Here is a 144,179-nt window from a genome sequence, read left to right as displayed (position 1 = left end):
GCCAAAGTACCGGACTGGGCTTCCAATGCCACGACATGCCGAGGGCCTCTCTACATAGCGGCCATTTATGGACACCTGGACTGCTTCAAACTGCTGCTGTTACATGGTGCCAATCCAGACTACAACTGCAAGGATGAGAAAATACTGGCAAGGCTCAAGCAGTCAAACACAGTGCTAGACACCTGTCTCAAATATGGGTGCCAATCTGAATACATTCAGCTCCTTATAGACTTTGGAGCCAATGTCTACATCCCAATGGTGAGTATGGACAAAACAAAAGAGCAGAATGAGGCTTTCATGCTGCTGCTTAGAGAGAGAGGTGAGCTCAGTCACACAAGATATTTTACAGTATATGCAGCTATCCTTTTATTTAATATATTACAAATTTTCTTTCTATTTGCAGTTTTCCCTAAAACACTGATGTCCCAGATTCGGCTTGCCATACGGAAGTACCTTTCTACTGCACACAAACTGGACTTGATTGATCAGCTGGATATTCCACAAATGTTGAAAAATTATTTGAAACATGCCACATGACCTATGCTCTATGCCCTCTCCTCTGTGCCAGCTTAAGTATTATAAATGTTAGGTATGTCATGTACTATGGTATATTGTATCTTTATGTTTATATTTCTCCCCCCAGTTCACTGATAATCAAAGTTAAGAGTGTAATCTGCAGATTGTAAAGTCTTTAGGATATAATAGGAACCCTACACAATGACATTCAGTGGATGTCCAGAGAGGACTTTTAGGGGATGTTCTGGGCATGTTTTTTTTTTTTGTTTGTTTGCTGGAATGTTCATACCAAGGGCCCTCCTAAATCATCTTGGGACCCAGTGTTTCTCAAAATGCTAAATTTAGGCTAAAAAACACCAACCAAGTTGGATAATGGATAGATGCAAACATAGATCTCTGTCTCAGAGATCTGAAACAAAATTACTTAGCTTCCACATTTGTAACACAGAAAACAGATAAACAGAAACAGAAAATGGGTCTATTAAACAGAAATATGGATTCAAAGCAATACTGTTTAGATTAGATTAGATTAGATTCAACTTTGTCACTGTGCAGAGTACAATAACAACTGTTTACAGTGTATTTACAGCATCGCAAGCATTAGGCATACAAATGCATTTAAATCAGGGCCACATCAGCATATTCAATTTAAAACCAATAATTAAGCTCAGAAACGACATTAGAAACTGCATTACATCTATATTCCTTCCAGTTATCCCATCTAAAACCATTTCCTTTGTGTCTACAGTATTTCCTGACTATTCCATGGGTGCAAGTATAAAATTTTCAAAAACCTGAAAAGTTTGACAAAGTCAGACGTGCATGGTGCAGCCATGCAGGGGGGGTTACAAAGGGGGGTGAGCCCCCCCTTAGGACTTGAAAAAAATTTTAAATTACAAGTTAAAATGGTTGTCTCTCATGCAATCTCATGCAAACATTTATAATATTAATAGTTATATGATTTGCATATTCACATGAAATGTTTAATACATTTCATCAATTCATCTGAAATAACAATATTTCAAGTACAAGGCTTGATATTTCAAAACATCTAGCAACTACTAATTTAAATGTTGAAACAACCATTTTTAATATGCTTTTGCTGTGATACCTTTTTTACAATATATACACAGCTTGAGTTAAAATAAGGGGCCACATGTCTTGATATCCTCAGAAACTCCTGGATTTTAGCAAATAAGATTCAGCTTTTTCCATATACAAAAATATCTATATTTTATAATCCATGGCCACATGTCTTGATATCCTCAGAAACTCCTGGATTTTAGCAAATAAGATTCAGCTTTTTCCATATACAAAAATATCTATATTTTATAATCCATTACTGACTACAAATGAGTTTTCAACCTAACGACCACATTAGAAAAGATGATAAAAAAGCTAACAAACTTATTTCAAGACCTACCATACTTTTATTTAATAATTGAAAGGTAATCAAATGTAAAAAAAAAAAAATAACATGTTTATAAAAGCAGATACTTGTGATGAATAATTTCAATTCTAGAAGAAAGCACATTGCATTTGCACATCACACAGTATCAGATGACAATTTAAATCACCAATAAATGTTTTGAATTCACTTATTACTACATAGCACAAAAATCAGAAAAGTGCAGGGCCAATATCATTAATTTCAAAATTCTTTCCTTAGGAGCAATACTTGCAGAGAACACCTGGGTCAAAATTATCCATGACTTTGCGTTTTGACCATGTGAAAGTTACTGTTACTTTGTTTTGATACGTTTCCACTGACGGGAATTGCCAGCAGAGCTCTCACTCTTTCTCTTGTGTTTTTTATTGTTGCCTTTCTCTAAAATTCTCATGGCGACTCATGAGAATAGCTGTGTTGATTTGGTCGAACAACGTGCTACGTGCGTGAAACATGATATCGCACATGTATAACACCGTGAAACAACGGGCTAGTCAGGACCGCTCGTCGGTGAGCGGTGTATAAATTGAATGAGGTTTGTGGCGAAGACGAGATGAAAAGATTTGTCTCGTGCAGAGACTGTACCGCAGTAACCCGGTAATACGATGAGAGTGAGACAGTGAGAAGGCCACCCCCCCCACCGAAAATCTCAACGGATTTACACGATTTGGAAAAATGACATTTTCAGAACCGGAAAAAAAAACCCCGGAGCTTCCGGCACATGCCAGAAAACTTGCACCCATGCTATTCACTTCCACTGCTTCTTTTTGTCTGAGTTCTTACAAGAAATAAAACATTGACCCCATGACTCTGGCTTGATGTGGGCTGTCCACAATGAGCTAATGTCACACCAGTGTGCGAAATGGGCCCTTACTGGTCTGATGTGGGATAAACTGAATGGAGAGCATTGCTCCTAGAAGACCATATTTGGCTGTCCAATTGGCTGACCATGCTTAAAGGAGATACACAGAACCATGGCCTCACTTTTTTTTTTTTTTTTATAAATGCCTTGAGACCTCAAGAATGGCATAGGAATAGTTTTAAGCGTTAACAGTAAATCTAATGTAAGGCCCTTTTAAAATAGCAATGATTTGGCCTTTACTGTGTTAATAATTTATGTAAATTAATTACACTATGTTTATGGAAAATTACTGCAATTACTACAACGCATTGGTTTCTTTTATTTTGACAAGATGCATGTTTCCCGCTGAAATGTCTAAAAAACAACAACAACAACAACAACCCTTGATGATGTAACCAATCCTGTGTGAGTTTAGAAGTAATGATGTGTATCGGGCCAATTAGAATTTAGGGATGATTAATCTCGAATCTGCTGCTACCTACGACACAGAGGTGGAGGAGAGAATATGTTTTGGGTACGAAATTCACGGATGTAGAGTTAAGTTCGTAAAAAGAGGCTTATTTAACATTTTTGGAGACGGAGTACAGCTAATAGGTTACTGGCCCAAATGTTATGCATCTGTAGTGATAGGCTCCAGAGTGTTTGCTTTCACCTGTTGAGTTTGAAAGTGGGCTGCTGGGCTAATCATTTTCGCAGTTTTTTTTCCCCTGTATTTGCAGATATATCGAGTGCTCTAGCATATGTTGTAACGGCAAGAAAAATGTCGAGTTTGAACTTTCTTCATTGCAACAAGACCGCAGACTAAGTGAATACGAACTCTGCTAAAACTAGCGAAGCCACGTTTGGAAGAACAACTCGCTCATCCAAGGCTTATCATGTGGACTGCCTGCTGCTACAGGGAGCTAGCCTCCATTCCATCATCTTGCTCACCACGCATCCTGGACTGCCGAGTTCGTGAGTGGTTTGTTTGAAGCTCAACTGCCGATTCATCCACCAAGCATGGTAACAGCGTGAGTGTACTTTTTTTTTTATTTATTCTTGTTTCGGTCGGATTTAATCTCTCATAGGAACTTGCATTGTGGATTACTTTTTCCCCCCTCCCTTCATGTGCACCAACGTTTAATGGGCCCCTACTTTTTTTTTTTTTGCGCGCAAGCTTGCTATTGTAATTTCATAGAGACTTATTGAACTGACTGAATATTATTGTTTTGAATGAATGAATGAATGATTCTTTAATGACCACACTGCAAGCAGGTGGAATTTTTTTTCAGTACGGCATGGTACAGGTTCCAACATATAACATAAAGACTAGGGACACAAACTAAAACATATATAAGACACACACATTTTATATATATATATATATATATATATATATATATATATATATATATATACACACAGACAATTCCAACATCAAACAATTTTCAGTCCATGATCAATGTTTATCTGCAAGAGTTCAGAAGTTGTATAGCAGTAGGGATAAAACTATTTTTGAAGCGTGTTGTTTTGGTGGCAATTGACCTGTAGCGCCTTCCAGAGGGCAGAAGCTGAAATGCATAGTGTGCAGGGTGAGTGGGGTCTGAGACGATTTTGTGGGCTCTGCATACTGTTCTTTTGTAATGTAGTGCATTTTGCATTCATCACTTATGCTGCGTTCATGTGCTATGGGAAGATATTTTCCAGTTGGGAAGTGGTATTTACCAGTGTGTTGTTCACATGCTTTTGTTGTTGACAAATTAAAGATGGTGGACCAGATTCAGAATCAGGCCTGTTATTTGGCTAAAACAATTATAGATTGCCTTGTTCATCAGCTGCAGCAGGAATATGAGTTGTCAAAAGGTAAATAATGCTGAATATTTCCTGATCATGACAAGTAGAGATTTTCTTAACACATTGAATGCCACGCAGTTTTTGGAAATTTGGCTGTAGCCACAATGAGTGTAGCCAGTATCTAGATCATTGTTGGCGTTCTTTGGACAGCCACAGAATATTTTGTATTAGGCTGTAATATACATATTATATAATTAAACATAACATGACTCGTTTAAAAGGTGAGAGTCAGCTTTCCGTAGGTGAAAACCACTTCTTTCTTGGTTCATAAGCTAGTCTTGTACCGCTCGCCGCCATGTTGAAAAGGTTAAAGTTCATCTCATCTCGGCAACTCGTGTATCAAAATTTTCTACGAGTTGCCCAGTGGAAAATACCACAAGAGGGGGCGTTCATGTGTGCTTTCCATGTCGGCGTTTGGTATTTACCATAATTCCCGTAGCACATGAACGCACCATTAACCTTTTGTGAAGAGTATTTCTTTTATTTTCCATTAGTGGGATAATAGCGCCACTCAGCGTAGTGGTTGAATAGGGGTACTGTCAGGATTTGGGATACGTTTTAGTTCAGGGATGGGCAACTTCCATGATAGAGGGCCAATTTTTTTCACCACTATCATCAAATAACTGGATATGAAATATGATTCAATATGATTCTCAATAAGAACACATTTTATATGTATTTATATCTGTATGTTTATTGCACCAACATACAACTATTTTCTGCATAGAAATGCATTTTAACATGTCCTTGATAAGCAACAAAGACAAAACGTTTGCTTAAAAAAAGTGCAAAAAGGAATTTTAACACCATGTCCTTGATAAAAAAAAAAAAAAAAGACAAAGTTTGCTTTTAAAAAAAAAAAGTGCAAATAGCTCACATTCAATAATGGCAGAAAACTAGACTACAGAGGCCCAACATGAATTGCGCCTAATGAGAGAGCTGTGGTTTGGCCTGCTGGCTCACAATGGATTGGATATCAATGTCAATCTTTGTGGTCCCAATGTGCATCAAATGAAAGAGTTTTTCATCGGTGAGTCTGTTTCTCTCCTTGGATTTTATGTGTTTCATGGTGGAAAAACTGCTCTCACAAATGTAAGTGCTCCCAAACATGCTGGCCATTGAGAGCGTAAAATCTCTGAGACGTGGAAAACGTGCCTCGGGAAGAAGTCTCCAAAATGAAATTCCCCTCTCGTTGCGCTTTGCTTGAAAAAACGGGTCTGCCTGCAGCTCACAGAGTTCGAGCTGCAGCTCCGATGGTTGCGCGCTGACCGTAGCAGAGAGGGGGTCTGTGAAATAGCGCAATTCGTGGTTGCATCTCGTGAAAATCTTGGAAACGATCGTTGAATTGTTCCTGCAATTTTTCGATGTCTGCTTTGTATTTCTGGATTTGTTTTTCGCACCCGGGGTTGTCTTTGCGCATCTCGGCACACGCGGGAAAATGTGCCAGATTTGCACGAGGGGAAGAAAAGCCTTCTATGAACAGGCCGAGTTTGCGCTGAAATGCGGTCATGTGAGAATAGAGATCACACACAGTTTGGTCTCTCCCCTGCAAGAGTGTGTTGAGGTGATTGAGATGCGCAGTGATGTCTGTCAGAAAGGCCATGTCACAAACTGTGCGTCTTTGAGTTTTCCGCAGTAGGCACTTGTATCGCCACTAACACTGTTCTCCAAGAACACTGGCATTTCCGAGCGCAGTGCAAAAAACCGCTCCAGACACTTTCCTCGACTCATCCATCTGATATCCATATGCAGTTGTAAATCCCCATACTCGGCATCCACTTCATCCAGAAAGGTGATGAACCTCCGGTGACATAGAGATCTGTTCTCTCCTCGGATGAGATTAGCGACTTTTGTCACCAAATCCATGACGTGGCCAAAGTTCAATGTCTTTGCGCAGAGGGCTTCCTGGAAAGATAAATAGTTGCGGTTAAAAAATGTATTGTGTATATACGTCTTTCTATATTTGTGTAACCACAGCACACCAGGCCCTACAGTACATCTCACAATTAATGACGCTACTCATCTGATGGATGATGCAGTGCAGTATAGGGCAGTTTACCCCACTCTGCTGGAGTAGCCCTGTGAAACCCCTGTGTCTTCCCTGCATTGCAGGTGCGCCATCCGTAACAACAGTCGACAGCTTTTCAAAGCCACCATATTCACTCTCAGCACTGGTAACAGCGTTGAATATATCGCTGCCTTTAGTGGTGTCGTGTAGAGATGCCAATTTCAATAACTCCTCGTGCACATCAAATGAATTGTCAATAGTTCTTGCAAAAACCAGTAGTTGGCTAACATCCGTCACATCTGTACTCTCATCCAAAGCTAATGAGAAGTACTTGCAGTCCTGTGTGACTTGTTTGTTTTATCTCGACATGATCGTGGATGTCAAAAATCCAGCGTGTTACTGTGCGTCGGGACAAAGACACAGATTCAAAGTTTTTAGCCATGTTGTCACCAAAAGCTTTGGCCATTTTTACAGTGCACGACTTGACCATTTCCCCATCCGACAGTGGCTTCTTTTCCTTAGCAAGTTCGAGTGCGACATCATAAGACGCTTTGATGGCTGACTCTTGACAGGTCATGGCTTTTGTGAAAAATTGTTGCTGTTGATATACTTTTGATTTGAGGTCGGCTACGACAGCGGCTCTGGCAGCTCCAGTGTACTTCGCATATTTAACCTTATGCAAGGTGTTGTAATCTTTTAGGGCTGATAATGTCTCCAAGCAAACTAGACATATTGGTTTTCCTTTGAGTTCAGTGAAGAGGTACTCTTCCCATTTTGGCTGAAAAGTGCGACCCCCCCCCCCCCCCCCCCCCCCCCGTTGGTCAGGTTTTCTCTTTTTGCCACTGTTCGTGGCCATGGCTCTTGACTTTCTTCTTCGCTGATGGGGAAGGCGGCCCGGGCCCCGCTATTGTTTGCATATGACGCGCCCTCTATCGGTCAACAGTATGATTACAAGTTGTTGTTTTTTTTTTTTTTAAACTGTTAATCTATTTGCGGGCCGTAATGAGTGAGGACGAGGGCCGCGTGCGGGCCCTGGGCCGCCAGTTGCCCATCCCTGTTTTAGTTTATTATAGACCAGGGGTTTTCAAAGTGTGGGAGAGTCAGCCCCTCCCCAGAGAGCAAATAAACAGCGCCCCCCCTCCCCCCCCTTACAATTGTTGTTGTTGCTATACTTGATGTTCCATTTGTATTTAAAAAAAAAATGGTTGTACACTTTTTTTTTTCTTTTACACATTTTAAACATCTGTGCTTTTTGAAAAATCTTTTTTTTACACATTTAAAATGAGCTTTATTAAAACCATCTTTTTTTTACACATTTTAAACATGTGCTTCTTAAAACATTTTTTTACACATTTTAAACATCTGTGCTTTTTTTTTTTTTTAAAACCTCTCTACACATTTTAAACATCTGTGCTTTTTTTAATAAACATCTTGTTTTACACATTTTAAACATCTCATAGCATCGTTAGTAGGGGTGTGCAAAAATATCGATACGGTGATATATCGCGATACTTTGTCTTCCGATTCAATATCGATACTCAATTTGAATATCGATATTTTTTCAAATAATAAAATGTTTCAGTCGGGTTGTAAATCCAGTACGATTTCTGCACCTCCGCTCCGCGAGGTGTCGCTGTGCCGCTACCTCACTGCAAGGCACTCTTCGTCTTCTCTTTTTTTCCCCGGCGGTTGCAGTGAGGAAAAAAAACAGGCAAGCATGGCTGTTAACATAAACCTAGAGACGCCGCCGAACTTTAAGGCAGATGTTTGGAGGCACTTTGGATTCCAAAGGAAAGGAGAAAAAAAAGTGAGCCAGACAAAGAGAATGCACTTTGCAAAACCTGTTTCGCTCCAATTAAATTAAGATGCTCCAATTAAGATGCCCACTGCACTTTTCAATGTGTTTCAGACAGAGTGTTGTTCCTGCAAAATAAGCACAATTTAAATGTTCTCAGGTATATGTTCTCAAGTTTACAAAGAACAAATTGATATTAGTGTTAGCACTGAAATGTATGTGCAGTCTGCAGTGCAAGTTGTAAGTTTTCATAAAACAATTTGATTCTGCTTGATGTGCTGATGTGCAGCACTGATGTGTCCATGCTTACAGAAAAGTTGATAATACTAGCACAGAAATGGGAATTTTCTGTATGTTGTAGTGAAGCAACTCTTGGTTTTGCCAGCAGTAGAATAGAGACAAATATATGTCTGGCAAGAGTGTGTAGTTATGTATGTGAAATGTAATTTTACAGTGGTCAATAAATTCTGATTTTCTTCAGTGACACAGATATTGTGATGTGGTTGAAATTTCTTGCAATATATCGATTATTGCAGAATCGCTGTACTGTGATATTATCGTGGGCAAAATATTGCCATAGTATCGTGAGGTATCTGGTGATATCCAGCCCTAATCGTTAGCTAGCACCTCTTGGCAGACAACACACTGTGGCAGTGGAGCATCTTCAGATCCAGTCCATGAAAATCCAAACTTTAAATAATCGTGGTCATACTTCCTTCTTTTTTTGCTTGGCCCAGACTCTCTCCTCACTCACTGACTACGTTTACATGCACGTCCAAATCGAGCTGCTGTTGGTAATCGAGCAAAGGGTCCCAGCAGGGGTGCCAGAGAAATCCAATCCTACATGCACAAGTGAAATCGGGCTATTGTGCAAGGTGCATTGTGCACCCGAGCCACACGTGGCGCTACACGCCCCATCTTGTTGGTACACTTCCGGTTGTAGTCATGAAGAAGAGCTATAGTGTTGCCAGATACTGCTGACGTTTTCCAGCCCAAAACATGTTCAAATCCGCTAAAATGCACTTAAAACCCCCAATCTGGCAACACTAGGTTCCGTGTTCAAGCTGTTAGGCTTGCTCTAACAGACTATGGCTACAAACTGTCCGGCGCACACCACTGTTTTGTAAGACAACTTATTTTGCACAATAATATTTTTCTAAAGTCCATTTTTTACTTACAAAAAAATATATTTTTTTGCTTACAATTTAACTTATGTCTTAATAAACACACAAAGTTCAGTTGTTTTGTTTTTGTTGACATTCTTCAGATGTTGGATGGATATATATATATATATATATATATATATATATATATATATATATATATATATATATATAAAATACACACACACACACACACACACACACACACAAATACAATGACTTGTTTATGTACACAATTCACAGCTATGCAACAGCTGTACAGATGTATTTGGTGATACAGTAAGTGAGCTAAATTTTAACAGTGCAAACAATGCCACAAAAAGAAAAGATTCATGCCGTTGTCATGATTCGTTGTCATGCCGACCGAGGCTGTTGTGTTTCCCGCTTGTGGTCTCGTCACTCGTCACTTCCGGAAGTAGCTCGACAACTAGCTCGATAGGGTATACATGCGCAAAATAGCTCGGCAGAAATCGCATAAACTAGGTCGTGTAGCTCGATTCCGAGAAATCAAGTTCGGTTCAATTTCAGCCGAATTAAGGTGTATACATGGCATTTTGAACTTCGATTTCAGTCGAGCAACGGCAGAAATTCAATTCTCTCTATGTGCATGTAAACGTAGGGAGTGTAGCTTTGGGTACTAAAAATCGATCCATTTTGTCTCTGGCAAAGGCTAGCTGAAGTTCGCTAAATGTCCGCAATAGTAACTTATTCTGGTTTATTTTTCCTCATGTTGTGCATCCCCCCCGAAGAACTCTGGCTCCCCCTAGGGGAGGTGGGCCCCACACTTTGAAAAGCCCTGTTAGACCCTTTTTCAGCGTCACGTGATCAAACAGTTGCGCACGCACCCTGGCAACGGAAGTAGTAAGCTTCCCAATTGATTCTGGGACAGACTAGCCTACTTATCAATTGTTTAAACGTGGATATATACTGTTCTCAGCATCAACATGTCTGGTTGTTGTGTATACGGTTTAGGGGTGTAAATCACTGCCATCATGACGATTCGATTCAGTATCGATTTCTTAAGGCAATGATTCGATTATTTTCGATACTTAAGAATGCCCCACGATTCGATCTGATTCGATTAATTGGTTTGTGTTTTTTTCTTTTTTTACTTTACAGGCTAGGCTATATTTCAAATTTTAAATAAATCAACAGAAGCTGTAATATCAAATATTTTATTTGAGAAAGAATAGCAAATAACAAAAGTAACAAAGTAGTGCTCCACCTAGGCCTACTGTACACCTCATTCACCAAAAAATGCACCTGTCTTAGCTATAGATACTGAAGGGCCTTTCTTAAGCCTTAAATGAAAAAAGTATTTCACAAAATCAGTACAATGACCGCAAAAGTGCACTACCAGAGAAATGTAACAAAAACATAGGTCTATACTTGCACTTACACTGTAAAATAAAAATACTCCACAAAATCAGTGCAATAACAACAAAAGTGCATCAGCAGCAAAAAAGCAACAAAAAATAAAACGTAGGCCTATCCTTCATTCACTATAAAATAAAAAATACTCCAGTCAGTGCAATGAGCCAGAATGTGCACTAGCAGCAAAAAAGTAGGCCTATACTTCATTCAATAATAGTAATGCATCTGTTCTAGATACTGAAGGGATGTAACGAAGAGAACAGCTAGTAAACAAAAGTACAGCTCTGTTACATTTCCATACCTGCTTCAATGGTGCTTCTTGACAGATTTTTCTTTAAAAAAATCAGTTGGTCCACATGCTCAGAAGACAAAACACTACGCTCTGAACGCACGATGTCCCCTGCTGTGCTAAATACACGTTCGGAGGGTACGCTTGTACCAGGTATGCACAAGTAGGTCTTGGCCAGGTCGGCCAGGAGAGGAAACTCAGCCTGGTGAGCTTTCCACCAATCTAACACCTTACCACCCAGGCTCAGAGATGCAACATCTCTGTACTTTCTAATTTCATCATCAGCTAGCTCTTTGGCTGTTTTCTTCCTGACACTTGGGTCCTCAGTGCAGAAGGAGTCGCCAAACAGGTCCTCGAATACTTTTGATTTCTTGGCACTTGGGGGTGTTTCTAAATTAAACAAAAAATAAGACAAAATAAAGAGTAGAGTAAGTAAAAAATATAGTATAGTTAGTATAGCAGTGTAGTCATATAGTATAGTTTAGTATAATACAGTTAAAAAAAAAAAAGAGTACAGCATATTAAAGCATGTGATATCATTAGGTTAGAGTATAATCTGTATGATATATTTGAAGTACTGTATGTCTAGAATGTATGAACAGATACCTTCAATAGTCTCTGTGCCTTGCACATCACACATCTGGGCATGGGTTGGTGTTTCCTCAGGCTGGGCCTCTGATTCATTCTGTAACACACACACAACAAAATAAGCACCCAACAGTTCCAACAGTTCATTACTGTAAAAGCACTACAACATTATTACTACTACTACTACAAAAAGTAAAACATTAACAAACGCTATACTGTATTAAAAAGTAGATGATGAGAAACAACCTACCCTCCGTTCCTTCAGCTGTGCAGCTTCTTCGGCAATCCCGTTAAAGGTTTCATGTCTTCTGTTATCACACAGGAAAGGGAGCTTCTTAAACCTGGGATCCAACGCAGCTGCTCGGAGTAAGAATGGTTCCTCATCCATGTAGCGTTCTCTCAGATCCTCAGCCATAACTCGTTTCATTTCTTTTATCAACGGGATGTCATCTGGAGAGCATTCGAAATGCGCCAGCAATTTGGTTCAGAGTGGTGCGATTGAGGACACCGTGGGCTGCTTTTCTTCGCACATGACCGTTGTGGCAGCCTTCAGCGGGGCTAGCAGGGCTACCATTTGTTCCGCAGCCAAGAGGTCACTTTCAGATAGTGTGGATGTCACCTGCGCCTTTCCTTAGTTTCTTGTCGAGTAGGGTTGCCGTCACAGCTGCTTGTTGTTCTAGAAATCTCTCCAACATTTCGAAAGAGCTGTTCCACCGAGTTTTCACGTCAGCTTTCAGCTTGTGGCATGGGAGGTCCAGCAGTGTTTGTTTTTCTTTGAGAAGTGCGGTGGCAACTGCGCTGCGGTGGAAAAACCCCACGATTCTTCTCACATGCCCCAAAAGCCTGTCTGTGGCAGGGATCTTAAGGCCATCTTGCGTGGAAAGGTTGAGTGTGTGTGCGCGAAACACATTATGTGAGGTGTCATCCCTGCCTCTTCCCCGGCCCTCTTCATATTGGACGCGTTGTCCGTGACGAGAGCTGGTGCTTTAGTCGTGAGGCCTCACTCTTCGCACGCAGCCCTGAGGACTTGTCCAATGTTTACCCCTGAATGGGTCTCCTCCAGTACACACGTCTGTAACACGTTGTTGTGCATCTGCCATTCGTTGTCAATGAAATGGCACGTTACCGTGATGTACGACTCAGTTGTGCACGACGTCCAGCCGTCGGATGTAAGCGCTACCCTCTGTGCCTCCTTCAATTCGTTAATGACGTCCTCACGAACTTTGGCGTACACATTAGCAATGTATGACTGGCTGAAGTACTGCCTCGAGGGAACATTGTACCTCGGCTCCAATATTTCCAGCAGGTATCTAAAGCCCTCGTTCTCCACGATGGAATACGGTCTTGCGTCTTTACATATGAAGAATGCAATTGCCTTCGATATGTTTTTGGCCCTTTTAGAACTGCTTGATAACCTTTGCGGGAAAAGTGTGGTCAGTCGAACAGAGGGCTGTGCTTTTTCTGAACAGTCGCCTTCAACGACACCATGCCGTCTTCTCAAGTGCGCCGACAAATTAGACGCGTTTCCACAGTATCTAAGTTCACATCGACAGTCTTTACATATAGCCACATCCCTTACCAATTGTCCCTTCTCTTTGCGGAAACCGAAATACTTCCATACGAACGACTTAAAACTTTGAGGAGTGTGTAAGTCAGTTTTTTTTTTTTTTTTTTCCTCCGCCATAACAAAATGTCTGCCCCGACTGTTTGTGAGTGTGTGTGTGTGCCCGCTGAAAGAAGGTAGGGAAGCGAAGTAGGAGGTGGAGACAAAGTAAGGTTAGCGCCACCCGCAGCGCGGGAGTCAGAATTACGCCTTAGAGCAGATGACTAAAAATAGACAGGAGATAAAATACATACAAGGATCGATTCTCTTGCGGACGTGTCGATGCATTGGATCGTCAACTGTAGGATCGATGCATCGATATGTATCGATTATTTACACCACACTCTCAAAAGAGATGTGTTAAAAACAACACATGTTTAACACATCAGCGTGTTTATATAAGGACAACACAGTTTGTGTTAATAAATGTGTTGAACTCTATAACACAGTAACTGAACTATTTAACACACTAGTGTGTTAAAACAACACAGTTTTATTTATTTATTTAGGTTTTATTTATTTATATATTCATTTTATTTTGCTGTTGTTCTATTTAGCAGTGAATGGATGCAATAAAACATCACAATACCAGATGACACATTTCTTATTTTTTTATTAGAAATATTTAGCCTAATTCACAGTCCATGAGATTACATATTCCAAATATTTTCATTCATTAAAATGACTTTCAGGGAACTTCAAAATCATTACTAATTGTAAATATTTACAACAAATGCCATTACAGAATTTTATAACGTGGGTTTACATACATGTTATTAAAATGGATCAAATGCATTGGTCTACAGTCTCTTATGTCTTTTATGTTAATTAGCTGAAAGTCTCTTGTCCTTTGCAGCTGAAATGCATGCAAATGGGAGCCAAAAAAATCTTGTACCAACATTCTTACAAAAAACATAGCATTTTGTTTGTCACACTCTGGGAATATGTAAAAGACCTCCCCAAAAACAAGTTCTCCTCTCTCATTCACATTTACCGGCAACACACAACCAATGTGATATTCTTGGCCAAACATGAAAAGTGAATGGGAAACATTAATTTGACTGCATAAAGTAACATCACGGCCAATACTTTTTAGATTTTCCAGTAAGGTATAGTGTTCTTCAAGAGAGCCTAGAATCACTGAAGTGCTGTCAGGCACTGTAAATTGATCAGTCAAAGGACTACCCAGCTTCCAGTTGAACATTTCTTGCATTTGGTGTTTAAATGATAAAGTCTTGGAGATGTTCACAAAATTGCCCACTGCATGTGCCTGTCTTTTTTTTTCAATGGTGCATGTTTCCCCTCGAAACGCATACACCATAGTTTCGATAAGGGGCCAAAATATATCATCATCCGCCAATAATGGATCATAAAATGATGCTTAGGAATTAACGGCTTGTCTGGATAAAGCACTTTAAATAAACGGTGATCAATGACCAGCTGTTTCAAAAATATCGCTAGACCTTTAGATACGACTGGAGCAAAGATAATGTCACAAATCTCTCTTAACAAAAGAAACAACTTCCAGTGTTCATTGCCTTCATCTATGAAGTCTCCTATGAGGAATGGTAAGAAGAGAAGCAAGCACCACATTTGACTTGCAGTTTGTCGGATCTCTCCTGTTCTTAAATTCACAATGGTACTCTGCTTGTTTTTCCCATTAGTTACACCGTAGTCAAAACCAGCTATTCTATCATTTAATTGCTCCAGTGTGAAAAAATTCTCTGAGATAAAATGTCTTAACATCAGCTTTAGCTCAAGCCGGGCTACTCCCTCTAAGACGTCATGCATAATATCTGCACCAATACTCTCTGTTACATGAAAGTGATTAAGAGAGTTTAAACGAGTTCTCTTTTATGTCTGTCAAAGTGGGATTGCCTAGTTTAACATGTTCATTATAATTTTCTTGATTGCGAAGCTCTACATCAGGGGTGTCAAACCTGATCCATAAAGGGCCTTGTGGCTGCAGGTTTTCATTCCAGCCATGCAGCAGCACACCTGACTTGGCTCATTCAATCAACTGAACTGTCTTCACACAGTCAAATACTTGCAGCCACACCCACCCTTGATTAAAGGGTGGGTGTGTCAGTTGATTGAATAAGCCAAATCAGGGTGCTGCTGCATGGCTGGAATGAAAACCTGCAGCCACACGGCCCTTTATGGATCAGGTTTGACACCCCTGCTCTACATGGTCATCATCAAAGATATGCTGGGCATTCAGTTTATCAACCAGACATATATGACACAACTTATTGGCAGCAAAACTCTCAAAATAACCACAAAGAGAATGCAAAGCCAGGTTATCAGCAGTAAAGAGGCACAGTGTTCCATAAACCAACGTGCTTACGCCATCTATCTGGACTTCTAGCCCCTTTTTCAAGAACTCTGAGGTCATCTAACAAGGGCTTGAATATGGCGTTTAGTCCATAAACTTCCTTATCGATTGAATTGAAAAGCAGACACAAATGTATATTTTTAAGAGAAGAGTTAAATCTTGGAGGCAAGTTTCTGAGACAAAAGTAAACTGCTCCCAGTTTATGCACCTTGGTTTTTGAACCCAAAGGATTTGTCGTCTCTATCATCAAAATAAAGCTGAATTTGTAATGCTTTGGGATATTTGCTGTATAATGGGTGATCTCTGAATCTAATTCCATCACAGTGATCATACATTTTGCCATCAGTGCTGATATTTGAGTGTGAGCAAAATGTTTGCAATTGTGTGTTTTCAAACAAAAACCTCAGGGTATCAAAAACAGGTACGTACTGATATGTATCTGCAGTGACGGTTTGACATAAAGTTCCCCGTTTTCTTCCAGTATCACTTCGGTAACCAAGGAATACTTCTTTTGGTTTCACAAGAGACAGATTTTCTGAAAAATATTTAATCATTTTGTAATTTGTATCAATTCCTTCAAACATGTTACTACCACTTTCAAATTCCTCCATCAGACTTTGGACAGAAATGTCATTAGAAGGTATGTTATGACTCCTAAGCAAAGAGAGAGTTTTCTCTCGTAACCTATCCAATACCCTGGTGAGAAGCTCTTTTGTGCATGTGACATTTTTTTGCACATCAGTGAAAGTAGAATTTTAATATATTTTTGCTGCAAATTCTGCTGCACATTGCTGATAGTTGTAAGTGCTGCCTTTTGAAAGGTCCATGTCAGTCTCAAAAGTGTCATCATTGGCATTAGAGCACAATGGAGGTGAAAAGTCCAGTGATGTGTCCATGAAATTGGGACTTGTGTCTTGAGCATTAGGTACACCTTGAGGATGGTGTCTATTAAGGTGCCTAGTGTACGAGTTTAAGTTGTGGTATGTTCGCTGGCAAAAGTTCTGACTGCAAACAATCGTGTAATCCTGTCCATCAGAGAGCGCATGTACATTTCGAAGATGCCGGATGAGTTTGTTGACATCTTTCAGACAGGATTTGCACTTAGGACAAGTGTACATATTTTTACTCATTACTGTATGGCTTGGAGCTTTGAAATTAGCTCCGTAACTTTAGCTCTCTTCCCACTAGAGAGGAGCACTTCGTAAACACTCTCAAAGAAGTGAGAAACAGATTTGAGTTGGGCAGGATACACAACATTGCAAACCCAAAACATTTTGAAAAGCTTGTCGATGGCAAAGGTCAAACCATTATCCTCTAGCGGGATGGCAACTTTGTCGTTCTCAGCGACAGTGATGTATTGAACAGTGGCGTGGGGTTGACCAATGCACACAAGCTGGGGCTGACGACATTCCACCAGTCGCTCAGGATTGCTCAGAAGGCTGGAAATGCTGGTTCCAATCTGGGGGAGTGGGAGGGAGAAATGACTCCCCCCCCCCCCCCCCCCCCCAAGGCCCTAACAACCATTAACCTGTACTAAAAAATTTCATTAACTCTTTACACAGCAAAACACCTACATCACACCATACATCAGTTAATTTTCTTATCAAAAGCACACCAAACACTAGCATCCGTTTTCTGTATAGTTACCCATTCCCCACACAATCAATTGCACAATATTCAATACAGTGTTTCCCACATAATTTATAGACTATGGTGCATCATACTGTAATGTTTTTTCCCCCAGTTATAATGCCCCCACATAGCCAACATGAACTCCCTTGGATGAGCTTGTGATGAAAATATGTCTAGCTCATATACAGAAATACCAATTTTATTATTGGTTTCAAGTTAAATGTAAGTCCTCTTTCTTGTCATTGTGATGCACCGCACGCACAACCAGTGCTCATTGTGATACACACATATAGCAATCATTGTGATTATACAGTACACCCAACAAAATTCACCTTCTGCATTAAACCCATCACAGGGGGCAGCCTGTAATGGCTGTACTATCACACATTTTGGCCACAACCTTACATATACCTTTAACAAGCTAAATGTGGTCTGCCATAGTCTGGTGAATGTATTGGAAGCACTGCAATACATCCTCCAGCAAAATGGCTACAAGACCCATCATAAATTTAAACAAAGTAAGCAAACCTACCGGCTTTATGACCAAGAAGTAGCCCAAAGCTGACTTGACACTGCATTTGGCGTTGCTTTTTCCTTTCCCTGATGCAGTTGGAGGCAGCAACTGGATGAGCTTTTGTAGGGCTTTATAGCAAGACATTGGAATGGTAACATAATTTAGTTAGATCTTAAAGGTGCTGTATGTAGATAGTAGGATTGTGGCCAGAGTAGGTATTGCAGCTGTGCTGCCTATACCCAAATTAGTTTATCATGAGCATTTACTAAGGAATAAACTAATATTTACAAGTTTGCTTTAATATTTACATGAGTGTTTATTTACTCTTAATTTAAATAAAAAAATATTTTCATTATATTCCTTTTTCTATCAGATGATTATTGTGGTTGATGTGCAGAACAGGAGTGAATGTGAGACTTTTGCATAAATTACTTTAGATAGGTGGAATATTCTAAAAGGGTAGAAGGTTTCAGTCTACCTTGGAGGTGTCCAAAAGGCCTCGGACCCCTTAGACACAAACCAGTTATCTTCTAACACACAAGCATGACGGAAAATCATCTTACCATCATTCTCAGGAATTGGTGGCAGGCCTGCTGGTTCACTCGCTGTGGTTAATTTTAGAATTTTGGGGATGATGGTTGCTTCCCATTTCCGAATGAAAACATCAGCTTTCCCCGGAAACATGCGGCCAAATTCTGTGTCCAACTATAGAAATATTGATTAGGATCATAATTACCAGACTATCAGGCTATTAATTTTCAACATTATTAAAATAGTCTTACTCGCCAAGTACGGCATGTCCACAAAGCGAGGATACTCTGCAAATATTTCCTCCACTGTTGGAGAACTAGCAGTAATCCATAGCCTTCGGTTAGCATGTGTTTTTTCCATGCCTTCTTTGATGGTGCTGATGTTTTCTTGACACGGTCTCATTTTTTAAATCATGGTCTTCCATTCACTTATCACCTCCTCCCCTTCTGCAGGCATATCCACTATAATGGATCCTGCTGGGTCATTAGTAGTGGACCTTCGCTTGCGCCGAAAACGGCGTTGATCATCATGGAGATTCCGTCTTGTTTTCCTAAGTCTGATCTCAATGAATCCACTGTGTGATATTGGGTCGTAGAAATGCTCCTGGATCACAGAAAAAGCAAGTCATTAGTTAATTTTGAAATAGAAGTGTTTAAGTTCAAAAGACTCCCGCACACTGGCCATTTTGCTGTTTTCTTTTTAATGCACGACATTTCGGTCTTAGACCATCAGGTTTTTTTTTTTTTTTTACCTGATAATGGTCTAAGACCGACACGTTTAAAATTAAAAACGCATTAAAAAGAAAACAGCAAAATGGCCTGTCTTTTGAACTGTAGTAACCCATGTGGTATCTCCTACGTACCTGCCAGTTGAGGTGTGTGGAAAAAAAAAAACGCTGTTTAACAAAATTGACCTGCAGTGTCCTCCAGTGTACATTAATTTTCACAATTTTTAATCCTTACATTACAGTCAGGTGTCTATATACGAGATCATGCAAAATATTTGAGTGAAAAAAGCACAACTTACAAATCCTTCATTCTCATCTTCCATCCTGACTTTCAGTGATGGGAAAAGTGTAACCATACACCTGGCCAATCTGGATTTGTCATCAGTTGCTGGATAACTGTTAATTACAAAAACAACAACAAAAAAACCATTATCATGAGTATTCATTATAATGAATCAAAGCATTAAGACCACAAAGCAGTAACCACAATGACCATTTGACCCAATGACCCTGATCCTTTTACCCCATTAACCCCTTAAGACTCTGTAGTTAAGTGTTTTCAGCGACTATTACAGCGTCCCGCTGGCGGTACGGGGAATGTTAAGGGGCTACAAGCAGCTTTCAAATGGACTCTACTGGTATGTTTTCAAGCAAACAAAATGGCAACTGGATAATAGCACACTCTTCAACTAGCACGCTGACAGTTTAGGTAAAAAAAAAGACAAATTAACTTACCTTTCTCTCAATCAAATCACTGACACCAATTTTAACAAGGAGCTTTCTTGAAGTCTCTGAGAGCATTCCAGAAGCTTCATAGTCTGCCGGAACTCTTGCACCTTTCTTCTCAAGTAATGCTTTAAGCCTTTCGACATCAATGGGATCCTGCGGCAGATTCTGCAGAGGAAACCAACAAGAGATCAAAATACAAAACTAAAATGCTTTGCATCTCATACCTGATCATACTGAAATGCTGCTGAACGCACACATTAATGAAGATGCATTGTTAGTCTGGCACATACCTGTTCCCTACTTGGACCAGCTACATTCTGTTGTACAACCTTCAAAAGTAAACATTGGTTCTTACAAGACAGAACGTTGGTTACAAAGACATATTCAAAGCTCACTAAAAATTCATTGTAGTGGTTTTAAAGTGTGTATCTCAGGTTAATTTTTATTCAAAATAGTGTCATTTCCTAGCGGGAGGTAAATGTTTTAACAATTATCCATGATTTTTACATGTGGCTGGCCATCAAAAAACGAAATATAATGTGAAAAAGTATGTACTTTCAATAGTATTTTATGAAGAATTTCATCTTATCGACTATTTGTACCAGTTCAAGGTTAAAAATGGCGCGCCATAATTTAGAAGATGTACCTTTATTGATCGTCTCTGCGCCACGGATTGTGCTGGGCATACCGGTATTATTGTGGTTGGGTTGGTTGCATTGGGAGTAGCCTATGCTATTCTGTATTCGGTGGCTAGTTTGTTCATAGTTTATTAAAATGTTGTGATAAGTGGGGTTCATACACGGGAGCCAACAGCACACCATGTTAAAAGATGCATGCATTACATTACATTACACTAAGCTGACGCTTTTATCCAAAGCGACTTGGTTATTACAGGGTATTGGTTACAGTCCCTGGAGCAATGCGTGGTTAGGTGCCTTGCTCAAGGGCACCAGCCTTGGATTCCTAATGGTCAAGGTGGGATTCGAACCTGCAACCTTCCCCCCCAACTCCCTAACCATTAGGCCACGACTGCATGCATTATTAGGATGCAGTGCTGCAGCACAGCAACCTATGGGCTCCCCTAGCACTGCAACTATTATTGTTCTACGTATTTCTTCTTCCACTTCTTATTCCTACGCAGATTTCGAATAACTCAATAACCGTACGTCGCACACAGACAAACAATACATCAAAACGTGCGGCTCGATCGGACTCGCTATGCTATTACTTTTCTCTACAGAATACGATTTTTTTCGCGACATAGTCGCGAAAAAATCGTCCAAAAAAAACCCCATTCATTTCTATGGAATTAATTGAAAAAAAAGCACTTTTTCAAACATCCACTGCTCTGGCATGCTTTCACCTAGAGACGTGATTCTAACTCAAAAACGTAGGAAAACTTCTCCTCTGTGGATCTGGCATTCAACTTTTCTGCTAGGTTCTACACTTTCGGATCAGTCCCGGCTCAAACGCCATGTGGGTTCCGGAAGAAAATCTGGCTTTTGAATGGGTGTCTATTGCGTTACACACCAGTGAGGGTCGTTAAGCTTAGAGTGTAGACAGCTTGAAAAAAAGCTCAAACTTTCTCGCTTAAACTGTGTTTTCAGCCACAAATTTCACTCTCTACAGACATGATTTTCTCAAAAGTAGTAGGAAAACTTGTCCTGATTCACACAATGTGTCTACCTAAACGATAGGATTTACAGTTTTTGAATGAGAAGCCTCAAAGTGAGGAGAGCACAGGTGAGCGGCCTCACTGACTCCCATTATAAACGGGACAGAAAAGTCTCATTTTTAAATCATTCTAGTGTCGTCATTTTTAACACGACAGACAAAAAAATACATTTTATTCAGGAGACCCTTCTAGCGCTCACTGTGAAAGAATTTTGTGAATAGCTGCTTCCGTTGTCGAGTTATTTGTCATTGTTCGAGGCCTGGTCATTCATATAAAACAGCACAGAACTCCATACCTTGTGTGTCTTAGCTCATTGACACCCATTATAAAAGTGACAGAAAAGTCTCTCATTTTTAACACTACAGACAAAATTACATCAGTCTATTCAGGAGACCCTTCTAGCGCTCACTGTGAAAGAATTTTGTGAATTTCTTTTTTTTGTGGAAAAAAAAAAAAAACAGCCTCGGTCGGCATGACACTTCACCTTAGCCGCCCACTTTATTAGGAACACTTCTGTTCGTACATACAAACTACATTATTTGTCATTGTTCGAGGCCTGGTCCTTCATAAAAAACAGCACAAAACTCCATACCTTGTGTGTCTTAGCTCATTGACACACATTATAAAAGTGACACAAAAGTCTCTCATTTTTAACACTACAGACAAAAAATTACATCCGTCTATTCAGGAGACCCTTCTAGCACTTACTGTGAAAGAGATTTGTGAATTTCTTTTTTTTTTTGTGAAAAAAAAAAAACAGCCTCGGTCGGCATGACACTTCACTTTAGCCGCCCACTTTATTAGGAACACTTCTGTTCGTACATACAAACTACAAACACTCTTCTTAGAGTTTATTTTATTTTTAAAAGGGACAGTGCACAAATTAAACATTATCCTTGTGGTAAGGACAGATGTCTGTCCCAGGTTATAGCAGTACATGCTAATTTCCGCCTGTAGTCACTTTGTTTATACTCTTGAATAGCTCTTCATGACGGCTGCTGTCTCAAGCACACACATTAATCATTGCATTGAAACATCATTGCAGGTCACACATTCACGGCCAGCAAACATGCGTGACCGAATTGCTTCGCGCACTGCATCCTCTCACAATTTCCCCCGGGGAATTGTCCGGTCTAGTTAATCATGTCGTGCATGCGTTATTAATCATGTCAAAAGAAATGGCCAACCTGTTTAACCTGCAATATACACTAAGTATTATTATTATTATTTTTTTTGTTGTTGTTGATAATCCCTCATATGTTAATATATGCCCAATCTACATAAGTTAATGTATTATCAAAATCTAAAATGCTATCATGCCATTTAAAGCATGTACATACCATAAGTTGATTTGCTGTAGCAGCCACAGATGCATCCGACTGTTCAGCCTAAAAAATTGAGAGCACACTTTTGGAGGTGAATTTCAACAGAAGTTCTACTACATTATCATACAGTATATCCAAGTGTTGTATAGATATTAAATTCAATTCATACAGTGCTCTTTACAATAGTATTGTCTATATTAAGTATTGTCTCATGGCTCTTTACAGCAAGTACATTAGTTCATGCAGAGGCCTATTATATCAACACACCAATATACATAAGCACATGGAAATTGACATTACTAATCTAATTCTTTATATAGGCTGAGCTGAATAAATCATACATACCAACACTGATGAGCCACATGATTTGAAAAAAACTTGAAACTTGTCCATGTGTTCAATAATGTCACTGCTGTCTGTGTCAATGAATTCACTGAAGTCGGAATTGAATTTCATAATTCTATGAAGCTCTGAATTGTTGAGAAGTGTTCCTGTATTAGACCTGCAAACATCTACTAACTCTTCTACTGATCTGAGCTTAAATATTTTTCTGCAGATTTCCTTGTCCTCAAGGAATATGGCGACCAGCACTTTTGGGGGCTCCATTTAAAGCTGCAACAGAGAAAATAAATAATTAAGATTCACATCACACAGGGTTCATACACTTCTTCTTTTTTTTTTTTTTTTCCCCATGACTTTTCCAAAACCTTTTACAAAATATCCATGACCAAAATAAATCATTTTTTTTCTCATTCGGGCCCCCTCACCATCTCCCCAGCCTCATCACATACTGTACAATGCACTGACACTGCATGGATACCCAGACACACCTGCCTGATCCACACCTCAGCACTGCTCATCGCATGTATAGCACAGCCCCCAACACTAGTTGACATAGCAGCCATCCTCATGCGCAATCGCATCATACACATACCCATTTCACCTCACTGTTGCCCTCCTTCACACACAGACAACTACAGCACCTCATCCCCCTTCACATCACATATGCAAATATACAGTGCTCAGCGATTAATGAGTACACCCCTTTTGAAAAGTAACATTTTGGACAATATTTCAATAAGCACACAAGTCATTTCCAACATGTGCATAGAATAAGTTTAATACAATATCTGTTGAGCTTACAACCGAAAATTAATAATAAAACTTAATTGACATAATTGACACATTTTTCCATTTTTGTGCTTAAAACTCCATAGAGATAATCCGTAGTCCCAGTACATGTTCCCATGCATGTTTCTTTTGGTGAAATTCAGCTTCCCAATGTTGACGGCATTCATGCAACCCCAAACCAAATCAGTCCCACTACTATACTTGACTGTAAGCATGGGACACTTTTCTTTGCACTTCTCACTTGGTTACCACCACACGTTTGACGTCATCTAAGGCAAATTTGTTGATCATGGTCTCATCAGAGACAAATGGACTAAGGATATGGATGTCCTGTCCTGTGGTCTGATGACACTAAGATAAATACATTTATTTATGTGTGGTGGTAACCAAGTAAGTACTACAAAGATGTGTCCCATACAGTCAACCATGGTAGTGGGATGGACATGGTTTTGGGCTGCATGAATGCCGTCAACGTTGGAAAGCTGAATTTCACCAAGAAACATGCATGGAAACATGTGACTACTGAAGCAGATCATGATCCTCTCCTCTCTATGGAGTTTTAACATAGGGGTGTACTCACTTTTGCTTGCAGAAAAATGGAAAAATATGTCAATTAAGTTTTATTATTAACCTTACTTTTCGGTTGTAAGCTCAACAGATATTGTATTAAACTTATTCTATACACATTTTGGAAATAACTTCAAAAGGGGTGTACTCATTAACGCGGAGCACTGTACATACCCACAGTCCATGTTTCCCCAAATATCCAATCCATCTGTCCCAAACCCAGAGCCCATCAGCAACCCACCCCAATGACTTTGCAATTTGCGCATTACAAGCATTATGGCAAGTGGTGCTCCAACCAATCGGCCGCCGATCATGATAATAATAGCTTGATCGCAACCCCAATAAAGCGCCGATCAAAAAGATGATCGCGAGATATTAATTTCCTCACGCTTTTGTTTTGCATTACATCTGACGCTGCCCATGGTAGAGGTGCTGACTCTGAGCATAGTTGAAAATTAGCGGTAAAAGTATGCATCTTTACTTACTTTTGTGCATCCTCTCTCATCTCAGCATCAATATGGTCTGGTTTTACCGAGATAGGCTACACCACGTTTACCCAAGAAAGCAACAACCTCAAGTCAACAGCACAACGATATCGGGGAATGTTATTGCCTGACTAGCAGCATAGCATTATGCTTTTCCCTTTTCATGTGAGGGTCAAAGCCCATTGTTCCTACTTGATGTCTTTCCGACACAGTCTACATTGAGCTTCATATTCAGATGTTGCTTTTGATAATCATCCGTTGTATTTCGGCTCCCCAAGCCACTCATCACTGAACTTGCATTTGCAGTACCCATCTTGGTTCATGTCGTGTGCCTGTTCTTAACCACTTCTTCGTCTGTTTCTACTACATAGCTAAAAGGAAACACTGCCCCCTGTTGTGTGATACCTGCGCGCTATTAGACACTTTTCAGCATCTTGATAACAAAGGAGGTATGCTGGTTAACTAAATAACGTTAGCGCCAGACGTAGGGCTGGGCGATTTTACGATTACGATGTTATTCACGATATAAAATCTCTACGATTAGAAATTAGACACGTACGATATGCCTACGATAAGCCTATGCCTTCAATAAAATTACTTTATCCGAAGTTTTGACAGACACGCGAATAGCCAATCATAACTAAACAGTACCGCACGTAACCAATCAGTTGGAAGAGAGCCACGTCAAGTTAGGTTGCGTACACACACGTGTAGCAGCAACGCACAGCATGGCTGTGGTGAAGTTTGCAGGAGCGCGGCATTTCTCCAACAAAGCGTGAAACAAAGTGAATATAAAAATGAGCGAGAAGCCGACTGACCGGAGTCCTGAACAGGAAAGTCAGAGCACTGCCCTGGAGGACACAGGGCAGCTTTAAAACCTGAGACAGTGGATAGACTTGTCTTCCTCACTCGTAACCTGTAAACAGTCAAACCTTAAAAACCTTAAACACACTGACGTACAGGATTGCACTTTTTTTCTCCTTGCAGCATAAGGTTTACACCTCAATATGTCTTTTATGTTTATTTGAAAGCTGCTAGAATTTGCACAAATGATTAACAATGGTATATAGTTTTTATTTTTCAGTTTCAGTTTATTCATTTGAACAAAAAGAACAAAAGAATGTGCATCCAGTTTGTTTTGGTTCTGTGAAACTTGAAGGCTTGTTAAGCTATTTTTGTTAATTAGGAAGGAACTACTAATTTGTAATGTTCATATTTTGAGCAGAAAATTAAAGAAAATACAAAAATGGTGATTTGATTTACCGTATATCGTTATCGAAAATTTTGAAAAAATATATCGTGATATAATTTTCTCATATCGCCCAGCCCTAGCCAGACGTATCTTTTTCATAAACCGTATCTCATAAAATCCAGACACATCTTTTTCATTAACCGTAGGCTACCTGGATGAAATTTAATTCCTCCCATTTGAAATTTAATACCACACTTGCACAAACAGCGAAATATAATGCTTGATAACACCTTGAAAACCACATATTGTAAGACTTTTTAAGGATCCGCGAGAGTCTGTCCAGAGCCTGCCAATTCCCACAGACACATTTCCCGCTCAGCAATTACAAATTGCTAGCTAGCAAAAAGGCTATGGCTAGCTGCTGTCCACCCCTTACCCTTTAACCAAATATGACGCATTTAGCGAATTAACAAATGTAAAAAAAAAAAACGCAATTGAACCATAGTAACAACTTACCAAAACTAATTCAACCTATTGTGATACTCTGGTAACCAAGATATAATAAGCTAACATTAGTAAGCTAATGTTACAAGCTAATGTAAGTGAACGTTATCGTGTAGCTCATCTTATTTGAGGGAGTAAAAAATATGAGTCCATGAAAACTACATGTAACATTACTAATGGCAAATAATTATACATGAAATATCTGAAGACGTTAACTTACCTCATCCAAATATATCCGCTGTCTGAAAACGCAGTCGTTTATTGAAAAGCCAGTTGAAAAATATGCTCTGCTGAACTTGAATTCTGAAAGACCGTTACGTTACCTTATGAATGTCTCTGGTAGAATGTTCTAGGCAACGTCCATCAAAAAGGGATGTGATTGGACAGTAATTTAACACATAATGTGTAGACCAAAATACTCAAGAATTTGACACAAATTCATCATAAAATGGCACAAACTGTGTTGGAAATGTGATAACACAAAAAATGTGTTACTGTTTAACACATTATTTTTAACCGAGTAATACGGTTGTACGAATTGCTATTCCACCGGCGGACTAAAGTTTTATAGGATTCCTAAAGGATCACACCCATTTCAGAGCAACAGACGGCAGCTGTGGCTGCAGGCGATTAAACTTGTGGACTGATCAATACATAATGTTATGACTGGGGATTGAAAGTAACACTCAAACAAACCTCGGCTCTGGTTATGAGGAAGGTAAACATCTAACTTGCTAGACATGTGAGTAAAATCCTAAGATGAATGTTTGTAACTGAATGGTATTGGCTTCTGAAATTTTGAACCCTGTTGTCACTGTGTTCATGAACATGTTAGTTTCAAACCCTGGTTATGAGAAAGTTGCAAGGCATACGATTTTTGATATGTAAAGGAGAGTAATAGCCAACTGAAAGGACAACATAGAAGCATAATTCATCTTTGCATAACTAGCAGCTACATACTGCATTTCCCAAAACCAAAAACTACTATGTTTTGCAAACCTGTTATCAACTTGGCCAGGCAATGGGACATTGCATTGCAACCAACAAAGTTGCAAGCTTAAGTTTAACTTGGTTAGCAACTATGGTTTTGGGAAATGTACCTCTGAACAGTTAGCTGCTATCTAAGACTACTACAACAACAAATAGCTGCTAATAGGCTAGTGCTACTTACCCTGCCGTACAGGTGCAATTCCTGGTCAGGACATAGTTTTCTTGATGGTTGATGATGACCCATGCTTGGTACATAGTGGTTGTGTGTCCTTGTCTCTGACTTAGTAGAACGTCTGACTTTAAAACACAGAATTCTGTGTCTGTTTGATGCTACTGGACTTCCTGAACATGACCACAGACGACATACTCGTAAGCATCTAGCGATTTGTAGGCTCGTAATTTGTCCATGGTGTACACCCTTGGTTTTTCAAGTGTGTGTGTGTGTGTGTTTTTAACCCCGCCGACAGTAGTCGGAGGGGTTATTATTTTCACCTGCGTCAGTCTGTGTGTGTGTGTGTGTGTATCTGTCTGTCTGTGTATCTGTCTGTGTGTCTGCAAGATATCTCAAGAACCAATGGATCGATTTGGACCAAATTTTGTACATGTGTTGCCAATCACCCAGGAAGGAAACCATTAAATTTTGGAGGTCAAAGGTCAAGGTCATGGCAGAACTTCGAAATTTTCGCCCAATGTATTTTAATAGGGAAAAGGCGGGGTTTGCACTCGTTAGTGTCCCTGTCTAGTTTATATATATATATATATATATATATATATATATATATATATATATATATATATATATATATTAGCTTGACAGGCTGTTTAACTCTGCCATACTTGCGTTGCGTGCGCAACCGTTTTGTGTAAAAACAGAGGGTCTATAGGGAGGGGAAAGTAATCTCATCGCTCCTTACTGGATGAGGTCCAACCTCTATGGCAAAATGAATGGGAATATCTTTTCAAAAAATTACATTTCGGGTTACACTTCAAAGTTAAGACGATGGCTTCCATATGTTGTGCATGTCGGGCAGCTCTATCGATCCTGGTGATCATAACTTATTTGAATTTTTTTTTTTAATAAGCTGATCAAAGACTACAGGGACCCGCCGTCGCGTATGTGACGTCACCGCAAGTCTAGCGCCTATCCAAATCTGTAGCAGGTAGCGGCTGGCGAGTAGCCTACATCAACATGCCGATTTTGTATAGCGTGGTTGGCGGAGCATTTCTGTACCAATAAGAAATGCATCCCTCATGGGGATAACCATTACAGATCAGGGCATGTAGTCAACTGCTGCTATTCACAGGGAGAGCTGTCAGTACTGGTAAGGGCTAGTATGAAGAACAAAACTTATCACGCCTACTGCTGACGTAATATGAGCGACTCTGACTAAACAGTTTGGTTGTAGTCCGTTTCTGACAGGTTAGGCGCAATTTCGATCTTTTAAAAGACAGCGAAATTTCACCTGATATTTTCAGTTAGTAGATAATCCCAACATTTTTGTGGGTGTACAAGTTCCGTGTCATAACTTCGTGGGATTTTTTATTTTTTATTTTTTAAATCGGGTCTATGGGATTTTCAATAGTATGGCTCTTGGCTTAGGAATGCTACCGCTAAGATCGCAGTGTTTCACTTTCCCTCCCTATACGGTTGTGTACGAAGGTGAGGGAAGTGAATTGAGGCTGCTTATTTTTATTTCACATTTAGTCAACTAATATATTCTTTACATTTATTTGCATGCATTTTACACACACTTTATTCTCACACATTCTTACACTAGGGTAAAATAAATGTCATTTGTTTTTAATTTATCTGAAGTGTGGCATTGCTTTATTGTAAATGCAGTATGATGTACAATACACAAGAAATAGATGTAAATCTTACTGAAATATATTGTTTTTAGTAGAACGTGACTGAATTCCAGTGATTATTCCGTGTAAGCGACAGGACTTTCTTATACAGTATACAATCAGTTAACAGCTTTATAATGAGACTTATTTTTTTTTTACAGTGAAATAATGTTTAAATTATATTTTTCAGTGAGACTTAATGCAGTATGATGTACAATACACAAGAAATAGATGTAAATCTTACTGAAATGCATTGTTTTAATGTGACTGAATTCCAATGATTATACTGGTTAAAAACGTAAAATTTACATTTTTCTTTGTAAAGGTTATTACAGTTTTGATGTATGTTTTACGGAATTGTTCTGGCAACCAAAGTTGCCAGCATTATTCCGTAAAAACGACGGACTTTTTTTTTTTACAGTGTACATTTTGCAAGTAAAAAGACTTTAAGTTCACTTTATACACAACTCAAAGTAAGAATGACTAACAATAGTAAAAGCAACTTTGTTTCAAGTAAGCTTTACTAGAGGTTATGAAGGAAACCTTACATAGGTTCAAAAATGCATCAAGTCAGATCAAAGATCAGTCAGACATAAAGCCTCAGTTTTCATGAATGTGTTGACTAACAGCTACAGGGAATAACAGCAACAAAACACATCACATCTGTAGAAATGTCAACATTCATTTGAATAGAAATGTATAAAAACATTACATGAACTATTAGACTCGGACTAGCCTGGTAATAAAAACCAGCCCCTCTTTCTACACTTCTCTTCGAACAGAGGGTCTGGACATTCAATAGTGAGATTCAATGACTTGCTGGAGGTGTTGAGTTTTTAAAAAAAGAAAAATTGGATTAGCCCTTGACTGATTCTGTAGAAATGTCATTCATTTGAATAGAATGTATAAAAAAAATACATGAACTGTTAAAGACTAGGACTAACCTGGTAATAAACCCAGCCCCTCTTTCTACACTTCTCTTCGAACAGAGGGTCTGAACATTCAATAGTGAGATTCAATAACTTGCTGGAGGTGTTGAGTTAAAAAAATATTGGATTAGCCCTTGACTGACTTTCTACATCTTAAATTCCATACAAGTTGAACTATAGGGGAAGGAGGTTAGAGGAGAGGAATAAAAACAGGTTTAGCCCTTAACTGATTTTCTACATTCTAAATTCCATACAAGTTGAACTATACATGTAACGCTTACATTGTTAAATGTCACGCCACTCGTAGTCTGATAGGTCTTGGATCAGAGTGAGTACGTGAGGGTTGACCTGCATGTGGGCTGTACTGGTCGTCTCCACTTTGGTTCCCTTTTCGGGGTTAATGGAGAAAAAACTTCTAGGGGTAGAAGGTTAGAGGAGAGGAATAAAAACAGATTTAATAGAATAATATAATCATAAAATCATTCACATCATAAAAGAAAACAAGATGTATGTTTCTCTCAGACCAAAGTCAGAGGGAGTTCAGTCATTCAGTAAAGCAAAACTGTAGGGCATTTACTTAAAAAAACAACAAAAAAAACATACCTCTGAAGAAACTCCAGGGTGGATGCGAGCTGTGATGGGTAATGAATATTAAAACAGTAATAACTGCCAAACATCACGCACAGCGATTGGATGAAAGATGTCATCTGGTCATTCACGATGACCCGATCAAGGCTGAGCATCATCCGTCGTGAGGAAAAACAGGACTGTCCTACAAGAAAACAAAAAATAAAAACACAATATTGTTACCATTAAATATGAAATATGGGGTAAGGGATACATTGTGTGTGTGTGTGTGTGTGTGAGAGAGAGAGAGAGAGAGAGAGAGGGTGTGAAGTAAATGAGAGAGAAAGGGAGAAGATAGAATGCGAGAGAGAGTGAGGAATAAGAGGGGGAGGATAGGAGTGAGGGATACACTAAGCACAATAGAGGGGAGGAAAGGAGGGAGAGAGAAAATGTGTGGTGGAGGGGTATATATGAGAGAGAGCAAGGGAAAGGGGGGAGAAAGTGTACAAGTGTGTCTGACAGAAGGGGTAAAGAGAAGGGGAGAGGACAGAATGAGAGGAGAGTGAGGGATGGTGAGAGAGAGCAGGAAAGGAAGGAGCAAGATGGTGCATGACGAGGGGAGTAGGAGAGGAACCGAAGCGCAGAGAGGAAGAGAAAGAGCATGTGTTTGGGGAGGACAGGTAGAAAGGCAGAGGATCGAGAGAAAGGAGGGAAGAAAGTGAGACAGTTGTGGAGAGTTAGAAGTTCACTTACCACATGCGACTATTGTGGGAGTTAAGGCAACGTTGGAAAAGTCCACTTCTTCGGCCAGACAGGTCTCGTCGACATGGCAAAACATGGCTTCCTCCTTTTCACCAAAGTAAGCGAGAAGAAGCAACACCATCTCTACGACGTCTGCAGAAGATTGTGTTCTCTCTCCCCTAGTGACTTCAAGCTTGGCTGTGGCTTGGCACAGATTCCTGTTTTTGCTGGCAGCTACCGTCTTTATATAGTTTAGGAGCCTTTTCCCTTTTTTGTCAACATTCCTCAAAAAGAATTCTTTGAAGCGTATTCCTGTTGGTTCTTGAAAGTGGACAGCCATTCCCACTTCCATAAACCAAAAAGGCCGGTCTTTCCTAAGGTCTTGTATTGCTCGTCCTTCATTTACCTCTTTTCGTTGAGTGAAATAAGTCCCTTTTCATCATTGAGCTCTCCTCTTCCAGGTTGTCATTTTGTTGCAGAAATAGATTTTTCAATTTTTCTTTTGTTGGCTCTCTGTCGTTTCCCCAAGCGGCAAGAACTTCACTTCCCATTTTATACACCCATACGTATCTTGAATTGCAGCTCTTTTGGTTGATGCGATCTCTATCAGAGAACCTTCTTTGAGTTATTTTTGGTGTTGTGGACCTTCTTGAATTCTCCACACGATTCTGGATTTGTTTGGCTAGGGAGTGGTAGCCAGTGCCAATGACGTCTTGTAAGGATTTGGGGTATCTTGACACTATTTTTTGGGCTACATCTACAGAATTTCTTTTACTGATCAAAGACGAATTTCTCAGCATTTCTTTGACCACAATCCTCACCAATTCTCTACGTAAAGCAGGTCTCGGTCTGTGGCCTCTCTCCAGAGACTGCATCAACAACTCAGGAAAGGAGCTCCATGGGACTTCAAATTTGTCGGACCAGTCTGATCCTGCCGCATGATTGATAGTGTTGGAGATAGAGAGGGTCCAGGTGAAGGGCAATCCTGGTCTTTAAAAACAAAACGCATACAACAACAGTTAAAGGGCATTATGAGTGATCTCCATTTTCAGTTTTGAATGGGTAAAAAAAAAACAAATAATCAGATCAGCACTTCATACTGCAACTCGCATTTAAGTTTCCAAAAAGCCACCACCTTTTGGGCTTGAATTGGCCTCAAGACCGAGGAGATCATCATCTTGAATAAATTGAAAGTCATCGGTAGATTCGATGCCCAGAGTTTGAAGTCGCTCTTCAAGCATGCTTTTTGATCTTTCCGGAAGGTCCGGAAAGACCTCATTAATGGCCCCTCACAGAAATGTCTCTGCCTCTAGACTGTGGGGAAAATATTCATTCAATACAACACGTACATATTCAACACATATATAATGAAATATATACAGTAGAAGAGATTTACAATGATATGTATATTGCAGTATGCAGTGCTGATCTGATTTTTTTTTTTTTTTAAACCCATATGTCTAAACTGAAAATGGAGGTCACTCATGTCCTTTAACTGTTGTAGTTGTATGTGTTTTTGTTTTTAAGGACCAGGATTGCCCTTCACCTGGGCCCTCTCTATCTCCTCAATCTATCTCCAACACTGTCAATCTGTGTGGCTTATAGAGTTAGCAAGTGAAAATCAATGTTATTTTTGCAGCCTTAACGCAAATAAGGTGTGAGCAACAGAACGGCATCCTGACGGCTTGGTAGAAACCCCTGGGTCAATCGATTTTTGAAGAAAATAGAGAATTTGTGTAGTCAAAATCACAATGTTGCTTCCAAAATGCTAAAGCAGGAAATCTAGTGAACTACAGTGGCACAACTAGCAAGCTAGACTCCAGACAGGCAAGATGATAATTGTGCGTTCTTGCAACAATCACAGAATGACCTTTGGTTAACCTACTACTGTTCATTGAAGAGTTTGATCACTGTAGTATATAGACTGGTGTGAACAAGCTGTAAAAGACAATGAATAATGAGATTACATAAAATCGAGGAGAGTAGGTAAGCATGTCATTCCATAACCATGGATACCCATCTCGAATCCGGTTTGTCAGTCGCGCTGCTGTAGTTAGCTAGATTTCCTGTTTTAGGTTTTTGGTAGCAACATTGTGATTTAGACTACACAAGCGTCTCCATTTTCTTAAATTCGATTGACAGGTTTTTTAACTCCTCCGACAGAATGCTGAGGTTGTCTATAAGGTCACACCTTATTTGTGCTGAGGCTGCAAAAAAATAACATTGATTTTCCCATAGTGATTCTCATCTTACCAACCAGGGGCCATTAAATGCTAACAAAAATATAACCTACAGTATGCTTGTTCCTGGCCCACTTGCCAAATCTATAGTAAGAGGTTGGGTGTGGGTTTTTTTTTTTTTTTTTTTTTTAAATCTCTTCGAATTCTGATCCAAGGCATGTGAATTTTGAATTTCATGGTTCTCCACATGTGGCCAAATCAGCATGCCTAACTTTTGAGCAGTGGGGTACAATATGTAATAAAGGTTTGGGCCTACTCTAAAACATTTCTGGCAGTAGCCCTAGACTACATAATAGAAACATGATCACACTGACAAAACACTGTGCTTCAGAGGAATAACTCTGTGCCCTTTAACAATGTATGAAGCCAAAGGATAAAAATCTAGGTCATTAATGTGAATGCACTTCATTCCTGTACTTGGTGCCATTACCGAGTACAGATGGTATTCAGAAAGATGGTCAGAATTGTGTGTGTCCAAAACAAAATACACAGCTTCATTTTCTCGAATTAAAATGACAAGCTTTCCAAACTCCAAGCACTCGTCATTTTTTGAGACCAGGAAATTGCCCTTCTTATATGTTGTTCCTTTGTACTGAACGTCTGTGGAAACACTGGTATCATTTCCTGAGAAGTCAAAGTCACAAACCACGTTTTTGATGGCTTCACTGTAGAGGTTGGGGGGGGGGGAAGCACAGCTATTTTTAACTTGCAGAAATTAAAATGCTGATCCCGCTGAAAGCTATGCCTGTAACACCTGGTGCCTTTCAGACAATGTTAAGCAGATGTCTTTAAAATTTTTCAAATGCCTGGCACATCTTTTAAAGTAACTGTGCTTGCTCTCAAAACGCATCGTCCATAGTCTGATCAGGGGACCGAATTTCAAAATCAGTGACGGATAATGTCTTCAGTAATGATGCTTAGGCTTTAGAGGAGTGCCTGGAAGCACTCTTCCTTGACTCCAGATATTCTTGGATCATGATATCCAAGTAAGCCACCTGGGACAATGAAATCTTTTGTGCGCAAACATCAACAATGTCTTTCAGCTGCAAAGCTAACTGCCACACATCATCTTCAGCATTTGACACTTTTTTTACTCTGTCCACACTAGGGATTTTGTACCGATACGATACTACTTTTCGTACCGCAACACCTGTCCACACTAGCAACTATACCGGTACTGTAGCGGTATAACTGTATCGGTATGAAACCCACAAATGTATGGGTTTCGTACTGGTACTGTAGCGCTTCGCTGTAGTGTGGACAGATGAAGCGGTTCTGTATCGATACAAATATAATGTGCATGCGCAATGAACCATTCCTACTTCTTCTGGTTATTCATACAATACAATACGCACGTGTTTTCTAGCTGTAAATAAAACGTCAAAATGGCTCAAAACGACCGTGGAGCTACATGGAGCAAAGACGAAGTTATGTGTTTGTTGGAGCTTTGGGGAGATGAGCGATGCTGGGAACAGTTGAGGGGTACACGTCGAAATATTGACGTGTACAGACAACTGTCGAGTGATCATCTTTCTCAACTGCCTTGCGCATTTTATACGATTCGACTGAATAAATGACCACCAGAAATAGACTGTACGTTGACAACAAGGCGCACACAAGTTGTTTCATCCACCATATTCTCGGAAGGAAGTTACTCGGTAACCACGGAACCATTTCGCGCACGAGCATTTCAACTACCGTGAAAGAAAACCGCAAACATTTCTCGCTAGTGTGGACAGATGCACTAAACTGTACCAGTATACTTTGTATTGATAGTTATACCACTATCGTACTGGTATATACTGTATGTGAACACAGCTTTTGTCTCCAATTAACACTGGTAACAACCTCAAATTCCAGTTTTGGACAGCTTAACCTGACAGTTTTTTGCAGCCGGGTTTGACACAGCATGGCTTAGTAAGCGCATCGGATCCCTTGTATTTGAATTGCTTAACACGGCGGTTAAGAAGTAAAATATGTAAACCATTTTTTTTCCTCTTTATGAAGTAATTCAAAAAGAGGGACACATCAAAGGATAAGACGCCTTCAAAAATGTCATGGCCTAAACCAGGTTGGCATACATGAAATGATGGCAAACCATTGAAATCAGAATTCAGCTTTATTCCTCTAACAACTGGCCTGTCTTCAGTGAGATCAGCAACAGCAGAATTGTAATTAACTGGGTTACGTTGCTGCCCGCAAACAACATTTGGATTAATCAGGAATTCCTTTTTTGTGACCTCACAGTACCTGCAGAAGTAGTTTGAATGACTGAAGTCTTCATTAAAGCCACCAATGCTGTGAGAGCCTAAATTATCCCCTGCGATGCAGAATAAAGTCCCTTTTACAGTTTCCGCACCAACGGTAATTCCATTTAATTCCAAGTCTTTCAAATCCGACAACAATTCTGAGAAGACACTAGCACATCCAAAACGTTTGAGTCATTTTCTCTGCACAGTAACACAAGGGACATGTGGTCGGTATTAGACCGTACATGAACAGGTAAATTTGCCAATGAAAGATAAACAGCAAGAACTTTTATGCTTTTTCTTAGCTGAGTCTAGTGGATTTACTACTTCAAAGGCATCCTGGTATAAAATCAGATTCAGACATTCTGGATTTTCAATTAAGAATGGTTTCGTCTTAAAAACGTGCCTATCACTTATGTCACTAAAGACACAATGGTCTGTTTCACAGGACTGAGTCAACACAGAGTTGTTCTATAATTCTGATTCAAGTAAATTGGTCAATGTTTGCTTCACCGGAACGTAATAAGCAAACCTTTGTAACATATCTTCATCATTTCCTAAACCCGAATATGTTCAATGAACCCAAAACATTTGGGGTAACCCATTACCCCAAAAAAACTGATTTCATAATCATTGAATAAACATAAGTTAAGGTTGCGTGTACAATCATTTTAAGGTACACTGCATTATTTGATTCAGTACAATAAACTATTTTCTCATATCTATACTTATTAGTTAGATTGAAATTGATTGTTTACATAATTAATACACTTTTTTTTTTTTTTTTTTTTTTTACTTTACACTAAACCTTTTAATTTGGCTAATGCTAAATGTGCACTTTATTTTACTGCTAAACATGGTTTGGGTGGTATGTGAATCTTTACTCTTCATTAGTATTACACATCCAGATATGTTTATATGTACTTGCACACTTAAATTGCATTTTCTTGGGGAAGTTGTGGGTTCAACACTAAATGGTGAAAGCCTGCCAAACTATAACATGCATACTTGAACATTTCCAAACTCACAGCAAATCTATTGCTGTAAGAGCTATGAATAAAAAACAAAACAGAACGATTGATCTTTGAAGGTTTATTATAGTAATGCAGTCATCTCAAAACTGACCAACAAGAAAGGCATTCTAAGTTAGGGATATAAAATATAAAAACAAAAAACATTTGTTAAAACTTTGTCCACAAGGGAATTTTATGTTTTACTAACCACATACAAAAATACACTTACCACCATATTTTCGGACCGTTTGTTATGGGATAGACTGGTTAAGATTGGGATTTACACACATGCTACTGAATTAAGAATTTCCCACTACTGTGGTAGCAGCCTCCCCCCCCCCCCCCCCCCCCCCCCCCCCCCACCTCTACAATGACTGTAGAGGTGGGGGGTGCTACCACAGCAGTGGCAAATATGCTACTGTTTAGAGTGTGTGCAAATTTCAATCTTAACCATTCTATTACATATCAAACTATCTGAAAACATGGTGGGAAGTGTAAAATACCAACCTTGTCCCTTTTGTGAAAGTGACCTTACATGGCCAACTGATTAGTCAAAGTGAGCACTTTTCCATTCAACTCCTTCCTACCCAAACCCAAGAGAACCTGCTGAATGAAATGAAAGGTGTTTACCATGCATTTTGGGTAGTTAAGGTGCAGTGCGTATGTCAAGCCAAAGAGTAGGCACATGGACTGGGGCAAGTTGTTCAGATTGTCCATCACAAAATTTTCCTCCAGAACCACACCCAGGGAGGATGGATTGAGGGGATGCTGTGGAACACCATGATGATGGATTCCAATTGGCACATGTTTGTAGGCGTCCTCATCATCCACAGCCTAGAAATCAAAATGAAAAATGGGTTGTTTTAAAAGGTCAGAAAATTTGCATGGAGATCACATCACCTTAGTATTTTTTAAACATTTACATGGTTGTGTGAAAGTGAGGGCACATTTGCCATAACTACACATTACATCAAGAAGCGTGAAGCACAGCCCACAATACACACACAATGCACCTGGCCTCCAGCCTCATGCTTCAAGGCTCAATATCAAGGACATAAATACATGAAAAGGCGAGGGGACAAGGACTGAGGAAGGAAAGGAGAAGCTATACATTGTAGAAGAGGGCCTGCACATGGTGCTTGATTCCACCACCCTCCCTTGATTCCTTCTTTGTTTCCTCTGCAGAAGGAGGGGCAATACAGACGCAAGAGGCCAGAGGGCACAACTGGAGAAGTGATATTGACTTGCGCACACAGTCTTTCAGGTTGCAAACAATGGATAATGTAGCCTCCCTCTTCTGATAGATTGCATAGATTGGTTCCTTTACTCCCCTCTCAAACTACCCATCTTCCTTGTCAAAAATGTGCACTTCAGCGCCTTCAGGACAATAATCTCATCTCATTATCTCTAGCCGCTTTATCCTTCTACAGGGTCGCAGGCAAGCCGGAGCCTATCCCAGCTGACTACGGGCGAAAGGCGGGGTACACCCTGGACAAGTCGCCAGGTCATCACAGGGCTGACACATAGACACAGAGAACCATTCACACTCACATCTGCGGTCAATTTAGAGTCACCAGTCAACCTAACCTGCATGTCTTTGGACTGTGGGGGAAACCGGAGCACCCGGAGGAAACCCACGCGGACATGGGGAGAACATGCAAACTCCACACAGAAAGGCCATCGCCGGCCCCGGGGCTCGAACCCAGGACCTTCTTGCTGTGAGGCGATAGCGCTAACCACTAGACCACCGTGCCGCCCAGGGACAATAATGAAATGCACATTTTGTACAAGGAAGACAGGTGGTTTGAGAAGCAAGTGATGGTCATCTGTGCCCATCTGGAACATTCAACTTTGAACAGGGGAGGAGAGCTACGTCATTCCCTAGGACGCTATGGCTGACTCATCCTCATAGCTAATAGATTACATGCAGAGGATACTGTATACTTCGTGACTACAAAGCACAAAGTTAAGTGATGCAAAGGCAACCAATCACAAACAAAAATGTATTTCCATTAAGTTGAATAAACTGTCTTCGTAATTACCGTATTTTCCGGACTATACGTCGCTCCGGAGTTTAAGTCGCATCAGCCAAAAAATGCATTATGAAGACGAAAAAAACACATATACGTCGCACCGGACTATAAGTCGCACTTTTTTGAAGGGTTATTCTATCCATAGAATCTGTGATTGTATCTGATAAGCGGCGCGTGGTTACTGCGCGACTGCATTGTTTATTTAATAAACGAACAGCTGAGCAGTGATAACGCGCCCTTTGCCCTGTAAGTAGCCTAGTCTGATTATTTTAAATATCTACTACTATCTTTAATACTATCACTATCGTTATTACTAATAGCCTATATTATTATTATTATAACTAATATTAGTAGCCTATTACTGATGCATTAATCAGTTTGCTTTTAGAATATTTTTACCGGTAGGGCTTATTATCGCCCCATGACTCTTTCATCTTTGTTATTAAAGCTGTAGTCATCATCGAGGAGAGTCATTCTTCATTTTTGTCGAATTTTATTTCATTAAATCAGAGGTCAAGTAGGCTATAGGTATATCATCTCCAAAGACAACCGTCTAGTGAAAAAAAAAAAAAAAAACAACCGCTTTTAAATACCCTACTTAAATCCTTAAAAAGAGTAATTTAACTCATGTCTTGTGTGATCTGATCTCCAATGGTGAAATAAACCGGTTGTGATATGAGTAGTCTGTTATTTTAGAAGATAAATTTAATATATAGCCTAATAAAAATATTTTATAACACATCACGACATATTACTGTCTGTAACTGTTCGTCACTAAAGCGTTTAAGATCATAATGTCTGATATTATTTTTTTTTTACACACACAATAAGCGCGTGTGCGTAAAGTTATAGTAAACCACCCCCCACCTTTTTTTTTTTTTTTTGAGTCGCCGGACCCACCCACCTCCTGCGTTCCGGGACCTCCCACTTCACAAATTAAGCACTGCCTAAAATCATTACATAACTTATTTAAATAACTATAGGCCTATCATTAATAATAAAACACAGGTCAATCAAGTTTATCAAGCTGGCGATTTCACTCCAAATCAGCAAATCCATTGAATTCCTCATCCTCGGTGTCGCTTCTGAACAACTCTGCCAACTCCAGCGGCAGACAAAGCGCCGTTTCCTCTTCTTCTGCGTGGCTGTCGTCAGACTCGGCATCAGCTCCAGTTATTCCGCGGTGAAAAAAAAAAAAACATATATACGTCACACCGGAGTATAAGTCGCATGGCTAGCCGAACCATGAAAAAAAGTGCGACTTAGTCCGAAAAATACGGTATATGACTTGTTTGAGTGCACTACTTCCCACAATGCATATAGACAAAGGTAACCAAGTGGTATGACTTACAAAACAGTCCTTGAAAAAGTCTGATGGGTTGTTGTCGAGTAGCACCGGAAGCCCTCTCAGGACAAGGCATCTGATATCGACAATGTCCGATGTCTGGATTGCAGTGAAAACAAAGACTACATTGTACTACTACACAAGGTGAAGATTCTCATTCATTGTGTTTCCCAAGAACTTCCCAAGTAGTATGCCCACTTAATCCCAAGTAGTACTTAAAGGAGAATTCCTGCCAATTTCAACACTCAATTTGACATGGCGTATCCCTTTAAGCCCAAGTTGTAAGCTTGAGTTCACATTTGGAGCGTTAAAGGAGAATTCCTGTCAATTTCAACATGCCGTTGTGTTGCTCACTTTACCCATGACTTGTCAGTACCTGATGATGCAGCATATTTTTGTGTAGCTTTCTGAGATCCTGGCCATAGTAATGGGGGTATAGTACAACACACACACACACACACACACACACACACACACACACACACACACACATCTTAACATACTCCAAATATCATCCCAAAAGTTATGCAACATCAGCACGCACCTTACAACACACCAATAACTTTAGGGATATTTGGAGTGTATAAGAAGTTTTGTAAATTTAAACCAAGCCATGCCCACATTAGAATGGCCAGGATCTCGGAAAGGGCTGAAAAAAAGGCCCATTGTCGGGTACTCACTAGTGAAGGGCAGCGTGAGTAATACAACTGCATGTTGACCTTGGCAGGAATTCTCCTTTAAGAAGTTTTTTTTTTTTTTTTTTTTTTTCTCTCTCAGAGAGATAAAACTTCCCTAACACCAGACCAGAACTTAAGTGGTCTCGTGGATGAGATAGGAAATGTTTTAATGGAACAGTTCACCGTGTTTCCATAATAAAGTAGTCAGTCAGTCAGGCGTGCAGCGCCAATGTGTCAGCATTTAGCTTGGCTTATCATTGCATTTAGAACCATTGAATGCCTGAAGTTAGAAGTGACCGTGCCGTTCCACGTGTGAACACACTTGCGTGACTAGTTAAATGATCCAAGTGTAGTTACACAAAATGAAATGTGACAATTTTCTATCTAGATAAAGAAAAGGGCACTATAATGAAAGGCATAGTAACACCTTAGGAGCACTTCAACTTCGACGCATTGATATCTTCACTCCTAATTTTTATCATCTCCCCCTCTCACTGCAGTAAATAGAATAGAAGCGAAGACATCAATGCGTCAAAGTGCGCCAAAGGTGTTACTATGCCTTTCATTATAGTGCCCATTTCTTCATCTAGATAGGAAATAGTCACGTTTCATTTTGTCACTACACTTGGATTGTTTCACAACTCACGCAAGCGTGTTGAAATAGGGAACACATGGAACAGCGGTCACTTCTAACTTCGGACATTAAATGGTTTTAAATGCAATGATGAGCCAAGCTAAATGCTGACACATTGGCGCCACGCGGCATTGAGGCCACGCACGAAAACGAGAGGGGTCGGGATGAACTCATCTAAGGTCAGAGAAGAACATACTTTATTATGGAAAAACGGTGGACTGTTCCTTTAAAGCTCCTAAATAAGTCCAGTTTCTTACAACCTAACTCCTTCAGATATGACCTTGCTGAAAGAGAATCTTCAGATATCTCAAAGTTCTCTATCAAGACAATTGTACATGGAAATTGATTTGATAATTCAATTCACAAACCTGTGCTTGGCGCAAAAGCGCATCCAGCAGCTGTCCCTTCAGACCCCTCTTGGACTTCATGAGATCCACAAGTGCAGGGCTATGGCGATCAAGGGAGTCGTAGAATTCTTGCTTCAGGTTTTTCTACACGACCCTGTTAAATTCCTGGTATACCTGGAGCACACCAATAAATCAAGATTTAATATCAGTACACTCTCTCACTATGAGAATCATTCACACGTGTGTGTGTGTGTGTGTGTGTGTGTGTGTGTATACACACACACCACTGTTTCCCCCAGCACTTTATAGCTAAGGCGGCCACCTTGACAAGGTCCCTGAAAATTGGAAGATTTTGTATTGCATATGTTATTACTGCATAACAAAGCCTTTCCAATAATGATAGTCACGTTTCTGATGACGGCTAACCCCCAACCCACCTTGACAAACCAATGTTCTGCGGGAAACACTGCACACTTGCCTGATTTTCCACAAACAGTGCTGGCCAACGCTGGAGCATCTGGATCACAGGTGGCTTATCCCTCACAACCTCCTTCCTTCGCAGAGACAATGTTACGTCCATCTTCTGACGGATGAGTGTTCCATCTGGGTTCTTTTTCTTCATCTCGTCCACTAATTGCTTTTGGGCATCTTCAAGGCTTGTGGTATTGTGTCCATCTGGAATATTTGGTGGGTAATTGACTTCCCCTTTCTTTGGTTTTTTTTTTTTTTATGTTCTTGTGTGGAGGCTCGCCATTCGGAGTGTTTCGACCTTGACATCTTCATGTCCCAGAGCTCTCATTTTTGACCTGTAATTGCCCATTTTGTCTTTAAGGCTGTTCTTCCACCCACAGTAACCAGATGGTGATGTCGGTTCTTGAAGGCAAGGATGAGCCGCTATTAATGCCTTGGCTACTGCGTTGTCATGAGTAGTTGGGTGTGCTTTGAATGAGTAAATTGTTTCTGCCAGCCTGTGAAGGATGTCATGCTTCAACTCTTTTGAGACCTTAAGGTATGTTCCCGCCTTGAGAAGTCAAATTCCCCTGACTGAGTCTGTACTCGACATCTACGGAGAATTTTGGAATGAAGAACTCCTCGGGCCATGGCTTTCTTGCTTCTGTCGACGAAGTGGAGAGTAGCTCGGTATCCGCTGTAGACACACTGTCATTCAGATTTTCAAATAAGCTTGATGGAAGGGCGACCAACTCGAGCACTGGAATGATCTTTACTGTTGGCTTCTCAGGCAGTTCTGATATATCTGTGAGGTTGCAGAGTTCATTATCAAACTCCGGGTCACGAAACTGTAAGGTGAAGTCATATTCAAGTCCTAGTGAGTTTTTTTTTTTTATATACATAATCAAATCCGCAACTGAGCTAGGCCTTGAGGTTAGCTTCAATCTTGGGATATCAGTTTCAGTTAGGATAACTCTTATGGTGGTTGATGATGCCATCTGCGGAAAAGGGGGAAAAAAGGCATTCAACAGTGAATAAAATGCCTTAGTGTTACCATTAGTTTACCCTGTACATTGTAAGGTGAAAGAGGGAAAGGGTCATTCAGATCTGTAAGCTGAAGTAGACAAAATGTTGGACTGTCTGGACTGCAAAGTTCATATGACCGAAGCTGTTCAGAGTACCAAGCCGTCATGACCTTGCAAATGAACAGAACTTCAGTGTTCACAGTAATTATCTGAGTGATCTGCTTAAATTCAGGGAGGCCTGAACATGAGCCAGCTGAAAGCACACTGTCTACGTTGTAATCTATTCCATCAATACAGATGGAGGATGCAGTAAGAACAGCTGAAGTATTGGGGACTTTTTTGCGAAGTGCATTCTGAATGCTCTCTGGTAAAGAGGTAACCAACAAAGATGTTACTTTGGCCATCTCAAATTCTGGTTTGTAAAACGAACTGCAGTCTAGTTGGTAGCTGACAGCTTTTTGGTGTCTAAAAATGTTTCTATGACTCTTGCTATAAGACACCAAAAAGCTGTCAGCTACCAACTAGACTGCAGTTCGTTTTACAAACCAGAATTTGAGATGGCCAAAGTAACATCTTGTCTAATGTCTAATTAGTGGTGTTTGGATCGCAGTCTAAAACCTGGGAAGGTAGACTGTAGAAGTTCCCTGTGCTTTGCCACCTTGCTTTCAAGAATGTATACAGACACACTGGTATGCCTTGGTGCCAGAGCTAATGCAACAATGTCCTTAAGAAGCATTAGTACTTACCAAGCATCATTTCCCTCAGGAATGCAATGGCCAATAAGGAGAAGGAGTCTAATTAGGCACCAGTTTTCATGGCCATTTCCTCCTATCGTTCCTTTCTTATCAAAGCCTTTCGCAATTGGCTGTGGCCGATCAGTTTTGTCTGTACATGCGTAAGGAAATGTCTTGATGGCCTCATTTATCATCTCTAAATTAATGCATTTCTTTGCCACCAGGTCTGCAAGACAGACAATTCTATGGGAACTATGCCTTCCAAAATGTCATGTAAAGGGTCAGGGGGATAACCATGGAAAAACTCCAGATTTGCAGTGAGAGGGCATAATCCCTTCACACCTGTATTTTTTTCCTGAAGTTGGGTCTTGCAATGTGTCCTGTACCTGCATGTGTGTATGTCTGTCTCTCAGCTGGAATGCACCAGAACGTACCTCTTGGTGTTGTGCATCACTCCTTGATGCCATGCAGAAGCTGCAGAACTTGTCCACGGAGAAACTCTCGTAAAAACCTGCAAGAGTGTGTGCACCAAGATTGTCAGCGGACACAAATAAAACAGTTCCTTTGACACTTTTACCCAAGTGCTCAATGTAGACACCATTCTGTTCAAGAGAGACCAAATCAGAAATGAGTGGGTACAGTGCTTTCTCATAGCCACATTCTTTGATAGTTGTTGTCAGGGATGAGAGTTTTCCGCTTTTTGGCGGAATTCCGCTTTTTTTTTTTTTTTTCAGTCAAAATGGACCTTTTTTATATTGCAAATCTGTTGAGAGAATTTTAGGGGGGTAGGGTAGGGTCTGGTACTATTTCTGGGCGGCCGGACTGACTTGCCGTCAGCTGACTCGTATATCAGGACTCGCGTAATGTTTACAATTCACAGAAATGTAGGCATCCATTTTGAATATCGTTGTGCTGTTTTGTCATTGCCACGGGGCAAGGGAGACCTCTAGTGGTCATATTTTTCCATAGCAACGCAGTTTTCTATTCCTTTGTGCCTTTGGTGTTGCCGTACTCGGATGTATTCAGTTATTTACGTTACTCAGAAGCTGAACGGCCAATGGTTTTGTGATCTGTGTTTATGGCCAGAAAGCATTTGCCTGTAAGTAATTTGTTAATCTGCCTCTCAATAATAATAATAATAATAATAATAATAAGAAATTATCTGACATGAATCTTCCTACATAAGTGAGTATCTTTTTACAGTTAATGTATCAAATGGTAACCGTTAGCTTCTAAATGACGTTTCCCATAGATGTTAGCCTTAAACTAACTGCTCATCTTTCATTTGTCCTGTACGTACCGTAGCCCACTCTTTCTTGTGTGATTATAATCCAAACATAGCTTAATCCAGATACACTTTGCATGTCTTGTATGTCAGTTTTACAGATAAAGCTTCAGTAAATTCTTCATAAATCCACCAGCAGACTCTGAAAGTTGTTAGCTATCTGCGTAGCTCGTTGCCACGCAACCAGGGAAGCACACGCACGAGCGGGGGCAAAATAATCGTACTTTCTCGTAAGATGTTAGTTTGCCGTTAGTTTGTATTTGGTGTATAACCAATGTCTCATGTGTTGTGATTGGCCCCTGTATCGGCATTTGCTGAATGACAACCAATCTGTATTCACCCTCTTAAACCACCTTCCCGCGCTACATGATTGGTTCTTTGCACGTGTGGAGTACTGCAGCAATACTCGTGTATGCAGTTTTGTATCAATCAAAATGCCGAATGTTATCGAGACTCGCGACAAAGCTAAAGTGCGTGAGAGAGATGCGGATCTGAAAAACAAGTTTCGATGGAAGCATGCAGAGTAAAAGAGAGGCCAAGGAGGAGTTAGACAGGGAGCAAAAGAAAGCAAGGCTGGAGCATGTGAAAAATCAAGAGGAGTTGGCTAAAAAGAGGGAGAGGACCAACAAGCTTTTAGCTCTTGCTAATAAGCTCAAAATAAAGAAGAAATAAATTTTCTGCATCATGAAACTGTAAATAGATGTATATATTGTAAATAGACAAACACTTTATAGAACCAAAGGAAAAATGTATTCATAAATCATATAAACAGTTTGGGACTTGTACATGTAGATTCTTACCTCATACAGCTTCTATCAAATTTGCACATTTTATATAAATACTAGTGATAACCCATTATTTAATATAGCAGTGAATGTGTTACCTTAGTTTGGATTTAGAGCAGCAAATTTGAAGTATCATGTTGGTGCTCATCTGGAATGTATATGCAAAATTTATCACAGAAGGCCTATGTCAATGTTTCCTTTACATAGGTGTAGTTGATCTTTATCAAATGAAAGTTTAAGTAATGTATGTACTTGAAAGAGAGTTCTACTTTTGTATAAGTGTCAATTTTGTAAGCAAACAGGGTATGGTATTTCAACATTTTGTAAAATTTTGATGATAAATGGTTTTTAGGGTAAAAAAAAATCTCTAAAATGCATGAGCTCCCCGGGGGCTAGACCCCCGGCTAATTTTTCAGATTTTTTCATCACAAGCCACTCTCATCCCTGTGTTGTGTTGCATGAGAGAGCAAGCTGAATTGAGTGAAGTGTAGATCTGTACTTTGCTGGTATATTGGCAATGGTCCAATATACTGCACACATCTTGTTTGCCTTTTGATGTTTCCCGTGGATTTGCCACTTCAAAATCATCAATATACAGGTTGAGCACAAGTGTTAACTCATCACTGCATAGAAGGTCATTTTCTCTAAACCACTTGCCATCTCTGCATGTGTTGTACTCATTTGGGACAACAACTGGAATCGAACTAGCCTTCTTGAAAACGTCTTGCTTGTTCAGCATTTTTTTGAAGCATTTGCAAAAGAGGGACATGTGCCACAGTTTTCCTGCCTTTCTCCACCACATACTCTATTGGCATTACCAGTCATACATGTCAACCTATACGGAATGTCTGTATTTTATACGGATTTGATTCAATAAACGTAGTATATGGGCGTATAAATAGTTATACGGATTCTTTAAAAAAACTTCAATATTTATTTAGAGCTATAATCAATTCCCACGATGATAAACATCTACAAACATAACATTTACAAACGTACTGTACACCACAGACAGACAGTAAAGAGTCTTATGAAATTGCGCGTTATCTTGTGGTAGCGAGACTTCGTTCCACTTTTGATCATGCGCACACCGCATTGCGAGAATCCCGCCAACCGTGAAGTCATATAAACATAGACGCCGCCTTCTGCGTAGAATCATACGTCATCCTCGCCGCCATATTGGATGTGGCAAAGTGGAGATTCTTCAACCGTCTCTGGTATAGCGTCTAGACAGTAGCCGAGAATAAAGATGCCTCATTCATGTGCTGCGTTTAACTGTACCAACAGGTTTACCGTCCAAACGAGATCACATGGGATTACCTTTCACAGGTGAGACTGGAAAAATACTTTTCGTTGTATTTGGTCATTATAACGTAATTTTACGAACAGATTTTTCTGACTTTGTGGCTAATATGAAGTCTCGTGCATAATAGCCACTCGGTGAAACCTGTCTCCAAACAACGAAGTATTTCCTTCATAACTATGCTGATAACACTTTGTGTTTTTGTCAAACATTGGAGCTTTGTATTCATTCTGAAGGTTTATTGTTATTAATATTGAATAAAAAGTAACTGGGATATATCATTGTTAATTATCATCATTCAAATTTTAGGTAAATTATTTTAATTTGCATCTTATACGGATTTTATAAGGGAAATACGGATTTTGGAGGTTGCTTATACAGGTTTGATTGACCAAAGGTTGACATGTATGACCAGTGGAAATTCACGCAACACACATGATGCCCTCCTTTTAATTGTAGCTAGACATCCATCCTTGCCACAGCATGCCGTGATAATGTTGCTGCCTGTCAAAGTCTCTACCGCCTCTCTAACAACTGACTCGTCAACGTTTGTATGGTGCTTCTGTAAAACCATTTTTACTTTATTGTACAGAGGTGCCTGGGACAACTGAACTAACTCACAAAGTTGCTGAATGACCTCTTGCACAGATTTTTCTGGAACATGCAGCAGTGTTTGCATCTTTAGAAACAGGGCTGCCAAATTATGCTCCAAATCTTCCCATAAGTGCTGAGACTCAGCTTCAGGTGTTTCAATTTCATCATCCAGATTATCTGTATCCACAGCGTTTATCTCCAGAGGAGTATCAGTCACTACATTGACCTTGTTTCGGTACTAACTACTATTTCCGATTTAAACATTTGTCCAAGTCATCTCTCTGTGCTCCTTACTTCTATGTGCATTAAATGTTGTAGACACTGCTCTCAAAAGTGCAGCCTTTAAACGGACACTGAACTTTCTGGTTGTCTTGAAGATGTCTACTACGAAGGTGGGTAAAATATGTTGCATCATTGCAAGGTTCAAGGAACTCTCATAACAGACAGCGCAACTTTACTGCACGTGGTGCAGGTTGCAGAGAGTGGGTTTCTAAATGGAACCGAGACAAGTGAGTCTTGAGAGTACCCAAAGACCGGAACGTGCACAAACACTCCTGATGAGGGCAAGGAAAGGGTTCACTTCTACAGTAACTTCCATGCTTTATCCTATAATGTTTTAAAATCTGCCCCCTTTTGTCACAATTGAACTCAGTACTTCCAAATATTTCCTGTCCTCTGTCCATAAGTTGGACGTCATTTAAACCCATGCACATGCTCACATTCCTAGCAGCTTAGCTGAAAAGTTCGCCTTGACTTGCTGAATGGCCTAAAACCTATGCACCGCTTAAGTTTACAATACAACCACACTGTAAACCCGAATAAGTTAGCAGTACTCAAAAAAATTGACGTAATAAGTTACAGCAATTTTTTTAAGTTGATGAACTTAAAAGTTACAATTTCCAGAACTTACCTGTACTCAAAACCTTTGGTAACAGCTTAATTAAAATTGCGCATGTAACTAATATATTTAGAGTAACAATTACTCATGATTTCCGGATTTGTAATTGAATCTTTTGATTAAAGTTTAATTGAAATTGTTCACATACCTCAAGTCAAATATTTGCAGTAATTGCTAGTCATAATTTTCTGTCTTGTACTTGAACCTTTTGATTAAAGTTTAATTAAAATTGCTCACATAACTGAAGTCAAATATTTGCTGTGTTAGTCATAAATTCCAAGTATTGTAATTGAATTTTAATAACAGTTAAATCAAAAGTGCTCATATATAACAACTCAAACATTTGCAGTAAGCATTACTCATCGTTTCCTGTCTTGTACTTGAATCTTTTAATAAAGTTTATTCAAAAGTGCCAGTTTAGCTCAAATAAAATAAAATATTTGCATTATTAGAATCACTGATTTTTCTGGTAAGGAAAATACATTTTCGTTCATCACGTTTATAAAATTGCAACAACTTATACAACTAACATGTGTAACTATAAATACAGCTTAGAAAGCAAGTACACCACAAAATGTTGTGCTGACCAAACAATTGTTTATTGTCAACAATGCAATGTAAACATTAAGAAACATTTAAACATTCATTAACAATGTAAACATTCATAAACTATGTAAAAATGACCAGGACATACAAATGCAATGTAGGTTCAGCGCAGTGGGGAGCAAAAAAAAAAAAAAGGGCAGAGAGAAAGAGAGAGCCAGCGAGCGAGCGTAAAAAAGTGACTATCAGAGTAAATCTCTGCTTGCATATTCGCGCACACGCACGCACGCACGCGCACGTCCTACCACTGTGTGCGAGAGAGTAGGGCCACTGAAAGCTTTGATGGGGACCCAGACAAAGTATTCTGAAAGGCCGCCCTCACCCAATACATCCAACGTAAAGAACACCTAAATGTGGACCCTCTCTGAACCCTTTGTCCCCCCAACTGTCAGCTTTCCTCTGTGAGTGTGTTCGTCCAGGACTGAGTTGAGCCACAAGTGCTGAAAGATGGCATTGGTGGTCACTAAAGGGAGAAGAGCATTCCGTGGCAGAAAGAGGAGTATTTGAATGTACGGCAGAGGAGTGAGTGTGTGTGTGTGTGTGTGTTAGTGAGAGGATGTGGAGACAGCCATCCTCCTTCATCTACACACACTGACACTGCCCCTTGCTGTTCCTATAAACTTGCGCTGTTATGATTTCTTGATTTGTTTTGACCAACATGTTGCAATGTCAGATTTCTTTTCCGATTTATACAGAGGAAGGAAAGAGTTGCCCTCATTCATTCATTTAGTTGTTCATCGCTCCCCTATTCCTATAAACTTGCGCGGTTATGATTTCTTGCTTTGTTTTGACCAACATGTTGATATTTATACAGACGAAGGAGAGTTGCCGTCATTCAAACATTTTTACACACACACTTGTTTTTATCACATTGTGGGACCACCTGACTGGAACCTACTTTCTGGGTGCCACCCTTTCTAGACATCGTACACCTCTGAAAAAAATCAGGCATGACCAGATGCACTTCAGGAGCATGAATATCACTTCAAATTAACAATATTCATAACTTGTGGTCAGACCTGACAGAGTCATTCCATATGGGGATTTCTCAGGTCTTACTATTCTTCTGGGGATCATAAACACACATCTCAGGTTTTGCTATTCTTCTGAGGAACATTTTAACACACTGCTCAGGTATACCATTCTTCTGGGGAACAGATGATCTGACATTACTAGGATGGGACCCCTATCAGGTGCGATGATCAACGGACAGACACCTGGCTCAGAGACTGACCGCAGCCCTAGTCTAGACTGATGTGTGGAAGGTGATATGGCCTATGTTCATAAACGTAGAGTTGGGTGATAGTTTGGATCATGTATGGTGCAGGCATTATAGGCAAGGTTTGTACGGCATGTATATTTTATACTCTATTTAGTACCTTCTTGTCACTAGGCAACTGTATCACCCAAAATCCCCCACTAGGGATTAATAACAATGAGGTTTCTACACATGAAGTAGATTAGAGGTTGTACACCGCACTCAGTCGAAGTTCCAGATGAACACAGAAATTGTAACGATGCTCCCCAAAGTTCACAAAAGCCTCATTAAACCTAAAGTTAAACCTATAGATGCCAGTAATGAATCACTACTGGAACCATTGTCAAATTTCATGTATTATTATAGTAAACCATATATCCAAAAGCTTCCTGTATATGTGAGAGATTCCACTTATATTATAAATAAAAATCTGAACTGCAGGAACTCCCCTCTGATTTGTCTCTAGTCACTTTTGATGTAGAAAGCTTGTCTACAAACATTTCACATTTCCTTGAGAGAGAGGTATGGAGATGGCCTGGAGCCCAGCCCCTTGCACGTCATTTCATTCTGTACAGAGGGTCTGGCGACACCAATGTAGAAGCTGTGGTTCTAGGATGGCATCCTTCCTAGCCAATCAGCGAACAGCGGGAGTGTTCGAGTGAGGATGACGTCGGTTTTGTGTGGTACACTTCAATTCATTGCATACGCCACGACCAGGCTAGCAATTGGGTAAAGGCAGATCCAATCGTTTTAAACTTCAGCAGAGTTCCCACCTCCATGGAGAAAACGATTTTCAATACAGCGTCGCCAGACCCTCTGTACAGAATGAAATGACGTGCAAGGGGCTGGGCTCCAGGCTAGAATGGAGAAGGATTGGATTGAGTTTACACGGCACAGCACACAGTGTACACAACGAAATTTGCTCTGCATTTTTACCCATCACGCACATGAGCAGGGGGCAGCCATGACAACAGTGGCCGGGGAGCAGTGACCGAGGATGGTACCATGCTCAGGGTACCTCAGTAGCACTACTGGCAGTTACTGGATTCAAACCTGTGATGATGCGGTCACAAGTCCGATACCTTAACCACAAGGCCACTACTGCCCTTTGTGTTTTATATTAATTGTGCTTTCTATTGTGTTTTGCATACTTGAGGTCTACATTGTTAATTTAACTTCACCCCACTGTAAGCCATATGAATTGACGTCTGTACCTAAAAAAACTACAAATATGTCTATGGAACTGCAACTTCCAATTGTTCTTGTGTAATCCCAGATTAATGTCTGCCATTGTCTGATTGCACTGATTGAACTCTAGGCTGATTACACTGATAGAACTCCAGGTATAAGATGAACTGCTTTGTATGTGTTGTGCAATGCCCTGATGAAGGTCTCTTGACCGAAAGTTTGTAAAGAATTAAACACAAACTTTTTTTGCTTGGATTGATGTGTACGAAGATCTTCTCTTTACACATGAAGTAGAAAAATATCACCTGAACATACTTTAAACAAAGCTCTTTATTAAGTGCCAATGGCCTATGTACCATCTGACCAAATGAGCTCACATGTGGCAAACCATCGCATATGGCACAAACTATGGCACACTACGGCCCATTTTAGCTTACCTGTCCTGGCCATTAAACGTTGCCAGGATTCTGAGGTGAACAATGAACAAAAAAGAAATGATAAACCTTACACTTTCCTCTTCAGTGCGGTAATTCTATTTTTGATGTAAAATTTGATGGCCTTCCAGTCTCTATTTTTAAGTGCTTCTGGCTCAGATTTAAGACACTTATCACAGTCATCCTTTCCTGGAACGTTACAGGTGCGAAGGAAGTTGATCAAGTGCATTTCGACAGCATTTATCTCCTCTTTTTCCCAGAGCCTCCTCTTCTGTGGCTTGCGAGCTAAATAAGAAATAAATAGAACAAATTAGTTTAGCAAAGCATATAATATACAACACAGTTCACAAAAACACACAGTCTCAAATGCCTCTTGGCTAATCACAATATGCGGTCGGGACCATCATACGCATGTTCACTATTTGAAATTCCATAGTAATGCGAGTTTTAGGAACAGTATTTCTTAGTAGAGTTCACTTAACTCAATATATAATAAACTGAATAACTTAACTGTTGTGTTTTGAGAATATACTAAGGGCTGTGCTACAGTACCATGGGCAAGAGAGCATTAAAGTACTCCCTCTTGTGTTTTACTGCTACTGCACGCTACTGCCCTATACTGTACACTACTGTACTCAATTACTTAGTCACCCTATGCCAATCCCCAATGCCCATGTGCACACACAGACACAGTATTCGTCATTATATAGTGTAGGACAGTAGGATATCTTTACCGGTCTTTGATTTTGTCTTTTGGAGAGGGATGTCGTCTCCATCTGAATTACTTTCCCTTTCATTTACTTGTGGCGACCCACTCCATTTCCGCTGCTGCGGTTCACTCATGTCAGGAACTACTGAATGTCAAAGTGAACATTATTCTTCATTACAGGGCTGTCAATCAATTAAAACAATCTGATTGTGATGATTATGATTAACATTTAAACTCTGTTGTGATTAATCACACATTAAAAGTTCCAGAATTCTCCTTTTCCTTTCATCCTTGTGCACATATACGTAGGCCTACGTACTTTTCACTCTATATAGCAGCCATCTGTTTAAACTGGCTTGAAAAGTTCTGAGAGTGTTGAGGATGTATCAAGATCTTAACACACTTCCCAGGTATTGTTATTCTTCTGAGGAACACCTTAACACACTTCCCAGGTACACTGTTCTTCTGGGGAACACCTTAACACACTTCTCAGGTACACTGTTCCTCCTTTGATCTACATTTCAAAGTGGGGACTGTTAAGACAAACTAAAACACTTGGCTGATCACTGGTGGAAAGGAGGACGATGGACAGAATGTGAATTATCCTGGAAAACTCATCTATGATGAGCTGTGGCAGATGGGAGCACCTCTTCAAGTGCAAAACAGAGCGGCTCAGGTCCCCCTTAGTGCCAACAGCCATAAGACTGTCCAGCAGTACCTAAACACACCATCCTTTCCATTCTCAGACTGGGAACCTCCCCCTTTCTGTCACCCGTCACTGTATGTATATTGGATTCACTATTCAGTACTTTTATGTCACTCTGCAAATGTAATGTCTTTGGTACATATACAACATCCTTACCGGTCTTTGACTTTGTCTTTTGGACAGGGATATCATCTTCATCTGAGTGAATTTCCCCTTCATCTACTTGCAGTAACCCACTCCATTTCTGCTTTTCTGCCTGACCTGCGACAGGAACTATTCAATGACGAGATGAACATTACAAGTACTTGTTACTTCAAAATTCATGTAGATTCCCAGCCACTATGACAATCACCGACTGAAATCTGTCTACAATATATATAGCTATAGTAGCCATCCGTATAATCTGATATGAGAGCTGTGAAAGCTTTGAGGATGTATCAAGATGTTTGTTTTAAAGCCATTTGATAACACAGTACATTACATTAAATTATTTCATTATACTTAGCTGACGCTCTTATCCAGAGCAACTTACAGATATATAGAAGGACTTTGCTGAAACCCTGTAAATAAGTCCCTGCACTCGGCGGCCATATTGGCTACGCCTTCGGGCATCTATTTCGGGTTAATAAGACCAGGCCCTATCTAAATGAATGGCGAGACACGAGTATATTCACTCTCCGATGGCTGAGGGACATAAAAATACATGGTTGAAATCACAACGAAAACTTGATTATAATGGCTATAAATGTTAGCTGCTTTGTATCAAAATAAAGCTTTAAAAGCCCCTTTTTCTCACTGGTTATTTTGACGATGCGCACGTGCAGTGCTTCACTACACGGCAAGTTTAGTACAGTGAAGCGCAATACTGCAACATGATTGGAACGTCACTCGTATAGTTCAGCAGATGATTGCCAACGGAACAGGCGGGATATTTGCAGACACTCGCCATCTTGCCGTTACGAAGAGTCCACATGCATTTCCATGGACGATTTATCAAGTGCTCTGTCTCCTCCTATGTAAGAAAGTCTCTGGTTTCAGATGCAGTCCCTAGAGCAGTGTGGAGTTAGATGCCTTGCTCAAGGGCATTTCAACCATGTGTAAGGCGGGATTTTAACCTGCAATCGTCCAATCCCACACCAACTCCCTAACCACTAGGCCACAGCTGCCCCCAGGAGACAACATTTATTAACTTGGGCCTGATTTTGTAAGTGTATATAAATATAAATATTCTTGTATTCTTTGTAAATTGTTAAGGAAATGTTAGAAGAAGCAGCAAAGGCTAGCCAGTGGTGCGGGATGAGAAGGATGTGGTTGGGATGGTGAAAGCCAGAGGGGAAAGTGATAGGTAGGCAGGGCTCGAAATTAACTTTTTTTCTTTGTGTCCCCCAGTGGTCCCGAATTCTGTGTTGTATTGTCCCGAATGGAAGCAATAGTGTCCCCATTTTTTTCCTCTCTGAAATAACCAGTGGTTAATATTATCATATGAAGTTACTATTATATTTGTAACTATGCGATTTTGAACCCTTTATATCATTTTTACAATAAGTCACAAGACACAAGCGACACGTCCTATACATCATCTACTTCAAAATTACAGTTATTGCATTTTCAGTTTATTAAACTTTGGCGATCTCACTGTATGAATAGATACCCGTTTATTTAAAGGGGCCAACTAGCTCATTCAGAAAATGTTTCAACTCCCTACATCTGCAGTACACTTTAGTTGAAAATAAGACCCCTTTTATGTTCATTTCATCTACTTATACCTTGAATATCTGTTGGCACTTATAAGGCCAACTTATAATTTTCACCATTACCGTTATCCATAGCCCTGTGATGTCCTGGCGACTTGTCCAGGGTGTACCCCGCCTTTCGCCCGTAGTCAGCTGGGATAGGCTCCAGCTTGCCTGCGACCCTGTAGAACAGGATAAAGCGGCTACAGATAATGAGATGAGACCGTTACCCATTTTTATGAACTTTCCGTTATCCATTTTATGTACTTTCCGTTATCCATTACCATTACCCATTTTTATGAAAATTCCGTTATCCATTTTATGAACTTTCCGTTATCCATTACCGTTATCCATTTTATGAACTTTCCGTTATCCATTTTTATGAACTTTCCGTTAAACATTTTATGAACTTTCGCTGCCGAAACGTGGGTGCAAATGTTAGCAACATCAACATAGTGCCAGCAGGTCCGAGCCTAGTTGTGCTGCTGACTGACTAAACTTTCTGAACTAGAAAGACACCAAGAAAACTCACTTATTCTGTTGAACGGTATCTTCCGTCAATATCATCCACATCATTCCTGTTGTATTTATAACGTGTCTAACAGTGTTCATTAAGTTCATTCAGTTGCTAGCGTTGCCTGCAGACCAGGCGATGACACTTTGGATCCTGAAGGTCCCGGAGACGTTATGTCTGGGCTTTCAGTTTCTTCCCCGCGGTCGGTCCGCTTCAACCACTTCAGCATTTTTGTTCTGGCAAGAGTCGGCGCAGCGTGTGCGGTAGCAATTCCATTCCGAGTCCATATAATGCGGACTCCGGCCGAAGATTAGAACAGAACGCGCTGCTCTGTAGCCTACGGATGCAGGTGCATCGAAAGTGTAGCTACTATATATTTTTCGCTGTTAACGTTTTAAAATTAAAATTGACAAATTAGGTGAATGTCTACGTATGTGTTACGGCTTTGTAAATAATATTAATGTAGAACTTTTTTTCTAGATCTATTTTTTTCCATTGTCCCGGGATTGTCCCACATATGATAATTTTGTGTCCCGATGACATTTTTTATGGTCCCCGGGACATCGGGACACCGTTAGTTTCGAGCGCTGTAGGTAGGTGCTGCTGAGTGGATCAAAATGCGGCCCCAGCAGCCCCAGTCACTGTAATGGTAGCCAGTTGGTTCAGGTTAACCCTTGCTGAGCACCTGTCTGTACGGCTCCAGCTGGCCATCCCCTCAGCTACTCTGTCCTGTACAGCTCACATGTGGTTGCGTGAATAGCTGTAGTCAGCGGCCAGCTGTGCATGTTACACCTGGGATTAGGGACTAAAGGCCTGAACCATTCATTGGTCATAGATAGGGTAGGGATAGTTGTAATAGCTAAAGTCAGGAAAGCTTACATTTTCTCCCTAAGGTGCTCTTCCTACATGTACAAGTGTCTTGTGTTCTTTGTAAAAAAAAAAAAAAAAAAAGTGCTAGAATTGCAGTATGATTACTGTGTGTCTGCTGCCTTTCCAACCTTCAATAGATATTTTGATTGGTGCAAGTAAAAGGGGTATTTATTATGATAACATTTCAGCTTTTTAAGGACCTACTGACACCCTAATTAGGGACAAAGTTTTGGATACATTTTTAATAACACACACAACCTAAGATATTCATGTACTAAGTAACATCAAAACACATACCTTCCATGTCCCGTTCACACACCACCTCTGCAAGGTCATCTTCGGAATCCGGATGCTTGTCCAACTGGATTGTTTCTAAACAGGTGGTATACAATACAATGTAGTCAATAAGTGTTATGATGTGCCCATTTAAAAGTCAAAATCACAACAGTTGACTTAAGCAGAAACTACGTACCATTCGGATCAATGTCGATCTCCTCAAGACTCTTGCCTTGGAACTCCGCAAGGCGTCCCTGCTCCATGGCCATCAAGATTTTACTGATCTTTACTAGTTGAAGGGTGCCCTCTGGTAACCGATAAAACTGCCGATGCACTCTGATGTCATGGCCCATGAAATCCGCCAGCTGGTCTAGCTCTGTCTCCTGAAGGTTTAGTACCTTAGATAAGGTAGCCATGTGCTTCCTCAGTCTTGTTGAGGTGAGTGAAAGAGGATTCTTGACATCACAGCATTGGACAAACTGGCGGATGCAATCTGACCCTCTGTAGTGCGACATCGCTCCTGGTCTGGCAAACACGTGTTTTCTTTGAGGACACCACACTCCTTTCTCTTTTGATATAGTACATCAAGTGCTTCCTGCATCGCTGGGCTTAGGAGTACAGCAACTTTCCGACCTCTCTTTCCTCTCATTTCTATCCTGGTGAAATGATGACAGAGCTTTTTCTTGAGTTCAGAGAGAGCAAGGTTGACGTCTTCGTGAGGTGCTGATGTGTCTCTTGATGTAAACACAGAGAGGGACATTTTGGACACTTCCCCTTCTCTATGCCGGTTGAATAGGATAACCTGGGCGAGAGTCACCTTAGCCAAGCCGGCCCAGTTCTGCGATGACGCCTCAGATAACAAATGTTGGTACTGCTTTTTCTTCTCATCCAGGTAATTGTGCAACTTCTGCACATCTGCTGTGAAAGGCAGCAGCTGAGGGGCATTCCATTTGGACTCACTGAGGCTCTTCAAAGATGTGGCTGACACAAGCTCGTACCATTTTGCATCATAGATGTTTCGGAATGAGCGGGCTGCTTCTGCAGCATCTTTGTCTCCTTTAATGATTGCATCACTCTCCAGGAGCATAGACATCTTGAGGCTGTGTCCAAGTTTCAGGGGAAGTGATTTAGCGCTGCTTTTACTGCCTTGTGCTGTGTGTTTTACTGCATTGACTGTCTGCATGAAGTTCGCTGGTATGAGATATTCTCTGATAGTCTTCATGTTTGTGACCTCACCACCATGTACTCGAAGTCTACCAAGCTCCCTCAGTTTTTGCCGGATATATTCGTGCTTGTCAATGTCAGAGCCATGCTTGTTGTAGAGGTGCTTTCCCATCTCCATGATGCACCAGTCACTTTTGACTGCATGTGCAACAGCATCCTGGTTCATGTTGTTCACAAGTTTCCATAGCTCTTCAGAAAGTCCAGCAGGTGTGGGCTCTAGTTTTTCCCGGTTTGGGATTAACATTGTCAGGTTTGAAATTACAGATCTGCACATGTCTCCACATTGCACGTTTTCTGAACAAACCTTGACAGTATACACAGTGCATGTAGTCTTTTGCTTGGGAATTTTCTCTTGGCTGCTTGCGTGCAACCAATTTTCCTGTGCCTGTTCTCAAAACTTGGGCATTATGTGCAAAGTTACCTTTGTTTCGAAGGTATTCTAAGTGCACTCGTCTTTGTTTTGAGCCCTTTGAAAAACTAAGTGCTTTTGCTACCTCCACCTCCTTGTTGTGTTTACGCTCCAAATGCTTTGAGATTTTTAGGAAAGAAGACCCGCAATACAGACAGAACTGTTTCTTGTTATACAGCCGAGAGCCATCTTCTTTCTTTCTGACAGCAGGAATGGATACTGAGGCACTTTCTCCACATTCCCTGCTTGGAGAACATGTGGAGTCAGGAGCACAGACATCTGTTACACTGCTCTTGCTACTGCTTTGACATGGAGTATTCAGAGTCCCCTCCAACAAGGATGGTGGTGATATTTCACAGGTCATGCTTCCATCTGTACCATCGGTACTTTCCCCACTTGAAGCTGGAACATATTCTTCTCCACTATCAGGACTAGTGTCAAAAAGCTCCTCAGATCCATCAGGAATGTTCTTTCATCTTCAAAAAATAATTAAAACAGTTAAGATACACAACACAAATACACTCCTCATTCTAACAATTCTCCCACTCCCACCATTTTGTTTATCATGACCTGTACTGTCCCTTTAACAGAAGGCAGCCTGCTGTTGGTGGAACCAGCCAGGCAGCATTGTTCAATAGTTCTGCAGTGCGATACGATATGCAGCACGTTAAGGGTGGATGTTACCCCGAGCTGAGCGACGTCATTTTGCCGAACGAGCGGCTCTAACGCACTAACAGTCGGTACCCACGGACACCAACGTGCTGTGACCTTAACGCACAGCAGAGAACTAATGACCTGACTAGCCTCACCCAAGACTTGGGTTACACAAATGTTACCAAGATTTCTAAAAGGTTCCGTAGCAAGAACGATGTCTGTAGACAGGCGTTTTCATACCGTTTCCAGAAGACGACGTCATGTTACAAGGACACACGTTTTACAGCACCATTCGCAGCACTGGGCATTCATGTGCCCATACAAACACGAAGCACAATGAGGCCATGCTTCACTTGATGAACGCAACCTGGCTGGTTCTGCCTACCAGAGGTATCAGAAGGATCTATAAGGTGGCTCTGGACCGTTCTTGACACCTTTTTTTAGCAACAAAACAGTAGAAACAGTGCCATGCCAAGCAGGGAAAGCAATGTCACACCAAGCAAGGAGATGTTAATGCAGTGTCTGTCTGTCCCGATTGCCGCCCCCCCTTTCCTTTCTTTCATACACCCCTACTACCCACTAAGTGTTAAAAAATAGGGGGAAAAAAAATGTACTCTATGGCATCATGTGTTTGAAACGCTCCAGGGAGGGTACGCATACAACCTGTTATACAGTCATAACTTTACAAATCACTTGACCACTCAAGTAAACACAATTTCACCCTGAAAGTAATATAAAGTACATGGCAGCAATGACCGACACATTTGTTGGTGGGACTTACAAAGATGCTTTTGGTTCTCCTAAGCCTTGGTACAATCGTTTGTTGATCATCTCCATGTTTCACACTGGAGTCAGAAAGATCAACTCCAAAAGGAATCTTCTCTTTGCTCTTCAATAAACAGAATTGAAAACAGTTTGAACAATGTATTATATATTGTAAGTAACAGTTACTGATCTGTATTGCTTAGATTAATCATTAAGATGAAATTTTATTCCGATTGAATCTAGATCAAAGATCTTCGACACAGGTCCTGAAGAGCTACTGTATGTGCAGGCCTTCAAAATATCATGTAATACACATGTATATTTAAGTAATTAAGGACCTGGCAAGCAGGTGATAAGATGAATGAGATGAGCTAGGTTAGGACTGAAGAGACAGCTTCAAGATAAGTAGCTCTCTAGGACCAGAATTAATGATGGTCTACATGTTATCAGAGTATTACAGTGCAAACAGAAAATGCAGCTATTTAGCCTATATACTGTATACTCCAATGCTCTAATTTGCAAGTGTGCTTGCTTATCATATACTAAACTGATCAATAATACAACCAATTGCCAACATTAATATCAGTTTCTCAGTATAATGAAAATGGTGAGCAGTCACCAAATAGTAACCACAGCTAAAACATACAAATTTTAAAACATGATTCAAATTTGTCAGAGGGTCACGTCGGTTAGGATGGCAGTGTCTTGCTAGTTGTAGGTCGATTTAAAAAAAAAAAAAATCCAATCATTTGATTGGACCGTGAAGAAAACTTAGAAAATAACTTCTATAAACGAGACCCTATGGGCATGGGTCCAGAGCCTCTGCTGGAATCAAATGTTGATGGTGTAGGATGGGGTGGCTGGCCTGGCTAGGTGGAAGCTGCCAAAATCAAAAGTGGAACGGATACAATAGAGGCCTGCCACTTTTTAATAAAAGAATGGAAAGAACAGGCAGAATACACATATGGAATTACAATGTCATGATTCCCCTTGACTCATATTGTTTTTACCATGAGATTCCATGTTTATAAGTACATGGGAGTGAATAGCTTGATTTGGCTTTGAGTGCTCCAAGTAGGAAATGAGTTATATAAATAAAAATGGATTTGATTGAAAGTGGATTGGCATTTGTGCTGTGTCACCTAAGCCATTTCATTTTCATGCATTTGAAAATCTTTTGCGGTTAAAATAAATTAATAACATAAACAGTGAATGTGCACTTCAAAATTCTATTCTATCAAAATAGTGACAGGTTGAAAAGCGGTCGTGTCCGGTGTTTAGTGGCAGGTCGCTATTGCTGAAATTACTTAAGTTGATACAAAGGACAAAGATACCTTTATGGTGGATGGGGGAACATCTTCATTCATAGCGCTGGAACTGATGGCTGATTCGCTGGAGTCTGAGTAGTTTACCAAGCTGAACTTGGCTTCTTCAAAAATCTTTCTGTCTTGCAACACCACACTGGAGCTGCATACAGAGGAGCTAGTCTCTAAATCCTTGACAAATGAGTCTCCACTGCCACCCTAAAACATCAAAAGGAATTCAGATTATAAAGACTGGACGTTTCCAATCAAACCAAAAACAAATTGGGAGGGGTCAAATGGAAGGTTCAGACTGAATCTGTTAGATACAAGCATCCTGAATTAAATTACCAGAGCCTTTAGGTGTCACCGCAAAATTATGTTAATGCAATCATCAGAGTCATCTTAAGCATGTCTTGTCACAATCCATGTCTGGTAACAGATTCTTACCTGCAAGCTGAGGGGTGAAACCTCTTCCTGTTGCATCACTGGGTTGGAGCTGCATGGCAAAATGTGGTTCTCCACGGCTGTGTCAGAAGAGTCTCCACCACCCTAAAATATGAATTAGAACCAGTAATTCACAACTGGTACGTGTAGCACTCACCATACGACACAACAGCTATACAGTACCATGTATCTTCTACTGGGTTGAAAATCGGCCAGTGAGCAACTCATTTTAGCTCTCAATCAGTCAAGCATACCAAGTCATACCTCCTGTTTTAGCAGAAATAGAGCTGTGATGTACTTCTCAGCATGTGTTGTGTTAAAAGAACTGCTTAAAAAGCACCACCACTTCAGTGTGCTGTCAATGTACAGTGTAAAGTCAGTGATCCAAGAATTGCTTGTAAGCATGTGGGTTGTGTTAACAAGGTTACATTCTAGCAGAGTTTGGCTTCCCAATTACACGTCCTTCTCTGCATTCTATCTTTTACATGGTGCACATAAGGTTACACCAGAGATGGTGTGTGTCACCTGTATTATCAGTAACGTTGAGTGGGGGCTGGGTGCAGGTACCCCAGAAGACTACACCTGAAACAGAGTGTGTGTCACCTGTAATATCATTAACTTTGAATGGGAGCTGCGTGCAGGTACCCCACAAGACTACACCTGAGAAAGTGTGTCACCAGAATTATCAATAACTTTGAGTGGGGGATGGGTACAGGTACCCCACAAAGCTGCACCTGAGACAGTGTGCGTCACCGGTGTTATCAGTAACTTTGAGTGGGGGCTGGGTACAGGTACCCCACAAGGCTGCACCTGAGACTGTGTGTGTGTGTAAGCAAGAACCACATCTGAGCAAACCAGCCCACTAATCCTCACAACTGACATTACCCCATCATGTGGTCTTAAACATCATTCAGAAGTATCTAAACACAATCCATGTCTGGTAACAGATTCTTACCTGCAAGCTGAGGGGTGAAACCTCTTCCTGTTGCATCACTGGGTTGGAGCTGCATGGCAAAATGTGGTTCTCCACGGCTATGTCAGAAGAGTCTCCACCACCCTAAAATATGAATTAGAACCAGTAATTCAGAAACCTGCAATGCATGAGTAGTTCAATGGCATGTTTGGAAGTATTTGCTACACAGCTTGTAGGCAGCAGTCAGTCAAAAGATGTTGACAAATATAATACATGAAACATATACAGAGGCACATCCATAGTCACTGACAAACCTTTTCTCTCCATGGCCAATTGCTATCTCCGTAGTCGTAAGTAATCTCCTCTCCCCTGTGTATGTCTCTAGCAGCGAACAAACAGAGGTGTGGCTTTCCCCCAACTAATACCCTTTTCATTCTGCAATTTGGATGAACATGATCATCGTTGACCAGCCTTCCCAATGAGCCATCTTCCATTGCAGCATCAATGCTTCAAAAGAGACAAAAAGTGTCACAATGACTTAGTCAAGCAGGACATTAGGCCAAGATACTGATTATTGGAAGCTACTGTCCCAGGATCAGAAATTAACACCCAACATACAGTACATGCTTACCACCATTTCTTGCCATGCCACATAAAGTCGAACATGAAGACTAAGCATTGTGCATTGTACAGTATATCCTCCTCCTCCTCTCTGATTCCTTTAAGTCGATAAATTGTCCTCTGTATTCAACAACAAAATCTCCCTTCTGAAAAGGTGACAAGGCAAATATACCCCTGCCTGTTCACAGAAGTAGGAGTTAGTAAAAAAAAAAAAAAGGTGTTGCCCATGTTGGCAACATAGTGCAGGCTACAAAAAGAACCCTCAATTCCCCTATAACACATGTAATATAAATATCCCAAGCAGATATCTACAGTACTAAATACAAATTAATACTGACTACAGAGACACACTTGCCTTTGGTGGGGTTTATGTATTTAACATCCAACATGGCAGTCTGGTCTGTCCTACTGACTGCATGTAGTTCTGCAACAGTCTGAGGGCTTACCCTCCTTCTCGCCATTTTACCTGCAGAATGGATAATATAACACATGGAGTCTAATGGAGGTTGTGAGACCGAAAACGTGTCTTATTAACACATTTTTACTTGTAACTTCATTTTATTAGATATTCACATGAAATTTGAACAGATGGTGTCTATTAGTTCTTTACAATGAAATTATGAAAAGTGGCATTTTTTGATGGAGTGGCCACCAGGTCTATGGTACATGGGTGAAAATAACTGATGAGCAGAGCCTCCCTTCGTTAAGACTGAGATGGACAAATATATTCCCACCAGGCGGAGAGGAGTACGTTTTGGCATATGCATAGGCAGAGCACTGCGCAGCGTGGAACACGATTTTCAGTCTGAATGCTAGGCGCGTGCAGCTGCTTTGTCATCATACCTACATTAGTGATTTTATATTTACCTCGTTGTACACAACATAACACTCAAAGATTATATTACTAATGACATCTGCCAACATTCGACTGGTCAAAGTCATGGTCACGTTATTGAAGCAACTTTCCAGTATTGTTACATGCTGCTACTGAAGAAATACACTAATTTAATCTCTCAAATACTACAATAAACAAAACAATTGATATCCGAGTGTATTCTGAACAGGGCTTTGAACCAGAATTTTTTTCCTATTGGTTCGTTCCGAACAGAAACGGAATTTTAACGTTTCCGGTTTTGGGTTCCACCATTAAATAGATGTTCCCGAACCGGTTAGAACAAAAAAATTTCGTTCCCGGAACGGTTAATTACGTTCCCTGTCAGCTGTTTAACAAATGGCTATAAAATTATGTCTCTGTCTCATCCAGCTTAAGCCAAATGTAGGCTAATTCTATTACAACCTTCATTAAATAAGACGAGAAATAATTCAAAACAATTATTTCAAATGTTGCCGATTTGGATTCTCAGTATGTCTTCCCATCTACACAAACAACAGAAAAAGTGGCAAAAATGAAAGATAATTCGTTTAGTGTGTTACCAAAGGCTAGTCAGGCCGTATAGAGGGCTACCGCATGACGTCACCGCGCCGCGAGATTTTGTTAGGCGCCATATTGGAAGACCAAGTACACATCTATGCAAGTACATACATACATAAAACAAACTACACCTGAAATGTAGCCAGGGCCGGTTCTGCCCTAATCTGGACCCAGGTGCAACATCGCGCAACACCCCCCCCCCCCCCCCCCAAAAAAAAAAAAAAAAAAAAAACAGTCTAAATCAGGACAACCATCACATAACTATAACTATAAACATTTTATATCAACTATTTTAACTAAATGGGCTATAATAAATAAGCCTGCAGGCAGCCACGGCGAGCTGCCTCAGAAAAGTAACCATTCAATGACAACTGAAAGCCTGCAGCCACGGCGGGCTGCCTTAAAAAGTAACCATTTGTCCTACCTTAAAACTCGTTTTGCATTTTCTGCCTCCTTTTTTGTATTTTCAACCCTCCGTTTATTTTCTTTCCTTTTCTGAAAACCCAATTTGTGTCCAGACATTTTGTTCTGCTGCCAACGAACTAACTCGTCAGGTCTCGTCTCTCGAGCCCGCGATGATTCCCGTGGGAAGAGCAACAACTGATACATTTTTACAAACAGCCAATAGGGAGGTTGCATCGTTCAGGCTCTTCTTTGCTCAGACACTCAGTAATGGAGACGTGATAGCAGTCCACCTTCCCGCTCTCTCCATTCAGTCAGCGAACGTCACACAGGAAGTGAACCCCAGCGGGTCATAGAAACTTGCGCAGGAGAAGAATGGCTTTTTTATTTGTAGGCTACGGAAACTTTGAGGAACAAAATAAAAACCGGTATTAACCGGTTACCATTATTTTTAATAAGCGTTTCTGTTCCGGAACATAAAATAAAGTTTCTGGTTTCGTTTCTGTTCCATGTGAAATAGAAAAAGTTCCCGGTTTTCGTTCCTTGAACCGGTTCAAAGCCCTGATTCTGAATAACGTCACAATATTTATGGCAAAATGATTTTGAAATAAAATGGTATACTAGCGTTGGCATTAACTTCATCACATCATGCTTCCCTGCATTGTATGGCCACGAAAGGCAACTTTTAACACCAGAAATTCGCAAACGTACACGTTGTTACCAATGTCCATTGGTTCACATTACAAGAATAAATTTCACACCGAAATTACTGAAAGGCTTACGTGGAAAACCTCGTTTGCAGTTATCCCTCTCGGTCTTTGCTTCCAGTTTAGCTTCTTGTACTGTGAACCAATTAACATTGCTAACAACACGTGTACGTTTGCGAAGCAATGCACTGAAGTCTGGACGTGGGGCTTGGTTAATAACAAAACTTAACAAAACTAACAAAAACCTACCTTTGTCCTTATTTCATTTCAGCTGGTGGAATTTGGCATTGTCTTCCATCAAACGTTTTCCCAATAGAGCTGATTGAGAACACATGCATGGCAATTGGTTAGCTAGCCTTGCTCCGTTAATAGCTAAGAAAATACATGTAGGCTAAATTGATTAGTAAATGTAGGCTATCTAGTCTAATATTAGCTCCCTTGCTAGCTAGCTTATTGCTTAGAAAATATCAGACACAGCATTTGGTTAGCTAAGCTAACACATTGCATTTCTATTAAGTCAGCTAGTCTAACATTCGTTAAAAATAACAGATATAGCCTATATATGAACTGCAGAGAAGGCTAAGCTTATATGCTTGCTTGTTCTACCTTCAAAACATTTATATAAAAAAATAATTAAGCTAGAATTGTACATATTTTTGTATTACCTTTGCCTTGACTTCGTAGAAGTTTGCCTTTTGTTCTTCAATGTATATCATCTCACGTGACACACAAGTCCGTGTTTGATTGGTGGGTGGAGTGTGTGAAGTGTGCTTATTCGGAGCAAAAAAGTGAAGCTGTAGTACCCTTTTTGGTCTGTAGAGGGCCAATCTTAAGCACACTTAAGCACATATTGTTAGGTTTTTGTGATGTATGGGGGATTTTTTTTTTTCCTTCAAATTTTTGTACTAGACATATCAGCAACGCCTCCTCTATCCATTTCAACGATTTTCCTTGTGGGGTCCAGGATTTTGGACCCCACAAAAATTTTGTTCCACACACCGTGAGTGACACACACGCGCGCACTCACTCACTCAATGCCACACTATTCCAAATATCACTTAAGATGAGTATTTATCAGCACTAGAATGGTGTATACCAATACTTTGGTACCCCTGAACACTGAACCACAAAAATGGTGCAACTGAAGCAAAAAATAAGCAACTCAAACAGTACCTCCTTAAAACACTTTCTCAAAACAACTTGGCTACCTTCTACCCTTCACACTCACATGGACAAGTCAATTTTCATGGTCTGCAATTTGGGTGAAAGTTTCCCACCATCGAGGCCAAGCAAAATTTTTTGGACAAATTCAAAGGTGTTGATCAAGGCCTTTGGATAGCTGAGGTGCAAAGCGTACATAAGCCCAAACATAAGAAACGCGTCAGTATGTCGGGAGACACTCATCACAACAGCACCTTCAATCACGATGGACACCCTCAGTGCATTGTAGAGGCCTGCGTCATTGTTGGCGAAGGTGAGAAGGCCCAGAGCAACACCGTCGAGGTCGGGTTCATCAGAATCATCCTGGATGAACAGAAAGACAGAAAATAAAAATGAGGACCTACATGAATGCAGATGCTGTTTAGTCAGAGCAGTTCAATTGTAGACAACTGGGGTATGTTTTTTATGAAAGCATCCATGCTAAACAAGTTAGCAACTTCCAGCTCCTTTCCAAAAAATTTTAATATCATGTAAAAACTTATTTCCATAATTTGATCAAACATTCATAGATCAGAGATTCATGACAAGGATTTTAAAAGGTGCACCGTGTAGGATTATGGCCAGAGCAGGTATCGCAACTATGCTGCTCGTTTAAACTGTGCTGCTTATTGCCAAATTTGATCTTTTTACATATCTTATAGGTAATAAATTAATATTTACGAGTATGGCCAAAGTACAGAACATTCTTCAGCTAAAAATATCAAATGCAAAATGGCGGACATGGAGAAGATCCCACTTTTTATGTATGAAAAGTGCAATTTTCCTAGTCATAATTAATACTTAGAATTTGATGGTGGCGTTAAGTATTCATGAAAAAGGTAACATTTGTGAATGGACAACATGAATTCTGGAAATAAACTAGAAATATTACACAGTGCACCTTTAAACTATTCCAATAAGTTTTGTATATTCTTTCATATTTTGGGCTTCTAGCTCCAAAAAAAAAAGTTGAATATTTTTATGAAATCACCATTTTCAATTCAGACATCAAATCAGCCAAAATATGGTACTTTCTAAACTACACGTTAATGTTCAAATCTTAGGTAGGAATCTTTGCCTTAATTACTGGCATGATGCGCCTTAGCATTGAAGTCAATGGCAGAAGCATTGCATGGGAGTTATGGAGGCCCATATATCCTTGATGCTTTGCTGTCAGCTGTTTTCTGCTTTTGAATCTGGTGACCCACATTTCCCTCTTGATTAAACCCCATAGATTACCATACAACATTTTGGTGCTTTGGTGGTATGGGCATTCTAACTCGCCAGACCTAAAGCCCCTTTGAGAATCAATGGAATGTTACCAACAGGAATTTCAGGGACAATTCACTCAAAAATAAAGACTTGAATGGAACCAAAAGCTGACATGTAATCTGGGAAATGAGGGTCACCAGATCCAAAAAACGCCACCACATTTTATCGGAACCATTTAACAGTGCAAGATCTGATGGTGACTCACTGTGCAGGTCCTGAATAATTCTGTCGCATCATCACGCAGATATACAGGCAAGGCTTGTAGAGCTGTGGTGCGTCTGCTGTGGATGTCATGGGATTCCTATTCAGATAAAAAAAAAGAGCAGAAAAGAAGAAAACTTGGTCATTGAAAAGCTTATTTTAAAATCAATGCAAGCAGAACATGTCATACGGCTCATATGTACACTGCTCCAAAAACAAAGGAAAGACCAAAACAATGCAATGCAACTCCAGGTCAATTATACGTCTGATAACAGCCTGTCCAGTTAGGAAGCAACGCTATACTTGAGTCCGTTTTGCCTACTGTTGTGCAAAACGTTACTAGCAATGGGTAGAAATTAGAGGCAATAACTAAAATACGCCCCAAAATAATTTATTTGTCCGGTGGTGTTAGACCATTTCTTTTTTCATCCTTTCTGACTGATTTTTTTGGTGACAAGTGCATTTTGATAGTTTCTCACCGCCCCCCCGAAGTAGTGCTACTTATCCAAGACACTGACTCGTGGTACCTACAGGGCTGCGAAATCGTCAAAATGCACGAGTCACCAAAAGATTTAGACAGAAAGAATGAAAAGAGAAATGGTTTGTGGCACCACCTGACAAAACTATTTTAGGGGCATATTTTGGTGACCTTTAATTTCTAACCATTGCTTGCTAATTTTGCACAACAGTAGGCAAAATGGATCCATAATGAGTGTTGCCTCATAACACTAAGTATTTTTGACTTGGAGCTGCATTACGTTGTTTTGGTGCCCCCTTTATTTTTTGGATGAATGTATATTACAACCAGACAAATGGCAAAGTTCATCTTAATCTTTTACCTGCTCATCGTGAAGTTTTAAAATGCTGGTCAGAGCATCTGCAGTCTTCCCTGTTTTGGCAGCCTTCTGCCTGAATAGAGTCATCATTCGTGGAAGATGGCGGTCCAGCTCAGCATAAAATGTATTGGGCAGGTTCTGGTTCGTGAGTCGCTGGAATTCTGCATACAACTGCATACATGGCACAAAAATAGAAGGCAAATATAGCAACATTAAAATTAGTAAGATCGGACTTAAAATATAATAATGTGATTCCTATACATTTGCATGAGAAACTGCAATTGACGAGTTGATTCATGTTAAATCACCTCTGACTCAATTTTCAGAGCTGGCCAGAGGTCCATGATCTCATTCACAGGAGGGAAGGACATAACAATCGTCTGTCTGCGTAGAGGGAATGTGGCCTCCATCAGTTTTCGGATGAGGGTCAGGTCCTTGTCCACTTTCTTGCATTTGTCAACAATTGTCTGCCTCATCTCCTCCAGTTGTGACGGATCCTTTCCTTTAGGAAAGTTGGGCAAGAAATTTAATTCCGCACGCTTTGGTCGCTTGATGTTCGAATGTGAAGGCTCTTTTTCCGGGTGGCTCCTACTCCTTTTACCAGAATTGACCGCAACTTCTTGACATCCAGCCCGTCTCATCTTGTTTCTGTAATTGCCCATTTTAAACTTAAGAGTTCTTCCACCCATTCCAGCCCTTTTCAGCCCCTGGTTGGGTCAAGCAGGGATGTTTGGCCACAAGAGCCTCGGCGGCCATTGAAATTCTTGTCACTCGGATAAGCTTTAAAACCATAAATGGTGGAAGCCATACTCTCCAAGATGCTGTGCTTCAGGTCACGGGTTAAGTTGAGGTAGGTGTTCTTGTTTTCATATTCAGCATTTCCGTCCCTCAGCTTCAGCTCTACGTCGAATGAGAACGTTGGGATTGGAAAAGGCCCTGGCGGCCACCTGCTCAGACGCTCTGGAGATGAGACATCAGAGAGCAACACTGTTGATGCAACTGAGCTTGAGTCTTGAGAAAAAGTAATGTGTACAACAGCTTTCTGCGGCAGTTCATTAATATCGGTCAGGGCAGTGAGCTTTCCATCAAAATCTGGGTCTTCATAGAGAAGGTCAACATCGAGGTCGAGGTCCAGTTCATGTTTTAGTATCCGGATTAGTGAGTCAACAGAATCGGGTCGAGCGCCCAGTTTCAGCTTCCTTGGTGGCTGGTCTGGTTGCTCTACTCTGAGCAACATGGGCAGGGATGTAGTAGTCATTGTGCTAAAACAAACAAAAAAAAGATTGCTTAACAACATCATATACTGTGCAGCTTCCCTTAGCAAAAAGTAGTAAGTGGAAGTTCATCATGTTTAAGGTGCACTGTGCAGGATAGTGGCCAGAGTAGGTATTACAACTATGCTGCTCGTTAAAACTGCTACCTATTGCCAAATTTGATATTTTCATTAATATGTTTACGAAGTAATAAACTAATATTTACTAGTATGACAAAAGTACAGTACATTCTGCAGCTAAAAATGTATTTCTGGAAATTCAAAATGGCGGACATGGAGAAGATCCCACTGATTCAGCTGCCCTCAAAGTCACCAAGAATCCATTGGCATCACCAACACCACCCTCTACTGGTTCAAATCTTACCCGTCTCATAGATTCCACGTCACAATCAATCATAATTCCCACACCATCACAGTCATACACAGTCCCTCAAGGTTCAGTCCTGGGCCCTATTCCTCTTCATTCTGTACATGCTTCCATGACTCAAATTCCACTGTTATGCCGATGATGCTATTCTAGGCTTTTACATCACCACCAAAACCATTTCTCTTGCCAATCTCTACACCCTCATCTGCTGTCTCACTGACATTAAAAACCTTCTTTGGCCCAAAATCCATCCTCCCCACCCGTCAGAACTTCTCACCTTGCATCAATGGCCACTCCCTTCCCCCTGGTCAAAAACCTTAGAATATACATGGACCCTGCACTCTCATTTAGATCACACATTAACCATGTAACCATCCTTCTTCCACTTACGAAACACTGCACGCCTGCGACCCATTACCTCCAGATTCAAACTCACCTACTGAAATAGCACAATGTATGGCCTCCCCTCCACTGTTCCTCAAACTACAAGATGTTTAAAACTCTGCTGCCTGACTGCTCTCTCGCTCCCCCTCCAGAGTACATTTCACCCCTATCCTCAGACAACTCCACTGGCTCCCCATAAAGCAACGCATTAACTTCAAATTCCTCCTAATCGCTTACAAGCCCCTCAACAACCTTGCACAGTCATACCTCACTGATCTCGATCGCCACTCCCCCACCCGTCGACTACACTCTGACGCGCACCCCCCAAGCCCTGCTTGTCTGTGTGTGTGCGTGTGTCTTTTTTCCTTACCTTAACTCTGTTGTTTTACAAGTATAAACCTCTTCGGGGTGAGAATAAGAGCGCCATCCACACGGTATGCTGGGAGGGGGATGATGTCATTCAAATTTGCCTGTATGTGGACAGAAAAGCTTTTTTGCAAAGTCAGCTCATAGGAACGTAGATGTTCTACATACCAAGATTCATAATCAGAACACAAAAAAGACACATTATTACAAAGTAAAATCTGCTCAATTTTGCTGAACTGAGACAGCCCACCACTTGCTCCTACACACAGAAACATTCCACAGACATAGTCTGTGCCATCAATGGTCACTTTTGAGGCCTTAAAGATTGTGTCAGTAGTGGTGTGTTCTCTGATGTGTAGTTGAGCAACCTCTGGTAGCGATGAAACCAAAACAGTCAACCCTGGTTGCTTGAGTGTTTGGCTTGAAAAATGATGGTGAAGCAAGATGGTATGCCATCATATGCTGATGCCTGATTGCCATGGTCTTCAAAATGTTTTTGAAATTTTGCATGTCATTCACCACTCTTTAAAAAAAAAAAACGGTGCTTTGCTTCAAAGCGCATGGTCCAAACATGCAGGAGGGGCCCAAAGCATTTAATTAAGGCAGGATAGTGCTCCACATAGTGGTGCTTTGGGCGGAGCCTTACCTCGGGGAAAACGTCAAGTAGTGCCCGTCTGTGATCACTGGTCTTGAAAGCCAAATAGTCCACAGTTTCATCTGTAAATGATGGGCACAAAGCCAGCTCCACAACCTCCTTGAGATCCATTAAAACTGCCCATACCCGATCCCCCTCTGGTACTTCACTGCCAATAAGCAGCGGAAGAAGTCGGAGGAGAGTTGCATTTTCATGCCCATTACCTCCTATTGTCCCCTGAGAAAGAGAAGCCTGGGAAAGAGGCTGAGGTCTGTTCACTTTATCAGCATGTTGATACGGGAACGTGGTAATCTTGTTGTTCAAAAAGTCCAAAGTGAAGTACTTCAGTCGGATCATCTCTTTAAGACAAAGACTGAGCTCCATTGGAACAATGCCTTCCAAAAGATCGTGGAGTATGTTGGGAGGAAACCCTGTGAGAGCATGGAAGTAATCCAGAGACTCCTGCAAGACACAGCCACCTTTAACACCAAAGTGGCTGCTCAAAGTGTCACTTACCTTAACTGTTTGCACATGCAGGTCATGGCTGGTTTTAGTTCTCGGAGCAAACTTCTCATCTCTGACTTCGGATTCTTGATACTGTTCAGCTGAGCCCAAGCAGAATCTGCAAACACAGCCTGATCTGAAAGACTCTACAAAACCCCCTAGTCCATGAGCGGCCAAGTTGTCCGCAGACACACACAAGACAGTGCCTTTGACATTTTGGCCAAGTCCTTCAATGAACACACGTCCACTTCCAAAGTATGAACGTCACGCAGCAATGGAGCAAGTACAGCTGCATATCCATATTTGCGGAGATCTGTCACTTTTACCAGTATTGCTAACTGTATAGCATGTAATGTTGACCTGTATTTTGGTGGAAGATTCGTGAGGACCCAATATACAGCACACACCTTGTGAATTTTGCGTGATGTACACTGATAAAAATTTCCTGCTTGATCTACTTAAACTTAAGGCAACTTTTTGCATCAAATTATGTAGGTCAAACAAGGGTACTTGTTGTATAAACAACTTAATTTTTTGGACACAAAAGATAAATGTTCAAGTAAAGTCAACTTAATTTTAGCAATTCTCCAGTCGTTTTTTTGAGTTATCTACTTGATTTTAAGAGTTTGAATTATCCATTTTTAATTGAAACCTACTTAATTTTCTTAATTTCAATATTACTTACTTGAAGTGGGATCTACTTGTTTTTCCAAATGTGTTAGTGTCATTTTAAAGTTAAATTTACTCACATTTCCTAGTTATCAACTGCATATTTCCTATACTGAAAATATCAACTCAAATAGTTATTTCATTAGGAGAGATCATACCATGGGAAACATAAGTACACTCAGCAAATTATGTGGCAATCCATCCATTACATATGTTGTGTACAAGTCAAACGATTGGGCTGAGGATGGCGCTAGAGGAAAGGTCATAAGGTCACCATAACCAAAAGAAATTTTCCCTTGAGAAGCATGAATGATCATCAAACATGGAGAATTTAGTTATTACAGTCTGGGATTTAAAAACATTTTGGTCTTAAGATAATCAAAATGAACATGGTTCAAAGCATAGAATGTAGTCTTAGAGGAAAGGCCATAAAGTCACCAAAATTTAAAGGATTTATTGTCCAGGCATCATGAATGTGTTCACTAAATTATATGACAATCCATTCATTATGTGTCAAGATATGCTGCCATGGAGTTGAAGTGTTGAAAATACAGATGGACAAGGTCTCGACACTGTCTGCCAACTGGGCAATAATGGTATGTACTCTGAACAATACCCATGAGTCCAACAGTGGGTATAAATATTTAACTAGTATTTCAAAAGATTTTGAAATTTAATTCAACCCAACACAACGTGAAATAAGGTCGCATTTTGAATTGAGTTAAATACAATCGGCAATCAATTGTACCGGATCTTCTCTATAAAAGTAACATCTTACACCTGAACAGTCACAGTCCTTCAAATGGACTTAAAATCCTGAAAAAAAAAAAAAACAGGCTCGCAAACATGATCCCCATATGAAAATATAGGTGACAATGATTTGTCCGTGCTGACCAGAGCTGAATTTTATGCCATTGAAAGTGCAAAGAATTGACAGAATTCAACACTAGTCAATACAATGCGTGGCCCAAATAAACCAACAACAGCATCAAAAATATCAAAATGTAACCTGAGAAAGTGCACTGGAACCTGAGACATTGCAATGTTAACACCAACAACTGTAAACTCACTCAAACGCTCTGCCTTCAACGAAGTCTGTATGGCTTTTAGACAAGTAATCTAACCTTCAGATCATGAACTTTAGAGGACATTTTTTTTGTTCATATCCTCCAGCTCTAGGAAGATCTTCTGAAAGACCTCAAAGGTGTATTTCAGTTTCTTAGGGTAGCTTAGTTCCATGGCATAGATGAGGCCCATCAGGTAGGCACAAGCATGTGCCACATCAGGAATACCAAAAAGGACCTCTACTCCCTCGATAGCTATTCCAGCTTGTTTGTGGAGACCATCATCCCTGGCTTTGCTGACCACAAAGATGTCGAGGACAAATGTAGCAAGGGCCTCTTGGATTGCTGCAGCATCATTGTCATCAACAGCCTGTGAAATATACCAGAGAAAACAAAATCAGCTTCTAATATAGAAATTTAAAGGATGCTTATAGCCATCCTTGCTCTATCCTCACACAGAAGATCTGATTGATATTATGTGGTTGCTTTGTTTGAGCAATAGTGTAGCTTATTAAAGGTGCCTACAGTTATTACCGAATGCCATTTAAGGCCGTTTTTTAGACAATTGAAGACCTATTGTTGGAACATCCTTTTCTCATTAATTTAATCATTGCAGCTATGTATACAAAGTAGTGTATATTTGGTACAGTAAAGAGACAAGAAAAAAGCCTTATTAACTACTTGTAGACAATTCTATAACCATTGCAGTTTAGACGAGAAAGCAAGTGCAACTGTAATTGCTTTTTTTAAAACCACAGAACCTGAAAAAAGTACAAGAATTTTCTTTGATTTCTCTTTAGATGTTAAAGTATGACAGGTGAGTATTACAGGAACTGGGTTAATCTGCAATATGTATTTCGCCCATGGGCAAGTCTAGAATATAGGCACCTTTCCCATATTATGGAGACCAGGGCATTGTCCAAAAGCCAGGCCTGGGAGGGGGGCTCATAGATGAGTACCTCATGGTCAAACTCATCTTGGGGTCCAGTCACACCAAGCCTGACATTGCTGACCCTTAGCTTGGTAATGTGTAAACATATTTTTATTATGTATGTTTACAATCTGCAGAATCTAAAAGTATAAAATCAATCCTGTTTTGTGAATACATAAATCTAAAAATAGTGCTCACTTGCTTGTTTCCAGCAGTTACCTAGTACATCCTACTGTATTGTACATATTAATTTTCCAAAAATTATAATTGTTTATCAGTGGTTTTGAACCTAAAGATTTTAAGTATGCCTGTTAACTAATACTAGAGTAGTATTTACTACTATACTATATAAGAAGTTGCAAAATAGTCTCACACAGAGAGTAGAGTAAATCAGTAAGAGCAAATGCAAAGGTATATTTTCTTTACCTGGTAGTCTTTGATTAACTCCTCTGTCTTTTCACCAAGGTAGAGAATGAGGCCTCTGATTACAACCTCTCTTCAGAGCTCAATGCTGTGGTCCTACAAAAATATGTAATATGACATTGTTAAATACAGATATCAAAATTCTGCTACATAAAACTAACTTCTATACTATTGTAAGTACATGCCTCATTTAACAGGTCAATGGTCTGATCAAGTTTCTTCCCAGTGGCTCCCCCTTTCCTCCTGTACAGGCTCAACAGTTTGGGCATGTATTGGTCCAACTTCCCCAGGAATGTGGACTGTGGTGGCTTTAATGTTATCCTACGGAATTCCTCCTCAATCTGAGAGAAAGACCAAGATTGAGATTGAGAAACATCACAAGATACAGAAAGAAAACCATTACAAAGACACAAGTAGAGAAACAGAACAAAAACTACACTGAAAGTGACATTTGGGTGGTACCAAGTTTTACAGGGGATCCTGCACTGGATGTGTCAGTTAAAGCACATGATTTGTGCTTATCTTAATTAGCCGCTTGGTTTCAGTATATGCAACACTCAATAGTGAGTGCTCTCTGTAACAAGGGAGTGGTTGCTATTCCACAGGTAATTAACTTTTTTCCCCCTCACAGCTTCATCAGGTAAGAATACTCCTCATTTTCTCCATAAGAGGTGATCAGGTAAGTACACTTTTGACTTCATTCTCACAGCTTCATAAAATAAACATTCTGCTTTTTAGTCTTTACAAGTATTTAAGTCAGCATGGTTTTTTGTAGATTTTTAGTTTTAGCTTAAGCCAAGCTGAAAAGCAAGGGCTCCCTTTGACGCAGACACAAGGAGCCTTGTATATGTCAGCACTAAACCTCTACCTCCAGCTATGCCACTTACAACTCACTGGTGCCATAGGGAGTAACAAAAGCATTCTTAAGTTTTGAACAGGAGGACATGTGACTTTTACTTGGCAAAGTGTCACATAGGTTACAGGACAAGGGCAGTGATACTGTCAAACAAGGCAACAATGATGAATTCAACATATATTCAATTTGAAACTGCCACAAGCACCCTATATTAGAGAAGACAATGTTATGTTCAACATACCTGGGAAACCTTAAACAGGGCAGGCCATCGAGCTTTGAGATCAATCACAGGTGGTTTCTTGAGGATTACATCATTTCGACGCAGTGAGAAGGTTTTTGCCATCTTCTCATTGATGAGTTTGTTGTTGTCTCTCTTCTTGTACTCATAGAGAAGCTCCACTCTCTCCTTTTCAAGGGTTGCATCAGTTTCACCTTGAGGATGAGGTGGGAGGTAGTTTACCTCAGATTTCTTTGCCTTTTTTAAGCTTTTTGCTGGAGTTCCATCTGCAGGGGATTTTCTCTTCAGACAGTTAACATTTAGCTCTGGTAGTCCAAGGTGTCTCACCTTTGCTCTGTAATTGCCAAGCTTGTACTTCAGGCTGTTGTGCCAACTATATAAGCCATTGAAGGACACTGGGTCCCTCAAACACGGGTGCTTTGTAACCAGGGCCTCAGCGACCTGCTCCCTTTGGGCTTGTGAGGGATAGGCAGTATAGACAAAGATACTTTCTGCTAGTTTGTTCAGAATGTCAGATTTTACTGCAGGATTGTTGAGTGGGGTGCCATCCTTTCGGTAAGCTTCATTTGCAGCTTGTAGAACAAGCTCAGTGTCAAGGGAGAAGGTAGGTATCTCAAACTGAGCTGGCCAAGACACCGAACGCAGGGAGGAAGTGCTCTCTGGAGAAGAGAGGATTATGGTATCATTGGATGCAATGGAACTGGAACCAACATCTTCCTCGGTGCAACTGCTATCAAAGCTCTCTTGGGGTCCTTTAATATTCAAAGAATCCTCCAATGTTAAGGTGACCACTGGCTCAGCAAAAACCACCTTGACAGTGTCTTTGTCCTTGATTTCATTAGTTTCAAGGAGAGTGAAAAACTGACCATCAAAATCTTGGTCCTGGAACTGTATACTAAATTCTTGTTCAATTGTGAATGTCTCTTGCATGATGTGCTTCAATTCCTCCACAGTCTGAGGGATACCTAAGGGCAAGGAAAGCTTGCAGATTTCTTCTTGCAGTATGACTCGAAGTCTGGCAGACATGATGATTCTATAGAAGGAAAAAACGTGTTATGTTGAATTTTGGCATGCAAATAATTGAATTACATCCTATTACAAAGAGATGCATAAAAATTCAATTTTTAAGATTAGTGTTGAAGTGCAGTGACCAGTATACAGAGCAGGAGGCATTCTCTGGTACTATAAGTGAATAATGGACTTTACAGAGTTTCATATTCAACAGAAGTGACTTTTCAGTGTAATTAAATGGTAAGCTCGCGTAAGTGTATAACCATAATTCATTTCAATGCAGCAGTTTCAGGATTTTTTTCTGTACTGTCCATCAAAATTACCCCGTGTTTGTCTACACTCACATGTACACACATTCTTATGAGATTAAGATCTTTAGTTTACAAGATTCCACCTGTTTTAAAATCAGTCTCGACACACTTGACAATGGCTTGACCTTTAGTTGTAACTTATAGTTATCAGTGTTTGCTTCATTTCCATCTCATACCAACATATGCACACATCAATCTGACCACAAGTAAAATGAAATTATGGGGAGTAATACCTAATCCTGGATGGGAATGTGACGCTTCAAGGTGACAAATCGCTTTCCTGCAACAGTGTATGCTGCAAGAGGGTAAGAGTCTGTTAATTCCTGTTGCTCGAGGACTGTCACTTGTCTTGTGGATTCCAGTTCAAAAGCCCGAAGATGCTCACTGTACCATGAATGTAGACACTTGACAGCAAATACAGGCTGGCCATGCAAAATGAGGACTAGACTTAGTTCAACAAAATCCGGAAGCCCTCCAGTGCATCCATGGGGCAAGATCATTCCCACTGAGTAACTGGTGCCATGGCAGGTTACTGTATTAGCTACCTGAATACATGTCTCTCCAGGAAACCTTCTTTATACTGCTTCCTGTATGTTTTCCTTGAGGACATCCACAGGCACCGTGGACAGATTTGAGACACTTAGGGCAGGTTTCAGTATGTCTGTGCCATGCAGATGGTAAGCCAGCATGAACTGATGCTTCACAGCAAGAGACAGTAAAATGTTGCGAAAACAGCTGGTATGTTGAACAACTCGCTTAAAAAAGCTATGCTTTGCTTCAAAGCGCATTGTCCACATAGCTACAAGCGGCCCAAAAGCCTTGATTAGTTGTGGATAATGCTCAAGAAAATGATGCTTCGGCAGAAGTTTTGCCTCTGGAAAAACCTTCCTGTATCTATGCCTGTGTTCAGATATCTTGGTGTCAAGGTATCTAATTGTGTCATCTGTGTGAAATGGAGAAGCCACTAGTTCAACAATGTCTTTAAGGTCCATTAGAAGATGCCATGCTGGTTCACTCTCTGGCACTTTGAAACCAATGATGAGAGAGATCAGACACAATAAAGTCAAATTTTCATGAGCGTTTCCACCTAAGCTCTTCCGGGTGGCAAAGTTCAGTGGGATAGGCTGTGGGCTGTCAGTCTTGTCAGTCCACTTATAGGGAAATTGTCTGATTAGGTCATTGAGTTGAAATAAAGTTAAGTATTTTTTCTTAATCAGAACATTGAAGCACAATGCCAGTTCCAAAGGTATTATTCCCTCGAACAGGTCATGAAGTACGTCCGGTGGGTATCCTGACAAAACATGAAAATATTTTAATCTATTAGTTAAGGCACACTGCCTTTTCACACCAAAGCAGTGAGTGAGAGTGGGACTTCCTGAAACTGCTTGTACATGAAGAGAATGTTCTTGCTTTGTTCTGGCTCGGAAGGATCCAGTTCTTACTACTTTTCCCTGAAACTCTGAGAGCTCTCCTAAACAAAACCTGCAGACATGAGATCCGGAGAAGTTTTCCAAAAAGCCACCGATTGAATGGGCACCTAAATTGTCAGCTACAACACTAACTACTGTGCCCTTGATTTTCTTTCCAAACACAGGAATAAAGAGCCCCTCCTCTTCCAACTGGACAAGGTCTTTTAACAGTGGCTCTAGCACTGCCTCATAACCATACTTCTTTACGTCCACAGCCTTGCAAAGCACAGCTACATAGATAGACTTCAGTGTAGCACGAAACTGTGGTGGAACGTTTGCCAACACCCAATACACTGCAGTAATCTTGTGTTTTTTTTTCTAGATGTTCCCAGTGGATCGCAAACCTCAAAATCATCAATGTAGAGAAGAAGAGAGTTATTTCTTCAGCGGATAAAAGTGCATTTTCTCTAAAATGTGTTCCATCACGAAATGATTCATATCGACCCTCATGAGTGTTGTGTGAAGAGTTGAAGGCTTTTTCCTGGATGTCTTTGAGACTTAATATCTGTGACAGTGACTGCAGAATGGGAACATACTGTAAGGTGCGACCTTCCTTTCTGTCCAGAATGTATTCAACAGGTTCGACAACACAATGTCTTCTTAAAAAAACTCCTGTCTTTTGTAAGATGTGGCAAGAGGACCATCAGATCTTAAAGCTGTGCTAATGGGGCTGGACTCAGTCAACTGTTTGACTAAATCAGAGACAACTAGGTCATCAAGCACACAGTCATGTTTCCTTAAACATGAGTTTATAGTCTTTCTTATGCCAGGACCTGACACTGAAGAGGATATAAATTGGAGCTCTGCTACTACTTCAGTAATGCATTTGCTTGGCACATTATATATGCTCTCCAATTTTAATAAAAGGTGGCCTAACTTCAGTTCAATTTCTTCTTCTTTCAATTCTTCAGCTTCGTACTCTTCATATGCCCCCGAGTATGCGTCAGAGCCACATGCTTCAGCAATATCTTCAGTAATATTTAACTGATCTCTATACTTGTGTACAATTTCTGCCCGAAAGTCATTTGAAGAATGCGCTGTGTGTTGTCGGGATCTGTGTGATGCAAATGTTCCATACACATTCGTGTAAAAATCACACTGTCTAAAGACACAGTTCACTGTTTCATTTTTCTTAAGATGAACTCCAAGATGTTTGAAGAAATCCTTCTCAGTGGAGAAACAAGAACTGCAAAGTTCACAATTGAAACAAAAGATTTCTGGTGTTGATTTGTTAGCAGAATGTTTCCTTGACAAATGTGATTTCAGTGTATTCCAGGTTTTGAAGGAGCAGAGGCAATCAGCATGTAAACAGGGAAGAAATTCACTGTGGTCATGCCTCAACCTGTAATGGCTCAAAAGTTCATTTGTTCCAAGGGCAACAAAGTTGCAGATCTTGCAAATCCATCCCATAAAGGACAGATGCTATACTCAAGTGTGTCTGGACCCTGAAGGACGAGCAAATTCTGTGGTCTCTCTGGGGGAGGTCAGGTGGGACTCAGCTGGGAGATTTGTCATCTATGTGATTCCAGATTATAGTCAGTAGCTTGGCTTCTCGTAAGTGGTGTTCAACTCTCCGTCTGCTTGTCCATGAATCCTCAAAAGTCTTTAAAAAAAAAAAAAAAGTCACAACTTGTTATTCTATCTGGTTAATCATTTCCAATCTTAAACAACTCATACTAGTGTATAAGGCAAGACTACTGTGAATTTTGTCCCTGTTTAGATGTTAACCCTACTACTTCAGAACCTGAAATGCCCACAAATCAAAGAAATGTTCAACTAATAAGTCAACACCATAAGTCATTTGTTTCGATTGTGAACTTTGCAGTTCTTGTTTCTCCACTGAGATGGATTACTTCAAATATCTTGGAGATCAGTGTGATTTTTACACAAATGTAAATTCAACATTTGCATCAGACAGATCCTTACAACACGCAGCACATTCTTGGAGTGACTTTGGGTCACAAATTATACTTATGTATGGAGATTACAGAGGATATTGCTGAGGCATAAAAGTGTTCAAGAGTTATGTCTGTTTATGAGGGTGTTTAAGAATTAGAAGAATAAACAAAGCTTAAATTGGGCTACCTTTTAAGCATAGCTTTATTCCCATAGCCTTCTTCACCTAAGAATTGTGCATGTTTGCCTTCACAGATAATGAAATCTGCATGGTTTTCTTTCTTTCATGGTTTTCTGCTTAGTTTCAGCATATGTCAGGCTGAGCAGCAAGGGCTACCTCTGAAACAGACATGGAGTCCTCATTATTCAGGCTGGTATATGCATTCACTAAGCAGCTACCTCCAACTCTCTCACTGGTGCACTCAGGAGTTAACAACAAATGCACCCAAAACACTTGACTCTTAAACAGAAAGACAGGTGACCTTCAAATGGCAAAAGTAAACTAATTGCTATCATGGGATCAACAAAAATGGATTACCAAGGCAACACATGGCAGGACTTATTTTACGTTCATCTGATGGCAAACTCTGCCCAGCCAGCAACACACCGTGTATACACTATGCAAATAAAGTTGACACACAGTTTAATTAAGTCATGCCATTTTTGATCAATGGGTGAACTACACATAGTAAAATATATTTTACTACATTTTTGACAGGTCATTTCAATCTGTTCAGTGAAATGCAGAAAACAAATTGGAATAGAAATTTACACCCAAAACAATACCAACTGTTTTTTGGCCTATGGATTAACTGAATGATTGTAAGTTTTGCTCCGCTTTTCCTATTACAATTAACCATGTGTACATACCTTCATCCAGTGTACTTCAGTAGACAGAATCACCTGGTAAAAGATACAATGTTGTAATTAGTAACTGACAATTACAAGAAACCAAAAGCAGAGCAGATGATTCCTTTTTTAAGTAACAGAAAATTAGCTTCACTTTCCCAACTATAATTAACCTAGAGATCGTACACACTTTAATCAAGTATGACCTCAAAATTTAGACAAATCCATTAAGGATAAAATTACCCAGATACAAACTGACCAGTGCAAATAAAACATTGCAGATAATAAACTAATATTTTAAAAAACATAAATACAGCCTTACCTACACTGTTCCCACTGGGAATTCTTAAGTCATTGAAGCAATATACTACATCATAATTCATTAACATAAATACTTTTCTAGAAAACTTTTATTAACTTCCAAATCCTTCCAATGTAGAAAAGGCCATCGAATCACTATACTGCGTTATTCAAATTTACAAGGCAAAAAACTTAACTAACTTAACATGCAGATCCACTTTTATGTCTTATGCGTTTATTTAATTATTTTTAAACACGCCATCATTCCGTCTATCCAGAAAGTTTTATGTATGTATGGATGTACAACAGCCGATTTATTCATCACGCATCATGTCTGACTTTGGTTACTCCTAACATATCGGCTATGGAGTTAATCTGCAAATGCTCCGGTTCACGATGAGACCGGGTTTACACTTGGCGGGATAACTTTTTAGCCACGCACCAACGTTTGCTTAAATTTACACAACAGCACTTAGTTTACAGCCCTGTGTAAACCTTATCTTCTAACTACACCACGGCCCTTCGTTTATAACAACGTGTCAACATTGGCTTCAATTTAGACGCAACTATTTTACAGCCACTTGCTAACGTGAGTTAGCAGTTACACTGCCACTAGTGTAAAGCGGTTGCTTATGTTATCCTCAGGTCACTAGAAAACCCTCCGGTTTATACATTTTTTATCTTAACAACAAACCAGTATCTAACCAGCTACTTTGCTAACTTCATTCTTACCTTGAAGTTCAGTCGGGGTGCTCCACTCAGCTCCTCCCGGCTCCACTTCAGCTCTAACGTCTTCTGTTTGCCTGGTAAAGGAAGACTCTAGAACTTGAAGCTCCTCCCACTTCACGATCAAATTAAAACAGTAGCTACAACAAGGGCTTTGTTTGTTGTGTGAGTGAACATAAGATTGCCTGGGATTATGAGGATACATCTTTTTAAGAAAAAAAATTGTAATGTCGCCTGTTTTGAACAAAACTTTTAAATCTAAAAACAAGATATATTAATGTAAAGATAAAAATTTAACTTTGTATTGTCAACATCACAGATTTAATTATGTTACATTTACACCTGCTCAGGTTTATTTTTTTCAGTGTACCAAGCGGATTGCAAAGTTCTAAATCATCAATGTACAACTGGAGTGGTAAGACGAGATCCCCAGTTGACAGCAACTCATTTTCCATGAAGTAAGAGCCATTGGCGCATGAAACATATTGACTGAATGCGGTATCTGTTTCAGAAATTTTCTTAATGTCTGTGCTTCTAAACAGCTCTTGAATCATCGAAAGTATAGGAACATACATGCTGGCATGGCCAGGCTCCAACTGGTACTCCACTGGCATTACACAAGGATAGTTGTGCTCTATAAAGGTTTTTCTGCGCTTTGAGGAACTCAACTCAGCACCTTTACAAGTTGAAGTAGACAGAACATTGCAGTCCATGATAGCAGCAACAACTTCACTTAGTGCAGGTTCTGAAATGCAGTGACCATTTTTTTGTAAGTACATCATGAACTGCCTCTTTGATCAGTGGCTCAGATAGAGAGAAGACTTCATTCAAGTGGTCTACTGTTTCCTGAGTGGCAGTGTCGGAGATATGTAGGATAGCCTGCATCTTCAAGAATAAAGACGACACATACTTTTTAAGCTGATTTCTAAGACTGACTGTCTCAACGTGATCCCCATTCTCCAATTCCCTGCTCGGACCAGGGCATTCTTCACTAGTTTCCTCTGAAGCACTGGCCAGATTACGTGGATCCTCACTGGCAATCTCAGTTTGAAAGTCTGCCACAAGATCTGCTTGGTGTTCTCGACTTTGGTGTGTATTGAATGAGGAGTACACATTTGTGGTGTATGAGCAATCCTTATATGGGCACTGCACCGTTTCATGGTTTTTCAAATGCCTACGAAGATGACTGAAAACAGCAGATTGAGAAAGGGGCTGCTGAAATGTGCATAAAGGGCATTTAAATATCACAGGACCCTGACTATGCAGAGAATGACTGACTGGTTGTTCTGGGTGACATCTTGATAAATGTGCTTTCAGTGCAGGAAATGTTTGACATGTACAAATGCAGTCACTGTAGAGGCAGGGAAGAGGGCTGATTCTGGAATAGTGATTGTGTTGCAGCCTATAGTGAGTGAGTAAGTCTGATTTTGTGTTGAAAGCAGCTGTGCACAACTTACAGATCCAGGTCATATTGGAGCCACCAACCTAAAAGGTAAAGAAAACAGCAATTTTTCCCTTTAAAGCTTAGTTTTTCAATTGCATTGAACAGGTTGTAGTTAATAGTCAAGTTGGAAAAAGTTGAGAAATTATTTGTCTGACTTTTTTTTTTTTTACATCACAAAAACTTGGCGTTTGAACAGGGGTGTGTAGACTTTTTATAGGCACTGTAGCTTGTTAATGTGATGTTATAAACACTTCAACATGACTTATCCAACCAGAGTTATGAAGGATATTTCTATAACACGGTTTAATATTTGTTTTCGGGCTTTCTAGCCTCTATTGTTATAGGACAGTCAAGAGACAGGAAATGAGTGTAGGAGCTTGAGCAGTTTGAGCTTAACACTATTTCACAAGTCGACATGGGGTAGGCCTAATACACAATTCTCACACACTGCCAATGGATATAACTTTTTAGACTGTGTTCACTTAGAACATAATACCAGTACCAAGAAGGATAATGAGGGGGAAAGGAGAGCGTTTCTCGCTAGCTTGGTTTCAAATGCTCTACAGCTCCTGGTCAGACTGCTCGCCTCTTGCAGCCCAGGTGAAGACTTTAGTTCAGAACTGGTGCTTTCATTGCTTCATCATTCGGGTCACTCACAGAGAACAGCGAGACACTATCTACAGTTGGAGCGTTTATAAGACCAGCAGAGACCAACATATGAGCAGGAAAGCCTTGCATAGCATGGAAAGCCTAACATAATACTGTATGTCCCCTTTAAGTACAAAGTGTCAGAAAATAAGACACCACCACCCCTTAGACATCACTGTTCACTGGGAATTGAGCTAAAAAATAAATCTATCCTCACCTTCCTACTTTTGGGTGCATTAAATGATTATACATTTGTACTGTAGTTGCAGTTGTTAAATGGGCATGGTGCAGTCTAGTTTTTAAATGTCGCCTTAAATGGCTGAACAGTGTGCCCTCTGAGACAGGCGTTTGGGCAGGTAAAAAGTGCTTTGCCCCTGCTCTGTCAAATTGCATTAGGTCTGCATATGTCTTTTGAGGACACGTGATCAAGTGAATTTTCATTAAATGATGCGAGTGTGCAAATGCAAGACTCAGACATGGTAGAGGACTGACTCTTGAACAATGGCCATGCAGCAAACGATAGTGCCTAAATAATTGGGCTTGTATGTCTGAGGTGACCGCACACAACTTGCACTTCCACTCCATTGAAACTGCTAACCACTAATATTCCTCCTACATCAAACTCAGTACATACTCACCATACATCAGGACACTGCATGTGAACTGTGCAAGCATCATCCCCACTACCAGAAAAGGGTCATAAAATCAATGTTCGTTGAACTTACCTTATAAAAGATGCCTTCTGAATAGTCAGTTGACCACAATGTAGGACTTCACCTGTACACAAAAACAAAACAGCAACATACACACTGAATCCATTTTGCCTACTGTTGTGCAAAAAGCTGAGTAGGTTTGGCTACGAGGCTACTCGTGCATGTGTTTATTAATGGATAGGCTACTTCAGACATTTCTGCACACAGTTTTCGTCAGTGTTTTAGAACATTCATGTAGTCTCATCTCAGCCACGGAAAACAGGTTGTTGGCGAAAATATTTCGTCCCGTCTGGCTTAATTAAAACTGGTGTGTGGAGCAGGGCGTCTGCCGAGAGCCACGTTAGCGAATCGAGTGTTCCAGGCGCCAGTCAGTGAATCTAACAATCCACATGGCAAACTAAAAATCGGTTACCTTGTTTTCTCACGGAACTCCACTTGGTCCACTGCAACCTATAATGCAAAAAAATGTAAATTTAAGACAGAACTCATTTGAATTTTATACAGAGCTAATCCAGTAACCACAACGTTCATAGCCTTAACATTGAGGAACAGTCAGCTACATTTCGTTGCTAGCTCTAGTTAGCTAGTTCATGGAGAATTAGGTAACCTTAGCAGGGGATGTCGCTTAAAGCAACAGACATCAAGACGTTCAAAAACGTACTTGAAAACATTGATTGTTTCAGTTGTTTCACATCGACAACAGATAATTCTATGAGTCGGCTACGTAGCATACAACATTTTCCCTAAGCAGGCCAACTGAGCTTGCTACTTATGGCGCTGAAATTAAATCCAAGAGATACCGAGAAACGACAAAATATGACAGTTGGTTAATTAACTATCCAAAGATCATACATAGCGAGTAATGTTATACTCTTACAAAGGTACAAAACTTTTTACTTACTTTTAGAAAGCTGGAAACAGCTCCGCTCACAATGCACGGCCATCTTGAAATTACCTATCAACTCAGTGGCGTAACGTCTCTGAAGGACGTGCGCCATGACGTCACGTACGGTACACTGCCATAAAGTTCTTCGAAATCAATGATTGTTATTTCCAGTTACTCAAAAACGAACAATTTGTTACAGCAACTTTACATGTTAAAGTTAGTAGAACTATTACTCAAAGTTTGAGTATTCTAAAATTATTTCTTTTAATTAATTTGAACATTCGCGTTTACAGTGCAGGCCAGTGATGCGACTTTACAAAGACTAGAAAATGATTCGCGATTATAACCTCAAATAAACAATGACATGCTAACCATTGGAGACAAACAAGCGAGAGGCATTGAAATGGCTACCCAACATTGCATGATGGACATGCTCATAGCAGCTTAGCTGGAAAAAGTTCGTGATAATTTGCAAGTAGACTAAAACATATATGCAAAGCTGAAAACAATACGCAGTCCAATGATAGATACCGAATTACAAAGCATAGAAAATGCGTTGTGGCCATAACATCAACTAAACAATGGCACGATAGCACTTACGAGGCAAGAGATACTGAAATGACTAGACACCACAGTAACATAAACTGAAATGACAGTGAATCGTGCGCATTTACCTTACTGTTCCTTGTCTTCTTTCTCTCCCTTTCTTCCTCCTCTTCTTTCTCTCAGTCGTCGTTGTTCTATTTCCCCCCCCCCCCCCCCCCCCCCCCACTTCGTTCTTCGTCCTCAAAGGCTCACCACACGACTCCGCTCGTTCGGTCTTCAGAAACGTTGTGGGGTGGGGGAGGGGGCAAATGTATTGGCTTTCAAATTAGCCAATGAAATCTCTCCAGTTACCAATGGTACAAATTGTCTGATTAATTCAGTCCTAAGATACAGGTTGTATGTACAAAGTGGTCAAAAAGGTTCTGTTAATCTAAAATAATTGGGTTTCAAACGAGATCATTATTTCTGTCCAAGACACCTAATGTATTTGGGTCCATATAAAATGTGGGTTTACAGTGTAATGCAATTCTTTTAGGCTGAACATATTTAAACATGGAATGGAATGTCTGAGTTCTTGAGTAGGTTGTTCTCAGTGGGCCTTTGAGAAGAAGAAAACAGATCAGACTCCTTCACACAATCACAGATTTTACCAACATCATCTGTTAGATTCAATTCATTTTTCAAGAGTAACTGCAGTTTGCTCAAAGTGTAATCCAGGCCTAATTCATGTACATTTAACATCTCTTCAACAATAACCTGTGTTGTTGAAGCTGGAATGAGGAGCTGCCCTTGCAATCTTAGATGAACAAACGTTCCTAAGAAAGATTTCACTGAAATTTGCTGGCAAGTCAGTATTTTCATCTGCACCATCTAGGTCAGAGATGTTAGAATCTTCATGTGTTATGAGAGGAGATGGAGGTGTAGACCTATTTTCTGTGAATGAGTCACTGATATTATTGACTGAACATTCTGTGTTTCCTGGACATGTGCGCCTTAAATGATGATTTCACAGTGAATTCACTATGACAGCCAGTCACTGGACAACCCACAGATCTCCCCCTGCTATATGCTCATTTAAATGCCCTATCAGTTCTTTCACAGTCTGAAATTGACTCCTACACAAGGAAATGGCACAACTAAAATGTGTGACAACGGCAGAATTACTGGACCTAGCAGCTGTACATTGTGCTTCCGATAGAAATGAGCCTTGAAAGCTGAGTATGTGCAAAATGCCTGCTTGCAACTGGTGCTGTCACATTTAAACACGCAGCGCGGTTCATTCCTATAAACTTTACAGTGAAGCACATAACCCCTTAATGTTTCAAACCTCTTGCGACAAAAACGACAAATTTTTTAACCAAGGTTACAAACAATTTCTTACCAAGACATCTTCCTAACTACCAACTCACACAAACCATAAATCCACACAATTTGTTGTAATAACCCTACAGAATCATTTTAGCTAAGTTTGGAAATAACCGAAGATAAGCTACCAACACTCCATGTCACTTCAGCTACATTGCGTTGCAACAAGACCACGTAGTGGTGGGAAGACTAACGTTAAATTCGGCAAAAAACACGACATCCGAGTTAATCGACACCAACCAACAATAACTTCAAGCTATGTAAAAAAAAAGACACTTATTTTCTATTGCTTCCTAAGGTGTTTTTACTTCACTTACTTCATCTGCCATAAGTGCAGGCAATCCGTCGTCTCCTTTGTGCTCACAGCTCAGGTGCGTGGGAAAGCTCGAAAATAAAAGTTAACATCCGTACAGCCACTGAATCAGCGACAGGAGTTTCGACTATGAGCTTTTTACATGGGGGGAGCATGAGAGAACGCTGATCATGCATGTTCCATCTTGTGCTATTGAAGAAAATACATATTAACTTATTTACTGTTAACAATGTTTTATTTAATTTACAAGATATTAAGTTAACAATGTTCAATTGTAGTTTCACTAAAATTAACAGATGTATTTGGTTTGTTTACAAAATATGTTGACAATTATTCATTTAATTTACAACATATTTAGTTAAAAACAAAGAATGTATTTTTAACATTATGCTGTCGTTGTCGAAATGACACTTCCCTGTAATTGAATATACAATTTTAGTGTGTAACATTTACAGAAATAGCTCATTTCTACAAAAATGTTTATAAACAAAGTTGTACTGTAAAGTTAACAGACATATTTGATTTGCTTGTTTACAACATATTAAGTTAACAATGTTTAATTTACAAGATAAGTTAACAATGTTCAATTGTATTCTCATTTACAGCATTTTTATGTAGCTATTTTACAGCATTTTAATGTTAATTTTACGGACACTTTTTAGTGTGTAGTTGACACTTTCTGGTAAAGTATTTCTTCATTGGAGGCACTGTGCTAGTTATTTACTAAACTCGTACAGTACTTACCTATTCTAATTTTGATACTACAGGGTTCTCCACAGATTGAAAATATAGGGGGGTGGGGGTCAATCGGATGACCTTGAAACAAATTTACATAAATCTACATTCCGTTTGCATAAAATTTGCATAAAATACTCTCAAATAGTAATAATTTAGAATAGAGGAATCAACTGGACTGGCACAAAACACATCATACATCAAACATTACACACTTGCACATCATATTCAGACACATTGTTTGAAATGGAACTCGAAAAAAAAAAAAAAAAAAAAATATATATATATATATATATATATATATATATATATATATATATATATATATATATATATATATAAATTTTTTTTTTTTTTTTTTTTTATTTAGCAAACTACAAAAAAAGTACAGAAAAGTTTTTGTATTAACTATATTCACACTGCTCCACAAAAGCTGACATTGTTTGAAATGGAAATGTAATTTCAGGCACCACTGGAAGAATTTTTTTTTTTTTAGAGAGTAAAGTACATTGAAAAGATGTTTTAACTATATTTACACTGCTCTATGGCTATATTTACACTGCTCTATGGTAGGGCTGAACGATCTATTGTTTTCGACCGAAAATTGCGATCTCAGACAACACGATTTTGGGATTGTCAAAGCCGCGGTTTTTCTCAGTGCTCCTAAACTGAGCCATGTTTTGTTTAGTCAATAAATTGTCCTCATTTTTTACACTACAGACAAAAAAAAATTACGTTCAGGAAAGCCTTGTGGTGCTCAGTGTGAAATAATTTTGTGAATATCTCCTTCCGTTTTCGTGTAAATCCCCGTTGTTTGGAGGGAGCGCACTGAGGGAAAAGTGCGCTTTCTCTGTCTGTCTGAGCGTGCGGGTGGGGGAGGGGCGGCTTGCTCACACACACAGGAGGGAGGGGCCCTGCAATAGCGACTGCTACAGCCACTGCATCACTCTTATTTCCCACAGGGGAATTGTTGGCTCTAGTTATAATTTATAATGCTTATGTACATTCTTTTACAAAAGTGCAAGATTTTGATGCTGCTGAGCCATTGATCAACCTTTTTTTTTTTTTTTTTTAAATGTCTGATATGTTGTAGATGGGAAAAGTAAAAAGCAAAAGTTTACTTAAAGATGGCTCTTTTTTTATTTTTAAGTTATTATAACTTGTTCCTCAGGCACTCAATGTTAATAAACAGGCCTACATTTGAAATTTGTTGACCTCAGTTTTCATTCTTGCATTAGCTTTATGGAATTCATTGTATTAATTAATTTGCACTGAAACTTGGTTTAAAGAAAAAAAATCGTGGTTGAAATCGCAATATCTGCCAGAAAAATCGCAATTCAATTTTTTCTTAAAATCGTTCAGCCCTACTCTATATAGCTATATTTACACTGCTCCATCCATGTTCACCAGTTAACAGTCTAAGAAGATAAAGGAAAATGACATTGTAATTTAAACTCATTCATACAGACTCAAGCAAAATGCATTGTAATAGTTACACAGCCTATCTCGAACTTGGTGTCGATTCACACGTTATAAAGGCGTGTTATCTCCCAGCGTAAGAACAATGTGTCAAAAATGCCGAAGTGTGAAATGCTTTTCTTAGACTAGAATTGTCAGACTGACTAAACTAATTGCTGGTAAATGCAGGGCTTTCCACAAGCGCCGGCTGCCGGCCAAACAGCCGACTACACAAGTCCAGCCGGCTACTTTAATGACTTATTTTTGTAGCCCACAGGCTCTAAATATTAATTTTCGATTTTAATAAAATTAAATGTTTATCTAACGGACTGAATGTCAAACTGATTTGCGCTGTTTGTACCGATAATAACCACAAATTCCCCGCCGACTTCACTGATCAAGGGAGAGTAACTCATCCGCGGCCCCGACATGCAGTGTGTGCGCGCGCGCTCGGCGGAGGCAGTAGTGTGTCGGAGGGAACAGAAGCAGAGATGACGCTTATTTTGTCTCCAGTAAACCAGCCTTCTCTCGTTCAATTATGTGCTGGCATCAAAAGACACCGTTGGTTGTAAATGAAACCAAACTGAGTCGTTGGAGTGTATTTTCATACACAAGTGGAGAAATGTTCGCTGAGTGTTTGTGTAGCCCCACTGCAGACCGTTGTCGTTGTTAATTCATAGCATGCTCAGCTGCGTGAATGCGTCATGCACCGAAAATAAGAGATTTACAAGCCAGGAACGCCTCATGATGCAATACGCAAGAAAAGATTTACTGCCATTTTACTTTGTATTTGAGTAAAGTGAATAAATAAATGGTCTGTGGAAAATGCATTTAATCCTGGGAACTGCGTGCACAGGAGTTTGTGTTTTACTCCCGATCAATTCTGGAGAAATTCAGACTTTATAATGGGTGTCTATGGCGTTACACTTCAGTGGAGGTTGTTAAGTTGGTGTAGAGAGCTTGAAAAAGTAGCTCAAACTTTCTCATTTAAACTGTGTTTTCAGCCACAAATTTCACCCGACAGACATTTTCTCAAAAGTGGGAGTCACACTTGTCTTGATTCACACAATGTGTCTACCTGAGCGATAGGTTTTACAGTTTTTGAATGAGAAGCCTGAAAGTAAGGAGAGGACAGCCGCGCTGCCCCATAGACTCCCATTCAAATCCTGACAGCGCTTTTACTACAAAATCACTTGTGTTTAACTCACTCTATTGTCCACATTTTTTTTTACACTAGAGACAAAAAAATTACATCAATGTGTTCATGAGAACCTTGTAGCGCTCAATGTGAAAGAATTTTGTGAATAGCTCCTTTCGTTTCTGTGTAAATCCCCATTGTTCGAGGAGATGGAACTCTGAGAAAAAGCGCTCTTTGCTTGTCATATTGTGTCTCTTCCCTGCACCTGAGCACCGTTACCAAGGCGACGAGCTCCACTCAGGGAGCAGAGAGGGGAGGGGCTGCTCTCTCTCTCACTCACACACTCTCTCTCTCTCTCTCTCTCACACACACACACACACACACACACACACACACACACACACACACACACAGGCTCAGAGCATCGGAGCCTCATAGCCTGCGATAGCGGCTGCTACGCGCACTGCATCACTCACCATTTCCCACAGGGGAATTGTTGTCTCTAGTTTTGTGTCGTCGCCCCCCCTGGCTGGCTACTTATTTGTCATGGCCGGCTAGTATGAGCCTTAGTGGAAAGCCCTGTAAATGAGTTTCACACTCGGGTGTTGTCGCGTTGTCGGTACTCCAACAGAGAAAGGCTATCTGTCACAAAGAAAACAAAGGGATGTCTCTTCCTTTTGTAAAGGGGCGGCAGAAATTAAACGGGGGCGGGAATTGCAGAAAGGGGGGGTGGCCCGCACCTCTAAAACCCCTCATGGAGAACCCTGTACTATATCTGCTAACTTTTAATGGTAGACAGGAAATCCAGCCAATTCACCATCACCAGCTGGAAACTCAGGAGCCTGTTTTTGTTTGAATGAGTGACCTCAGTGTAGATTAAAACACTAGGGGGAAAAAGGGGTTACATTTTGGAGGCACTGCTGGGATATCCTGCTTACCAGAAAAGGAAAATTAGTGCATTATAACTCTAGTTTGGTTGTGAACCATAAGTTCACTTTGTGTGACATTTAGTTGTTGCTTGTTGCAAACATGGAACTTACTAAAGCTGTAGAGTGGAGTCAAGAGGAGAATGCTAGCCTCTCCCATGCCATTGAACTGGGTAATGTGAACATTGATATAGTGGAGGACACTATGAAAGTGTTGAACACAGTGAAAGTCTTTGGCCATACTAAGATATGGGGTCACTGTGGAGACTCCACAGGTCGCAAGTTATAAGAAATAGGTATAGAAGGAGAAGCAGGGCCTTGGACTGTGCACTTGGTTCAGAGTCTTGTAGTCCCAGAGCCTGATTCAGATTTCCGTTCAAAGTTGTTGACACTACTGCAGCAAGAGGGGGGGAAATACCCTGAAGGATGTTGGGTCCGTTATTTCTGAAGATCCGTCTCCCAAAGCTGATATGAACATGGATTTAGTGAATGCTATAGGTAGGCTAGTAGACAAGTGTTGCGAAAGGCCTGCTGATGGGCCTAGTTACAGAAAATTGAGTGTTTTCTGGACTCAAACCTGTTGCCTCAGGTGAAGAGGAATATGATGCCTGGATGGAGCAGGCTACTCAAATGATTAGTAAGTGGCGGTGTAGTGATGTGGTTAAGAAGCGGCGCATCGTTAAGTTTGAAGGGACCTACTGCTGACAGATTTTTGAAGGTTAGCAATCCCTCTGCTACTGTCACAGATGATTTAGCTGCTCTCGAGACTAGAGTGGGCCAGATCTTATGGCTAAGTTTTGACACACTTATCAAGAGGAGGGAGAAAAACTTTCTTCTTGTATTGGTTGGATAAGCGGTTTCATTGGGCCTTTCTAAAAGGAGGAATTGCAGCAGACGGCATGAACAGAGCCCGAATGTAGCAGTTGATTAAAGGTGCACTGACCAACGATATGGTTGCACTGTGTATCCAAATGAGCCCATTTCTACAAGTAAAAGAAAAGATTATCCCCACAGTAAGATATTATAACCTTCAAAAAAGTCAATATCATAATAGAAATCATGAAGTCCTAACCTCGACTTTTTATCTCGTTTTTGAGACTCTAGTATTTTTGACTTTATCTTATTTTGACACTTCCATCTCATAATTTAGACTTTCACCCACAACTGAATTTCGAGCATAATTTAGATTTAATTTTTTTTTAAACTCAGTTTTGAATTTCTCATAATTGACTTCACATGTGGAATATTTTTTTTTTTCTTTCACTCTCAGAAATGGGCTTCCATATGCACAAAGAACTGAGTATTTGCATAAATATAACTTGAGCATGAATTTGAATAGCAAAACTTGAATTTGAGATCATGAACTTCAACAGCAAACTTCAGAATTTGAACTTCAATATCTGAAGTTTTAAACACTACAGCATGAAATGAGACACCAGAACACAACCTTAAAAGGTTTTCCGCAGGAGTTTGTTTCTTAAACCGTGCACAAGTGAGGAACAGTGTCCTCCACCAGTGTTCATCAGGACCTTTGAATGACTTCAAATGTGTACCCTAGTTCCTTTGGATAGTCCATGTTGAGTGCAAAAAGAAGGCCCATCGGCAAGGCAGTGGCATGCGGGATGTCCTTCAGATCAGGCAGGATCACGCTTTCCTCAAGGACTACTGATGTGACAATGATGTCTTCTCCATCTTTCACCATTACAACAGCAACTTTCATTCCCTGAGTGAATGTCATCTGTGGCCTATACAAGATATCAAAGAAGGCAAAAAATATCTTAACGTCTTTTTGTTCTTGCAGTAATGTTTCTAGGATGGCATCTACAAGGGCCACAGAACAAAGCGAGTTCCATTTGCTTTTCAAACCAGCTAAGAGATCAAACTTGGTGTCAAATTTGGATCAATTTTATCAAAGATGGACCGAGCTTTTCAAAGTAGCTCTATGTTAAGGAATGGAGTGCATATTTTTGTCTAACATCTGCAGAAAGCACATGTTTTTTATTAGGTATGTTTGAGTAGGCATCATTTTGCAGGACCTATTAATTTAAAGTTAACTTGCTTATTTTTGACCACTGTAATAAGACATTATGCTTACCTCAACAGTCTTGAAGCATGAGGAATCCTCCTTAAGAAAGTGAGGAAGGCCCAGCAAAAGAACTGTCCTCTGCCTGTCAGTGCAGCTCTGATTGATTAAAAAGAAAAAATCATAAATACCAGCTGATTATTGAGCATTATCTACCTGTAGACAGTTAAAATATTACTGTTTCAACATTCCATCAAAATGTAATCAAATGAATATCAAAAAGCAGCACTGGGCCAGTTTTTTAATAATTTGTGTATAAGGGAAACTACATACATAAAATCAAGACAATGAACAAGCAGCAGCATTGCTGTTCACACCAGATGTGCATTTCTCCACACTGGTCAAATGCTCAACTATGGCTGCAGATCATGAGTTGCCCAGAGAGCACTGCGGTGAACTATGTAAGTCCAGTTTGTTAAAATGGTTGCTGACTGGGTAGCTCTTTGGGGTACTTCATCCAGTGTGACTTAGCTGTCATAATCCAGGCCTCCTCCACATTAACAAATGGGACATGGGCCAAACAACGAAGTCAAAGTGCAATTCTACACTTCAGTTTTAGTTATTTGATACTATTAGAAGCAGGTTTTTACATCATGATTAACAGCTGAGCTCTGCTCATGATGGAGTTGGCAAGCTGTATGAACGGGAACTCAATACTGCCACTCCAACCTTGATCTCGATTGCACAGACTCTAGCGCCTAATGATGACACTAGCACAAGATGGTACCGTAGTACTTGTACCTGGGATATTCAGGCTTTGTTTTTGTACAAGAGGAAATGGAAATGAGCTTTCAATTTTAATTCATGTCAGTGATTGTAACACAGGACCCAACATTTTAGAATATTTGGGGTTGAGCTCTAATGATAAAGGAGCCATCATTTGAGCACTTGCGTCATTGAGACATCTCGATATTCGATAGATTGTCCTTTTCAGGATAATCATTTTCACTTTCTGTACAGCCACCAGAAATTACACAAAACTTTACAAACACATCAATACCCCAAATGTATACCCACCACCATGCGCATATGCATTCCACCACATTTACAATCTTGTCATTCTCTTGTTTAGTTCGGTTATAGCATATGGGATGAAACTTTTGTTGAATTTTGATGTTTTTTTTTTTTCCCCCCCTCCTTCCAAGCCAGCGACCTATATCGTTGGCCAGAAGGAAGGAGTGTAAAGTATGAGTTAAATGGATGACTGGGATCGAGTGTGCTCTGCATGCAGTGGCTGTGCTATTGAGGTCTGAAAGGTTGGGGGTGGGGAGCCCGATGATCTTGGCAGCTTTGTGTGTGACTTGTTTGTTTCATATAATACACTGACTACAGATAAGTACCTCATATAACCCCATAATAAAAAAAACAAACAAACAAAAAAAAAAACCACTTTTTAAAAACAATCTCATTTGAGAACAACTCACACTTTACCTGCTGTTCCCTGAACAAGGCTGGCCATTTTTCCTTGACTCGTGCTACAAGGGGTTCATCTTCAACTATTTCTTTCCTCCGTAAGGGGAATGTTTTTCATCATTTCACCTATTTGCTTCCAGTCAACCTTTCTTTTCTTCATCTCCATGACCATGGCAGATCTCTTCATTTAAGTCACTGTGGGCTTTCCCTTCTGGAAAATCTGGCAGAAAGTTCACTTCTGATTTTTTTTTTTTGGCCCTTATCACTCCCCTCCAGGAAACACGCGACACAAGTTCTTCAGTTACTGATGGATTTATTTTCTTCCTTTAATTTCATTATCCACCGTCGAACTGTTTAAAATAGTAACAACACATACAGTCACTAGACAATTCTAACACCCAACAAACACCAGAAGGCATAATACAAAAAAAACCACACATACCTCGCTGACTGCATATCACTCAGAGGGAAATGAGTACAGTGGTGCTTGAAAGTTTGTGAACCCTTCAGAATTTTCTATATTTCTGCATAAATATGACCTAAAACATCATCAGATTTTCACACAAGTTCTAAAAGTAGATAAAGAAAACCCAGTTAAACAAAGGAGACAAAAATATTTTACTTGGTCATTTATTTATTGAGGAAAACGATCCAAAATTACATATCTATGAGTGGCAAAAGTATGTGAACCTTGCTATTGAGGTCTGAAAGGTTGGGGGTGGGGAGCCCGATGATCTTGGCAGCTTTGTGTGTGACTTGTTTGTTTCATATAATACACTGACTACAGATAAGTACCTCATATAACCCCATAATAAAAAAAACAAACAAAAAAACCCCCACTTTTTAAAAACAATCTCATTTGAGAACAACTCACACTTTACCTGCTGTTCCCTGAACAAGGCTGGCCATTTTTCCTTGACTCGTGCTACAAGGGGTTCATCTTCAACTATTTCTTTCCTCCGTAAGGGGAATGTTTTTCATCATTTCATCATTTCATCATTTTAGGATTAGCAGTTAATTTGAAGGTGAAAGAGTCAGGTGGTTTCAATCAATGGGATGACAATCAGATTGTGAGTGGGCACCCTGTTTTATTTAAAGAACAGGGATCTGTCAAAGTCTGACCTTCACAACACATGTTTGTGGAAGTTTATCATGGCACAAACAAAGGAGATTTCTGAGGACCTCAGAAAAAGTGTTGTTGATGCTCATCAGGCTGGAAAAGGTTACAAAAGCATCTCTCAAGAGTTTGGACTTCACCAATCCACAGTCAGACAGATTGTGTACAAATGGAGGAAATTCAAGACCATTGTTACCCTCCCCAGGAGTGGTCGACCAACAAAGATCACTCCAAGAACAAGGCGTGTAATAGTCGGCGAGGTCACAAAGGACCCCAGGGTAACTTCTAAGCAACTGAAGACCTTTCTGACATTGGCTAATGTTAATGTTCATGAGTCCACCATCTGGAGAACACTGAACAACAATGGTGTGCATAGCAAGGTTGCAAGGAGAAAACCACTGCTTTCCAAAAAGAATATTGCTGCTCATCTGAAGTTTGCTAAAGATCATGTGGACAAGCCAGAAGGCTATTGGAAAAATGTTTTGTGGATGGATGAGACCAAAATAGAATTTTTTGGTTTAAATGAGAAGCGTTATGTTTGGAGAAAGGAAAACACTGCATTCCAGCATAAGAACCTTATCCCATCTGTGAAACATGGTGGTGGTAGTATCATGGTTTGGGCCTGTTTTGCTGCATCTGGGTCAGGGTGGCTTGCCATCATTGATGGAACAATAAATTCTGAATTATACCAGCGAAGTCTAAAGGAAAATGTCAGGACATCTGTCCATGAACTGAATCTCAAGAGAAGGTGGGTCATGCAGCAAGAAAATGACCCTAAGCACACAAGTCGTTCTACCAAAGAATGGTTAAAGAAGAATAAAGTTAATGTTCTGGAATGGCCAAGTCAAAGTCCTGACCTTAATCCAATAGAAATGTTGTGGAAGGACCTGAAGCGAGCAGTTCATGTGAGGAAACCCACCAACATCCCAGAGTTGAAGCTGTTCTGTATGGAGGAATGGGCTAAAATTCCTCCAGGCCGGTGTGCAGGACTGATCAACAGTTACCAGAAACGTTTAGTTGCACTTATTGCTGCACAAGGGGGTCACACCAGATACTGAAAGCAAAGGTTCACATACTTTTGCCACTCATAGATATGTAATATTGGATCATTTTCTTCAATAAATAAATGACCAAGTATAATATTTTTGTCTCATTTGTTTAACTGGGTTCTCTTGATCTACTTTTAGGACTTGTGTGAAAATCTGATGATGTTTTAGGTCATATTTATGCAGAAATATAGAAATTTCTAAAGGGTTCACAAACTTTCAAGCACCACTGTAAGACTTTCAGGCATACAAGAAGATAAAACAAACTTTAGACTACGCGGCATAGCCGCTAGTCAGCTACTGGCTTCGTCCACTTCAGAGTAAGTGTGCAACAATAAAACGGGTCCGTGTAAAACCCAACCCATGCAACGTCACATCCCATTAACATCAAATACAAATAACATGACAGCCAGTACATATTTCATCACAAATATAAAATACAAATATCAAATATGAAATAAATCAAAAGAAAAAAAAAACACAACCCCAGATATATAAGCAGCTAAACTCCGACCAAATCATTTAATGATTTAACTTAAACCTACATTAGTACCTTGGTCACGTCTCAACTGTCGCACGTTCCCACGTATTGCAATGAACGCACGGAGTGCATTAATAAAAGCATCTGAAGTTGGATCATCCAGCATTTCAATATGTACAGCTCTAGAACACATACATGTGAAAAGAAGGCCATATTTCTTCAGCTCCTTCCTTAATTCCTTCACATAAAATGGACCAAAACAGTCTAGACCAGAATAAGTGAATGGAGCTGTTTCCATTCTTTCAATTGGCAAATCTGCCATTTTTGGTTTCTGTGTACAGCTTCTATACTTTCTACAGGTTGTACACTTGAAAATATGAGCTGCAACTGCACTGCTGCATCCTATGACCCAGACACCATTGGCACGCAATTCATTTACAGTTATTCCTCTCCCTTGATGTATCTTTTCATGGTAGTACTTGATAAACAGGGAGGACACATGGCTTGCCTTTGGGATGATGGCAGGGTGCTTAACATGAAGGTGAAGAGTAGATCTTATCAATCGTCCACCAACTCTAAGGACTCCATGTTCATCTATGAATGGGCTCAATCGGTGCAGCTTATTGGCTCGGTCTTTAGATCTTACTTCGCCGTCCCTTTGTATACTTTCCATTTCAGAACTGAATACATTGTGTTGAACCAATTTAATTATAAATAACTCTGCTTCTTGTCTTTCTTCAATGCTTGTGGCATAACTATAGTTGGACTTATAGCTACTAAAATGCTTCACGTAACACTTAAGACATGCAACGGCCTTAACGGCCCTCTTCCAATCAGAGAACTTTGTCAGTCGATCCAACAGTGTCCTTTCTTCCCTTGCCTTGGTGCTGAACACCTGGACAGCTTTAAGTTCTGGATCACTTCCATTGACTTCTCCCACCTTATCATCTCCGACATCATCTGGAGCAATTGTTTCTTTAATCTGGGTCTGAAACACATAATGGACCTCACCTTTGAGCTGACCCAACACCGTATGCTGAGGAATGACCTGCTTTACAATAATGCGATGACTTACACCAAATACATCGCCATACTGTTCACCTGGGTCACCATAGCTCACAATGCTCCAGCCCAAGTCAGTCCTCTGTGCAAATGGTTCATTTCCCTCTGAGTGATATGCAGCCAGCGAGTTCGACTATCACTCCCCTCCAGGAAACACGCGACACAAGTTCTTCAGTTACTGATGGATTTATTTTCTTCCTTTAATTTCATTATCCACCGTCGAACTGTTTAAAATGGTAACACATACAGTCACTAGACAATTCTAACACCCAACAAACACCAGAAGGCATAATACCAAAAAAAAAAAAAAACACACACACATACCTTGCTGGCTACAAATCACTCAGAGGGAAATGAGTAAGACTTTCAGGCATACAACAAGATAAAACAAACTTTAGACTACGCGGCATACCAGCATAGCCGCTAGTCAGCTACTGGCTTCGTCCACTTCAGAGTAAAAGTGCAACAATAAAACGGGTCCGTGTAAAACCCAACCCATGCAACGTCACATCCCATTAACATCAAATACAAATAACATGACAGCCAGTACATATTTAATCACAAGTTATAAAATTCAAATATGAAATAAATCAAAAGAAAAAACACACAACCCCAGATATATAAGCAGCTAAAGCCCTCTTCAATTTTTTTGCACTTGGTCCAGGGGTACGAGCATTGATTCTGACCTCAGAGCAACCAGCAACTTGCATCTTCTGGTGGAAGTTTTGAATTTTAAACTGAACTTCTAGCAATACCACCTATTGGCAGACCCTGGTTCCTTCAGACATGGATGTTTTGTTGAGAGCTTGAGCCACATGATCATACTCTTCACGTGCTGGATAGGGATTGTGGGCATATATGGCTTCTGCTAACTTGTCTAAGATATCAGACTTCATGTTCTTCAATACATCAAGTAGGGTTCCATCTCTATGGTAGGCTTCATTTCCTTGCCTCAGCTTTAACTCAGCATCAAAAGAAAAGGCAGGAATGATAAATGGTTGAGGCAACTGACGCGTTTGGGTACCACTGGGGCCCCTCCTCAAGGGAAGATGACAAGCTTGCGGTGTTGAGAGTCGAGTCTGTGTTGTATGACTTATACCTTGGTGTGCAATTTCAAAGTTGCTTTATCTTTAGGAAGGTCTGACATGCAACTTAAATTTCACAGGTCATTATCAGTCAGTGTCTTGATACTGAATCACGAGGTCCCAGTCCAAGTTTGGTCTTTACAATTGAGTAGAAGTCCCCAACATTCTCAGGCAAGTTGTCAATGGTAACCCTTCCGATGTCCTCTTCGCTCAAGGTGATCCGCAGCAGCATGATTTAAACTGTCTCAAAACTTAAAAAAAACAAAAAGAGAAGACACAGATGTTACATGTAATTCCATAACCTGATTGTGTGGTCATATTAACACTAGGATTCAAATTTCTCCTCTGAGGAATCAATTAAAAAAAAAAAAAAAAGGTACATCTTATCAGGTCTTTAGGGTGTCTCAAGTCATTGTGCATGGAAGCATTTGACCCACTTGAGAAACCTGGAACACTCCACTGGAACAGTGGAACTAAACTCACTAGTTACCTGGTTAAAAAGGTAGCATGTGCAGCCTTTCATTTACATGACAGGTCAGTTAATGTGTGTGCACTGTATTTGCAGCAGCAGAATTTGGAATTGTTGCTGCAGTAGCAAACAGTACATTTGATAGAGTAGCATAGCTTTATGAAAGTGTCACTGGGGGGGGGGGGGGAATGAGACCAACCTTGCAAATGGCCATTGTAAAATTAAATCTGCCATGCCTCTCTTGCCCTGAACATTCAAATAATTAGTTTCTTTTCCAAGTCTGTAACTTTTCTTGCACTAGGTTATGCATTTCACTGTGTAACCTACATAGTTACTTTTAAAATCACATGAGTATGGAGTACAATTTGAATTGATATTGAAACCTTTCGTCTGCTTTTCTGTAACAAATAAAGCTATGTGATTTGCATATGGGCCAATGAAAACCATGTGAGCGAAAGAAACCCCTGCTGCAGCAGACAGGTTTGAAGAGGTGACAGTGACGATAAGATTTTCTTATTAAAAGGCATTCTATGCAGGGCTCGAAATTCATATATATATATATATATATATATATATATATATATATATATATATATAAAAAATTTTTTTTTTTTTTTTTTTTCACCAGCCAGCTGGACTAGTTACCTTCCAAAGTAACTAGCCAAAACTTCATGTATGAATTTTACTTCTGTCAAAAATGACACAAAAGAGAGTAGTTACCATTGTTCATGACTAATGTGCATTTATTTCAAGACCTGAGTATTTTGATACTGTTAAATACATAAATGAGAACAACACAGAGCACCATAATATAATAAAAAAAATGCCAGATGACTGACCCCTTACTAGTTCTTTTAGGAACCAATTCGTCCGCTTCCATTTTTAATTTGTCGCTGAAATTGACCGAGCTTACACGGTAGCCTATGCAACACCAGCGATTGCACAAACTGAGTCAGCGCTGTAAACCGAAACTACACTGTAAAAAATTTACTGTAAATTTTACAGGAAATTCCTGGCTAATAGTTGCCGCAAATTTACTGTAAATGGGATACAGGACTATTACCGTAGAATAAACACAAGGTACTGTACTTAATACAACACTACTGTAATATATTGCAATATCTTCATGTAAATTTCCAGGGATTTCCTGTAAATTTACAGGATAGAATACTGTAAATACTACAGCAAAAGGGTTGCATTTTACGGCAACTTATTAGCCAGGAATTTCCTGTATTTTAAGGGAGTTATTGTAATTTCACAGGACGGAATATTGTAAATATTACAATTACATGGTGTAACTTGGATAAATTCTTTCATCCTTCTGAAAAGAAACACAAAAAAGTAGTACGTTATCCACTTTTTTTATTTAAAATACAGGAACTGTCTACAACAGTTAATGCAATCAGTAACAATAAATGAAACAAAAGCTCACGGGGGCTGCTGAACTCATACATGGCTGCCCTATAGACCCTTTTCAGTCACGTGACCTTCGTAAACGCGACCACCATTTTGGACATGTAGCGGACTTTGGCTCGAATTGGTTTGAATGCGTGGAAGGCAACAAACGGAGAACATACAAGAAAAAGGAGCGAGATGCAGAAAACACCTTCGCTATCCAGCGACGTAGGACATTTACAGGGTGAGCAGAGGGAGAGGTATTTTCAAAAATTGAGGTTAGCAGGCTTAGAGAGCGACATTTATCTGCTTCCGCCTGGATTGTTTACAGACATACGGAAGTACACGAAGCCCTCGTCTTTACCTGACTTCGGCCCACATGATCTTTATACCTATGTCGTTAAAAACCCATTGCCATACACAGGTATTGATCTGAAAACTCTTGTTTTGAACACTTATTTGTAGGCAGTGCTTAATTTGTAAAGTGGGAGGTCCTGGAGCGCAGAGGATGAGCGGCTCCGGTGCGGAAAAAAAGAGGGGGGAGGGGGGCGCTGCGCTGCGCTTCTGGGCATGTTTTGTAATAACACTGCAAATTAAGTTCATCTGCAGATATTTTGTGGATGTCATTTCATGAGAGAAATCACCAACAAGACAGATATCAAAATCAGACATTAACACTAAAACTTGCATTTTATTTATTTATTTATTTATTTATTTTTTTGGTTACATAGTCAAAAGAGGTGTCGGATCACCGGATCCAGTGTAAATAGCTGCCGGAGCCAACGCCCGAGGTTCCGGAGCGCGCTCCGGCTTGCTCCCCCTCAAATTAAGCGCTATTTGTAGGATACTGCCTCTGATCTGTCCTACAGTCTACCAACAGCAAAGGAACACAACGCTAGCTAATGTCGTTAGCTAATAGCTACTACAGAAGAACAAAGAGGTTACAATGGGTTATTTTAGCCTATTTGGTTACACACTCGCCGCCACAGAATGTTAACAGCAATGTAATGCCTTTTCTGGCTAATTTTATTCGTCTTGCCTCCAACAAAGTGGTCACTGCACAAGCGTTGGTATGCCGAGGGCTGCCAATCTTTCCTGTTTATGGCCGCTATCCATCTTCTCCGTCGGTCAGCATCTACCGGGATCCGATAAAATGATAACCCTTGCCTTGTTTGTTGATGGTTACTACATCCAGGTGCACAACAATATAGTGGCATGATGGAAGTCTTGCTGAAAATAAACACTTTCTTTGCTGCCGTTCCTCAATGCTGGCTGTGGTAAACTACTGGTAGTACATATCCAAAATGGCGGCCGCGTTTGTCGTGACGTCACGTGAAAAGGGTCCATAACAAGTAACATTGACAAGTAACATTCTCTTCATGCATCATATTTAAGAAAGAAAATAAATACAAAATAAAACCAAATGAAGACCCTGTGGAGTTATTTTTTAAATGTATAACAGACTTTACAGAAATCATAGACATTGATGGTGGTAGTAAATATTCATAAAAAGAAAACAGAAAATGAAAAAAATGAATAGCCAGCATAAATTCGGGAAATGAACTACAACCCCAAAACAGAAAAAGTTGGGACAGATGGGAAATTGTGAATAGCTACCACCACTCAACACACATAGGAGGTCTCTCTCACTCACACTCTCTCTCTCTCTCTCTCTCTCTCTCTCTCTCTCTCTCTCACACACACACACACACACACACACACACACACACACACACACACACACACACAGAGAGTAAAATAAGTTTGTAGTGTTTGTTACAGTTTTTCACGATTGTTTACACACTTCTGGGTACTTGTAGCACAATGATGACATGTCACTCATGCACCAACTCCCTTAACCAATTCAGCTAAACTACAAACACAATTCCTGCTTCACACTCAAATTGCAGTTCTTTAACACCTTTTTTCCAAAACACTACACACAATTCTCTGCATTTGGCACAGTTTTCATGAAGAAAATGACTTGTTTTCGTCAAGAACACACTGACATTCAAAATTCTAAATTCCATTACCATTCGATGTATACTTCACTGGGATGAACACTTGTCACAACTGTTAACAACTAGAAATCAGAGCTTTTTAACAAGGGAAAACATTACATGTGATATTGAACAGATGAGAAGATGCAGCACATTGTTACTATAAAGGCTACAGTACATTCTTCTGTTTTTTGAATGTAGATCAGGTGCATTTTTGTGCATTTTGTGCACCATAAAACTTCATTACAGTTTTTTTTTTTCGCAATTGCTAACACATTTTCTGGAAGCATGTCTCACATTGTCTCACATGTCTCAGAGCTCTACACACAAATCCCAAAACTCAGACAGTGTCAGAAATATACGTAAAATTAATTTTTGCCACCCTGTCTGTGCGCTATGAGCATTAGTTTTTCTCAATTAACACATTTTCTGAAAACACGTCTCACATTCTCAAAATTCTACACACAAATCCAACAAACTCACACACAATGGGCAAAACACCTCACTTCTCCTGCAAAATGACACTCTTCACTCAAAACACTTAACTTTAACAAACGCTATTTTGTTGTCAAAATGACACACAGCCATCATTTCAATAGACACTCATAACCATTGACCTCCAATGTGCATATGCTAACACACTATTGTAAGATGAGTGGAAAAACATCATAATGACCTTGACCTTTTTTTGTTCAGTGTTCAATTTACTACAGATGGTATGTGTTGTAAAATAATGAAATATTGCTTTTATACTCACAGCGCACATGAAAGGGTGGCAAAAATGTATTTTATGTGTTCTTATGACACTGCGTGTGAGTTTTGGGATTTGTGTGTAGAGTTCTGAGACATGTGAGACATACTTTCAGAAAATGTGTTAGCAATTGTGAAAAAACTGTAATGAAGTTTTATGGTGCACAAAATGCATAATATGCACAAAAATGCACCTGATCCACTTTCAAAAAACAGAAGAATGTACTGTAGCCTTTATAGTAACACAATGTGCTGCATCTTCTCATCTGTTCAATATCACATGTAATGTTTTCCCTTGTTAAAAAGCTCTGATTTCTGGTTGTTAACAGTTGTGATAAGTGTTTTACCCCAGTGATGAGGAAGTATACACTGTATGGTAATTGAATTTAGAATTTTGAATGACCGTGTGTTCTTTGCGAAAACACGTCATTTTCTTCATGAAAACTGTGCCAAATGCAGAGAATTGTGCAGTGTTTTGAAAAAAGTGTGTTAAAGAACTGCAATTTGAGTGTAAAGCAGGAATTGTGCTTGTAGTTTAGCCAAATTGGTTAAGGGAGTTGGTACATGAGTGACATGTTATCATTGTGCTTCAAGTACCCAGAATTGTGTGTAAACAATCGAGAAAAAACTGTAAAAGCAATATTTCATTATTTTACAACACACATACCATCTGTAGTAAATGGGACACTGAACAAAAAATGGCCTAGGTCATTGTGTTTCCACTCATCTTACAATAGTACCATATGCACATTGGAGCTCAAATGGTTGTAATGAGTGTCTATTGAAATGATGGCTGTGTGTGTCATCTGACAACAAAATAGCATTTTTAGAAGAAAGTTAATTATTTTGCAGGAGAAGTGAGGTGTTTTGCCCATTGTGAGTTGTTTTTTTTTTTTTCGGGTTTGTGTGTAGAGTTTTGAGAATGTGAGACATGTTTTCAGAAAATGTGTGTTAGCAATCTAGAAAAACTGTAAAGGTCCCATATGTAATTTTTAGTACAACCCCAAAACAGAAATATAGCTGCAAGCAGCAATGAGGGGCCAAGCAGTGGCATGCGCTAAGTCGCCCTGCCAACAGGATGAACTTGGGTCAGAGAGATGGCCATAAGCACCCACAAGAATTTTCAATTCAATATACCATTTTGTTTTTTATTCACAATTTTTTCCATTTGTCCCAACTTTTTCTGTTTTGGGGTTGTACTAAAAAATTACATATGGGACCTTTAACATAAACACTACAAACTTATTTTTGTGTGAGAGAGAGAGAGACCTCCTATTTGTTTTGAGTGGTGGTGGCTACACCAACTCCCTCTCTACCCAACCCCAGCACTCACCAGTTTACAGGCAACCCACCAACTGAAAATCTAACATTTTTCGCAACAAAGTGCACACTGGTGCGTTCAGCCCCCGTCGTTGCCCGGTCTTGCTGCCTGTCTGGGTGTTAATGCCACAAAAGGCTCTGAAAAGACAGAGGGGAAAAACACAATTGGGCTGTGCATGTTGGTAATAACAAATAACCTACTGGCAATAGGTGTAGAGGGTCTAGTGGGCAAATAATTAAAGGGAAATTCTGGCCAATTTCAACATGCAGTTGTACTATGTTTTAACATATTCAAAATATCATTCCAAAAAGTTAAGTGTTGTGTTGCAAGGTGTCTGTTGATGTTGCGTAACTTTTGGGATGATATTTGGAGTAAGTTAAGACACTTCAACCACTATGTAAAAAATAAACCCAGTATGCCCCCCAGTTAGCAGGCAAGGATCACGGAAAGGGATGAACAAAAAAAGCGTCAAGTCAAGGGTAGCGTCACCACTGCACGTTGAAATGGCCCGGAATTCTCCTTTAATTATTGAAATAAATAAAAATACTGATGCATTTCAGTGGAAGAGATTACTGTGTGTGTATGTGGGTGTTTGTGTGTTAGGAAGAGAGAAATGTGGTGGCGTGTATGTGTGTACAGTAGAACAAGTTTTGGCAATGGGCATTTTAATGCTAGTGCAATTGAAACACACCTCTGGATGAATTCTAGGGTGGCTGCTGCTTCTGTAGGATACTGCAGGTTAGACATAATATGCCGCAAACATAGCAGTTAAGCCATGCAGCAGGCTGCTATGGGGCCCCATCTCTCTCTCTCTCTCTCTCTCTCTCTCTCTCTCTCTCTCTCTCTCTCTCTCTCTCTCTCTCTCTCTCTCTCTCTCTCACTCACTCACTCACACGCCTTCGATGGACATGTACTACGTGTCGGCATGTAGAAGTTCACCTGAAATCCATCAACAACATAACTACACAGCACACTAGAGCTACCTACAATGCATCCTTTAATCTCACAAATGTACTGTACGATTTACTTTGAGCGACACACTGTCAAAGAACACTAAATAGAGCTTCCCTCAACCACAGGCACTCTTTTAAGAACTTCTACAAAATAAGGAAAAATTATACCTGGTACAATTAATCGAGGTGTGCATGGGGCGATTGATGTGTGAATGTCTGCAGTTGTGGCAGAGGGCTGGAGAAGAAAAACAATAAGGTAACCATGAGTAAGTTGAGTACACCACAACAAAGAAAACAAGACCTGTCATTAGTACTCTAACCTGGCTCTCGCCAGATATAGGTGATTCTGCAAACCTTCACAAGGGGGCTTAGCTCTTCACATTAGCTCCTCACTTATTTGGGGAGCCTCAAAGTAGGACAGCAATGGTGGAAGTGATGCATCAGCATTGACACTGTAATTTCAACTGTATTGTCAAATCTACAACATATTGCGTCTTTAAAAGACGAACAGAGAACAGTTTTGAAGGAATTTATTGGTGGCAAGGCCACTCCTTCTGAAAACAAATCCAACACAGCACTCTCCCAGATGTATGTGTGGAGCAAGGCAGAACCACATCCATCAGGCGAAACTGAGGTTGTACTCAACACTAAGAGGCAAATCAGCTTCAATGTATGATGCCAGTATAGATGGCAGTCTGATGGCCAGGCTAATCAGTCAGTGGAGTATTACAATATCTAAATAATAACTTACTTGGTCTCCGTGGTTGCTCCCCCAGCAGGTAGGATAATAATAATAGTATAGATAGCAAATAGTAAGTAAAATTAAAGCCGCAAGCGGCCTCGACGGGCCCTCGCGCCAGCGGCCAGGGGGGGCGTGGGCATGCGTCCCCGCGAAATACCGTAAAGAGTTTGCTTGCCAAGTTTGACAAATCAGAAGCTGCAATATCATTTGTGCCATAACCAGCACCCCCAGGGGCGAAAGTGCACAAAATTTGGCCTATATGTCAGGTGAGCTATGAAGAGTTTGCGTATGAAGTTTGATGACAATTGAGTAAATAGAAGATGAGATATAGGTTTTTGAAGAATAAATTTTTTGGTTTTTCCCATGTCAGTAGGTGGCGCTATGCTGTACATGAGCGATTATGAGTTGGAGAAATAAGTGTCTACAACAGCAACGCACTATCACAAGGTAGTGGTGTGAAGGAAAAGCATTATGGAATTATTTACCAAAAACCCGTTTTGGAGCAATTGCGTCGGCCCAAAACAGCGCCCCCCATGGACGAAAATTCCCAAAATGTGGTATACATGACATGGGAGGCAGTAAGAGGGTGGCCGTGAAGTTTGACCAAATTTGAGGAAAGATTGGATTTTTTGCCCAAAAATAGCGCCCCCAGTGGCGAAATATCACAGAAATTGGGTAACATGTCAGAAGCCCAATGAGGGATTTGCGTGTGAAGTATGAGCAGTTTTGAGCAATTAGAAGATTTGTTATGAATTTTTAAGCATGTAAAATTTTGCATTGAAAATTGATTGACGTATAACTTCTGAACGGTTTACGCTACGTGAAACTTATTTAGTAACTTTTGTCAGCCATGTCTGTAGATGATGTGTATCAATTTTGGTGACATTCCTATGAACGGTCTAGGAGGAGTTGCGCCGTCTTCGTGGCCATGCATTTCGCACAAAAGTGAAATTACCTCACTTCCTGTTGGGCGTGGCTAAAGCATTGGCATTAAATTTTTGTCCGGCTTAGTGAGATACATATGCGTACCAAATGGCATGCCACTACTACAAACTACATGGCAACCAGGCACCTTAAAGCGGGAGGCCAAAATCACAACGAGTTAGGGGGCGCTATAGAGGCCCTGAGGCCCGCCTGGATCTGGGCTTTTGGTTCTCAGTAGTGGTGGCAGTCTAAGAAAAAGGAGCCAAATTTCGTGCGTTGTCGACCATGGCAAGCGCCCCAATAAGGGTCTTGAAAAGAGTTTGCTTGCCAAGTTTGACAAATCAGAAGCTGCAATATCATTTCCGCCATAACCAGCACCCCCAGGGGCGAAAGTGCACAAAATTTGGCGTACATGTCAGGTGAGCTATGAAGAGTTTGGGTATGAAGTTTGATGACAATTGAGTAAATAGAAGATGAGATATAGATTTTTGAAGAATAAATTTTTTGGTTTTTCCCATGTCAGAAGGTGGCGCTATGCTGTACATGAGCGATTATGAGTTGGAAAAATAAGTGTCTACAACAGGAACGCACTATCACAAGGTAGTGGTGTGAAGGAAAAGCATTATGGAATTATTTACCAAAAACCCGTTTTGGAGCAATTGCGTCGGCCAAAAACAGCGCCCCCCATGGACGAAAATTCCCAAAATGCGGTATACATGACATGGGAGGTAGTAAGAGGGTGGCCGTGAAGTTTGACCAAATTTGAGGAAAGATTGGATTTTTTGCCCAAAAATAGCGCCCCCAGTGGCGAAATATCACAGAAATTGGGTAACATGTCAGAAGCCCAATGAGTGATTTGCGTGTGAAGTATGAGCAGTTTTGAGCCATTAGAAGATTTGTGATGAATTTTTTAGCATGTAAAATTTTGAAGTGAAAATTGATTGACGTATAACTTCTGAACGGTTTATCCTACGTGAAACGTATTTAGTAACTTTTGTCAGCCATGTCTGTAGATGATGTGTATCAATTTTGGTGACATTCCCATGAACGGTCTAGGAGGAGTTGCGCCGTCTTCGTGGCCATGCATTTCGCACAAAAGTGAAAGTACCTCACTTCCTGTTGGGCGTGGCTAATGCATTGGCATTACATTTTTGTCCGGCTTAGTGAGATACATATGCATACCAAATTGCATGCCACTACTACAAACTATATGGCAACCAGGCACCTTAATGCGGGAGGCCAAAATCACAACGACTTAGGGGGCGCTATAGAGGCCCTGAGCCCCGGCCAAGTTTGGGCTTTTGGTTCTGAGTAGCGGTGGCAATTCTCGGAACTGGTGCCAAATTTCGTGCGTTTTCGCGCATGGCAAGCGCCCCGAAAATGGCCCAACAGCGGAGAAAAATAAAGAAGAAGAAGAAGAAGAAGACGGAAGAATAATAATAGTGAACTCTTACAAGAACAATAGGGCCTTCGCCCTATAGGGCTCGGGCCCTAATTAGGCCGCACGAGAGCGAGTACGTCTATGAACAGCGCAGTGGTCAGAGTTAACAAAGGAACAAGCTGGTAACATGTCCGCCATGGCGGTGATAAAGTCACAATCCCAAGCCCTATTAACAATTAAAAAGTAGCAGGACAGAGTGAAGGGAGGGAGTGGTTGAATATGTAATGCAAGTTATACTCACATCAACTATGAGGAAGATACCATCATCCTGCTCCTTAAAGTGGGCCAGCAGGCACATGACCAGGCAAATTGACTGGTTGCCACTTCTGTATTTTTGTACAGCCTTCTCTACACTTGGCGTCTTCTGCTGTGCAAAGTACTCCAACGTATTGTGCTGCTTGTCGTTTATGGCGGCTGCCATCTTCTCTCGGATGGGGACTCCCGTCAGCTCGGTCAAGTGCTGGAAGAGGCCATGCAGGGAGAAGAGATACGGCCAGTTTTCTTTCAGCTTCGAGATGCTGTGTGGTGGGTCACAATTTAGGTCCCGGCGCTGGAGAATGTACGTTTTTTCTTGGAGCCAAGTCTGCAGCGCTCTTCTCTCCACACCTGACATTCCTTCCTGGGTGGGGGGTAACAACAAAAAGAAAATATAAGTTTGTGCATCCAAGATGTAAGATATTAATTAACATTTAATTTCCACTATATCTACCTGGGCATATAGCTGCTGCATCTGAATCTTCATCCCTTGCGACGTTTCTTCGGTCTCGCCTGAGGGGAGCTGTTGAGGTGCCCATTGGACACATCCATACTGGTCAACAGGATGTCCGCCATTTGCTCGTGCCTGGGGACTTCTCTGCTTAGTCTTTCTTAACCGTGCCAATGTGACGTTTCGGTTGACATGTTCAATTCTAGTTTTTAACTGCTGGATGAGTGATGCTCCAGCAACTGTATCATTTACATCCCCAAAACATGCAGGGTACTGATGTATTATCTCATTTACAACCTTTATGCAGATCCCTCTATTGGGATTCGCATTGTGCACCCTCATTTGGTCAACCAGCTCTCTGACCATTGCTCTTCTGGCGGCAGGATTTGGCCTGGTGGAATTAGTGATGGCTGACCTGATCTCTTGTGGCATCTTCGACCAGTTAACCTTAAAGAATGTAAACAAAAAATGTGGAATAAATGGGACACAAGGATAGGAATTCTGTAGCATCACTGTAAAAAGCCAACTGATAATATAACGCAACCTGCTGCGAGAACTTATCCTGAAGTTTATTTATCTTAAAGGAGAATTCCGGCCAATTTCAACATGCAGTATTCCAACTTATCTTGAACTTAAAACATGTTTTTATGATACTTTGATTTGTTACAATTAGTTACAATATACGAAAACCTGGCTGGTCTTGGAATCAATGAGTCATGGGTTTTAATCCCATAACAGCAAGAAAAAAGGACTTGAATGGAGAGATTTTTGTGATTGAAAGTCCCATTGGAGCTCTGCACAGAGAACCTGTTGTCGGCTGGCTGTTTTATCCACCTGTGTGGATTCTGTACTCTTGCTGACACAGTTTAGGAGAACATATTGTCATGTAGCTCGGAATTGTTTGGTATGCTCTCTAAATAACATAATATTCTGTAGCCCAGTGGTAGCCACTGGTTACAAGGCGGGGTTTCGGGATCAGATGCAGCCTCTGATTGTTTGGAAGCTGCTGTCACTCAAAGGCTGCGCTCACGTGATTTGGTGCGATACAATAAAACTTTAGAGCGCATATAAAACTATTCTGATGTACACACGATGACATTTGTTCTTCCAAATGGAGTCGGTAGGAGTACGGAAACAACTACAACAGCCAGCCGACTAGAAAACAGGTTCTAACCACACACTATACTGCTCCAATGGGGCTTTCAATGTTAAACACCTAGCCACTTAGCATTTCTGGCATCTCTGGATGCGCGTGCAGCGCGGCTGTTTGCAAACGGAGAAACCCATGTATGTACAAGTAAATGTTTTCCCCCTCGATGACTCCGCCTTTCGTCCTCGCTGGGGCAGGCCAAAGGTGCCGACTGCATCTATGTGCATACCTAACAAGTAAAACGGATTAAGATCAGCCCTCCACAAACCTTGAAATTTCCAGGCCATGATGTGCGTGGTGAAGGCAGAGTTGGGCTTGATGTACAGGGTGTCCCAGGTGTGGAGAGTTGTGGACTCCCTGCAGGGGAACAGGTTGAAGATGGTTCTGGAGACCCAGGAGGAGATAGGGCTGAGAAGGAACCTGAAAAAATATTTATCATTACTCCATTATGACCCATACATACTATGGTGTATTAAACACCCATCACATTTTCACCATACAAAAAGTCTACCAAATGTACCATAAACTAAGTCTAGAGATTGCACAGCTAAGAGATTAGGGGTGTACTCCAAGCAGTTTCCGAATCACTAGTCTCCCTAAATTCAACACAAAATACAAGAACATTCATTTGCCACATACATACAGATATTTGTGTAAAACGTGTAGTGAGATGAGATTATGGCAAAGATAAATGATTAAGAGCTGATCTTTGTCTGGTGTCTACCAAATCAATTCACCAATAGTGAAACGAAAATGTCAAATGTCAACAGCTGACATGGAAAGAGACACGCAAGCTAATCCACCACGGCAAGGTGCCAGCTCAACAGGATTAGTTTTTTTTTTTTTTTGTCTTTTTGAAAGAATAAACGAAATAGAACCATGTAAGATGTAAGGAAGAGAACAAAGAGAATATTAAATTCATAACATACATTCACACCCCTTTCAATGTTTTGATTTTTATTTCTAAGCATTGCAGCGATCTCCTACACTTCTAAATTCACTTCTAATTTAGCAACCATTTATTTGTCAAAAAACAGTGTTAACACAGTTTAAGTGTGTTTGAACAAGACACAGCCAACCTATGGTTACAGTACCTTGAGATGAAAAGGCACGGAGAAGCTTTCTTGACTGGACCACACGGAGAAAGGGCAGAAGATTCTCTTCACTTAGAAGGCTCATATCTTCCTTGCTCTCCACACCAAGGTCTTCCAGGCCTCCCATCAAGGTGCTTAGTGTTTCAGCGGGAAGGCCCGGGAGCACTGCCAGGACAGCCGTCCTGCGTTCATCTTGTGCTGAAGCCATATGTCTCTGCAAAAGAGTGATGGAGACGGATCATTGTAATGCCACACATATTGTAGGCAGGCAAAGGATAATAATCCAGTAGATCATCATACCTCACACAAGCAAATTCATCTTGGGGTGTCCCCAGAACACTATACACCCCCATATCCCTCAACTTCACAAAACAATGTTTTTTCTGAGACAAAAGACACAGTCACTGTGCACTATGACCAGCTCTATCTTACCAACCTCAAGTTCATCTTCAGTTCTCTGCAGCAAAACAAACATTCCCTTTTTGTATGAGGTGCCCTTCACTGTGACTGTGTGAGATGCTACTGCATTGTTAGATTCGAAATGCAAACCACTAACAGCCTGTTGGATTTTGACATTGTAATCGTTCACATAGAATGGCATTTCTTTCTCCAGCAATACACACGGCTGAAACATTTCACCTGCACTCAGGTATGCCTGCAAGTGCTGATGTCTCTCGGCAACGGTCTTGCAGATGTTCTTAAAATTCTGCAATTTCTGAGCACATCTTTTAAAGAATGTATGCTTGCTCTCAAAACGGAGGGTCCAAAGCCGAATTAGTGGGCCAAAGTGGATGATGAGGTCTGGATAATGGAGCAAGTAGTGGTGTTTCGGCTTTAGAGGCTCATTGGGGAAAAGCTGTCTGCGAAAGAAGACGTACTCCTCAATAACTATCTTAAGATGCGAAACTTGATCAGTAGTTATTACTGGTGCACAAATCAGCTCTACAATTTCCCTGAGCAGCAGCACTGTGGTTTCCAGGCAGCATTGTGACATGGATTTCTGATGCGATCACCTATCAGTAGAGGGAGCAGACGCAGAAAACACCAGTTCTGGACTGCATGACCCGTAAGCCTTTTGCTACCTGGGGAAACATCGGCTGGTTTGTCCAGGGCATCGTTTCCTTTGTAGTTGAATTGCTCTTTGCTCCTATTGAGCTGGGTGTAGGGGAAATGATTCTCAGACACTAGAAGGCCAATCATCAAACTAAGGTCACTGGAAACGATGCCCTCGAACAGGTCATGGCCCAGACATGGGGGCAATCCAGGCTGGCAAACATGAAAGAATACCAGTTGGTTAAAGGGAGAGTCAGATTTGACACCACATTCAGAAATAAGGTCACCCTTTCCCAATTCCTGTACATGTTTCAAGAATGACTCTGGTGTACGGCTGTTGCCACGAACTAATGGAGAACCCTCAAACTGTGACCTTTTCACATCACAGTATCGACAAAAGTAGTGGCTCACACTGAAGTTCTCCACAAATCCACCAATACTGTGAGACCCTAAATTGTCACCTAAAATCGCACAGAGTCGACCTCTGACAGCCTGTCCATTGTTGATCTCCACGCCAGACTCCTCAAGTGCTTTAAGATCTCTAATGGCCCTTTTCCACTACCCTTTTTTAGCTCACTTCAGCTCGCTTCAGCTCACTTCAGCTCGACACGGCTCGCGTTTCGACTACCTTAGAGCAGCACGACTCGGCTCGCTTCAGCCCTGCTTAGCACCCAAAACTCGCACGGTTTTGGAGTAGGGCTGAAGCGAGCCAAACCGAGCCGAGTGGGGCTAGGGGCGTGAGGAGACACTCCCCTGTGCACTGATGGGTGAGGAGGAGTGTCCTCACATTTCCACACACGCCCCGCTAGCACGCTGGGATCTGTAAACACCGTAAACCCGGAAGAAGAAGAATTATGAATTACGAGAATTATGAAGCCTTATGCGCCTCACCTCATCTATACGCTCTTGCCAGTATCTGTTGGCGTTGTCGGTGACAACAAGCCACAGCACCAAGACCAGCAACACTAACGACTCCATGTTTATTGTTTACTATCCGGGTCGTGAGACTACTGCTTAAAAGATCACTGATGTCACTGTTTGCGCCGCCTAACGACATCACGTGACGTCCACCCACTTTCGCTAACTCCACCCAATGTGTCCACCCACTTCCAGCCAGCATGGTTCAGCGTGGTTGTAGTCGAAATGCAACTCCAACAGCCCCGCTCAGCTCGACTCAGCCCAACTCAGCACCACACGGCTCAGCCCAACTCAGCCGCGTTGGTAGTGGAAAAGCGGCATAAGGGGCTCAAACACCTTGTCCATCCCAAAATACCTAAAATCTTGCTCCTTACACAGGAGAACCATCTGCATGTTATCGATGGCAGATCTGTTGTGCGGCAAGATATCAGTATGCGTGAGGTACACAGAGTATCTTTTATGCTTCTTTTTAGAGGAGCTAAGCGGATTCACCACCTCAAATGCATCCTGATAAAGAATTATACCTAGAGAAGATGGATCGGCTTTAAATAAGGGGTTACACTGAACTCCCTTACCATCATCTACGTCCTGTAAAATGACCTGTGGTGATCGTTTGCAACGTGTTGCAGCATACTGCTCTTGCATAGACTTGCTTTTAAAAAGTGCTGCCAATGTCTCTCTAATAGGAACATACTGGGCAAATGATTCCTTACCTTTCTCATTAATTCCTAATAAATGACACTGGCTCAACATAATTAAAATGCTTTTTAAAAGCTGTCTTTCTCCTCTGATCTGTGCTCAGACCACTATTACAGGCTGTTAAGATGTCATCTTTTCTAATTTCGTCTATGTCAACAATTGTGGCCTCTGGGATTCCTAGGGCAGTTAACTTCTGACTCAAGGTGTTCAGCATATTAGTTAGACTAAAATCATGGACATCTTGGTATCCGTCAATAATGGCTTGAATCACAGGTGCCAGCAAGAGTAGTTTAGCCTGGAGTTTTAAATAGAAAAGTGTAATATTCTGTAGAAAGAGGGATTCATCAACAGCAAGAGGTACTTCTTGCTCATCAGAATAATTGCTAACAGATATTTCACTCTCTCATCGATTCACTGGCATCAGGTCTTTCAACACTACAGGGGTTTTCATGTTCAACACGGTCATTGCGGTGCTTCTTAGAGACATGAGACGCAAAACTGGACAAAACGGAAAACCTTGCATTGCATCCTCTAAAAGGGCATTCAACGTGTAATCCACAGTGTAAATGAGACCAAGTGAATTACAAGTGAAGATGATTCACGCCGTACTGCACATATATCGCACGCCAAAGGAGTACACACTAGATTATCACCACTACTACTGCTAGAGGGTGTGACTGCCTTGTGGTCTCGGTACATATGAGCCTTGAGAGCAGGGAGTTTTGCATACTGTCTGGAGCATTCAGGCACTCCACATGCAAATCTATAATTTGCACTATTGATGTGCAACTTAATGTGCTGTGTATACTCAGACTTTATCAAATTCCTTCCCACACAAACTAAACTTGCATTGAAACATTTGTAAGATGTCCATAAGATGGAAAATGGAAAGATGGAAAATGTCTATGTAACTCACTTAATAGCACTAGCCTAGCCTAATGCTAGTTAGCCATTGGCCAGGCTCACCTTCACAACACGTGGAGTGGTGGTTGTTACTCATGTGTTCATATAAATGGGGGAACGGACAAAAATAATGAGGAATAATGTAAAAAAAAAAAAAAGTAGAAACAGTTAATATAAGGTCAAAATATACAAAAACAAAACAGAGCTCTTTTAAAACACAACTAGCGTTAGCGCTAACTTGAGGACGCAAACGTGACGTTCCTATCAGAAGTCGAGAGTGGAATGGAGCTGCGAGAACATTCTAGCACGTTCGGGTGTTCTCACTATGGGTCAGATGCACATGCGTAGTCCAGTAAAAGGGAACATCAGACTTACCGATTGATGGACGTGGTAGCCTATAGGGCTGTGCGATGTCCCCTTAATTGGCATCGCCGATGTTTACAGTGCAAACATCGTGATGGACTATCATATCGTGGGCGGGGGGGGGGGGGGATTTTAATACCACGTTATTAAATTTATTATTATTATTAAAAGTATTAGATACTCATCCGAGGCTTTGGCACGTAAAGAAAAAAGCGCTAGGTGATGTGGAATATTTGGTCTTGATAACGGATATGTGGTCCAGCTGCAACATGATGCCCTATATGTCAGCCACTGTACATTATGTGGACCGAGAGTGGGCAATGCAGTCCAAATGCCTGCAGACGAGTTTCATGCCAGAGACACATTCAGCGGACAATTTAGAAGACGCATTGCGCGGGACACTTGCAGAATGGAAAATGGAGGAGAAAAAGATCGCCTGTGTAACAACGGGGCGAATATTGTCACAGCCATCAGGCAATTGAAATGGCCGTGGTTAAGTTGTTTTGGGCACAATTTGAACCTGGCCATAACCAACTCGCTTGCGCAACAGAGGGCCAGTACAGACCGAGCGTTTGGAGTTTGCCGAGCAGTCAACACTGCGTTTGCGCACAGCTGGCTTCGGAGAAATGAGCTGCGCAAAGTGCAGGTGGAAATGAACCTCCCCGAGCACTCACTGATCACGGCAAGATATTAATCAGCTCTAACAATGAAACACTAGTATTCAAATTATGAGAAGAAACTACACTTAAGCTATTACTCATTGTTTATTTACACCATATCAATTGAAGATGCGTTTCGGCCTTTAGTGCGCACTTGAACGCGCTAATTTTTCCAATTTATTAGTGTTTGAATTATTGCACCAGCTTTTAAAATCATGATTTTAATATTGTTTTTTTTACTGTCTTTACATTTATCAGAATCACCTTCATTCTTCCCTTTGGTTTGACATTATGGCTTAGAGTGGACCATTTTGTGTCTGAAAGTAGGCTATTTACCAGATTAAAGTTATTTGACTTCTGCCGAAGTCTGCGCTTCACTGCCGTTTGATAAGGTGCAATATTTCCCGACTGAAGTCGTTAATAGTGGCTATTTGTTTGAACAACATGACAAATTTTACATTAAAAGTATATTTTAGGCTAAAAAAAATGAAGTCAAAATTTATTATTAGTAGCATACTGTATTTGTGTAACCACATGTTATGTTCACTAGCACGTCCCTGCACCATAGCCTACGTGAACAAGCGGTAATAGGATATTACTTTATAATGATTTATATAATTATGTATTTATATATGAGTGATTCCACGCTTATGGGTACTGAAATGGGGACATTAACTTATTTTTAAAAATTCACCTAAAACCATTTCTTTTTTTACCATCAGGTCACAAAACATGTAATCTTTAATGAATGATATATGTTAAAAGATAACTTTAATTTTCTGAGATGTAATAAAAACATATGCCAAAGTCAGAACGTAACAGAAGTGTTGTGGACATATAGATTCTCAATTTTAACAATGTAGAATTATTTTATAACTATTTTATTATGTATAGATAAAGTAATGATATATTAGAATATAACAGTGAGGGTTTTTTTTAATGTAGCAATCTACATCAGCTTTTTTTAATAATGTTTGACACCAATAGAATGACATTGTCTGATACAAAAATGTAAAAAGACACTTTGGCTTTTTGAAACATAGGAAGGTGATGTTTTAGCAAATATAATTAATAAACATGTGTAGTAGAATAAACATACACGTTCTTTCAATAAGATTAACATGGTATATAGCTAGATTGTAATTAATTTGTAACAGACGCGAGATGGACAATCGTAACAGAAGTAATGTAACAGACATCATTTTGGAACTCATAGGCTTATCAAATTATAATTCCTTCCTTGTTTTGATTACAGTTAAACAGAACATCTTTCACAGTTTCTAAACTAGGCCTCCCAGACTTACATATCCAAAATATTAGGGTTTTTAATGGGTAAAAGATGGCAAATATGGGCTTCTTGGATGTTCAGATTTTATCAAAATATAGGTTTAAGAGGTTCACAATTAGTCGAAATATGAGTTTATATGTATATATCTAGGATTCAGTTATATAATGTAGGAAAACTGACCAAAGTCATTTGTATAGAATCATGAGCTATTTACCACAACCGCTGGTACACTTCATTTATGTTCTTTTTCGAAGTACAATCATATTTTGAACATTACATTATCTCTTGTTAAAATTCAAAATATGTGTTTTAAGGGTTTACAGATCTTTTTGTAAAAACATAGCTAAGAACTCCTGGTTTAACTTAAAAATCCTACAAAATACAAATTCATGAACAAGCAAACTGTTTTCCCAGTGTTTGTAAATGTTTCAAAATATACATGCTTTTGTTAAAAAAAAAACAATAACAAAATTCTTGTATGAATATTTTTATTTAACTTTTCATAACAATAACATATATGCTTGACTGCAAAACAATCACAGGTCCTCATCTGAAAAATAAACCCAAAAACTCAAGATAGTTATATCAGAATACCATAACAGGATATAACATCACACACACACACACACATTGATATATATTTTGAAATTATATATAATCTTTGAGCCATATCTATTACAAGATTAACTGAAACATGCTGTCATTAATACCTTTGAACTGATGGTATGTCCGACATCCTATCATTTTGATGTCAGGAACCTCCAGGACCTTGGAGACATCGGACTCCATAATTGTGTGGCAGATATCCCCAGTAACATATCCATTCTTCATATTCTTGTTTTTTTTTCAGAAATGCTACCCATGGCCACTCTTTAACCTTGAATGAATATATTGACAACAATGAAAAAATTTAATCTTCATCAAAATATGATTTTCGTTAATATAATATTTCTTCAGCGATCAATATTTAAAATTTGAAAGTTATTTGTTAGAAAATGATGAACTCAAACTAAGGTTAATTTTCCTAAAATTACCCTGCTCAATATTAAACTTGGCAGGGAAAGAAATGAAAATACAATGTAAAACCAAGTTTGGACTTTGAACATTTGTCAATTTTGTCAACAATAACAATGGTAAATCAAAGTTATTATTAGTCTCATTGATAAAAAAAATGAACAATGAACAAAATTCAAATTTGAATACTCTGACTTACAACAGCTGGAAATAATTGTGTGCCATGGGACACACTCAAAGATTCCATTTGGATACCTGTGTTGTATAAAGGATTTTTTAGGGTAAAACATTGAAAGTACAGTTGTTACATTTGAATACAGAACCTAGTGTACATTTCAAATGATGATAAAACATACCTATACATTGATATAAATAAAAATGTAGTGAAAATATTCATGCCTAGGTTTCGGTGGAAGAATTTGACTTTTGACATCATCTGTGGTTAATGCTGCATCCGCATGAAAATCATCTGATAGGACATCAGAGCTAAAACAGAGTGATCACATTCACAAATTACATTGCAATACATTGAATCAAGCAAAATATACGTACATTTTTTTTACCAAAAGTTCAGGTGAATTATGTCACCATCAGTCGTGATATTTTCATTAGCTGTTTTAGGTCAAATCAAATTGAATTACATCTGATAGAACATACAATATGAAACAATCATAAAAACATACAGGATGATCAGGTTCACAGTTTTTGTTTGTTTATTCCATTTTCGTCCTTTATCAACAGCTGTGGTAATGTAGAATGGCCAGTTTTATGGGTGGAGGAAACCGCCAATTTCTTGGCGTAAACTACCTACCTTCCGTGGGCAACTGGCAAGCCATGCAACATGCATCCGGATTTTCAACCCAGTTCTACCGGGAATCGAATCCAGGCCAGAGGTGACAGCTCATGTTGCTGAGCTGTGCACTCTAACCACTGAGCCACCGAGGCCCCGGGTTCATATAGTATACAATATCAATTCATTATACACTGAATCAGGTAAAAAGGTAATGATTACTTTCATACCTAGTGTTGAGTTGAATTATTTGTCCATGTGTCAAGGTATTTTCATTTGTGGCATCTAAAGGAACATCCGAGCTAAAACAATTACAAGACAAAATATACGTAATGATCAGATACATATATGAATATTTACTTGCATCAGTTCAATCAATATTGAATCAAGTAATAATGAAAATATTCATACCTAGAGTTGAAATGAATTGTTTGACCATTTAAGGTATTTTCATTTTCTGTCACAATCAAATCAGAGAAGTTCGTCTGCAGCTGGTGGAACCTCCAAGCTAAAACAATGACAAGACAAAATAAATGTAATGAACAGATACATGCATGAAAACTTATTTACATCAGTTAAATCAATATTTAATCAAGTAATAATGAAAATATTCATACCTAGAGTTGAAATGAATTGTGTGATCATCATTTAAGGTATTCTCATTTCCTGTCAGGGTCAAATCAGGCTGAAGTCCATCTGATGGAACCTCCAAGCTAAAACAATCACAAAAAACATTCAGAATGATCAGATACATATACAGCATCAATACCATAATCAGGTAGAAAGGAAATGAAAATATTCATACCTTGAGTTCAGATGAATTATTTGGAAATTGGTTATGGAATTTTCATTTGCTGTCAGGATCAGATCAGTTTGAAAATCATTGAATAGAGTCTGTGATCTAAAACAACATACTGGTACAGAATGATAAGAAACAGATAAGAGATAGATAGATAGATAGATAGATCACTTTGGGTAAACAATTAATGGAAATACCCATACGTAGAGTTCAGTTGGAGCATTTCACAGCTGGTCATGTCATTTTCGTTGGCTGTCAGGGTCAAATTCGAATGAAAATCATTCAATAGAATCTCTGAGCTAGAGCAATAAAAAAAACATGCAGAATGATCAGAAACATATATCATGGTATACAAATCAATATACATTAAATTTGATAAGTTGTTAATCAAAATATGCATAACTAGAATTCAGATAATTTGTTTCACAGTTAGTCATTGTATCTTTGTTGGCTCTGAGGGTCAAATCAGAATAAAAACCGTCTTGTAGGATCTCTGAGCTAAAACAATCATAAGAATATACAGAATGACAAGATTCGATAAATGAAACGCGACTTTCATCAATATACACTGAATCAGGTAAAACATTCATGAAACTTTTCATACCTAGAGTTCATCTCATGCACTTGACCTTTAGTCATTACATTTTCGTCTGCCACCAGGGTCAAATCCGAATTATATTCGTTTGATAGAATCGCCGAACTAAAACAATATTACATACCATGATCAGATCCATATGTCACAAAAATGCCTTTATAATATGGTTATAGATAAATATGAAAGAATTGATACAAAGTAAAAGCTAGTGAAGAAATTATGCTGTTCACACATGCATATTATATATCCCTTACATGTATTGAATTAGAAAATGAAAATAATACCTGGATAAAGGATCATGTTCATCCCTGTCTGTCAGTATGGTTTCTCTGCTTCTATTTCCATGGCTGTTTATAAATTAGGATGGTAAATAGAAATTGTATACATGAGACAGGTTTATAGAAAAACTGCAACACTAAATTCATGACAGAGCTATTTTAATATGTCAATAACTACACATAACAAGGAAATTTGCTGGATATTTGAATATGTATTACCTTTCTAAAGCGTCAGCATGTTGTGTGCTATGTTCTTCTGTGACCTTACCATCAAGATGTGCAATTTTACATGGATCAACATAAGCTTTGTTTAAACAGGATTCAAGTTGCTCGGCACAGCAATTTACACAAAAACAGGCCAGATTTCTTGTACTGATGACCGTTGGTGAAACAGAAGCAACACAGTGAAGAGAGCAAGTTCCTTTGACTGTATGAAGTGAATGATTTGCATGGCGTCTTATTCCACCTACAGTGATAAATGTCATGTTTTTATGTTGACATTCATCTGCAACAATGGGCTTGGACATTTTTCTGGTCAGGAGTTCCTTGGCAGACGCTGAATCATACACCAACGCCTCTCTGCATCTAACAGCTTCTGACAACACTGATTTGACAGTTCCATTGACAGCGTCAGCTGGCCCCTTTCCATGACGACTTCCGAAATAGCAACGCTGAAGTGTACATCCAAACGTCTGTTCGGAGCGTGAAATGTGGTAGAAAGGAACTTTACTCTTGTACTGGGCCGCACACCCATCTGTAAATTCGACAATGTGGGAAATGCTCAGACCAAGTGTTTCTCTAAGGTATTTATATGTAATTGTTTGAAACTTCAAAACAGCATCTGCATTGTGTCCAATGTCATCAGATAGGAAAACAACGTCGTGACGAGCAATTTCATTGCACGTTGCAGTTGGACATCTGAAGAAAGACACAACTGGATGAACTGTGATATGTTTCAGCGAGTCATGTACAAATTGAGGCTCATCTTGAAATTCACACACACAGTTTTTGGCGAAATCAAGAACAGACACAACCCAGTGATCTGGCACTGTTGATGAAATATATTTGTACTGGTCAGCCTGCCACTGTGTGGTGAAGATGTGTTTGGCCAGGAAATCCACCTCAGAACAGAATTTCTGAATAAAAGTAGATGTGGAATCTGTTACTATATTCAGCTTTTTTGAATTAGAGTTCGGATCATCTCCCCACTCGTGCCAAGTTATGTCTCTGCTTGTTAAGTTGTCTGTCAGTTGTCTTCTCAGCATACCGGATCCACATAAGCTGCAGGTTCTATTGATACATTCTGGTTTGTGATAACGGTTACCAACGCTCCTCTCGCACAGTGTGGCATTAAGCACATCAAACTTTGTAAAAAACCCAACTTTAGCTCCGACAGCTTTTATTTTCAGCTCCACATTGAGACAATATTCACATAGGCATTGGTTCATTGGCTGCTTTGATTTCACTTTGACATATTTTGGTCGCAAGGATGCAAACTTCGATCTTCCAATTTTCACAGATGTTCTTGAGTCTTGAAAATCTTTGTGTGCTTCTTTCAAGGATTTTGTCATATAGAAGGTACTGTTTTTACCTTTGTCCACTTTTTTTACATTAGGATCAATTCTGGAAATGCTTGGATGTATGAAGAAGTCTTGTACTTCTTTTATCTCTCTGTCACATAATGCGTCTTTTCGTTTTCTTGTATCTGTAATCTCTTCCTCCGCGATGTTAGAGTTTCTTCATGTATGAATACCTCAACCCAAGATTCCTCCTCAATCGCATGGCACCTTTACATCTTCTTGAAATGCAAACCAGAACAAGCTTTCTTCTATCTTTCTTAGCTGATTTTTTAGGATCATTCTTCAGTCGTTCTATTGTTTTTCTCAGATTGTCTTGAACTGTTGTAGCATTACAGGATGGTTGTGAAGATGTGATTCCTAATTTATTCAATGCGGCTTTTTTACCTGGGGATGCAGTTCCTACCATGTGTGCTATCACCTCAGCAAATTTACTTGAATCACTTGGTATCCTTTTTTTGGCTTTTTGAGTTGCTTTCTTTAGGGCTTCTTTGGAACAATAGCCACGTGTCTCCTGGGATGTAACGTCATCTTGGTCAGTAAACAGTGGATGGCTACCAGATGATTTTTTTAGCTCTGGCTCTATCATACTCTCTCACGCGCCTTTTCTTTTGTGCAGATTGGTTTGCCGTGACTGTTGTTTTTTTCTCTCTCCAGTATTTTCTCATTTTTTCCTTTTCATTTCTTGTTTTAATGGTTGGGGTCTGTTTTACTACACCCATCAGCTTCAACTTCTCTCGGTACCTCTTCCCTCTAATGGCAGCTAGTTTTCTCTCTCTTTCCAGTTGTTCTGATTTTCTTCTGTTCTTCCTCTGTCTGTCTTTCACGATCTTTCCTCTTCACCTCTTCATACTTTCCTTCTTGTTTTAGTTTCTCTCTGTACTTTCTCATTCTTTCTGCATTTGTCATAGCTGTTTTACGTTGGTCCTGCCTCACAGGCATTTTCACTCGCAAATTGAACCTAATGTATACACATGGTATAAGAATTTTATAAACTTATAATTAAATGAACTTGAAAATAGATACCGTATTTGCCTTAATAAGCGCCCTGGGCGCTTAGTAAATTTTTAGAAAAAAAGGATCGCTAATAAGCTCCTTCCTGTCTCCCCAATGTAAGTTTTATTGCATAATTGACATGGAATCTCATATATGGTGTTGCATCTGTTGTCCGGATGTATTCTGTCTTTGGGAGATATATATATATATATATATATATATATATATATATATATATATATATCTCCGGGGGGTGCTTATCCTTGGAAAAAGGTAGGGGGGGGCGCTTATTAAGGCGAATATGGTGCGTGTATATATATTATCATGAAACTCTCTTAGTTTTTTGTTTCTTTTTTATCAGACATCTAGTTTTTGGGTTTGTTTACCTGACATGTTTTGACGTACGACTGTCGTCTTCCTCAGAGTGTCACCGGATGTTATTGGTGACGCATCTTTTATCAGCTGATGTTTCCGAAGGCGTGGCCTTCCTGTCTGGATTGACAGGTCGGTCACGCCTTCTACTGTCTGTTCGTCCCCTGCAAGATGGCACTCCAGGTATGGGAGAGCATGTATGCTCCCTCATCTCGGTTGATGGTCCTCGGGCTTCGCTTACGGATCTCCATGGCCTCCCTGATCCAGCGCTGATGTTTATTATCTTCTGTGCGGATGACTCTGGCATTCCCCCAGTCCATAATATGATTTTCTCTTTGCAATGATCTGTTATGGCTGACTTATTTTCCTGTTGTGCCTTTTCTTTTATTGTTCGGGTTTGTCTTGTAGCTGTCTCCTTTTCGCACTCTTTCTTATGTTCATTTTTTCTTGTGTTGAAACTCCTTCCTGTCTCCCCAATGTAAGTTTTATTGCATAATTGACATGGAATCTCATATATGGTGTTGCATCTGTTGTCCGGATGTATTCTGTCTTTGGGATGAACCAGGATCTGACGGAGTGTTGTGTATGGTTTGACAGGTGTGTTAATGTTATGTTTCCTCATTGCTGTTTGAATGCGTTCAGTTATTCCCCTAATGTATGGTAATGTAACTACTCCCTTGTGTTCTTGTTTGTTAGTTTGTTTTTTCTCTTTCTTCTGTGTTTTGTTGTTCTTAACCTGTTCCGCCCCTTTGGATATTGCCCATTGTGGATATTGACATGCCTTCAGTGCGTGTTGTATATGTTGTTCTTCCTGTTCTTTGTCCTGTGGATCTGTAATTGTTGCTGTGCGTTCATGTAATGTTCTGACTACTGATATTTTGTGCATTATGGGGTGTTCGGAAGTCCAGTTTAAATATTGGTCGGTGTGTGTGGGTTTTCTGTGTACTTTTATTTTGATGTCCCCATCTTCTGTGTGATGTATTTTCTCATCTCATCTCATTATCTCTAGCCGCTTTATCCTTCTACAGGGTTGCAGGCAAGCTGGAGCCTATCCCAGCTGACTACGGGCGAAAGGCGGGGTACACCCTGGACAAGTCGCCAGGTCATCACAGGGCTGACACATAGACACAGACAACCATTCACACTCACATTCACACCTACGGTCAATTTAGAGTCACCAGTTAACCTAACCTGCATGTCTTTGGACTGTGGGGGAAACCGGAGCACCCGGAGGAAACCCACGCGGACACGGGGAGAACATGCAAACTCCACACAGAAAGGCCCTCGCCGGCCCCGGGGCTCGAACCCAGGACCTTCTTGCTGTGAGGCGACAGCGCTAACCACTACACCACCGTGCCGCCCATGATGTATTTTTAAATCCAAAAATGCTATTGACTGCTCCGTTTTTTCATGTGTGAATTTTATATTGCCGGTATTGTCTATGGTGTTGAGATGGTCGGTGAGTTGTTGAGTGTGTCCCCTCTTCACTTTTTTCTAGTATGTCATCCACGTAACGTTTCCAGAGTGTTGGCCTGTATTCTGCTGGTATTGTAGTGAGTGCTTTCTGTTCCAGATCTTCCATGAAAAAGCCGCACATGATGGCTGATAGTGGGTCTCCCATGGCAAAACCTTCCTTTTCCGAAAATTTCCCTTCCGTGCACACGCATGCACGCGCACACACCTTCACACCGCCTACTCTTTCAGATCATTTTGAAGGCTTAAGAGAGCTGGTTTGAGAGGGCAGCCATCATCAAGGCCCATGAGGACCTTCTGGATGAATGTAAAGGTGTTTGTTAATCTTTTAGGATAATCTAAGTGGAGTGCATAGATCAGCCCAAACAGATGCAAAAGCATCTGAGAAGTTGGGGATGTCGGTCATTACAAGGTTGTCCTCGAGAATGATCGAAAAGCTAGCAGCAGTAAGTGAGATGGGATCTGCGGCCCCTGTTACTGCTGAGAGAATAGCCACAGCGGTATCAGAGATGGCTGGTGCATCCGATTCCTCCATCTGGAAGACATGTGAAAATGGAATCATTTCAGAGCAGTTGTGGCCTAAAAAGCTAAATTGGCTCTGTGCGACAGGCAGCAGGCATATGAGGGAGAGAGACGAGACAGTGAGGCACCAAAGGGGGGATAAAAAAAAAACTAAAGCGGCTCCTGCAATTGGCTCCCAATGAGGAGGAGCCGGCTCCCGTCCTTCACTTCAAAGAGCCTCACTTTAAAGTGCCGCACACACAATGCGTATTCATTCGTGCGCAGCCTTGTACCTAACCGAGCCCCCGTACCGATCGGTATCGATACGAATACATGTACCGTTACGGTCCTACTAACCAGGGATCTTTTTAGCAGCTGCCAATATTAACAGTTCTGTCAGTATACTGAAGACTTACATTCCAAGTCTGAAAGAACTGAGGGTCCTCACACAAGTACACCGGGAGGGCACGAAGGGTCACAGAACGCCTCATGTGGACATCATGCACCTGCTCATACCTGTCAACCCTCCCGTTTTTTCCGGGAAATCCCTTATTTTGACTTATTTCCCGTTGTCTTCCCGTTTTTTTTTTTGTTTGTTTTTTTTCCCCGAAAATATCCCGTATTTTCACATTATATAAAAGTCCCGTATTTTCACAATATAAAAAAGTCGGTAGGTCTAGAATTCATGACGCGCCTCTGACCGGAGTTTACAGCAGGAAGTCGAGCCATGAATTCATGCCCCCGCCCTCTCAGGCATCAGTAATTACATAACTATGTCCGGAGGCAAGGCTGAGCAAGTGATTAGGTCCAGTGTTGCCAGATTGGGTGATTTCAAGTGCATTTTGGCAGGTTTTGAGCATATTTTGGGCTGGAAAACGTCAGCAGTATCTGGCAACACTGATTAGGTCTGAGGTGAAGATGGCGATGCTAATAGCTAAGAAAAACATTAGCCTCTCTTTCTTTGATGATTTCAACAAGTGTGTGGCTGGAATGTTCCCAGACTCTTCCCTCGCAAAGAAATTTTCCATGGGGAAAACGAAAGCCTCCCAAATAATCAAAGGTAAGCTACACATGTTTACATTAAGTATGTCCTGGCTAAGACCTCATAAATAGCCTAGTGTAAACTAATTGGTGTATTAACTGTTTTATCCACTCATTGTCTATTTTATTTTCTATCTGAAACTTACCCATTTTAAATCACTCTTGGTTTCGTATCTTATATTACTCTTTATCTCTTTATTACTCTATCTATCTATCTATCTATCTATCTATCTATCTATCTATCTATCTATCTATCTATCTATCTATCTATCTATCTATCTATCTATCGTTCCAAGGCCATGACTATGCTAAAACCATAAATTGCAATGGAATTGAATTTATTGACTGGTTATATAATGACCTTTCTTATTTTAACATAAGATACGTATTTTAGCCCTTAATTTGGGAAATAACTGGTACCACTGAAAGCAAATAAAAATAAATGTATAGTTTATTCACAAATGCACTCTATAAACCATAAGCATATTGAGTTTGGGTCTTGGCTATCACCAACATGCACCAGAGTACAGGAAATCACAAATACTAGATAGAAAATTGCCCCCCATTCAACTACACACCCACTTTTGGTGAAGGGTATGACTTTCCGAAATTTTCCCTTATTTTGAGTTAAAAATCTGGGAAATATCCCTTTTTTTCAAGCCTCAAAGTTGACAGGTATGCACCTGCTGGAAGGACAAGTGAAAATAAAACATGTTGTTCTTTAAAGTGGGCATATTAAACCTCTTCATATGCCAGTTAGAATTGGTCTATGGGCTATAAAAAACATGTTCATGAGGTTATTTGCACAATCATCCAAACAGATTTCACTAGCTGTTTCTTGCCAGATGCGGTCACTGTTACAGTGTGCCGTTTAGGGCTCTGGCCCACTTTAATGCAAATAAGCTGTTGTCGACCACGCCTCCCCACCCTAACGGAGCAGTCGGCTGTGAAGTGGTTTGCGCCAGAGGTAGAAAAACTGGATTGACAGAGTAAAAGTCCTGCTTAGGTTTTCCTTCTGCCTGTGCTCTCAACACAGGTGATTTTCACCAATTAGCTCATCAACCTGGCTTAGGGGATGTGGTAATTAGGATCAGCTGGTTCATTGAATTGGCTGGAGCAAAAACGTGGCAGGGTTTTTACTTTCTGCACCCGGGTTTTTCCACCTCTGGTTTGCACACACCATGAGATGGTTGCCGACTGCAGATGGAACCTTGCCAAAGATAAAATTGAGCCACCCACTTCTTATCTTGTCGCTTGGGAGAAAATGTAAATATTTTTGTTGCTCCCCACAACCAACACCACAACACTTCACGTGAGCTTTCCCTTTGCCAGTAGTGTGAGGGGGCTCTGTCGATGGATAGCCCCCTAATTGCATTCTCCAGCCATTATGTCACACTGCAGGAGAAATCTAAATGGCTCACAGCAGCATGTGACAAATCATTCGGGTCACTCAAAGAGAAGGGTGGGATTTTTTTTTTTTTTCTCCCCACGCTTGGAGTGTTTATAAGACCAGTAGAGACCAAAATATGAGCAGGAAAGCCTCCAAAAAGTGAATTTCGCATAATATGTCCCCTTTAACCAAGTACAAAGTCTTAGAAAAATGAGACGCCACCATCCCCGAGACTTCACTGTCCATTGGGAATTAAGGTAAAAAATCTGTAACCTCACCTGGTTATCATAAATCTTGAAGACGTCACGTAGTCTGTCTGCCAACTTTCCCGTCTTTGAGGCCTTCTGCCTATACAAGGCCAACAGCTGTGGTGTATGCTGATCCAGCAGAGTGTGGAATTGGTTTTGGAGGTTCACGTTCGTGATGCGCTGAAACACTCAGAACAAATCTGCAAAAAAAAAAAAGCACACACACACACACACACTAGCTCTTAGCCAGCAATTGCTGTTCTACTTGAGTGATGCATCAAAATTTGGCCTGGAAATACACTTTGAGAAGAGTGGCAGAAAAGAGAAACGGTATGTGTTTTACCTGTGATCCAATCTTGAGAGCTGGCTATTTCTGCAGGAAGTCTTTAACCAGCGGGTTGTCCTGAACAATTTCCTGGTGGCGAAGTGCGAAGGTCATCTGCATGAGCTTCTCCACCATTCGCAGGTCTGGCTGAATCTTCTGGATTTCTTCCACCATCTGCAGTCGCAGTTCCTCTAGGGTGGCCTGACTTTCTCCCCTTGGGAAGTTGGGGAGGAAGTTAACCTCCGCTCGTCTTGCTTATTTTTGCATGAGGGTGTTCTTTTATTAGGGTTGTTTTTACTTCTTTTGCCAGTGTTAATGGCCACCTCTAAACATCCACTTCGGGACAACCTGCTTCTGTAATCCCCCATCTTGTATTTAAGACTAATCTTCCAGCCGTACCACCCAGGCACACTCACTGCATCCTTCAGACAAGGGTGATATGTCACCAGCGCCTCAGCCGCCATACAGACCTCTTTGTTGCTTGGGTATGCCTTGTAGGTGTACATCAAAGCTGCCATGGTCTCTAAGATGTTGTGCTTTTGTGATCTTGTGAATTTGAGTCTCTTTCCAGAGGATTCAAATGCCCGGTTTCCCTCCTGTAGAACAAGCTCCACCTCGTACGAAAAGGTGGGTACGGGGAAAACTTCTGGCCAGGACTTTTGACATGGGCTTATGGGCGTAAGGGGCATGTCTTCCATTTCAGAAACCAATGCCACCTCATGAGCATTCCCTGACCTAATGATTTTCAAAATGCCCTTCTCGGGCAATTCTTGAACGTCAACCAGACAGGTCAGTTGCCCACCAAAGTCAGGGTCTTCATACTGTACAGTGAACTCAAAGTCCAGTCTGGGCTTTAGTTTTTCACGCAGTATGTCAATTAGATCTTGCACAGGCTCTGGTCGCTCAGCCAAAGTTACTTTCACAGCAACACCTAAGGCAACATAAACCCTCAGTAGAAAATTTGGGCGTACTGCCATCTTCTGATGCACAAATCTATGACTGACAGAAAAATAAGCAGATTTAGTATAATTATACAAGTGCATGCAAAAGTGTTAGGTGAGCGTATGCCAACTATGCTATGCTAAGCTAACGTCGGCTTAATTAGCTTAGCTTAGCATAATTGCTGTAATGTACCATAGCCACTTCGAAGTTCCATGCTGCCAGATTCAGACAGTGGCTGGGTCCCCTGGAAAACGCTTTTGCTCACTTATCCAACTCTAGGGACTGAGGGCAGTAACTCGATTTCACTTGGGGGTGGGGTATCCCTTTAAGCCCACTTTCAACTTTGAGGTCGATGTTTTTAAAAAAAAAAAAAAAGAAAACCATATATCATGCATTACTTTATCCAATTAAATGGTTTCTTCCACAATGTATATCAACTATTGGATAGCCTAAATATTCAAATAATGAAAAAAATTTTGGTGGGATTAACAGGTACGCTCACCCCAACAGCCCAGTATTTCCTATACATAGGTCATTCTGTGGTTTAGTAGAGCCTCCTATTTTCCGTTTCAAAAAACATTAAATTCCGTTTCAGAGAATGGCTAATTCCGTTTCAGACAATTTGTTTGTTATATGCTCAAATGACAACTAAATTGGCATTTTTAGATTTTCAACATATACATAATTCAGAATCAGAATTCTTAAGTACATGTAATAAATGCATGAAATTTTATGTTTCAGGTAACTGGTGTTGGGAGGCATCTGCATGTATGTTTGTCCTTGTGCATCTATCCCTGTAATCCTGCTTTTCTGGCCTGCTGTAGTACAACTTCATATAAAGCTTTAAACTTTCTGTACACAGTCTACACTAAATTTCACTTCACTGAAAATGTTTCATTTATTTAAGACTGTAGTTAATTAGTGCTGTTAACTTGATTGTTGACTGGCTCCTGCTATTTTCTTTAAAACTTTATATTGTATATTAATACTTTTATGGTTATCCTTACTCTTTATACATGCACATTTAAATAAAACAATCATCATTTTATTCATGTTTTTCAAACTTTTATTCGTTATGCTTACAATGTTTTCAGTGCAACGACAGGTCTAACATAGTGTGACAGTGTCCATTTAATATATACTTTAAATTATTCAAATTATTTAACAGTTAACTCTATTAGTTTAATTTACATTTTGCCTGTAAATTATTAATTTAATAATGCACAAGTCTTCAAACTCTTTATATAGAAAATCATTCTTTGGAACCTAACTTCTTATTTAAGAACATAAACCATTAAATCATGAAAATAATCAGTTGCTATTATATAATGTTAAACTGAAAAGCCTTGGTGCAAACTATGAATGGAAATCTGACTGTTCAAAATCTGCCTTCAAGATCACCATTATAATATAGCATTAGGAGTCCCTTTGTGCTTGAAAATATTCCGTGGCCACGCATTAATAACGCATGGGAACGAGATCCTATTCCGTGGCCACAACTTGTTTAATGTGTGGGAACGAGATGATGATTATTAGGTGGCCACGAATTAATAAAGCATGGCCACGAGAAGTGTTAGTCATTTCCTCACTGAGACTGTTGACTTTCTGGCATCAGTAGCTTCAGCCGCAAATATGGATGAGTTTGATCTGATTTCGTTTTATTTTAATCTTGGAATGAAATGATATCTTTAAATCACTTGCAGTTAGACATGGAGTAATTCTGAGCAAGAGACACTTAATTCGGCTGCTCAAAAAGCACGGGCTCAAACGTAGACAATATGCTGACTTCGGGGAAGTTATAGATTTGATCATACAGGATAAATCCTGTATTTATTGCACAATTGACGGCCGCTCAAAAACTGGACATCATCCCATCAGGCTGGAACTTGAATCATCTCGTGGCCACGCATTATTAATTCGTGGCCACCCAATAATCATCTCGTTCCCACGCATTAAGCAAGTCGTGGCCACGGAAGAGGATTTCGTTCCCACGTGTTATTAACTTGTGGCCATGGAATATTTTTTTTCACCCATGTCACCAGAGGGGCTCCATAGATTCCGTTTCTGAGCACTAATTCCGTTTCTGACCCCAATTTCCGCGATGTCCGTCCGTTTTCCGCAATCGCGGAAAATCGGAGGCCCTAGTTTAGCACCACACAATGAAAACTGAGCACCACAACCCCCCCACACACAATCCTTTCATTCTTGCGCACGCGCACACACACACACACGCAGAGAGAGAGAGAAAGAGACAAAGCGCAGGCGCACAGGCGACAGCGCGCAAGTGGAAGCGCGCGCGAGAGAGAGGGGATCAACAGCAACGCATACTTGTCAAGGGGGCTACACACATGACACTTGCACTTGGCCCAACGTTTTACTGCAACAATATGAATCGTTTGGTTGTCAACAGCAATTTTCCATCTACACTGTATGCAGAGAGGGGTGGGTGGTCAATGAGCTCTGACACACTGTGGACATATACAGCACAAGGGTATAGTTCATATGACCTCAGATGGTCAATGTAGTGGGAATTGTGCCCCTGGCAAAGAAAAGTGACATCATTGTTAACAAGGAGGATCTGCAGAATTTTGCTGAACTGAGGCAGTCCCCCTTCTTCCCCCACTGATACAAACATCCCTACATCAAAATCGGTACCATCGATGATCATTTTTGATGGACTGTAAATGAGGTTGCTGTCCGTTTTTTGCTTAATGTGTTCTTTCGCAACCTCAGGAAGCTCTGAAACCAAAACAGAGGAAACATTTGATGTCTGGTGCCGTGGTTTAAAGAATGATGGTGCACTGAGGTAGTAGGCCATCATGTGCTGGTGTCTCGTTGCTAACGTTTTTAAAACGTTCTTGAAGTTTAGTGTATCATGCACTATGCGCTTGAAAAATCGGTGTTTGCCCTCAAATCTCATGGTCCACAAATGGACAAGAGGCCCAAAACACTTTATTAGTTCTGGGTAGTGCTCAACGTAATGATTTTTAGGGAGCAGTGTAAACTCAGGGAAAACCTCCTGAAGGATGGCTCTGTGGTCCTGTATCTTCGCCTGTAGATATTGGATAGATGAGTCATCAAATGCTGGGGACAGCACAAGCTCCACAATATTCTTCAGGTCCATTAACACAGTCCAGGCACCGTCTCCTTCTGGGACTGTATTACCAATCATCAATGGAAGAAGTCTCAGCAATGTGGCATTTTCGTGGCCATTGCCACCAGTGGTCCTCTTTTCAGCATAATTGTTTGAGATGGGCCGTGGTTTGTCAACCTTGTCTGAATGTTGGTAAGGAAATGACACAATTTTGAAGTTCAAATACTCCAGTGTGAAATATTTGAGGCGAATCATCTGCTTAATACAAAGGGCCAATTCAGCAGGTACAACACCCTCAAAAAGATCTTGCAGGATGTCAGGTGGGAAACCAGTGACTGTGTGGAAGTACTGTAACTTCTCCCTCAGGACACAGTCCCCTTTGACACCAGACTGGCTTTGACTTGCCTCTTGAGTAACATGCTGCACATCACTGTCATGACTGGCCTGAGTTCTTGGACTAAATTCCCCATCTCCGACTTCAAAAGATTGAATTTGGTCTCGTGTAGCATTGCAGAATCTACAGATGTATCCTGCTCTGAAGGACTGCATAAAGCCTGCCAAGGAGTGAGCTGTCAGATTATCTGACACAACACATGAAACAGTGCCACGGATTGACTGACCGTCTCGCAGTAAGGGACAAAGCACTCCATCGTAGCCACACCTCTGAAGATCGGGTACCTTGCATAGTGCTGCCAACTGTATGACATGCAGTGCTGATCGGTATTTCACTGGCAGATCTGCAAACACCCAGTACACTGAACAAACCTTGTGGATTTTCCTGGAAGTGCCTAGTGGATTTGCAATTTCAAGATCATCAATGTACAAGATGAGTGGCAGTGACATCTCTCTGTAGAAGAGAACAAATCATTGTTTTGGAAATATGTTCCGTCTTTGTGACTCATGTAATGGCCTTCATCTGACCTCTTGATTTTTTCCATTCTTTCAAGGACATCGGTATGTTTGAAAATGCTCTGGATCATCTGAAGTACAGGGACATAAACCATTGTGCACCCAGGATCCAGTACATGCTGCACTGGCATTACGACTGGATATTCCCTCTCAATTAAGGTTTTTCTTCTTTTAGTTGTGGACAATTCCTCACCTTTAGCTGTGGCATGAACAAATATATTTGAATCCATAACAGCGGTCACCAAATCATTTCACAATTGCATCTGTAGGACAGACATGATGTCTCTGTAGTACTTCTTGTACGGCATCTTTCACAAGAGGCTGAGAGGGGGAAAATATCTGACTCAGGTGATCAACTGTTTCCTGGGCTGCAATGTCATAAACATGAACAGTCTGCATCTTCAAGAACAAAGAGGACAAATTATGGTGCAACTGGGCCCTTAACTGGCTTGTGTCACTAAAGCTGTCAGACTCAGAAAAAGCAGACATATCTGCATGGTAGCAGTGGGTAGGATCCTCATCCTCAAGGACATCGGTGCTTATGTCTTGAGAAACATCATTCTCTGTTGATACAACGGCATCACAAAAATTTAAAAATGCCTTCGTGCGTCCTACTTTTGTGTGCATTAAATGATGAATACACATTTGTACTGTAGTTGCAGTCGTTAAATGGGCATGGTACAGTCTCGTGTTTTTTTTTTTTTTTTAAATGTCCCCTTAAATGACTGAACAGTGTGACCGCTGAGAAAGGGTGTTTGAAATCACATAATGGGCAGGTAAAAAGTGTATGCTTTCCTCAGTCGCCTGCACCAGTTCTGCATGTGTCTTTGTGGACACGTGATAAGTGAATTTTCAACACATTAAATGATGGGAATGTGCAAATGCAGGAGTCATAGAGACATGGTAAAGGACTGACTCTTGAACAATGGCCATGCTGCAAACGATAGTGCCTAAATAATTGGGCCCGCGTGTCTGAGGTGACCCCACACAACTTGCACTTCCACTCCATTGAATCCTCTAACCACTAAAATTTCTCCTACTTCACACTCACTACATATGAACTTACCATACATGCATACTTGCCATATATCAGGTCGGGATAGACTCCAAGGCGTGTGTGTCTGTACTGTGACCTGTCGTAATGTCTGCTGTGTTTATCTTGTGATGCTCATTATGTGCACCATGTGTATTGTGTGAGCTACTTGACACCTGAATTTCCCCAATGGGGATCAATAAAGTAACTCAACACTGCATGTGAAAAGTGCAAGCATTATCCCCAACTACCAGAAAAAGGTCATCAAATTAATGTTATTTGAACTTGCCTAATAAAAGATGCCTTCTGGGAAAAAGTCAGTTGACCAGTGTAGGACTTCACCTGCGCACACAAACAAAACAGCAACATATTTGCCCTTTTCTTAAAAACTGCTAACCTTTGACACAAAAGGCAAGCCCAATATCAATCTTCCATGATGCTGCATGTATTAGGCACACACACTGTATTCTATGATTTGACTGTGACATTTCTGACAGATCAGTAGGTTGTATGTTACCGCTGCAACTGTAAAGGCTAATTTATGCTGACAACGCAGTCCTCGCAGATGACGTCTGCATAGCCCCCCCACCTTCGCAGACGCTCTGCGCGCACCTCCCAAAAATTGTGACCACTGCAGAAGCCTCGCAGACAAGAGGGCTCTGATTGATTCACTGTACATCCATTGTACACGCACTTCTGCTTCCCTACTTTCCCGGTTTGTTTTGTTTTCACGACCGCCATTTTTAAAAACACGAGCGAAGATGGAGTAGCACGAAGAGCGGTTGATCGAGGAAGTGAGGAAGTACGTACATCTATACGACTCCAGTTCTAGTCATTATAAGTAACTGGAGGATAAACACTCCACTAACCACACCCACCAACTACTCCTAGCGATTTCGCGACTTTGCGCCCCCTTGCGTTGTGGCGGTGAATAACATCGCGCACGCCTTTTACTCCCCGCTCAACGATAAATTACAACTGTCTGCGAAAAGCTATCTGCGAAAGCCTTGTCGCAAGAGCATGCAGAGGCCTTAAGTGTTAATACAAGTTTAACGTGCCTCATCTATTCAACAAGAGAAACATAACAGAAGGAATGGAAAAAGAGAAATGGTCTGTGGACACCACCTGCAGAATAACTCTACTTTTAGGTCACGTCTTGGTTATTACCTCTAATTTCTACCTTTTGCTTGTTAAATATGCACAACAGTAGACAGAATGAATTCACAATCAGTGCTGCTTCCTAACTGGACTGGCTGATTTCACACAAGTATGATTGACTTGGAGTAGTATTGCAATGGGCGCACTTGCATGTACGGAATAGTCCGGTTTTAAACGGAATAAGGTCAATATTCCGTTTAACACAAGATTCGGAATTCCGTTTACATGTCTGGAAAAGTGTTGCGCTCTCGAAATTCCCATATACATGGCAATCATTTAATTAAAATTCAGACCATATAGGAAAAGCACTCATGTAGATGACAAAATCCCTAAATTATTGAGTAGTGCATGTGTATTGACATTCCATGTCAAAATCAGACACTTTCACACCCGACTGGCATTTGCACCAATAACGGGAGAAACAGACTAAGAAAGTCTAAATTAGATGAGCAGTGTACATTCATTCTCTATTATCACAGTCCATTTCAGTCACATAGAAATGGATTTTAACATTGTTTAAAAGCTCTTTTCAAGATCTTACAAATTACATTGCTGCATAGAATACAATCAATGTTATTAATTATTCCATTGTTGATATTTCATATACTGTTGATTGTTGTATTCCATGCTGTGTTATTCATAGAGCCAGAAGAGGGCTTTTAAACAATCTCAAAACCATTTCTATGTGAAATAAATTGACTGTGAAAGAGCATAACTGCATAGTCTACCACCCACTTATTTCAGAGTAGTCTCCTTCACCCATAATATTGGTGCCAGATTCGTGCAAAAGCAGTTCTGGCATTCCACCTTGTCACTTAAAAGGCATAACAAGTTTCATTAAAATCCGTGACGGTCGGGACCAAAAGTGTCTTATTTTACAAGGAATGACCCCATGTTCATAACTGAATTTACAGAAAACGTTTGCCATTTTGACTAGGAATTAGGCGAACCGATAACTTGACTCTCGCCAGATCCGCGTGTTTCCGCTCGGCTTCGCGAGCTACACGTGTGTGTGTGGAGCAAAGCGAATCTGGCGAGAGCCAGGTTAGCAAACCGAGGCAGTGGGGTTAAAATGCACGCGGCACTCCAGAGTTGGGACTTGCTAGTGTGACTGAATCAAACCACCACATGGCAAGCTGTTACCTTAATTTCGCGGGGAACTCCTCTTCGTCCGCTACAACCTATAATGAAAAGAAACGTGTAAACTTAAAGCTGAACGTCGAATTTAATACAAACACAGTTAATTCAGTAACCATGATGTTCATAACCTTAACTTTGAGGAACAGTTACAGTTAACGTTCACCGCTAGCATCGCTAGTTCATTCATTTGGGTGCAGTTACAGTTAACGTTCGCCGCTAGCATTACTAGTTCATTCATTTGGGTGCAAGATTAGTGTCCGATTGAACTTTAGCAGGGGAAGTCGCTTAACACGACTGGCATCAACACGTTCAAAAACGGACTTGAAAACAGTTACTGACTTTCCTTAACTCCGTTGTCTCACCTCGACTATAGACTTTTCTATGAGTACATAGCATACTATATGCCATTAGCAGGGTAACTGGGCTTACAACGTAGAGAATCGTTGGCAATGCCACTTTGGCGCTTAAAAATGCAAGCGATATCGAGAAGCTGCACAAACTAACCCAAATAGCTATCTAATGATCATGTATCGCGAGTAACGTAATACTCTTACAAAAAACAATTTAGTTTTTCGTTTTTAAAAAAAAACTATTTTAGTTTACTTACTTGTCGAGAGCTGGAAAGTTCATTCGTGGAACGCAGCCATCTTGGGTTTATTTTTCAAGTCATGGAGCGTAGCGTAAGTGAGGGACGTACGCCATGACGTCACATCACGTGTCTGACAGTGAACTTATAAAAATTGAGTGAATCGTAAAAAATATTGACCCCCACAAATGTTAAAACACATATGGCCACAGACATTAAAAGTTTTAAGGTGAATTGACTTGGGAGCTGGTTTTAATTGTAGTGACCACATTTTTTATGAGCTTGTTGTACTGTTCGGGTTTACAGTGTAGGCGTGTATTGCCTGTCCATGTCTGGGTTACTTTACATGCGTTGCGCCAATGTTCCAGTGAAAGTTTCTCCTGTAGATCTGTTTTCCATGCATTAAGTTTAGACTCAGAAGAGTCAGGAGAAAAGTCTTGCAGCAAATTATAAAATTCAGAGATGATGCCCTTTCCAAAAGGATTTTTTGTAAGCATTTTCTCCAGTATTGTTAGTGGGGGGTGAACCATATAATGGGTTTGATTTGTTTTGATAAAGTTCCTTACCTGAAGATATTTTAAAAAATGTTTGCGAGGGATATTATATTTTTTAATTAACTCCTCAAAGGTTAAAATATTCCCATTGTTACCATAAATATCCTATTTGTTTTATCCCTCTGTCTGCCCACAATTTGAAACCAGCATCGGCTCTCCCTGGTCTGAAAGAGTTGTTGCCCCCGTCACGCCCGGCTTTGCCTTGCTGAGAGCGCTCACTCCTTCCCCATATATTGAACTTGAACTTGTCCGGGTCTCCCTCCAGTCCAAAGGGGGAGCTGTCTGGTACTGCAAGACCTGGTCTAGACAGCCGTGACAAGTTCAAATACATGGCCATTCAGTGTTCGCTAGCTGGCTATCGGGGCTTTTGGTTTGGGGAACTCTTGCTTTGTGCCATGGAGCCCCTGCACGGGCCAACCAGCGCTTTATTATTTTCCTTTAAATGCTTCTTATTTCTTAATTATGTTTAAATAAAATACTGTTTAACCTGAACAACGGTGTGGACTCCCTTTATGTTGTGCTTATTTTGAGCCAAGTAGGCACGACATATGGGGGCTCGTCCAAACATTTTGATAGTGAATTGGATTGTGTCATTTTGGTAATGTAAACTTCCTGTGTTTGTGGGGAGTTTCACATCGTTTGGAAGGTTCGGGATTAAATATTGTAGTTGTTTTGGTAGACTTCCTCATTTTGATAATACTTTTTGGAATATTGTTTTGGAAATTTGGAGCCTTTTGGCCTATTATTTTGATTGTTTGGAGTGGCAAGTGTGTTTGTGCTTGCGCTGCGGGGTGGCATATTGCGGAGCTGCATTTTCCCCAATTAGAACGCGCTGCGTTGGGTTTAGGCTGCTGTGTCACTGAAGCCTGGGTGAGGGCACCGCCTTGGAAATCCGGCTGAATTGGCATCTGTCGGGACAGTACGGGTCCAACGGTATTGGTGAGTAAATGATCCTTGCTCTGGGGCCTAGTGTGAAGACAGGTCAGTTTAGTGGGGGTAAATGTTTAGGGGGAATCTCCGCTGCTGTCTCGTAGCGCGAGTGGCATTCCAATTTGCCAAAATAATTTGGATTTCATTGTGTTTGGATATCGGATTTGTTTGGTAGTTGTTTGAGGAAGTGTTTTGTTTGTTTGAGCCAGGGTTAGTATTTGTTTGGTGGCATGCGTTGGTGCCTATTTGTGGCCAGTTTGAATATTGTATTGACTTGGATTTGTTGCAACAAGATGAGTAATCCTTGAAGCGTTTTTTAAAGCTCCTTCGGAGGCATTGTTCCTCATGCTTACCAAGGATCAATTATATAGTGTTGCTGACCACTATGAAATTGATCTAGTGTGGCCGAAGACTGTATTAAACTAACCTCTCCATCAAACCTCTCCATAACTCTTTCCTCCAGCACTACAAGGAGAATTGAGAAATTCATTATAGTTTTTATACCCAATATACTTTCCCTATGTGAACAGCTAAAGTGTTTAAGTACAGTGAACCCTCGCTATAACGCGGTTCATCTTTCGCGGCTTCGCTGTTTCGCGGATTTTTTTTTTTACAGTGCATTGTGTTCAGAATCCTGATTGGCTAAGGGACTGTAGTCTAGAAGTGAAAAAAGTTGATATTGGTCTTTC

At 40.3% G+C, this 144,179-nt stretch overlaps 4 protein-coding genes and 1 long non-coding RNA gene across 10 annotated transcripts in view; 1 reads left to right on the top strand and 4 right to left on the bottom strand.

Moving 5' to 3' along the window:
- Positions 1-537, top strand: part of asb12b (ankyrin repeat and SOCS box-containing 12b) — a 1,890-nt gene extending 1,353 nt beyond the window's left edge. Inside the window, exons 2-3 of the mRNA XM_060926901.1 lie at positions 1-319; positions 404-537. The exon at positions 1-319 is cut by the window's left edge and continues 538 nt beyond it. Coding sequence (XP_060782884.1) covers positions 1-319; positions 404-537 — 453 coding nt within the window. The remainder of the gene's footprint in view (positions 320-403) is intronic.
- Positions 538-50,089: 49,552 nt separating this feature from the next.
- On the bottom strand, positions 50,090-58,322 carry LOC132890623 (uncharacterized). 2 transcript variants are annotated; one of them, XM_060927654.1, is made up of 5 exons: positions 58,000-58,322; positions 57,825-57,899; positions 54,567-54,683; positions 53,730-53,849; positions 50,090-53,280 (listed from the first exon to the last, which is right to left on the bottom strand). In XM_060927654.1, the coding sequence occupies exons 1-5, from the start codon at positions 58,316-58,318 to the stop codon at positions 53,066-53,068; spliced, it is 846 nt and encodes a 281-aa protein (XP_060783637.1). In that variant the 5' UTR covers positions 58,319-58,322; the 3' UTR covers positions 50,090-53,065. The 2 variants fall into 2 exon arrangements, with proteins under 2 accessions (XP_060783637.1, XP_060783638.1); XM_060927655.1 differs by having other exon boundaries at positions 53,730-53,846.
- Positions 58,323-59,825: 1,503 nt separating this feature from the next.
- On the bottom strand, positions 59,826-74,052 carry LOC132890622 (uncharacterized). Of its 2 annotated transcripts, XM_060927653.1 has the most exons (10): positions 67,344-67,894; positions 66,928-66,996; positions 64,489-64,603; positions 64,148-64,311; positions 63,831-64,023; positions 63,559-63,660; positions 62,607-62,708; positions 62,190-62,378; positions 60,872-60,979; positions 59,826-59,912 (listed from the first exon to the last, which is right to left on the bottom strand). In XM_060927653.1, exons 4-10 carry the CDS (start codon positions 64,180-64,182, stop codon positions 59,895-59,897), a joined length of 747 nt encoding a protein of 248 aa, XP_060783636.1. In that variant the 5' UTR covers positions 64,183-64,311; positions 64,489-64,603; positions 66,928-66,996; positions 67,344-67,894; the 3' UTR covers positions 59,826-59,894. The 2 variants fall into 2 exon arrangements, 1 of the variants encoding a protein (XP_060783636.1); XR_009655225.1 differs by lacking the exons at positions 59,826-59,912; positions 60,872-60,979; positions 62,190-62,378; ... (1 more) ...; positions 63,559-63,660; positions 63,831-64,023 and adding exons at positions 69,356-69,451; positions 70,191-70,358; positions 70,496-71,449; positions 72,582-72,681; positions 73,728-74,052 and having other exon boundaries at positions 64,179-64,311; positions 67,344-68,202.
- An 801-nt stretch (positions 74,053-74,853) lies between these two features.
- Positions 74,854-88,220, bottom strand: LOC132890621 (uncharacterized). Of its 4 annotated transcripts, XM_060927648.1 has the most exons (9): positions 87,676-88,220; positions 87,276-87,327; positions 85,916-85,943; positions 84,465-84,535; positions 83,454-83,486; positions 77,900-78,929; positions 76,988-77,143; positions 76,806-76,898; positions 74,854-75,818 (listed from the first exon to the last, which is right to left on the bottom strand). In XM_060927648.1, exons 6-8 carry the CDS (start codon positions 78,920-78,922, stop codon positions 76,878-76,880), a joined length of 1,200 nt encoding a protein of 399 aa, XP_060783631.1. In that variant the 5' UTR covers positions 78,923-78,929; positions 83,454-83,486; positions 84,465-84,535; positions 85,916-85,943; positions 87,276-87,327; positions 87,676-88,220; the 3' UTR covers positions 74,854-75,818; positions 76,806-76,877. The 4 variants fall into 4 exon arrangements, with proteins under 4 accessions (XP_060783631.1, XP_060783633.1, XP_060783632.1 ...); XM_060927650.1 differs by lacking the exon at positions 85,916-85,943; XM_060927649.1 differs by lacking the exon at positions 87,676-88,220 and having other exon boundaries at positions 87,276-87,441.
- Positions 88,221-91,523: 3,303 nt separating this feature from the next.
- Positions 91,524-98,607, bottom strand: LOC132890619 (uncharacterized). The gene is made up of 3 exons (XR_009655224.1): positions 98,145-98,607; positions 96,726-96,812; positions 91,524-96,375 (listed from the first exon to the last, which is right to left on the bottom strand). It is a non-coding gene; the product is annotated as an uncharacterized LOC132890619 (long non-coding RNA).
- Between the last annotated feature and the right edge of the window lie 45,572 nt (positions 98,608-144,179).

This window comes from Neoarius graeffei, chromosome 8 (assembly GCF_027579695.1).
Source record: "Neoarius graeffei isolate fNeoGra1 chromosome 8, fNeoGra1.pri, whole genome shotgun sequence".
Lineage (NCBI taxonomy): Eukaryota > Metazoa > Chordata > Actinopteri > Siluriformes > Ariidae > Neoarius > Neoarius graeffei.
The sequence above is the reverse complement of the archived record's forward strand: the minus strand, read 5'-3'. Positions and strand labels throughout refer to the sequence as shown.

Excerpts from the sequence above, each read along its gene's own strand:
- LOC132890623 (XM_060927654.1), bottom strand. The coding sequence starts at position 58,318 with ATGTCGCACTACAGAGGGTCAGATTGCATCCGCCAGTTTGTCCAATGC. Across the intron at positions 57,900-57,999 it reads GATCGACATTGATCCGAATG|AAACAATCCAGTTGGACAAG; the intron begins GTACGTAGTTTC and ends CCACCTGTTTAG. Across the intron at positions 53,281-53,729 it reads AAAGACAAAATCAAAGACCG|CTCGCAAGCCACAGAAGAGG; the intron begins GTAAAGATATCC and ends TTTCTTATTTAG.
- LOC132890622 (XM_060927653.1), bottom strand. The coding sequence starts at position 64,182 with ATGTTCGACTTTATGTGGCATGGCAAGAAATGGTG. Across the intron at positions 64,024-64,147 it reads TGGCATGGCAAGAAATGGTG|CATTGATGCTGCAATGGAAG; the intron begins GTAAGCATGTAC and ends TCTCTTTTGAAG. Across the intron at positions 63,661-63,830 it reads ATTGGCCATGGAGAGAAAAG|GGTGGTGGAGACTCTTCTGA; the intron begins GTTTGTCAGTGA and ends TTCATATTTTAG.
- LOC132890621 (XM_060927648.1), bottom strand. The coding sequence starts at position 78,922 with ATGTCTGCCAGACTTCGAGTCATACTGCAAGAAGAAATCTGCAAGCTT. Across the intron at positions 77,144-77,899 it reads CCCTGTTTAAGGTTTCCCAG|ATTGAGGAGGAATTCCGTAG; the intron begins GTATGTTGAACA and ends TCTTTCTCTCAG. Across the intron at positions 76,899-76,987 it reads CCATTGACCTGTTAAATGAG|GACCACAGCATTGAGCTCTG; the intron begins GCATGTACTTAC and ends ATATTTTTGTAG.